The 144,179-nt window shown below is 39.0% G+C and overlaps 1 protein-coding gene across 2 annotated transcripts; it reads right to left on the bottom strand.

Moving 5' to 3' along the window:
• Positions 1–38,448: 38,448 nt before the first annotated feature.
• On the bottom strand, positions 38,449–138,929 carry RAB28 (RAB28, member RAS oncogene family; the record flags this gene model as incomplete). Of its 2 annotated transcripts, none has more annotated exons than XM_080697970.1 (7): positions 38,449–38,541; positions 47,817–47,894; positions 52,426–52,529; positions 109,565–109,694; positions 128,963–129,051; positions 134,459–134,555; positions 138,855–138,929. In XM_080697970.1, the coding sequence occupies 7 exons, from the start codon at positions 138,927–138,929 to the stop codon at positions 38,449–38,451; spliced, it is 666 nt and encodes a 221-aa protein (XP_080554096.1). The 2 variants fall into 2 exon arrangements, with proteins under 2 accessions (XP_080554096.1, XP_080554097.1); XM_080697971.1 differs by lacking the exon at positions 38,449–38,541 and adding an exon at positions 39,741–39,830.
• Positions 138,930–144,179: the final 5,250 nt, after the last annotated feature.

The following is a 144,179-nucleotide window of genomic DNA, read 5'->3' as shown; positions in this document are numbered from 1 at the left end:
TGATTTTTAATCATGTCTGAATTAGAGCCAAACAATGCCGCTTTTTCAAAGACCTCTAAGGAGAACCAAGCACAAAATTAGCATGCTGCCTTCCCCTAGTAGCAGTCGTACTTGGCGATGTCACACAGCACACCGGCAGCAACAGGAATGGCTCCTGTAGCTGGTGTGGCAGAAGCAGCTGCAGGAGGGTTATCGTTGGTGGCTTCCTGGGCCACCCCAGCCTGACAGCAAGGCAGAGCCAGCCATCACAGAGAGCGCACAGGATCCTCAGGCTCTGCGGGGCCTCTGCCTCCTAAATCCTCCCAGCCAGTAGGAAGGTCTCCACCAGGTGTCCCTGCAGGCCTGAGAACACACACACACACACACACACACACACACACACACACTGTTGTTTAGGAACATGTGCTCTGGCTGCAGGACAGAGCCGTCAAGGTGTCTTCTCCTGCTGCGGCTGCTCAGGTGACACCTTCTCCACTTCCTACTCCTGGTGCAGGATGCCCTGGCTCAGTCAAGCCCTGTGGACTCCTGCCAGCCTCCCGGGGAAGCCAGGTTGCTGCCTCCCGATGGAAAAAACATGTCTACACCTACATGGCTTTGCTTTGTTAAACAGCATCTTTCAGAAATGTCAGTGATCACAGCTGACTGTGTGTGTGTGTGTTGCTGGAGACTGAACCCAGGGGTGTTCTACCTCTGAGCTACACCCCCCAGCCCTATTTTATTTTTTGTTTTGAAACAAGGTCTCGCTAAGTTGCTGAGGTGGACCTTGAACCTGCCATGCTCCTGTTTCAGCCTTCCAAGTACTGGGATTACAGGTGTGTGCCACTGCATCTGAACAATTATTTATTTTATCGTTGCATATTTCTCTCCTCAGGTACCAGGATGAGAAGCAGGGCTAAGAGATAAAACAAATTCTAGATACCACAGTACATTCATCCTCTCGCCCATGCCCAAAGCACTTGAAAAGAAATGCACATCTTCAATTTTTTCTATAGAGATATACTCCTTTGCGTAAGTGAGCAAATACAGAAACTAAAATAACAAGAATAAAGGTCCCCTCTATATAGAACTAAATACATGTATATATGTATATATGTATATATACATACATATATACATATACACATACACATACACACACACACACACACACACACACACATATATATATATATATATACATATATATATATATATATATATGTACTGGGGATGGAACCCAGGGGCATTGTACCTCTGAGCTATAACTCCAGCCCTATTTTTCAGTCTTTTTGTTTTTGAAACAGGGTTTCACTGAGTTGCAGAGGACCTTACTAAGTAGCTAAGGCCACCCGCAAACCGCAAGCCTAGGGTCTCAACCTCCTGAATGCTGGGATTACAAGCATGCACCACCACGCCCAGCCTATGTTAAATATATTTAAAATTGACCCTTTATGGATTCCATATCCGTGGATTCGACCAAATGTGGATTGAAAGTATTCATAAACAATGTGTTATACTGAACATACATAGCTTTTTTTTTTTCTTGTCAGCATTCCCTTAACAATTCCATATGGCAGTTATTTATACAGCATTGACATTGTATTAGGTTGGTTAAGAAGGAAAGAAAACAATCTATTAACTGTGGTCGTGCCCACACAATGGGGTCCCGTCATTCAACAAGCATCTATCTGGTACCTTCCAGGTATTGGACACAGTTTGGTCACTGAGGATGTAGCAATGAACATAAGAGAGAAATGCTCGCCTTCATGGAGTTCAGTGGGAAAAGAGAAATAGTAAAAGCAAGCCTGTAAAGTACAAAGCGGATTGATTGTGCAGATGCCCAGGGAGGAGTAAAGCCAAGAGGAGACAGTCAGCTGTGGAGCAAAGAGGAGTGTCCTTGGAAACAGTGCTCAGGGAGGGCCCCACTCAAAGGCAACATTTGAACACGGTCCTGAAAGTGGTAAGGAAGGAAGGAACCCAAGCCCAATGGACACACTGAAAATCACTCCTTGGCGATCTCTCCTTCAAAACCTTAGGAACCACTTCTGCCTACTAAATATCAGCAACTAAGAATGTGTTGAGCATTACTTTAAGAAACTTACATTAAGAAAACAATTATCTTGTTTTGTTTTTTTCATCATTCCAGATATAAAATTATGTTAAGTATGGTCTTTCAAATCAAGCAGCTACTGCATAGGAATTCTGGTAGGCTCTCTGTCTCTACTAAATACTTGTCTTGGCAAAAGCAATACAGATGGCAGGTTCTGTTCTCTAAAAGCCCACTTTGAAACTTCTGTCTTTTTTAAAAGAATGAATTTTCACACTTACTCTCACTTATAAATGGGTTTACATTTGTGTACCTTGTTAGTAGTACTCAAATATCAAGCAGATATATGCATGCCAGGTATTGCAAACAAAGGGGGAGATTAAAAAAAAAGGTACTCAGAAAACTGTTGGAAGAGTAAGAGCTAGAGAGTAGGAAATGGTCCCTTAAGCTGTCAGATTCACTAGCTTTTAGAGGAGGGAGACACTCGGGGAGGCACAGGAGGAACTCTTCTGACAAGTGCCAGCAATGGCGAGTTATATCACCCACAGAGTACCTGCTGGCTGCAAAGCCTCACATGTGTGAAAACCCACACAGCTTCCCAGCATGGCCAGAGACACAAGAACTCGGACTCTGCCTTGGCTCACCTTCTGAATTGCACCTTAGTACCTGTCATTGATGAAATCTAATCTGGAAGCCTGCTGCAAGGAATTCTGGGAAATGTCCATCTCAGGGACTCAGGGAAGAGCCTTGGGTCTTCATCCCAGCTGGGTAGCAATGGTGCCAATGTTGGCAGTGAACATCCTGCACAGTCAACTCACCATGACTTTAATAAGTATCATTTATGTGAAGAGTGGAACCCCTTTCCACTTCCCCAGCTCAGGGCAGATCTGCCTAAATGCTCAGCTTAGTGTCCCAAATCAAGTACTATATTTTATCTCCTAAGTGTCTACAGATCCCCTCAATCTTACAGTTGAGCTGAGGGAAAGGTAGGATTCCACCAGTAGTAGAACTTATCTACCTGAGGTTATGGTCAGCTGGCGAGCTGAGACCTGGGCCTCACACATGTAAACACCCACATGGCTTCCCACCACAGCCAAAGGAACAAGGGTACTGACTCTGCCTTGTTCACCTGACATGTATATGTTTGCTTGATACTTGACCACTATGAACAAGGTACATGAATGCACACCTGTCTATAAGTGAGAATAAATGTGAAAAGTCATAGCTTGGAGATAGATGCTTCTGAGTATTTCCATCCCCAGTACCACAAAAAAAAAGAACATCACCCAGACCTCATGTCATAGTCAAGCAGCCATGTTTGGAGGACTTGGTTGCTAAGAAGGAACCTCTGAGGGTATGCATGACCTTAGGGACTGTATAAATGTTCCTTGTCCCCTTGCAGTCACTCTCTACTTCTGGACCCATGTGAGAGCAGATTCCTTCCTGGTGCTTTCTTTACTGCCCACATGACACCCTGAGCTCTGCAAACTTCACCTGGCCTAACATGGACGGAAACCTCTGAAACCCCCAGAACTATGAACAAATAAATCTTCTAAATCGTGATAATCAGGTCTTTTCGATTACAGCAGTGAGAATACTGACTGAAACAGTAACCCTACCCAGTCCACTTGGCTTTCCACACAAAATGCCTGAAGTTTTTAATATTTCTCTAAATAGATTTTTAGGTGCCATCAGAAAAAGCCTTAAGGGAGCATTCAAACAGATTATTAAGTTTGAAAGTGGTTCATTTAAGCTTCTCCCTAAAGACTTCATGTGCACAAAACATTCTCCAATTTCTGTTGGGAGATGTTTTCTATTAGTCTTGGGAAATATTATTCTTTCCTTTAAAATGGCCCCAAAATTTACTCCTTTTAACTCCAAATATGAAGACATAAATAAGTGTCTGGGTCATTCTTTTTTTAATTTTTTTATTGGAGCAATGTATTCATACATCATAATGGGGTAAAAATGTGTCATTCTATAAAAGGTTTTAGTGCACTGTGCATGGATTGCTATGGTGGGGTCCACAGGCACTGAGATTAAAGCCATGAATGATGGATGTTGTGGATTATAGATCTGAGATCTCCCTGCATTGGCACTCCCCCTGAGTTCTGGCTGATGAAAATGGCAGCAGTCACTCAGAAAGGCACAGCCACAGAAGTTCAGGCCACAGTACATCCTATTGTATGCAAAATATACTTTTCTGAGAACAGAATTAGTTTTATTTGTTCCAAGTGAATTTACAGTACCCCTATCCGTAGACTGTGCAAATGAGGCAAACCAAAGCCCCATGCGCCTCCTACTAAAACACTGGACTCACAGACACTTCTACAGTGCAGAGTGGGCTTTCAAAGCCCATTTGTGTAGATGAAGCAGATAACAGGTTCCTGCGTACAAAACAAGCACTCTACCTCCTTGAGTTGGGCCAGAATAGCATTTAATGTCATCTAGTAGGAGAACCACAGTGTGGCTCTTGTGGCCCAGAACAACCTTTCTTAACTTTCTGCTCACTGATCCTGTGAGAGCCGGGTAAATGGCTCCATGGTGGCCTCTTTACTCCAGCTTTGTTCTCCCATCTCCCTTCTCCTGGTGCCTCTAGGGACCTGCTTCCCCATTCCCTGTGCTTCTGTAATATTGTCCCTGGTAGTGTTTAGGAAAGGGGAGCAGAGGTGACCCAAGTCAGCAGAATAGTTACGGAATAGTTCTAGGCCCAGTCCCAGTACACATGGAGGCTATGTCCCACAGAGAAACAGATAATGGTTTTCTTGCCACTGACTGCTACTGAGCTATGTGTTGTGGGTGTAGGGTAGTTTTTAGTGGCCTCTTTATCCAAAAAGTAAAAAAATAAATAAATAAAAGTAAATGAGAATTCAAAGGTGAGTAGGGTTGAAAGGCAGAAAAAGAAATAGGCTAGCCAGATTCTGACAAAGTAGTCATTTTTAGAGGCCTGGGCATGAACTCCTATAAATAAACCAATCAATTGCCATAATTTCTATTTTAGTCAGTATTCTTACTGTCATGACTCAGGAAAACCAATTACAGCAACTTATAGCAAGGAGATTCATTTGCTCACAATTCTGGAAATTTCAAGGGTTCAGTCAATGTTAGGCTGGGTAACTTCTACAGAGCTCAGGTTATGGCATGGAGAGCAGAGAGAGAGCATGCAAGCGTTCTGCTCTCACATCATGGAGGCCAGAAGTAAGAGGGAGCTCACAAGGGGGATTCATGTACACATGCACAGTCCCTAAGGCCATACCTTGGGAGACCCCTCCTCAGCAACCAAGCCCCACCTTCAACATGGTAGCCTTGTCTCTGTGAGGGCTAGGGGTAAGTTCTAAATCCAAACCATAACAATTATCACAGTTTGTCTTATCCAACCAAGACAGTCCAGGATTAAACAGATCTTCTCCCTCAAGAAAAAGCACATACCTCTCCATGCATACAGTAATTCATATACCTGCAAGAGCTTGGTACATAAAATATCAAAGGCTAAAGCCCTTCTAAGTGAAGAGCTCCTGCCCAACAGATTTGTCAGGACAGAACTGATTTTACCATCAAAACCTTCCTCTGTTCAGATCTTTTTGCCAATTTATTGAAACTGTTGGTGGGAATGTAAATTAGTACAGCCACTGTGGAAATCAGTATGGGGGCTCCTTAAAACACTAAAAACAGAACTACTGCATGATCCAGCTATACCACTCCTGAGTATATGCCCAAAGGAAATGAAAAGTATAAAAAAGAGATACCTACATGCCTGGGTTTATTGTAGCACTATTCACAACAGTAAAGATATGGAATCAATTAAATGCTGCTCAGTACATGAATGGGTAAAAAAAACAGTATATATATATATATATATATATATATATATATATATATATATATATATGGTTGAATATTATTCTGCCATAAAGAAGAATGAAATCATGTCATTTGAAGAAAAAATAAAACTGGAGAACATTATGTTAGGTAAAATAAGAAAGGCACAGAAGGACAAGTATCACATGTTTTCTCTCATTTGCGGAAACTTAAAAACTAACAAACAAAGATGACCTCAAAGTAGAAGGAGGGCCTGTTAGGGAAGGGGAAGGAGAAGAAACAAGGGAAGGGGTAGAGGGAAGGGAAAGGAAGAGTAATAGGAAGGGTAGATATGATCAACGCATGATATGTCCATGTATGGAAACATCACAGTCAAACCCGTTCATTTATCCAATTAATATGCATTAATAATTATAACTTTCAAAACTTTCCTTTCATGTGTCAAGATTTCTCTTACATTTCAAAGTGTCATACCTTGGAATAGTAAATATTGTGAGCCATTACTAGTTGTTTATAAGCCATTAGCAACTATGACTAAGAGATGGTAACTATGAGAGTTACCTACATAGAGTCATTTGGCCACAAAATAATGATCAGGGCTCTCAGCTCTTGTGACTTGAACTACAGAAAGATAATCTCACCATCTGAGAGGTTCCCTAGTTATATAGTGAAAGGCTTGGACAGGTTTCTAAAGGCCCTTTCAATAATGGATCTGCTAAATTAACTGTAAGTACTTCTCCCATTTTTTTTTATCATGATACAATTTTAAGCCAAGTCAAAAGAGGAAATAGTTCCTCTATGAGCACAGAACTCTGCCCATCCCCCATTTGTGGGCCCCAAGGTCATAAAATAAAACTAGCTTTGGCTTCTTCTTTACCAGAGGAGTTTGTTAGAAAGAGTATGCAGAGGAGTTGTGCAGAATAATAAATGTATCACATTACCCTTTAGTGGCTGTTCCTCTAGTTATTCCAGGAAGACTCCAAACTCAATTAAGTTCTCTCAGTTCAGCAATATCCCTGGGAGGGTTGAGAAATGAATGTGCTAATATGTATATGTGAACCTATTAAAAAACAGAGTGAGACGCTCTCAGATAAAATGCCAAGATGCACAGACATATTCTCACTAGAGAAATAAAACTGAGATCTTACAATCTGAAACATGGAAAAGACCTATGCTAGACTCAGCTCAAGAAAAATCTGAGTGGATGTAACCAAAGCTGAAACACAGTGTTTTTGTCTTTGAAACGATGTTTCAGGATCCCAGCTGAGCCTTGTCTTGCCCCCGCTGAGATTTAGTCACAGCTGGCAATGATGGGAAATCAGAGAGGGCCCCAAAGGATATATCTACTATGAGAAAGAAATCAGATTATCCTGATAGAAAAAACTCATCCTAAGGAGAGCGTGCTGATTTTTACAAGTTTGGCCAGAAAATAATCTGTTGCCTTCAGCAGAGTGAGCCCAAGAAAGCTCATGTTTTCCATCACACATCTCCTCACTCCTACTCACAGGGCTCATGCCTGACCTGCAGTAAGGCTGCTGCAGTAAAACCTAACGTACACGTGGGAAGAATGAGATGAGTTAAGTGCTTGTTTTCCGCAACCTCGAAGCCAGGACCTGATAGCAGCTGGACGTGGTACGCTGCACCTCAGTAGCCGCCTGGAATCAGGCACCAATGGGCACTGGCCACTGTCACAAACACTGGGGCAGCTGCTGCACAGAGGACCTGTCGCTTCAGAAATTAAATGTCATAGAAAAACACAGATGAAGTCACACAACCCAAGAGGTCAAATCCCCTGAGCACAGGAGCAGTGCCTTATTCTTGGGATTCTCAGAACCATTTGCAAGACCTTGAGGGGTGTGGAGGAAGATTAGAGTTTCCCCTGGAACAGCGGAAATTCTTCCCTCCTCATATTCTATGGCTGTTTTCACAGACAGTACCTGGAGAGCAGAAGTACCATAAGGTGGGCCAAGTGGAGCATTGCCCAACAGTGGTGGGACAGGAATTGGAAAATGGAAATCGCCAGTTGGGTTCTAGCCTTTCATGCCCTCTGCACAAGTTGACTTTAGAATTGCGAACTGAGACTAGCTGCCAGCACCCTCTCTCATCTCCTCTCTCTCCTTTCTCCTCTCTGTATCTCTCCCCTATTTCTAAGCAGGTGCCTCACTGTCTACACAAATGCCTTTGGTCTGAAACACCCAGTGATTGACAAGGTGAAGGAATGGGATTTCAATATCCAGAAAAAAAACGTAAATACCTTGGGCCCGAAATGAGGGAAGGGCAGGAAAGCCTATTTGCTGGTGAAAGAATGCTCTAGAAGTCATTCTTATCACTGTTACCTGGCTTGTGATTCAGGAATCTGTACCTTATACAACTCAACAGCAAAAAGCAAACAACCTAGGCAAAGAATAAGCAAAAGGCACAAATAGAAATTTCTCCAAAGACATAAATAGCCAAAAAAATGTCCAAAACAAAAGATGTTTAATATCATCAACACTAGGAAAATACCACTCACAGCTCCAAGCTGATCCAGCAAGTCCACTTCTGGGTAGGTAGCCAAAGGAAATGAACTCAATACTTTGATTCCTGCACTCTCATATGTATTGCAGACCCATAACAATAGCCAAGATATGGGAGCGACCTACGTGTCCATTAACTGATGTGTGAATAAAGAAAATATGTATAAATAAAGAAAAAATGGTACATCATAACAGATTACTACTCGGCCACAAAAAAGAATGAAATCCTGTTATTTGCAATGACCTGAATGAACCTAGAGGACATCAGCCTAAGTGAGATAAACCAGACACAAAAGACAAATACTCTGTCACCTCACCTACACATAACACAAAAAAAGTTGATTTCATAGAAGTGGAGAATAGACGGGTGGTTACCAGAGCCTAGGGGTACTTAAGAAGAGGTAAGGAAGAGGAACTATTCATCAGAAAATACATCATCATTCCAGTTAAGTATGAGAAATAAGTCCAAGTGGTCTTTTGCACAGCATGATGTCTATGATTACTGACAATCTACCGTGTTTTTGAAAGGTATAAAGAGTGGGTGTTAAGTGTTCTCATCACAAAAAAATGATAGCTACGTGAGGTAAGGCATGCGTTAATGCACTGGATTTAACCATTCCACGACGCGTTTATGACTCAAAACATCATGTCGCACACGATGCTCCTGATATTATGCTAAGTGAGATTAGTCAGTCACAAAAAGTGAAACTCAGATGCTCCCCAACACGTGGGAGCTGGGGAGAAAAGGAGTCGTAGGAAGAACTCTAGATGAAGAAGAGAAACCATAGGTGAGCAGATAAGGCAACACAACTGTGTGAGATGGGAGGGGAGGAGGGGGGTTCCCTGATGTACACGATGCACTTTCACAAACATGCCAAAGTCAGTCCCTAAGCCAAACGTGGGAAGGAGGGAAGAGGGACTGAATGGGGAGGGAGATGAGGAAGGGCTAATTGAGTAATGTGTGCCGTGTGCCTCTACCATCTTGTACGCCATTAAGATGTATGACTACAGTACACCAATAAAAAGTTAAAATAAAAGCCGGGCATGGTGGTGCACGCTTATAATCCCAGTGCTTGGGAGGCTGAGACAAGAGGATCGCACAGGTTCAAGGTCAGCCTCAACTACTTAGAGGCTCTCAGCAACTTAGTGAGACCCTGTTTTCAAATAAAATATTAAGTAGGTCTGGGAGTATAGCCCGGAGGTAGAAAGCCCCTGGTTTCCACCCCCAGTACCACCAAAAAAAAAATTAAAATAAATAAATTTTCAAAAGGAAAAGAGGCAAAACATGAGATACCCCTTCGCAGCAGACAGCACATGGTGGGCACATACAATATAATATCACTTGCTCATAAAAAGTAGCAGAAACCTGGCAAGTGCCATAACACTGGTAAGCCCTGAAGACATTCTAAGTGAAATAAACACAAAGGATGAATAATGCATGGCTCCATTTACACGTGGTACCCAGAGAAGTCCAGTTCACAGACACAAGTCGAGCCATGGGGAATAGTGATTTCTAGGGTCCAGAAGGATTAAAAAGAAGAGCTATGTTTAATAGGTACAGTTTTTGTTGTTAAAAACATTACTGCAGCCAGGCGCTGTGGTGCACATTTGTAATCCCAGCATTTGGGAGGCTGAGACAGGATGATGGTGGTTCACAGCTACTTAGTGAGGCCCTTTGTAACTCAGTGAGAGCCTGCTGCAAAATAAAAGAATGAAAAAATAGGGCTGGGGGTGTATCTCGGAGGTAGAATGCCCCTGGCTTCCATCCCCAGTACCATAAAAAGAAAATCTCTGCAGATGGAAAATAGGGACAGTTGAACAACAATGTGAATGTATTCAATGCCCCTAAATTGCACACTTAAAAATGGTCAAATTGGTAGCTTTTATGTTATGCATATTTTACCATCCAAACCAACATCTATACACATGTCTTTGCACAGGGCCACGTATGTGGGTGGAGAGCCTCTGACATTTGCTGGCCCTGCGCCATTCATGAGGACAGATGCCCTCTCACTAAGCCGTAGTTGAAATCGCCCTGGTGACTGAGGTTTACACTGGGAAGGCGCTCTCTCGAAGTTCATCCTGAGTGGATTTGCATATAGTCCCGTGGAACCCAGGCTACCACCACGTGGCAGAGAGCAGGAAGGAACAAAAAGAAAAGCTGGGACATCAAAATCAAAGGTCACCCTGCTGTCTCCAGAAGTGAAGGAGCCACTGGCACTAACCCAAGGGTGGCAGGTGTCTCCACTCCGCTCGGCCTGCTCCACTCTATCCAAGATGCCAGCTACACGCCTGCAGGACATGCGGTTTAAAAAAAAAAAAAAAAACCACTCAATACGCTTATAAAACCCTTATTTAGAGAGGTTTACCAGGAAGTTCTTGGTCTATGATATCGTTCCTAAAATTCCTTCCAGGCTGCTTCCAACCCCAACGCTATGTAGAGATGTCAAATGTATACCCAAGTTGCCTCCTGTTTTCTGTGGCTCAGGATCTTTCTGGAGGTGGCCTCTCGGTGCCCTGACCAGTTCAGTGTCCTCCCTTTCCTAGCTCAGACTCACAGAGCTGATTTTTTTAGCTTCCCTCTGGTTTGCCCATTCTTTTTAGTCTTTGATATTTTTTTTTCGCTTTTGATGTTAGAAAATTTCACACATACAAAATTAGACCATACAACCTAATAAGCTAACCCTCAAGGAGCCAACTGATTTTATTTTTACCTCACCTATTTGCCCAAACCATTGGTGAAGTGCATTTGGACATGAAGTTTGGAAAACTAGGAATAAATAAGACTGGAAAAGAAAGGAAGGAAGAAAATATGTAAACGAGTTGGGCGTGGTAGTGTACCCTTGTAATCCCAGTACTTGGGATGTAAGACAGGAGGATCGCACAGGTTCGAAGCCGGCCTCAGCTACTTAGTGAGGCTCTCAGCAACTTAGTGAGACCTTGTTTCCAAATAAATATAAAATAGATGTGGGAATGTAGCCCAGAGGTAGAAAGCCCCTGGGGTCCATCCCCAATACCACACACACAAAAAAAGAAAATATGTAAATGGTCACAAAGTTAACATAAAGAAACTGCCAAATGTCGAAAAGAGAAAGGCATTAGTTGTTACACTGCGCTCGTGTCAAAAAGGAACCTGTGAGTTTCTGAGGACAGCGAGGCTCCTGTGGGTAGTGAATTCTGAGATTTCTTACTTTATAACAGGAAGACTGAGTATAGTGAATATTGTCAACAGCTTTATGGACTGGGAAACATTTTCACGTGGCTTTGTCTTGTTCCCTTTTCCACTGCCTGCCTGCTGGAGACTTACCAGCGCTGGTGCCCCTGGGTTCTCTTGGGTTCTGTTCTCCTTACACTGACCAAGCTGAGAATCAAAAAGGTTGTCCAATTAACAAACTTTTCTATGTCATGTTTCTTGTCATGTGGACATTTTGCATGCCAGGACAAGGCCAGTGGGGAGCTATTTTATCAGCTGCACCATGAAGCTTCCACTATAGGTAACTCTACTCAACGTGTCTGACCATCAGATGCTTATGAATATTAGTCAGCTTTTCATTGCTGTGATAAAATACCTGACATGAACAACGTAGAAGAGGGGAGGTTTATTTAGTTCACATTTCAAAGGTTCAGTCCATTGCCAAGTAAACATGCTTCTCCTTTCCCCTCTTCCCCCTTCTTGCTGCATGAGATTTGGACCCAAAGCCTGGAAAGATGGCAGCCACCTTGCCACCTTGAAGCCCTGGTGGTCAGGATGTCTGAGCAGAGTCAGTGTGGGTCTCTTGCAGCCTTATTGATCCACCAGCTTCAGGCTGCCTATCCCTGAGCTTCTCAACACATGAGACAATGAAAACGCACTATTTTTATATCCCTATTCTAGGACTTTGTTCAGTGGTGACAGGCCATCTTGTGAGAAGAAATTGTTCAATTTTTAGGAAACTGATGAGCTAATCATTAAAACACAGTATTAAAAACTAAGTTGTAGCCGGGCGTGGTGGAACATGCTTGTAATCCCCGCGCTTGAGAAGCAGAGGCAGGAGGATCACGCGCACGCTTGAAGCCAGCCGCACTGGCTTAAGGGACCCTGTTTCCAAATAAAATATTAAAAAAAATAGGTCTGGGAGTATAGCCCAGAGGTAGAAGGGTTTCCAGGAACCCCAGTACCACAAAAAAAACTAAGTTGTAGAACCCTGCAATTAAAGGTAATAAACACTCAGAACTCATCACTTCCTCAGTAATTGACATGATGTACTATTATCTGAGCTCTTGGGTTCGTATGTATTTATTGTGTTTGAGTGGTAGAGATACTGCCTTAACCAGCCCTGTTCCTATAAATGGCAGATGTCCTACGATGCATGCGGTGCTGTCCCTAATTCACACTCAGGGAAACCATATCAGTCACTTGGAATCTTCATGAATTTGCAGCATGGGTGTGAGGGAAAATTTACACCATGGAGATCAGCAAACTATGCCGATCAAGGCTTTATTTTTCCCCAAAGAATCTATTCTTTACTGGCCTGTACCATCTTTTGTGGTTTTGCAGCCAAATATATTTCTCTTAACACTTTTTTAAATTGACACATAAAACTATATACCTGTGTGGAGTTCCAGGAAACGTTTTGATACATGTAAATTTTATATATAATAATGTTAGGATCAGGGGAAACTTCTCTCTCCTCAAATAGTTATCATTTCTTTATGGTAGAGCATTAAAATTCTTTCTTCTAGATTTTTTGGTGGTACTGGGGTTCCTGGAAGCCCTTCTACCTCCGGGCTGCACTCCCAGACCTATTTTTTACTTTTTTTATATTTGGAATCAGGGTCTCTTAAGCCAGCACGGCTGGCTTCGAACCTGCGCGATCCTCCTGTCTCTGCCTCCCAAGCACGGGGATTACAGGCATGCGCCACCACACCCGGCTTTCTTGTAGATTTTTTGAAATGTGTAGTACATTACCGTATCTATAGTGACCCCACTACACAATAGCATGCCAGAACTTCATTCTCTTATCTGAAATTTAGTACCCATAGACCAACTTTTCCTCATCTCTCCCTGCTCCCAGTCCCACAGTTCCTGATAGCCACCTTTCTACTCTCAACTTGAATGTGATGGACTTTCTTATATTCTACATATGAGTGAGATCATGCAGTTCTTGTCTTTCTGTGCCTGGTTTATTTCACTTAACATAATGTCTTACAGTTCCATCTGTGTTATAGCAGTTGATAAGATTTCATCTTTTTATGACTAAATGGCATTTCATTGTGTATATGTCCCACATTCTCTGTATGCATTCATCTGTTCATAGACCCTTGGTTGTTTTCTATTTCTTGGCTGCGTAAACCATGCTAAACATTAGAGCAGAGATATCTCTTCAATAGAGTGATTTCATTTCCTTCAAACACATATCCAATAGTGGGGTTACTGTATCACATGGTAGATCTACTTTTTTGTGGTAATGGGGATTTAACCCAGGAGCATTCTACCCCTGAGATACACCCCCAGCCCTATGTTTTATTCTTTATCTTGAAACAGGATCTCACTAAGTTGCAGAGTGCCTCACTAAGTAGCTGAGGCTGGCTGTGAACCTATGATCCTCCTGTTTCAGCCTCCCCAGTACTGGGATTACAAGCATGCACCACCACACCCAGCATAGTTCTACTTTTGAACCTAATAAATTTCTAACTAATAAATTTCTAACATCCGTTTTTACTATTTGTTGTGAGGGTCGACTTATTGCCAACTCTAATTTGATTTAGACAGAACTAGAATCTCTCAGTTCTGTTTAAAATAGATATTTAGATACCAGGCACTGTGTAAGGCAGGCTCTTTTCTATTTTACCTCATATGATCCTTGCTACTTTTTTGAAGGGAAATGCCACAATCCCATTTCACAATGACCTGTGATCTGTCCTAATTAGTCCTAACCAAGATAATATTTGAACAAGTTTTTATCCAACTTGGAGATCTGTGTTCATTCTCCAGCAACACAACGTGTTTTGAACATGGTGGGCACTAAACAAAGATGTGTTGAGCCATTTAAAAGAAAGGCAAGCTGGGCGTGGTGGCGCACACTTGTAATCCCCACGCTTGGGAGGCGGAGACAGGAGGGTCGCACAGGTTGGAAGCCAGCCGCGCTGGCTTAAGAGACCCTGTTTCCAAATAAAAATATAAAAATAAATCCAGGCATATATCCCGGAAGTAGAAGGGCTTCTAGAAACCCCAGTACCACCAAAAAATAAATAAATAAAAATAAATAAATAAATAAAAGAAAGGCAAATCTTCCAGAGAGTCAGGAGCTCCAGAGTGTTCAGCTCCTGTTCGAGGCTACATCCTCTCCATGTGCTCAAGAGACCTTGGCACGAGCCTGCTTTCCCCAGACATCAAAGTGAGCCCTGAAACACTTATGGTTAAGATATTGAATTTCATAAAAGTATTAAATTTATGTTTTTTCCAACAGCATCACTGGGGGTGGCACCGTGGTTACAACTCTCTCATCTTGAAGTAGACAGAGAGCAATTTCCTCCTTTGCTGGTTGTCAGCCTGGCTCCCAATCATTCCCCCTAGAGCTGGCGGAATTTCAATGACTCTAAAATTAATCTGTGGGGCAGAAAGTCTGTCCAAGGCCTTGAAATTCTGGGAGCTTTGCTGTGGTCTCCAAGTCAGTGCCTGGGATGGGAGGTCAAAAAGTCAAAGGTGAAATCCCACTTCCTTCTCCAACTGGGGACTCATGGACAATGCTAAAGACACATTTCTCCCCCAGTTTTAGGATGGGGAACCCCACAGATTCTTCAAACCACAGTGCTCAGTAACTATCAGAGAATGACAGGCACATATATGGGAATTTAAAATTAATGTCTACAACAGTTCTTCTAATACCTAAGGAAAACAAACATATGAACAAATAAAGTGAAATGTATAGTGAAAAATATCATGCACGGGCTGCTGGGATCACACACAACCTGGGGTGACTTCACCCAGAGGGGAGTGGAGGAGAGGAAGAGATCAGACAAAGCTTTCTGCAGGAGGTGATGCCTGAGGCGCCAAGAAAACTGGAACTAAATGAATGAGAAAGTGAGTTGCTTTATTACAGACAAGGGAATTATGCACATACTAAGTAATAAGGTGGCTAGACTGCAAACATAAAGTATAAGACAGAGAATGGCAGAAAAATAGCTTGAAAGGTAAGCAAGGGCACCCCTAGGTAGCACACTAGGGTAGCACACTAGGGTATCTGGACTTTATTCCATATGTGGAGAAAGCCAACTGAAATTTTAATCATGGGATGACATAGACACATTTGTGTTTCAGAACCATCCTCAAGGCCTGGATACCTATTAGAAGTCTATAGCAAAAACACAGACTATAGACAGGAGGCCCCAGTGTAGAACAGATGTAGGATGGGAGGAAATCGAATAAAGACTTGAGGATAGAATCATAGGACATGGGAATGAGGTTAGAACTAGACTAGGATAATCCCTGAGTTTACAGATTGGGAAACTAGCTGCATAGTGGTTGGGCTACTTTAAGCACAGGTATGAGAGTAGGTCTAAGTGGAAGATAGATTATACAATGATTTTAGTACAAGGTGTGTGTGTGTGTGTGTGTGTGTGTGTGTGTGTCTATGTGTGTGTAACCAAAATGGAGGTATACACCAGCAAATGTTCAGGTAAGTTTTCCTGGAAGACCCTGCCTGATTTGTCTTTGAGTCCAATGAGGGAAAATCCTAGTATATCAAAAAGGCTATTAGCATGTATTTGTAGAACAGAAGTACAGAAGACTTAGTAAAGCTCAGGAGAAGGGCTAGAGCTCCAAATCTAGGTTTGGGGAGTTAGTGGTTTACTAAGTGAGATGGTTGATTGTATGTGTTGACTTCATAGGCTGAGGTCTGTTTTATCCAGAATACTGGTATGACATTATCTCTGGGTGTGTCTGAGAAAATGTCTCCAGAAAAGACTGTGATTTGAGTCAGTGTACTGAATAAGGATGATTCACCCTCACCAATGTAATAGATATTGACCAATTCATTAAGAGTCATATAGAATAAAATGGCAGTGGGAGGGAAATTTTTCTCCTCTTGAGCTAAGATATCCATTTTTTCCTCCCATTAGACATCAGAGACCTTCATGCCCTTGCATTCTAAGATATATACCAGTGGCCATTAGTTTCTTAGGCTTTCAGCCCTGGACCCAATATACCAACTTCCTTGATTCTTCAGCTTGAAGATAGCATGTCTTCAGACTTCTCAAACTCTATCACTACATGAGTTAATTATTATACTCTCCCTCTCTCTCTCTCTCTCTCTCTCTCTCTCTCTCTCTCTCTCTCTCCTTCTGTCTTTTTTTCTCTCTCTCCCTTTCTTTCTCCCTCTCTCTTTCTCCCTCTCTTTTTCCCACCCTATATATACAGATTCTCTAGAGTAATAGAACCAGAAGGGTATATTCTGGAGAACCCTAATACACTGAGAATGGTTAAAACTGAGTATAAATAAAACTCCCAGAAAAGAGAAAAGTTTCTAGAGAACAGGACCCTTGGGATAATCAACACATAAGAAATGAATAATACAGACAGATACAAGGAGACAGAGACTGGGGACATGTAGAGGTTGGAGGGGAACAAAGGCCAGAATGCAGGGACATCAAAAGGGCATGGAAATCCAAGTCCTAAGACATGCCCCGAGAAAGCTCTACAGGAGTGCTTTTGAGACTTGACAATTATGGGAGGAACAATTGTGGGAGGTGAGGAGGAGTGTCCTGGGGAGCATTATGGGCACTCGAGGTCAAAGGGGTGATGTACATGGCAGGAAAAACTCCCACATTGATGGAAATATTAATGAGTTGAAAATACAGGGGGATATGGGGTCATCTGCTCTATGAGATCCATAACAGGTGCACAGGAAGAAGACTGAAACACAGTAGAAAGATGGACCTGAGACAGGATGAGCAACACAGCTCCATCTGAGACTATGAGAAGACACTTGCTGACTTGATGAGCATGGAGATTCCTTTGTAAGTGCAGAGGATAGATACTGTGCCATGTACCACTTCTGACAGCTGGGGAAACCTCCTATGTCTCTAAATAGGAGAATAATAACATAACTACAGCATATCTAAGGGAATGCCTTATACTTGTGAAAAAATAACAAGCATGAAACTATATGATCATATGAAGAAAGGCATTATAAAGTAATACTAAATCAAAAAGTAGAGGAAGATAGATCCACGAGCTACAACTATCAGAAGAAACAATTTTTAGGAGAAACTTCAGAAAAAGTTCTAAAAAAAAAATATTAATCCCAACCATGATAGTGCAAGGGTGTTGAGATTTGTGGATGTTTATAGAATGTTGGTTTTTCATTTTCTACCATCTTATTGTATTAATTTAGAAATTTTTTAAATTAAAATATGATTTTATCAATAATAGTAGAGTTTTGCTATAGTCAATTCTTCTCCAATTTTAATTTAACCAAGAGCTGAATGCTCCAGCAACATTTTGCTCTGCTAGAAATATTTTCCCCCTCCATCCATTCACATATGATGAAACCATTCCTTCTGCCTCATGGCTGGCTTATTCTTTACTTTTTTTCTTTGCAGCCCTTCTAGCACATGGGAAACCGCCCCAAGTATAGACACACACTTTTAGAGATGTTCTTTTAGAGATGTTCCTTAGAGCTGAAGCCAACGCATAAGAAAGCTTCTGACTTCATCATAGGGCAGGTGGTGGAGGTAAGGGCTAATTGGGTTATGTGTGCATGTATACTTCTATCATCCTGTACTCCATTAAGATGTATGATTACAATGTACCAATAAAAAAATTTTTTAAATGCCCTCATGAAAAGTTTCAGAACATAGGCAAAATGCTGATAAATTCTCAACTAGATTGTTACACATGTAGACTCTACTCCATTTACCTATGGAGTCCTCTTTGCCTTCTGAAATCTCCTGAGCATAGGCTCTACCAGGTGCTTTACTAGCCACATTCTTGCCTTTTCAATTTTCTCTCACAAACCAGTTCCAAAGACTCACAATCCACATGGTCAGTCCTAGATATAGCCATGACCCCACTTCCCTGGTACTAATTTCTGTCTCAGACAACATTCTTACTGCTATAGTCCAAGGCAACTGATCATACAACTTAGAGAAAGGAAGATTTATTGCTCACAGTTTACTGGAGATTCCAGAGTTCAGCCTATGCCAAGCAGGGTCTGCAGAGTCCAAGGCATGGTGGGGGAAGAAGAGAGAGGTAGAGAGCAAAGATTCTGCTCTCACATCATGGAGGCAGAGAGAGAGAGAGAGAGAGAGATAGACAGACAGAGAGAGATAGAGAGACAGAGATATAGAGAGAGACAGAGAGAGAGGGAGAGAGAGAGAGGGAGAGAGAGGGAGAGAGAGAGAGAGAGAGAAAGGAGAGAAAGGAGAGAGAGAGAGAGAGAGAGAGAGAGAGAGAGAGAGAGAGAGAGAGAATTCAAAAATAAAAACACAGTGTCTAAGGCCACAGGCCAGGAACCCACTTTTTGCCTAAGTTACTACCCAGTAAAATTCAGTACAATACATTTAGCCAATAAAGGGATTAAACCCCTCATGGCAGCCGGGTATGGTGGCGCACGCTCATAATCCCCGTGCTTGGGAGGCTGAGACAGGAGGATCGCACAGGTTCAAAGCCAGCCTTAGTGAAGCTCTTCGCAACTTAGTGAAACCCTGTTTCCAAATAAAACATAAAATAGGTCTGGGAGTATAGTCCAGAGATAGAAAGCCTCTGGGTTCCACCCCCAGTACCACCAAAAAAAAAAAAAAAATTCATGGCTTAATTACATCAACTCTGAACATCAAGACATGAGCTCTTTGGGGGATATTTACATCTAACATCTAAGAATAACAAATAGTATCGGCAAACTATCCAGGGATCTAATAGAAGTATTGTTCCTGCTTACGTCATCCCCTAGCATGGTTCCCTGGCTCTCCCAAAGTCTCTAAAGGCAACCTGATTCATGCTTTGTCTGTCTAAATCACTCAGAGTAGATTCTGTTGTTTACAACAGATGTTGACAACTGCATTCAGTCGAGTATTTCCATCCTAGCATATGCCACATAGCATTTTGCTTTATTGTGAGATATTTTGAAATAGTAACTGGGTCTTTGCTCTGATACTCATGTTTGCCAATTTTTTTTTCCTTCCATTCCATTGAATGCAGTATCTGTCTTTGCCTATTGCTTTAAGAAAGTTTTGTGGAACAAAAAGAGTGTATCTTTTTAGGATTTCATTTTTAAAATCCTAGGTAACACAAAGTGTTGTGGCAAACACCTGCAATCACAGGAAGCCAGAGAAAATAGGATCACAGATTCAAAACAGACTCAGAAACTGAGAATCTCAGAAATCTAGCAAGACCCACTTCAAATTAAAAAAAAATTTTTAAAAGGTCTAGAGGTGGAACAAAATAAAGATGCCCAAGAGTGCCCCTGAGTTAAATTCCATGTAACACTCCCACATGCATGCACATCTATGGACACACACACACACACACACACACACACACACACACACATATATATATATATATATATATATATATATATATATATATATATATATATTCTAGGTTATGAGAGAAAATGGATAAAATTTAGAGCAAAGATAATTGATTAAAGAGAAAATAAAACAGGCAAAAAAAATTATACACCCTCCTGACAAAAATTCTCCAACTTAAAAAAATCATAGTGAGTCAGAAGGAAAGTGAGGTGTGAACAGATGTGGGGGTGTCTCATAAACAAGAGTTTGCTCTCTGGATGAATCCCAAGGAAACAACAAATCACAAGGCTGCCTTGTTGGATCTGAGAGAAGGTAGATCTATTCCTCTTTGCCTAAATTAGATGCAGTGTAACCATAAGGTCTCAGACAGGTATGGTTGTGGAGATGTCTCAAGAATCAGAGCTTAGACAACCCACTGATTTCCTCAGGCCTGCTCGGGTTGCTAGCTTCATAATGATGTCCAAGAGTGTCCCAGGAGAGAGGACAGAATTGCTGAGCCAAGGGGCTCTTACCTGTGGAAATGAACCTGTGGTTCCATGGCAACCTACTAAGTCTGAGGCCAGGATAGAGTAATGGAGGATGTCGTGGAATTTTGGTGAGGACAGATGCCAGTAAAGATTGAATGAACTAGCTTCTTTAAAGAGCCTCTAGAACATGTTCATGATCCTGGGGAGGGATGGGACAGACCACTCATGAATAAATGGAGCTTAAGGGGGAAATTATTAGTAAAAGCAAGGCTACTTCTTTCACTATTGAGTCTGTGCACTGAACATGACATGATAATTTGGGTAGGAAGATGGGAGTGAAGTTGGCCGGCTAAGTTGGAGGAGATGGCAAGATGAGACTTGCGTTCCACTCCTGATCTAACACCCTGACTTTACAAACCCATCAGTGGAGGCCAAGAGATGGGAAGTGAGTTGTTCCTAATCACCCAGCAAGTGAGAATTCAACACTTCTAACTTTCGGCCTGCACAGTCTCCCAAAAATTGTTTTTTGTCTTTTCTGAAAGTAGTGGGATGGACATGTTAAGCCCTAAGTGGTAATGAACCAAAGGACTGAAGTCAAATCAGTTCCTCAAAATGAAACTGTTGGCTGCACTTGTCTCAGTTTTGATAAAAAAAAAGTCTCCCAGGAAAGCTAAGTTCACAGTGCCCACATTTCATCCATCCAACCCCTTAGTTATGTCTGGGGTTATATAACCACGGCATCCTCAGTGGCTGGCTAAAGAGTTTGCATCTACAGAGCATACTGATATGGGCTTTGGTTCCTTCACAGACGGCCCAGGCTCTGCGGCCACCCCAATACCTTCAAACAGGTTTCATTCTTAGAGCAAGACTACCTGTGAGGATTTCTGTCCATGAGCCCAATGTGAACTCTTGATCTGAGTGACATGGGAATACTCTCATATCTAAAGGATTGCTCTGCTTAAGACTACTTTGGGTATACTAACTGAAACCCATCTTGGACCAGCTTAGGGAAACCCCTGGCTTCTTACAAAAGTGCCTGGTCTCATAGATAGAACTCAAGGACAGAAGTATAGCCAGGCATGGTCACATGCCTGTAATCCTAGTATTAAGAGACAAAAGGATCACAAGCTCAAGGCCTCAGCAACTTAGCAAGACCCTGTTTCAAAGTAAAAAATAATACTGGGGGTATAGCTCAGAGGTAGAATCCCTAGCACATAAAAAATATGAGGTGTGTTTAGACTCCAGGATATATTAGAATCAGATATTTAAATGCTATTAAAAACTGTCTAGTCAGATGTGGTGGCACACGCTTGGGATCCCCACACTTGGGAGGCTGAGACAGGAGGATCGCACAGGTTCAAAGTCAGCCTCAGCTACTTAGTGAGGCTCTCAGCAACTTAGTGAGATCCTTTTCCAAATAAAATATAAAATAGGTCTGGGAGTATAGCCTGGAGGTAGAAAGCCTCTGGATTCCACTCCCAGTACCACCAAAAAAAAAAACAAACAAACAAAACTATCATTTCTAAGCCACCAATTTATTCTTAAACTTAAAAATTCAGTAATCCTAGAAAAGAATTCACCCCTGAGGTGCCCAGTGTGGTGGAGAGGGTAAGTCCCAGTGAGATGTTCCTATCCCTGCTTTAAGGGTGGGGTGGAGGAAGCACGTACATAGATCCACCAGAAGTACTGAGCACTGATGGTAGTATTTATTAATACAGGGCTCAGTGCTAGGTTCTTGGAGAGAAGGGTAGAAAGGGAATTAAAGAATCAATTTTTCCCTCAAGGAGCCTCCCACTTTGGAAGGAAAAAAATGGCAAAATATGGTTTAAAAATGAGCCCAATGAGTCAGCTGCCCTCGCTCAGGGCTTCCATTAAGCACTTACACATGTGCTCTGTGGGCTCTGTACACCCTAGTACCAGCACCACGTTGGGCAGATACAATGGAATTCTGTCTTACATGGGACTTCGAGTCCGAAATTTGAAAGCAAGACCCAAAACGCCTATAGTAAATAAATCTGAACACTTGAATCTCACCCAAGAAAGCATGGCAGGACCACGTGACTCACGGGACCCGGGCTCCGGTTTCCATCTCTGACTAGGGTACCTGTCCACCTAGTAGACTGCCCAGGAAACCACCCACACTGTCTGCAACAGTTTCTTTGCTTCCTCCTCACTCTCTCTGTCTTCTACCAAGTGCTGTGTGGAGTTAAATCTATGGGATTGAATGCTTATGGGATGTGGCTCATTAACTAACAAATCGTGCAACCCTGAGCTGAAGAATCAGGACGTAAGCCTAGGGCTGTCGGAATGTTCAGTCCACAGTCACACCCCCCCTTATACTAGGCAGAATATGGAATCATTTCACCCCCAATTCCTAAGCCTTTGTGTGTATGGGGGGGGTAATTCAGGGGTATTTTATCTCAGAGCTATACCCCTAAGCCTATTTTATTTTTTTATTTTAATTTTTTTTGGTGGTACTGGGGGTGGAACCCAGAGACTTTCTACCTCCAAGCTATACTCCCAGCCCTATTTTTTATATTATATTTTATTTGGAAACAGGGGTCTCACTAAGTTGCGGAGAGCCTCACTAAGTAGCCTCACTAAGTAGCTGAGGCTGGCTTCGAACCTGTGTGATCCTCCTGTCTCAGCCTCCCAAGCGTGCGCCACCATGCCTGGCCTATTTTATTTTTTATTTGGAAATAGGGTCTTGCTAATTTGCTGACAGCCTTGCTAAGTTGCTGAGGCTGTCCTCAAATCTGTGATCCTCCTGTCTCAGCCTCTCAAGTACTGGAATTACAGGCATGCATCATTACTACACCTAGCTCCCCTAAGCTTTGTAAAGCAGGAAGTTCTCTGCTGCTCCTCCTTGGGATTCCCTGCCCCCACCCCAGAAGTCACACAGACTCATAGTTGGGTTGGGCTAGGCTGAACTGAGGGTCATTGGACAGGCAACAGGGGTGGCAGGCAGTGAGCCTAAGATAGCTGGGGGATGCTGTTCTTGGTCCTTGGTTGTATATGCTATACGAGCTTATCAAGGACTGTTTATAAATGGAGAGACCTTGCTGTTTTTAACAGATTAACATAATATATTGGCTTGGTGACCTGGTGGCCCATTTACATGAGCGATTAGTTTACACTTGACTTTTCTTCGTCAGTAGGCAGATAAAGAGGCCCCTGGGTTGAAGGGGAGTCAGCTGTCCTTGCTCGGTGCTTCCATTAAGCACTTACACATGTGCTCTGTGGGCTCTGTACACCTTAGAACCTAGCCCAGGCACACCCTCAGTCTCTCCTAAGGAGATAGGAAGCCTCTGGTCCAGCCTGCCTCTGCGTCCTCTTAGTGAACACCTCTCAGCACTGGCTCCTATCCCAACAACAGAGAGGACTTTTACTGTCAAGTAAAATTACCATTCGAATATTTAGGTCACAACCTCATTAGATAAGCCAAGGGAACCCCAGGGCAGGCCTGATTACATTTTCCTATTTGGTCTAGAAAAATCTTCCCCCAGGGAAATTAACACAATAGCCCTGATCTATGTCAACTACCCCCACTTTCTTGTTTGCATTTAACTTCAAAAGGAGTCTATGAGGTCTCTTCCTTGTGTGGGCGAGAAAAACAAGGCTCAGAGAGATGTGTCCAAATGGTGTGATTTCATGTGGTGGAACTGGAATTCAGACCCAGGTAATTCAGTGTCTGTGTCTGTTTCTGTCGCTAGAACAGAACACCAAGGGCAGGTGCTTTAGAAAGAACAGATGTTTATTTGCCAAGGGAAGTCCAAGAGCATGGTGCCAGTATCTCAACTTTGCCATCCGAATGCAGAAGGCAGAGGAGACAGAGAGGAATCATCCTCGCTATCAGAAAAACACCCTCAGCGGCTGTGATAATGACATGACAATCCATCCGCATGGGCGGAGACTTGGTGGCCTCATCATTGCTTTTATTTCTTGGTTCTTTGCTGGTAGTTTATAATTTTATTATTGTACATAGAATTGTAATTTATATAGTAATATAATTTTTATATTTTTTTGCTAAAATGGGGATGGAAACAGGGGCATTCTACCTCTGAGCTACACCCCCAGCCCTATTTTATTTTATATTTATTTTGAAACAGGGTCTCACTGAGTTGCAGAGGGCCTCACTATGTAGATGAGGCTGTCCGCAAACCATGATCCTGTCTCAGCCCCCCAAATGCTGAGATTACAAATGTGTGCCACCATGCCCAGCCTAATTTTTATACTTTTAAAATTTTATTTATTTATTTATTTATTTTTCAGTACTGGGGATGGAACCCAGTGGCATTGTACCTCTGAACTACACCCCTAGCCCTATTTTATTTTTGAAACAGGGTCTCATTGAGTTTCAAAAGGCCTCACTAAGTAGCTCAGGCTGTCCGTGAACCATGATCCTCCTGTCTCAGCCTCCCAAATGCTGGGATTACAAGCATGCACCACCACACCTGGCCTAAGTTTTATACTTTTATTGGTGCACTGCAATTATATATCATATTGAGGTCCAGTGTGGCCAAAGCACATATGCACACAGCACCCCCCGCCTTGTGCATTTCCCTCTGGTCCCATCCACTCCTCCCCTCCCCTGTTCATAATATTGAAGTTGGTATTGACAGCTTCATGAATGCACATAGGATTGCTTGAACTGTTTCCTTCATCAGGTCTCCCCTTTCTGCCCCTCACTTCCTTCCTCAGATTCTGGGTCCCGCCTCGTCATACCAGCACAATGACAATCTAGTTTCAACATACTTGGTGGAAAGCCAGTAAGAATTTAACCTGGGTTCAAACACCTGTGGCCAATCCCAGATCTACTAGCCTCTAGGAAAAAGAGGCACTTATTGCATTTAGCCCTTGCTAGAGGGGGCTGGCGGTGAAATTTTCAGCCATCAGTGAACATGAGAATCCATGGGTTGAAAGTGAAACCTCCCAGAGACCTAGACACCTGATCGGTACTTCTGCCCTGGAAGCTATGTTTTTCATAGTTCGCAGTACCAGTTTGGCTGTCGGTCATCCAGAGGTCTTTCTCAGTGGCAGGGGGTCTCCTCTCCCAGGAGCGAGGGTCTCCTCTCAGGTGAGAGAGGTCATCTGTCCAATTCCTTCTTCCCAGAGTCCTTGGCTCCCTGTAACTGCCTGTGTAGCAAATTCTTTCAGATGTCTACTCAATACTCACTCTCCCCTCTCTAGAACTTTGATGTGGTGCTGTGCCCAGGTACTTCACTGTATCAGGGTTCACTAGAGTAGCAGAACTCACAGGATGTATGGTAAAAGGGATATATGGTAAAAAGAGAACTTATTCAATCAGCTTACAGTCCAAAGCACTGCAGTCCCAACTGGCTGCTTGTATGTGGAGAGCCAGAAGAACCAATAGCTGGTGGAGGGGTCCAAGAGCTGGAGTCTCAGAATAGTAGTGCCTGAGAATGCAGTCCTGTTCCAAGATGGAGACCCAGGAAACTCTCAGGACAGCACTTCCCACATTCAGGGCAGGACTTCCCTTCAATCTGCCATTTAAGTAAACCAAGCATCTCGTCAACACACCCAAAGTCACACAATCTTCTGTCATGTATCTTCTGTGGGTTTCATAATCCAGTCAAATTGATGATCCAGATTACCCATCATATTCACAAAGGCTAAAATGCTACCCCTCCCAGGGGCCAAACTCTGACAGTCTAAACTAAATATCCTTAGCTCTAGCTGCTCCTGAGTTCCACGGAGTGCATGCATGAGTGCAAGAGGGCCCCAAGTGAAGCCGCATACATCCACCTGTAAGGATGAACTTACATGTCTGTGTAGACTTTGACAGGTCTCCACTTTGCTCTCAGCCAGGGTCAAGTCATTGGTCTAACCATTTCTCTCTCTGGCCTGTGATGCTTGCTGGATGAACATTTAACAAAATTCTGGTGAATGAAAAGGCTAAGAAATCTTCTGGGAGGTGGAGCTTTTAGGAATTATTTTCCTCTTTCTCTAAAAGAGATATTAGGATAAGATAAGGTCCCTTTTCCTTTTTCTGACCATTTGATTGTGTGATGTAAAGATGTGATACCTGGAGTTGTTGCAGCTATCTTGGGACCAAGAGGAAGGCAACTGAACAGCCACAAGCTGACAGTATCAGAGAAGAAAAAAATGAAAAGAATCCAGGAGCCAGGCGTGGTGGCACACGTTTGTAATCCCAGCATTTGAGAGGCTGAAATAGGAGGATCACAGTTCAAGGACAGCCTCAGCTACTTAGTGAGGCCCTCTGCAACTCAGTGAGACCCTGTTTCAAAATAAGGAATAAAAAATAGGGCTGGGGGTGTAGCTTGGAGATATAATGCCCTTGGGTTCCATCCCCAGTACCGCAAAAAAAAAAAAAAAAAAAAAAAACCTAGGGATTGAACCCGGGCCATTCTACCTCTGAGTGACACCCTGAACCTCTCCCTCATTTTTAATCTTTTTGTTTTGAAACAGGGTCTCACTAGATTGCTGAGAGGCTCCTTGTTAATTTGTTAAGGCTGGCTGCAAACCAGTGATCCTCATACCTCAACCTCCCATGTACTGGGATTACGGGCATGTGCCACCACACCTGGCAAAGAGTTGGCTTATTTAAATAACTCTGGAGTTACCTTGAGAATTCTGCTTGTGAGGAATTGTCCAGAGCAAAGTAATATAGTATGCCAACTCATTCCAGGCTTAAAATTACCTGGTGAGATAAGAAGGAAACTGAGACCCAGTGAAGCGAAGAAATGTGACCCACGTTGCATAGCTCACAAGTGGCAGGGCCAGAACACTAACCCCAATTGGTCACTCTCAAGATATTTCTTCTTTCTAAAGAACCATGTGGCTGCATTTCCCCGTGACTTGGGAAGCGCTATGTGTTCGTACATACACTGGAGCGCTTAACAATGCGAATTAAAGATATCCATCATTGTAATCCCTAACGGAGATAGCAGAAATATTAGCAAAGGCTGAAGTGAAAACAGTTCAAGTGAGGCCTAATTTTTTACAAGGCTAAGGAATGATTTACTTTATCACAGCAAAGAATTTTATTTGACAAATGCATACTTTATCATTTCTGGTCTGCTGAAAATGTAAGTTTACATTTTTCCCAGCCATAAAATTAAAATAATGTTGGCTCCAAAAACTTAAAAGAAATCCCTTTCTTGGTTCAAGTATTTTCCTGGAAATTTAAATGCTTATGATAGAGTCTGAAAAAGCACCAGGCCTTTCAGGCAGGACAGAGCCAGAGTCAGAGGGACAGGGTTCAAATCCAGGTCCTGCCTCTTGCTGACCCTGTGAGAATGAGAATTTCAGCTCACATTCGAGGTTGGCTGTGATTAAAAATGTGCACAGCCAGATGAGGTGCCTCACACTTGTAATCCCAGTTCTTGGGAGGTTGAGATAAGAGGATTGCACATTTGTGGACAGCCTTGGCAACTTAGCCCCTGTTTCAAAATATAAACAGAGCTTGGGGGGTGGCTCAGAGGGAGAATGGCCCTGGGTTCAATCCCCAGTAAAACACATACTCATACACACACACACACACACACACACACACACACACACGTACAATGTTCGTACTAACATGGAACCTGGCACTTAGGGAGCTGCTCAAAAAATCTTCTAGTTATCTGTCTTCTCTTATCTGTTTCCATCCTCAAATTTCAGGGGTGGGCCTTCACACCAAAGCAGGTCCCCTCCAGTTGGTTGTGGAAGTAGTACCTAGACAGCCTCCACATCTTGGTTTTCTCAGCCTTCTGGCAAGTTTTTACTGCATCATACCCACCCCTGACCCAAAACAAGGCAGCTGGCCAATCTGCTAGTGGGCCATCTGCCAACTTAGAAGACAAATTTGAGAAAGTCAGAGGGTTGGAAGAAGAACAAGGGGTGGAGCTAGAGAAGAAATGGTTAGTTTGGCTCAAGAGCCAGGGACTCTGGGAAGCTGGAAAGGTACAATCCTCCATGTTCAGTTAAGAAAGAGTGGATGCCAGGAGGATTTCCACAAATGATGGATTCCACAGATGGACAGCTAGTGGGAGAGGCACAAGACAGAGCCGCTGCTGGGATGGCCGAGCCATGAGCAGAGGGAGACCCATTGGCTCTCTAACAGGACAGTTACCCCAAACTGAACACAAATAACACCAAGGTGAGCAGACTAGAAAGGCCAAAACCCACATACTTGTTTGAAATTGTTATGCTTTGAGATAATCTCCCTCCATCCTATTGCACCTCATGAGGGCCCCAGGGCTATCACCATGGTTACTGTCTCCATCTTACAGATCTGCAAACTGAGGTGCAACACCTTCTCCATCAAAAAAATAGAAAAGGAGAGACACAGAGGGATGGATGTGGGTGGTGATTCCCAATCAGAATCCAGGGCCCTAAATCAGGGCTACAACCCCAGAATTGATTGGCTTTTTGAGCTTCTCAGGTGATTCAACCATCAAACAGGGCTGAGAACTACTGATATCACCCAACAAACTCACTGCAGGTAAAGAAATGGAGGTGGACATGGGTGCTTGGCCACTGAGCTGCTGTGTGATCTTGCCTAAGATCACACAAAGTTAGCTAGCCCCTCAGCCTCAGGCCTCCAGGAAAAAGTTCCTCCCAGCTCCACCCACCGGGGCCCTGAGTAGCCTGGGGTCAGCAGTACAGCACAGAGATGCTACAAGGGGAGGCTTGATGTATAAGCATGGAGGGCACAAGAGGGGTCAGAATTATAGTTAGATATAAAACATCCCCTAAAGAGAGCATTTATTAATGTTTGGAGCTGATGAAATTGAGTCACAGGGTTCTAATCCCAGCAGTGGATTAATCATGGATTTATCTGGATGTGGCTCAGGCTGGTAGGTGTAGCTGGAGGTAAGTCCCTGGGAGTGAAGCCTTGGAGATTACACATGGATCTTCCTCCCCCATCACTCTTTGGTTTCTGGCCTCCATGATGTGAGGAGCGCAGCCCACGTGCTCTCCCTCCTCCTGCTTCCTGCTGCCCCGAGATCTATGGTCCCCAGTCTCACGTGGACTGAACCTGAAACTATAAGAAAATAAATCTTCCCTCTAAGTTACATGATCAGGTCTTAATATTATAGCTGAAAGAATGCTAACTGGAACAGTCAGTGACTTCTTCCTGGGAGGATTTAGAAGGAGAGATAGATAAGGAAAACAAAGGCTCCTTACATGGGAGACGCTTATGTGCTGTGACTTTATACAATTTTAGTTAGAAGCAACTTTTTGGTGCATGGTACTGGGGGAGAGGGTTATACCTCTGAAATATGCCCTCAGCCCTGTATTATTTTTCATTTTAAAACAGGATCTCTAGGCCGGGTGTGGTGGCACACACTTGTAATCCCAGCATTTGGGAGGCTGAGACAAGAGGGTCACAGTTCCAAGACAGCCTCAGCTACTACTTAGTGATTGCAACTCAGTGAGACCTTATTTCAAAATAAAGAATAAAAAGTAGGACTGGGGTTGTAGCTTGAAGGTAGAATGTCCCTGGGTTCCATCACCAGTACTGAAAAAAAAAAAAAAATAGGGTCTTTGCTGCTGGGAGCCTTGCTAAGTTACTGAGGCTGGCCTCAAACCTGTGATCCTACTGTCTCTCAAATACTGGGATTACAGGCATGCACCATCACATCAACAAAAGCAATGAGTTTGAATAAAAGTTTTCTTAGGATATTTATTGTGCATAACACACACACACACACACACACACACACACACACACACACACAATTTGATGTCATTGAAATACATTAGGAAGGACACAGAAGCACAGAAAAGTTCCCCTTGGGTGAGAATCCTCACTACCATTCCAAGGCTACATCTACCTTTTTTTTTATTATGGATGGAGGTCAGTCCTTACTACTGCAGGGCAGGAGATGGACAGGTCAGTATATCTGCTGCATCTCCATGAGGTATTTACCATTTCTAGAATTGCTGTAGAAGCATTGAAATTTATTCTATTGTGAGCTACAAGATCACTGGATGTGGACGCTTCCATTTGCAATTACCAAAATAAATTAAGACAGTATATCTGATGGACAGTTTGGCAAAGCTTAAGAAAATAGTTAATGCATTCAAAATACTCTTTGATCGGAGCCTGCCGAGGGGTTAGACCAGGGCTGGGGCCAGGGAGGCCATCATCAGAGCCTTCGGTGCTGGGGCCTCCAAGGCCAGGATCTGAGCCTGCTGAGGAGTTAGGCTGGTGCCGGGGCCAGCAAGGCCAGGATCGGAGCTCACTGTGAGGCAAGGCCAGTGCTGGGGCCTCCAAGGCCGGGATCAGAGCCTGCTGAGGGATTAGGCCAATGCCGGGGCCAACAGCCGGCATCAGAGCCTGACAGGAGGCAAGGCCACTACTGGGGCCTCCGAGGCTGGGATTGGAGCCTGCCAAGGGGTTAGGCCAGTGCTGGGGCCGGCGAGGCAGGGATCAGAGCCTGCCGTGAGGCTAGGCTGGTGCTGGGGCCTCCGAGGCCGGGATCAGAGCCAGCCGAGGGGTTAGGCTGGTGCCGGGGCCAATGGCTGGCATCGGAGCCTGCCGTGAGGCAAGGCCGCTACTGGGGCCTCCGAGGCCGGGATCGGAGCCAGATGAGGGGTTAGGCTGGTGTCGGGACCAGCGAGACCAGAATCGGGGCCTCCCATGAGGCAAGGCCGCTGCTTGAGCTAGTGAGGTCTGGATCAGTCCACTGGGTAGCCAAGCCACTACTGGGGCCGTCAAGAGTGGGATCGGTACTTGCAACACGGCATGCACAGAGAAATATCACAGAAAATAAAAATCAGATGCTTCCCCTAATCAGCAATAACTAGGAGGAAAGGGCAAACAGGAAGAGGTCGAGCTATAGAAAGGGCCCTATAGTGAAGCAACTAAGGTGACCAATCAGAGGGTATGGAATAGAGGAGGATGGAGCCTCTTTAAAACGCAGGAGGTACATAAACAAATGTATCAAAGTAAATCACCAAACAAGAATGGGATGGAGGGAGGGGGAGGGAATGGGATGGGGGCTGGATGAGGGCTAATTGGATGATGTATGCTTGTATATCCTCTCAAGTCTTGTACTCCAATGTGATGTATGACTACAATGCACCAATTAAAAAAAAATACTCTTTGAACCAGTCATTCCACTTCCAAGAATATAGCCCAAGGGTAAATATATAAAGGTAAATATATATATAAAAATATACATAAGATGATCAACAAAGCATAATTTATAATGGTAGTAGAAATGTGGAAAAACTATTCATAGATAGAAGATGAAATAAATTATCATATAACTGTACTATTAAAATCATAAAGTCATTAACATTATAATATCATAATGAGAAAGGCAAATTTCAAATTGTTAGTTAAAGTAACACAACATATTTAAGTATAGCTCCTGGTTAATTTATTCCCACATACATGTCGAGAAGTTGGCTTTGCACCAAAATCTGAACAATAATGAGCAGAGGAGGGGATTATTTTAATTTCTTCCTTCTGTATTACCTTACAATGTTTGTATAATCAGAACAAATGATAGGATTACTTTCACCCAAAGATTAACATTTTTAAGAGAGTCTCAAGCAATAAGAAATTCAAATCTGATTTTATAGAAATTGCAAACATTCATTGTATTTGTGGGCTTCTTTGTAAATACATACTTATTATCTAACTTCTTTCTATATTCAGCCATGACAAGAATCTGTTCCTTCACTTAAAACTGTTACGTTTTGGATCTAGAATGTCCCCAGGAAAAGCTCGTGTATCAGCAATGCAAAAATGTTCAGAGGTGAAAGAATTGAAGGGATGCTCTCATCTCCTTTGTGGATAAACCCATTGGTGGATTAATAGCTTGAATAGACTTACTGGGTGATAGGCAGGTGGGTGGGGCATGGCTGGAGGAAGTGGGTCCCTGGGAATGTAGCCTCGGGGACTATGTCTGTCTCTCTTCCCTTCCCCTTGCTCTTTGCCACCCATTTGCCATGAGCTCAGCCTTCCACCACACCACACCACACCACACCACACCAAACCACGCCACGCCACGCCACGCCACGCCACACCACACCATACCACACTACACCACGCCACGCCACGCCACGCCACACCACACCATACCACACTACACCACACCACACCACACCACACCACACCACACCACGCCATCATGATGTTCTTGCCTTCGAGGCAGCTGCCCATGGACTGGACTTTTGAAACTGTGAGCCAAATAAACCTTTCCTCCTCTGAGTCTTTCTCATCAGATATTTTGATCATAGCAACTAAAAGTTAACTGTTGAAGGCACCTGTTATGAACTGGGCACAGAGACACTAAGGAGTGAGGTCAAGACGTCACTCTCCTGAGCCGAACAGGCTGGGTCTGCATCCCTGCCCATCACTCATCAGCTCCACACCTCAAATGCTCATCAAACCGTCCTGAGTCTCCGTCTCCTCATCTGTCAGAGATCATAGCAGCACCTACTGTATTACTTGACTATTGCTATGAAGCAAATTTACCCCAAAGCTTAGGAGCTTAAATTTATGATTTATTTTGTCCTCTATTTTTTGTGGGTCAGGAATTCAGGGGCAGCTCAGCTGAGTGCATCTTACTCAGGGCCTGATGGGAACTGGTGTGGTGGTTCCTAGCTGATTGTACACAAAACTGGAAGTTGGTGCTGACCGTTGATGGGTATCTTCTTCACATGTCCTATGGGTACTGGCATGTTCTCATCACACGGTGTCTAGCTTCTCCCACCAGGAGCAAGTTAAAGGATCACAGTGGAAATCACATCATTTCTGCAGTGTTCTATGAGCTACAGTTCTCATTTAATGAGGGCATAGCACGCAGGTGTAAAGAACCAGAGGTGAGGACCACTGGGGCCATCCAGAAGGCTGACTACCACATCCATCAACAGAGAAAGTGTTTACAAGGTGCTCAGGATATCTGCATTGCACCCATAGTGAGCTTGAGTAAGGATGATGCCCTCAACAAATGGGCCCTGAGCCCTGCTCTGGTCCAACCCTCTGGTTTTTCAATGACCAAACTGGGCTGGAGAAGTTAAATGATCTAATTATGCAAGCAGTCATTTTTCTGTTTTTTTGTTTGGTTGGTTTTGTACTGGGATTTGAACTCATAACCTCATGTATGCTAGGCAAATACTCTTACCATTGAGTTATAGCATCATACCTGGGACCTGACCTGAGCACCATGATTTTACTCTCTGAAAATTAAAAGGTTGCAAATTAAATGAGGAGAAAGACCAGTAGAAGAGTGGAAGGGGTTTGGGGGATGGAGGTGATGAGGGGGAGAAACGAGGTTTTAAAAAAGGAAAAAGTTCAAATAAGGTTATACCCATACATGAAGGTATCACTACCAATCCTACTAACATACATGAGGAGAAGGAGGTGGGGATGGGATGGAATATAGAGGGAAATACACCAAGTGATGTGGGCACATATGATTGTAACCCTTAGAATCTTACTATGATATATAATTATAATGCACCAATAAAATTATAAAAATTAGAAAAAAGGTTGACAAATATTTATCTCTCACCGGATCCATCAGCTTTACATCAGAGACTAAGGCACAGAATCACAGGCTGAGTCTAGCCCACCCATGGGGCCACCATTGCCATCACGGGTGTAGATTTATGTCCTGTCCTCCAGGGCAGTGAAATGCTGTTCTAAATAAACAGGAAGACAACGTTCTAAAAGAAGAAACAACTTGAGTAGCAAACATGTTTTCTAAGTGATGTGAAGGTCCTATGGACTATGAGTGCCCCTATCCACAGGTAGGCTATAGTTTGGCCAACAGAACTTTAAGAATTGGGCTAGATGGATGCCGGGCGTGGTGGCGCACACTTGTAATCTCAGCGTTAGGGAGGCAGAGATGGGAAGATCTCAGTTCTGGCAGACAGCCTCGGCTACTACTTAGTGAGACCCTTTGAAACTCAGACCCTGTTCCAAACATAAAAAGAACTAAAGAATAGGGCTGGGGGTGTAGCCCGGAGGTAGAATGCCCCTGGGTTCCATACTCAGTATTAGAAAAATAATAATTGGGCTAGATGGAGCACATGCCCCCCAACTTATTAACAGTTACCACCACTCCCTAGAGTCCTTCTCTCTTAACTGCTAGAAATTCATTTGTTTACCTGTGTAACCCCTGAAAGTATATGAGTTTATACTGCAACATGATACAGTGCCTAATAAAGTAATCTCTTTCACCTTTTGGAAGCAAAGGTTTGCAAGGTTCTATCTTAGGCTGGATTGAAATCTTCATAACTTCTTCCTACCCGTCCTATTTCTAAGGTACCATAGATTTATCATGCCCTATAGCACAGATATAACTCTCCTAAAGCACACTGTCTTACCTATTTGGACTGCACTTGGGAGTCTGGGACCATCTCTTTCCCGTATTAGTTAAGCATAATGTCTTCCTTCAAGTAAGCAAACAACCCAGTACATAATAGATGCTTGTGCAAGAAGTAAAGAAAATCAAATAAACATAAGCCCAAGTACTCAAAAGAATTTGACATATGTCAAGGCATGGCTTGATCCAGGACTCAGACACAGAGACAGGGACCCAGACCACCACATACCGTTGGTCCCTTGGCATCAGCCCTGGCCCTCATGGTCTCAAGGTGGCTGCCAGCATCGCTTATAGCTACATCCTTTCTCACCCTAGTCCAGTGAGTAGTCTTCTGGAAACTTCTGGGATGTGTTCTTTTTTCTTCTTTCAGAAACCTCAGCAAATATCCCCTCTAGTTTCATTATATCCGATACATTTATCAGCTCATTTCCAAGCCAACCACTGAATGTGGAGGATTTATACTTCAACGTGTTTAAATCAGGGAGGACTCACTTCTAGCGATCTCAACAGCTGAAAGTGGAGGAGGGATCCATTGGAAAATGAGGAAACTGGTGCTGGGAGAAGTGGTGACGCGGCTGCTGGGAGGTGACAGGCAGATGTCTACCCTAATGCCCAACAGGTCTGTGTTTCAGCTTCCTTTCAATCTGCAACCATTCAGGGCGCCCAGCATTACAGCGATCGCTAGCATGGGTTATGGCCTGAAGGTTTGTATTTTTAAACGGCACACACGTGATTATGCCCCATCACATTGTCCCAGTGACCAGCCTTCTCCTGGAATAATAAAGCAGTCACAGGAGTCCTTTGGGCCACTCCAAAAACCACTCCGGAGCGGTTTGCCGCACATAATAGAGGGTGCACTTGAAAGGCATTGTCCAATGACCAGTTCGGGTTGAAGACTTTTGTGTTTTTCAAAAGCTCAATAAGCAGCAGACGTGACCACAATGTGTATGAAACTTTATAGCATGCATCTTCAGGAGACGAAGTGCCTAAAACTAGATGGGGAGACTTGTAATTTTTTAAATTAAAAACTGTAGACAGGAGAGGTAACAGTCAAAGTAAAATAAGCATGAATCCTACGTTTTTGTTTCAAAAATAAAACCCGAGGTATGGAGAAAATTGTAATATGAAATTCGGAAGTCTGGTTTTGCCATATGCAGCCTGCATGTTCACTGAGTCTGCTTTTCTCAGTCCAAAGGCTCTCAGTGACTGGTCATGCTGAGCTGAGAGACACTTAAAACCGATGAGACCCAAGGCAGGGAGTGGGGAGCCCAGGGGTCACCACCAGCTCCTTTGCTGTGGGTCCAGGCAGGTGGTATAAGAGATGATGGCCCAGCACAGGCTCATCAACAATTCTCAGTGGAACCATAAACCCAGACCTGTCAACACCCAGGAAAGGTGTCAGAGGAATGTACAACTGGAAAGCAGCCCCAAAGTGGAACCAACTTACTCCATTCTATCTCAAAGTGTGTTTGATGTGGCTCTTGGCTCTACCCCTTCCTCAAGGAAGGACCTGGATATATACTTACTTCCTCTCAGTCAGTCCCTTCTCTGCAAGGGGCCAGATTCTTCTTTCATAGGTTGGTGTGAAAACAAAACTATACCCGTGACAAAGCCTAGAAATATTCAGAACAGAGCAAGCCTACAAAGGCCATTCTCTATCCAGCCTCCTGTGCAGTCCTTCATGGTGCTCTAACTTTATAAATACATAGCTGGAGAACGTCACTTTCACCACAGACCCACGCACTCAGCTGGTACAATCATGTGTATGTGTAAAGTCGTACTTTATAGTAACTACAGTCATTGTAATGGGTAGGGGTGGGGCTTTTGAAAGTCCTCACATAGATAAAAGCAACACAAGATGGTTAAAAGGAGCTTGGCCTTACGCCTTACTAAATGTAAAACTGTGGGCAAGTTTAGTTCAACAGTGGGCTTCAATCGACCACAGCATTTAAAATAGCAGCAGCAGCAACAACAAACATCTCTCTTCCAAGACTGTAAAGTCCTTGAGAGTTGAGATCTTGCTTATTCAACTTTATATTACCCTACAGGCCCCAGCCTGGGTGCACTGAGATGTTGAAAGGAAGAATAAACTGAACTAGTGTGAAGGGTTATCACCTTGAAAGGTTTAAAAGGGCAGATTAATATAAAAGATGCAGAAATAAAAATAAAGAAGTTGAACCCCTACCTAATGAGCACAGTCAAAATTTTTTAATCTATTTCAAATTTTTTAAAATAATTCAATTTCTTGGCCTAGAGAGAGACGATCTATATCAGGTCCATGGCCTCTGGCAGCTATTTTAATCTCCCCACCCTTCAGTTTCCCTAGGCACACAAGGATGTGAATAAGTTTTCTAAGAACCCTTTCAGCTCTAAAATTAGGTGTCTTCGACTTCTGCACACACCTGTGGCAAATTTCCCATGAGAAAAGCAGCCCGCAAGGCCTCCAAGGGTCAGAGGGGGGCCCCGAGCCGATCCTCAATGAGCTCCTGCCTCTTAAAGCAATAAAGGATGGGGACACAAGTAGCTGTGACTCAGGCAGGAAGGCGTGGCCCATTTGAGAGGCAGTGAGTGGGACACAGCGGCTTTATACAGGGGCAGCATTCATTCCTGTTTCAATGCCAGGCCCTGTGCCTTAGCACAGAAACACAACACTGCTATGACCAAGGCAGAGACCTCTGCCTTCACGGTGCTCAGCATCTGGTGGCAGGAGGAAGGACCCCAGGCAGAAGGAAACAAGTCCACAGCTCTATCCACACCAAAGTACGAACAGCGTGAGAACAAACAGAAAGGTAGCATACCGCTAATACAGAGTCCCTGAAACGCTGGGCCATGGGAGCGGGACTTGAACTGGTCCACCAACATGACTTGATGACTCTAAGTGATTGTATGGTACACTGCACAAGACTGTCAACTGTGTATTCAATTGCACATCTGTAATGAAAAGATGGCTAAAAAAATCCACTCAAAAGAGTAATTTAAATAAATTTATTTGTGAGAGAAAAACATCTGAACATCAGGTACAGTGTGATCCACAATGATCTAACAGGGTATCATAACTCATTCTGGGAGTATTTTATGTAGTTTGTAGGAAAAAAAATTCCACGCAGAGCATCAGCTGAATATTTATTAAAATTCATAAAGCCATCTAAGCTAAGTATAATACATAATGACCATGATACAGTAATAAAAATACAATATCAAATACTCACTACTTTGTGAGTTACAAACTACAATATAAACAATTTAGGCCTCTTTTTTAAAAATGAAAAAATATTTCTATTACAGCCTTATTTCAAGCATTTTCAGTTAGGTACAGCTTTGTATATTTTCACTTAAAACAGACAGCAAAAGAATGCCTTCTTAAATAACTGTAGGTAAAATATATAACTTGTTTCAATATTTGTACTCTGAAGTATACTCTGACATAAGTGAGATCAGATAAGAGAAAGAAACTGCTGTGGCAAAATCCTGGCTGATGATCAAGACTTGGAGTGTTTTCCTATTTGGTTAAAAAAATTTACATTGGGGAGAAAAGAAGTGAGGATGTAAAGAACTAACATCATTGTTTTCAATGAAGCAGTCTAATTCCACAGGACGGGCTTTCCATTTTGATCTCAAAGTGTGTGGTCCCGAAGCTGAATTCTTTCCAGTTGGAGGAGCTGCCTGCGGCCTGGGGCAGCTCTTAATGACCAAGTGAACGGAGGAAAGTGTGAACTGAACTAGAGATGGTCACTGATAAAGCAAGCTCCTAGCTGGCGTGGCCAGAACGATCAACAGAAGTACACCACTCACTGAACGATACACATCGAGCTCCTAGGCGGGTTAGCGGTTCTTGACATGGGCTCCTGGTTGTAGTTTACAATGTCTGCCTTCACCACCCTCTGCCATAAGAAAAGAGAGTTATTATCAGGACATCAGAAAGAATTCTTTACAGTGTATTTTCATTTTCTGAACTTTCATGAACCCCTAATGATAAACATCACAGAAGAAGCAGGAGCTGATATTAAAAGAATCAACCGAAACTAATGAGGAGTTTATATTATGAATTTTCTTGTTTGCCTTTTATTTTTTAAAAGAGCAATAGCTACTTCCATGGTTTATCATAAGTCTCACAAAAAATTGAAAATCAATGTGAAAAATTATATCCTGATTATAATTTAAAGCAAAATAGTTAAAATTAAATCTTGTACCGATACTTAATTCATAGGTAATACCTCATCAGTCTGAATTAAAGACTTTTACTAACTTATTGATACTCGCATAAGTGATAAAGTCATTTATCACTTCTTGGAATGTTTGTGAAAGCATGCAAGTTAGTGAGAGAAGGTGTGCTTGAGAACACTCACATACAAGGCAGAAATATTTTAAGCACACCAATTTTTAAAACTTTTCTAGTTTTTAAAACTTTCCTCCCAAATCCTTAGTTTACTTTCAAACCTTGTCATTGGGCTATGAGTAATGACTAACAAAACACAGTATATTGAGGAATTTAAAAAATTACCTCATGTTCGTGTTTCTAAAATAATTTAATCCAAAAGATACTTTTTAACTCGTCTCTTTCCCACTAACCCATAGTTAAAGGATTATCTGAAACAATTAATTTAGCAAAATTTCTTAATATTCATCTCCAATTAAGTTAAAACAAATATTTTACTGTTTTCAAGTCTTTTGCTAAGTCTGCATACTCAAGCACACAAAGAAGGGCAATTCAAGGCGATTTTAAAAAATATTCTCTCAATTACCAGGCTATTTCAGGAAAAATGGAAAGAAATGAATAATGAAATAACTGCCTCAGTTCTCCACCTCACTGCACATGTAATAAACATAACCATAAAGACAAATATGCCTGAAAGTAACTGAAACATTATTTTAATTTGCTCCCGATTCCTTGTTTAATTTCTAAGTCTCCTGGCAAATAACCAATTTTTCAAAGTTCTAAAACAGGAGTTATGTGATATTAATTATTTATAAAAACCTGCAATAACCATCTGAACTTCCCTCTTCTTAAGGAATAAAACAAGATAGCATTCAGCGGCCCTCCCCCTCCCCAACTGCAATCATGTATCCATGAATACCTGCACTACTGCACTGAACAGATTCTACTCTGAGAAGAGCTGGAAGGCTGATTCTCTTCTTCCGGGTACTTCACTATCTCTGCCCTGACAATATGCTGTCAATTCCGCACAACACAAACAAGATGAAGGAGAAAGAAAAAAAAAAAAAAAAGGAGAGACAAAATGGAAAGTATGTTCAATGACGAAAGTAGAACACTAAAGTAGAAAAAGAAAATTAACATATAAGTTTAAACATGTCACGAGAGAAACAGCAGAATGCATGCACACAAAAGAGAAAAAACAGTAACCGAGACCCAGTAAACATTATTCTTTACAATTAAGCAAATATGTCTATTGAACTTCACAGCCATGTTAAAAATTCTGTTGCCTACATCACATTTACACATAACATATATAATGCCCACTATTTCAGCTGACTGAAACAATTGCAGGCTAAAGTGCAGTAAAAGTATTAATTCCATTTCCTTTGACAAACATTACTACGGATCTGCTACGTGCCAAGCTCTCTTTACTGGGAATGTGTGGTAAGTACACAGCTCTATTCAGAAGCTGCTGTGGACCTAGTGGGAAAATAGAAACATGCACACAACTAACTATCACACTCTTGAATGCTTTACAAGTGCGCTTACGCTGCAAGAACACAAGGAGTAATTAGTTATCTTTGAAGGTAGGGAAAGGAATGAAGAAATCAAAAGCAATTTTTATATTTAACAATACTTGTTACTGGTCCAAGATTTCCTTTCAATGTTACTCCTCTATTCTTCTCAATCTCAAATTTCAAATTTCCATAAATAAATAAAGTTCAAACTGTAGTTGTGGGTTATCCAAAAAATTGTGAAATGTAGTATTTAATTACAATGACTTTTGCTTTTAAATATCTAAGCGTTTTGATAATTAAAAAAACTACATTTTAATGTTTTTAACTGCTACATACCTTAAGATGAAAAGACGACATAGAACAAGAATGAATGACAGAGATATAACACACTCCCCAATTATTTTAGGTATGAAACCACTCTCTTTCCATATGATTGCAAATATCTCATTTCAGAAAAGCCATCCTTCAAAATTGCAACTGTTTGTTCATTAACACAACAGAGAAGCACCCTAATATGAGCTTCTACTTGTGAAGACATTTGTAAATAAAGATTTAATAAGCACAGGAGAGTAAAGAAATAGGACGCTAAGGTGCATGGATGTGCTAGCTCAGGTGGGATCTGTTTAAGTTCTCTAGGAGCAGTGCTAACTTGTGGACAAGACTCATGAATCACCAGGCACTCAGCCTGATGTTATCAACAGCAGCATCGCTGACCATCAGATGAGGATCAGAGGGCATATCAGTGAATGTTGAACACCATTACCTGGTCCCCTAAACCTAATTACTTCATGCCAAACTATGGGTCACAAAGAAGAAAGGATTCTCATAATCAATGTGCAAGCCCTTAATCCACAAAAAGGTTGGTTTAAACCCTCTCCTTTAAACACAACCAAGTTACCAAAAATGTCTTATGCTCAAGACATTTTGGCCAAAGCAGTGACTAACATAAATTACTTGGGTTTTTATCATTTATTTTATCAAATTATTGAAGAACCTCTTTCTTGGAGGTCTTTATTGTCTGGGAGGGGGGAGATTTATATATTTCCAAACTGGAAGCCATAATGAAGGCTCTACAGATTCAAAACTTTGCTTTTCATAAGTAGAAAAATATAATTTCCATGCCATAAACTTCATGGTAGGTGGTTTCACAGTACCTGGTTTGTTTACAAGCCATTTATTGATTTTTTTTCAGAGAAAATATGACCTACAAAATATCAACCTTTATTTTTGGAGCCAGAAAGCACATTTTAATTATTCTCAGCTACCAACCAATGGAGTGAAAATAATTAAGTGGCACTGAAAGAAAAGGTCCCCTGTGAGTGAGTGCCAGCTTAACTCTGATCTTGTCAAAGAGCATTTGCAAGGGGATACAGAAAACAGAAGTGGAAGAGATCAAGAGCATATGCAAGAAAGCAACCTAGGTGTGGAGATTAAACCTAGGAAGACAGTAAAGTAAATTCAGTCAAAGGTGCAATTGTGTTTTAATCTATTTTAGATCAGCATTTGCCTTTGCCAAACTCACAGTTTCTCTTGCCCAGGATATGGAGTAAACACACCATGAAGAATAAAACACTTGTTACTATCATACCCACATTTAGGTAAATAATGTGTGATCTCTTTTTTTTAGATGTGTAAAAGTCTAGCATAGAAAACAGATATATAAACTATTAAAGAATATTTTTGATTGAAATACATTGGAAGTATAACAAGATGATTATAGATTTCCCCATATGAAGCAGGGATACAACATGTTAAAAGAGCATAGTACTTTGTACATAGTACGAGCTAAAACAAAAAGCTCTTTTCCTTCCATACAATTGGTCATTATATGCTGCCAGTAATACTCATCACTTGGAGTAAGTTATTTCACTTCTTCATTTTACAAACTCTTAATCTACACAATACAGCGTTTAGCTACGTGGTGTCCAAGGTCCCAACTGGACTTGAAATTGTATAAAAAATAAATTTAAAAAATAAACAGAAAAAAGCAAAAAGCAAAAACCAGACATGAGCTGAAAATCTATTAAGCAATGTACAGTGCCTGAGGGTCAAAGAAGTATGCATGAAATTAATAAATATGTACTTTAAGAAAGGTGACACAGAGAGAGAAAAAGGAATTCCATCACCACCTTCAAAAACACATGGGAGAAAATGATAAAAGATTAACATATGAAAAAGGAGACCTAAGTTCCTGAAGTGCTCCCTTATGGTGGTCAATATTCGAATAAAGCCCTGAAGCAGGGAGAGGCCTTCGCGTGTTGTAGCTACTCTGAGAGTCCACTACAACGCGAAGTGCACTCACTGCACTCCAGGCCCTGCCAGGCACTCTCACGAACACGAGGAGAGTAATTTGAGGAAACAACAAAGAATATCTATTTTAAAAAGTTTGGTGAATATCTTAGATAAAACAGAAAGTTTTGTTTCTAAGAAACTAGTGCATACCAAATTCAAACCAATCATAAAATCATAATTTATTAAGTGATAAGTAAATGTCAGGGGTGAAAAATGGATCCAGAACTCTTAACACAAATACATGTGGTGGAACCGCCTTGAAATTCAAACTGGAAGAAACAAGATGGAGGCCTACGAACTTTCTTCACAGCTTATCAAATGCATTTTTTTTTTTGTACTGAAGGTTTAACCCAGCAGCATTCTACCTCCAAGCGACACCCCCAGCCTCATTTTATCCTTTATTTTCAAATAGGATTTCAATAAGTTGCTGAGGACTTTGCTAAATTGCTGAAGCTGGCCTTGAACATGAATTTCCCCTGTCTCAGCCTCCCAAGTACCAGGATTATAGTACCATGCTTGGCGTATTAAATGTTTATAAAAGTGCTAAATGCTGAACCTCCTAAGGAACAGCTGTACGTTTATTTATTTTTATTTTTTGGTGGTACTAGGGTTCCTGGAAGCTCTTCTACCTCCGGCTACACTCCCCACGGGCTACACTTCCAGACCTACTTTTCTACTTTTTTATGTGAAAACAGAGTTCTCTTAAGCCAGCACATGCGGCTGGCTTCGAACCTGCACGATACTCCTGTTTCTGCCTTCCAAGCGCGGGGATTACAAGCATGCACCACCACCCCCAGCCTGCTGTAAGTTTATTTTTTCCCATGAGGTTAACTGTTTTACAAACAAGTTTCTGAACAATCTGGGAAAACAGAACACTTGTTAACAACAGTCCCAGCCTCTACACTATCTTAGAAATACTGGGGGAAGAGGGTGTAGAGGAAGAGTAGAAAAGTGATGCAAATGAAACTATAACTAAGTTAGTAACTGTGAGAAGCCTATCTGTAATACACCTCGTTGTTTAAATATTTACCTGCCCCGTTTCACCCGAAGCTCCTTGAGGACAGGCACTTTACCTTTCCCCTCTGTCTTAACTGATTCTAGTATGGTTGGTGGCTTTAAGTAGACCCTCAAAACATCTTTATTACGTTAGTAAACTACATTTACTTTCTTTCTCTCCCTTTTTCCTTTGTTTTTGTTGCAAAGCTTACAAAATGTTCTGATAACTCGGTTTTATACAATTCCCAAACAAAAGCAATCTATGTTAGAACTAAAATAGCAGAATTTCTTAAGGAATCAGTAAATGGAACTAAAACTGAAACCTCATAAATCTTTTTTTTTTTTTTTTTTTTGGTGGTACTGGGGTTCCTGGAAGCCCTTCTACCTCCGGGCTACACTCCCAGACCTATTTTTTAAATTTTCATTTTTTGGAAACAGGGTCTCCTAAACCAGCGCGCGCGGCTGGCTTCGAACCTGCGCGATCCTCCTGTCTCTGCCTCCCAAGCGCGGGGATTACAAGCGTGCGCCACCACGCCCGGCTCTCATAAATCTTGATGTCACAAATTAACTTACTCCAGCATCAACTCCCATGTGATTGGTGATCCTACCATTCAACTGTCTCTAAAAATTAGTACAAAATACTTTCAAATACCTTGGAAATCTTTTAACTGCAATAAAAAAACACAGAAAACCTGCAAAGCGAGTGTACACACACACACACACACACACACACACACACACACACACACACTGCACACAGAACCTCTGCCCTCTTTCTAACTCTCATTTTTCTTCTTTTTTAAAGATGGGGTTTCACTATGTTGCCCAGGCTGGTCTCAAACTTGTGGGTCATGTGACCTTCTGGTCTCAGCTCCTGAATGCTAGAACTAAGGCACACACTACCACACCCAGCTAGGACTTTTTGTTCTCTTAAGTGAACTTTAAAAAATGTTTCCAATAGAAAATATCAATTATGAAATTAATAATTTAACTGGCACAGGTACCAAGTTACCATGATAATGAGGCTTCCCACATCACACAAACAATTCTAGTAATTAGAGGAATTCTACTGTTAGAGGGGGCTCTAGTAGCTTAAATTCACCTTAAAGAAATGGAATAAAAGTCTGCACACACGAGTTTTTTTATCCCAATATGATGTATGAATATAATGCACCAATAAAAATTTTTTTAAAAAGTAAAATCCAAAAAAAAAGTAAGCTTACTTTTATTACTTGGTATACTTGGTACTTACTTTACTTACCACCACCAAACTAAGGACAGAGTTAAATCTCAAGGAACAATAAGGTGTGGTGTGCAGGGATGGTAAAGGACTGTTAACACACGTAACATTTCTTTAGTGTAAATATGCCTGAGTGTTATGCCCACATCTAAAAACAAAAGAGTAACTTGCTGTTCTTTTGAAAAGAAAGCCAAAAATAGTATTTAAAAAAAAAAAAACCTAAAACTTTACCTTTCAAAAGTATACCAGCTCCTCCATCCCTCCATCTCTTCGGAGTTCTCCCTGCACCTGAGCACCACACACCACAACAGCTGAGTCGACGCCGGGTTCCTCCTCGGTGCGGCCTGCCCCTCAGAATTCCCTCAACGGATGACCCACTGCTTGCTGGGGCTCCCTGCCTCCACTCCTCCAGGCAAGAAATCTCAGGGTTATCTTAGACTTTTCTCTCTTATCCAACTATTCCACAAACCTAGAGGTCCTTCTTTGAAATGTCTCTGAAGTCCAATCCATCTTTTCCCTTCTGCTTTGACCCTGGTCTTCATCACAGGATAGCTGAAAACCAGTTTTCTTACCTGCTTCCCATCTAACCATGCACAAAAATACCCCAGTAGATTAATTTGCCCTCAAAACTGCTTTCATTTATTTCCCTATTTAAAAATTATTTTCCACTCACTGTAAAGATAAAATTCATCATCTTAGCACCCATAAATCCCTATAATGAGTCCTCAAACTATCTTTATACTCCAATACAAATGGTATTTATTTAATCAAACTGCTTTTATGTTTCCAAAATACAATGTAAGCTTTTCTACCAGGTACACTGTTTCTACCAGCTCACACTTTAGCTGTTTTCCCCTGTGCACTCTAAAGTACCCAGTAGACCTTCTTCCAATACAACTAAGTAAGTAGAAACAGGAGACATGGTGTCAGACAGAGCTAGGTTCAAATCCTCCCTCCACCAACTACCTGACCACAGCTAGTGATCAAGATACTCAGCTTCTCCAAACACTCAGTGCCTCGACTGTAATATAACAGGATACTTCCTGTGCCAGAGACTTGACGTGGGGATTAAATGCACTAACACAATGCCTGACACATACTATATTAATTTTATTCAGTAGAGACAGGGATTACATTTTTTTTTTTTTTTTTTTTTGCAGGTCTGGGGATGGAACCCAGGGGCATTCAAACTCCAAGCTACACCCCCTTCCCTATTTTTTATTCTTTATTTTGAAAGAGGGTCTCACTGAGTTGCAGAGGGCCTCACTAAGTAGTAGCTGAGGCTGTTCATGAACCGCGATCCTCTGGTCTCAGCCTCCCGAATGCTGGGATTACAAGCATGCCACACCACGCCCAGCTAGAGATTACATTTTAAACTCCTTGAAGTCTTGTTTAGGTCCACCACCATACTGTACATATAACATATGACCCAATAATTGCTTACAATTGGTTGGTAATCCTTCATAGACTCTTCAATTAACCAGCAACAAATATCACGAAAAAAAAAAAAGAAGCTAAAAAGCAGAGACATCACTTGACTTCTGAGGTTTGCAGGGATTTGTGTGACCAAGCAAATCATGGGGACGTTTCTTTCTTATATTCTTCTATATCCTTTATTATAGTCTTCTTTCTTATATAACCAAAAAACTATTTTTTATGTGTCTGGGACCTTGTTACACAGCACAAAATATCTTACCAATGTGTCTGGCCATAGCAAACACCAAAATAAATGTCTTAGAATAATGAAATTAAAATATCCAAATTTCTAGAGTTCCAAATATTTTAATCAAGTCCTAGAAAGCACCACAGCAGTATAACAATTTTTAATTGATATTTGTTCTAATTACCTTAAACACACACACACACACACACACACACACACACACACACACACAGAATGTGATATAAATTCTAAAAAATTAAAGAAAATTTTAAGGATTAGGGAAAGATAATTATACCTTTCTAGCTGCATGGAATGGGAGAAGATGGGAGGAAACTGAGGAAAAATGTTGTTAGTTTGTTGCTTCTAATCAAACATTTCTGAAGCTTAACTTTAAACGATATAGCCCATAGGTTCCTTTCTGTTTATTTACTTAAAGTAGATTTCCAGGGGGTTGATGAGTAATACTTTTTTTTTTACTTTTTTTTTTTTTCCTGAAAAAGGGCAGTAGCCAAATTTAGGAAACTCTGCATTGGTACTTACTTATTTATTCATTCTATCAAACATGCAAATTAAAGTGCAATTGTAATGGCATTTAAAGTTTTCACTGATATTCATGCTTTTTGTGTTTGGTTTTTTTTTTTCTTAGTATAAGAAAACTATCAAGGAATAGTGAAAGAACATCAAAGTTCTCAACAATCAATAATACTATTAAATTAAAATAACATAAACAACTAGCTGGGCATGGTGGCTCACACTTGTAATCCCAGCATTCGGGAGGCTGAGACAGGAGGATCCGGGTTCACGGACAGCCTCAGCTACTTAGAGAGGCCCTTTGCAACTCAATGAGACCCTGTTTCAAAATCAAGAATAAAAAACAGGGCTGGAGGTATCACTTGGGAGTAGAATACCCCTGGGTTCCATCCCCAGTCCTGCAAAAATAAATAAATAAAATAACACAAAGAACTAAGACTATAGTAGTATTTTAAAGATCTACAAGTAGCCCTGAAAAAACTTTAATACAAAACAATATATTCAAAACCTTAACTGCTGACAACTTTTCTATAACTATTTCTTTACAACGAAAAGAACAAACTAAAGTTTCAAAGATACCATAATTTTTCAAAACATTAACATTCTCCATTTTATTCAATAAACACTAACTTACACACACTACCTTTTCCAAAGCTTTCAGGATATATACATAGAAAGCAAAAATGGGAAAGGACTGGGTAAAAAGTAGTATCCTATAAGAAATTCATTAATTTCTTAAACCTAAAGTTCAAGATAGTTACCTGGGATTGTTCTATTTCTGCTTTGTTTAATTGAATTCCAAGGATTTCAGCAGCAACTTTCTGAAAACACAGGAAGACCTATATAACAAAAATAGATTTAAATGATTTAAAACAGGTGTGCTTAACTTATCTTCAAATAAATTGAATTTTCTAAAAACTGCTAAACAGCAAGCATTACAAAAATATGATATTGCAGACCAGTCTAAAACTGGCCTTATCTGTCAAATAGAGCAACATATTAAGTAATTTTTTAAAAATTCAACCAGTTTAAAAATCCATGCAATTCAGTGAACTTGTCTAAACTTAATTTTAACCCTGAAAACATACATTTGTAAAGATATAATGCAGCAACACAGGTACCACCTTACACACCACCACCATACCTACTGGCATAACAAATTCCCACAATTCATAAAGAAAATGAAAATAATTATACTTTATTGCCAATTCTATGCTGGTCTTTTGAGCTACCTTTGGTCTGTCTTAAAAGGTTTTACTTTCCAGTCTGTTAATTATCTTTGTGGCTTTCTTATCAATTTCAACAAACTCTCCATGGCTTTTGAGTAAAACAATGTGGTCCTCTTTACTCTGTTTTATCAGTTCAGAGTAAAGGAACAACATAGTCCCGTTATCGTTAAGGAGAATTCTACGAACGCTCCTCTATAAAGAGCCATCCACAGTCAGCTCACGCCGGGCCCACTGTGGTTCCCAGCACTTCGGTCCTGGCTCTGGCTGCAGCATGACTGGTGACTGGCCTTTCCTCATTGATGCCCCACCATACTCCAAGCTCTACTCATCTCATGACTGCATACTGAATATTTGTCATGACTTTACTAACTCAATTTTGATTTCTAATAAAAAAGATACATATTCCTGGAAGGCTTAGGTGATTTTTACACCAAAAAGCATGTATCTCAATTCACTGAGGTCAATGTTGAAGGAACAACAGGAAAGCTAGTGTGGTGAACACAGAGAGAAAGAGAGGAACAAAGAGATGAAGAGGTACAAATCATGTAAAAGGGTGAAAGTAACTAGAAAAACTCTGGCATTTGTACTTGGAGGAAAACAAGCCTTCAGAGGGTGGCCTGCTGGGAATTATTTTAATAGGACCAATAATTGATCCTATATTATATAATGGTGAGAGGTACTAGCAAGGAGACAAACATAGGACATTATAAAGGCTAAGTTCAACTAGATGGTGCAGATGGTGAGAGCCAGTCACCAGAGTCTGGATGTATTTTGAAAGTAGAGTTGGAGATAGACAGGAATGGGTTGTGAGAGGAAGAAGAGTCAAGGATGACTCCAAGGCTTGGTAGAGAGAGATGTCATTTGCTGAAGTGGGGAGGATGCGAGAGATCAGAGGGGGAACACCAAGATTCAGCATGGACACATCAAATGGCCAGCGACTGCAGCAGCCGCATGCGCGGGCAGCTGGACAGACGAGTCTGGAGTTCAGGAAAGAAGTCTGGGCAAACCATGAGATTAAATCAGGTGCTCACGGAATAAGTTCAGAAAAAGGAAGACCTAAGAAATTAGCCCCCAGACACTCCAATAGTTAGTGACTGGAGAGACAAGAAGGAATTAGCAAAGAAGAAAAAAAAAGGACTCTGCGTACTTAGGTTGAAAGGAAACGAGGAAGCACAGTATCCTGGAAGCTAAGTGAAGAAAATATTGCAAAGAAGAGAAAGTGACAAACTATATACTGCTACCAAATTAAATGAGGACAAAGACACGACCTCTGGATCAGGCAATAAAGAGGTCACTAGTGATCTTATATTATCAGTTTGGGTGAAATATTGGGGCAAAAGTCTGCCAAAAGTGTTCAAAAGAAGCTGAGAGCCAAGTGTGGTGGCATGTGCTTGTAATCCCAGCATTCAGGAAGCTGAGACAGGAAGAACACGGTTCACAGACAGCCTCAGCTACTTAGTGAGGCCCTTTGCAACTCAGTGAGACCCTGTTTCAAAATAAAGAAAAAAAAAAAATAGGAGCCAGGCAACTTAGTGAGTCCCTGTTCAAAATAAAGAATAAGTCAGGTATACTGGCACACACTTATAATCCCAGGGCTTGGTAGGCCGAGACAGGAAAATCCCACAGGTTCAAAGCCAGCCTCAGCTACTTAGTGAGACTCTGTTTCCAAATAAAGTATAAAATAGGTCTGGGAGTATAGCCTGGAGGTAGAAAAGCCCCTGGGTTCCACCCCCAATACCACAAAAAAATAAAATTAAAATAAAGGATAAAAAAATGCGGCAGGGGGTGTAGCTTGGAAGTCAAAAAGCCCCTGGATTTCATCCCCAGACCCGCAAAAAATAAATAAATAAATAAAATAGGGCTAGGGGTGTGGCTTGGAGGTAAAATGCCCCTAGGTTCTATCCTCAGTACCACAAAAAAAAAAAAAAAAGAAGAAGAAAAGAAACTGAGAGAACTAGAACCAGCTCTTTCAAAACATTCTTCTGTCATGTGAGGAAATAAGGTAGTAGCTAGAGAAAAATGAGAAATCAAGAGTTTTCTTATTTTTAAAATGACTCATAGTATTTTATATGCTGATAAAAAAAATCCAGTAGATAGAAAAAAACTGGTACAGGGAAAATAAAAAAAGAGAATTGCTAAAGTAATATCCTTAGGCAAAGAGAAATGGGACTGCTGCACAACAGTGGCGTTTGCCTCACCTAGAACGTGTATCCCAGCTAACCTCAGGGAGGACAGGAGACACGAACAGACGTAGAGGGGAAGGAGAGCAATGCTAGGGCCGACATGGTGACAGGAACGACGGAAGTTGTCTTCTGTTTTTCAAATTTCTTATAAAATAGGAAACAAGTTCTTTAGCTGAGAGAATGGAGGATAATGTGTTGAGAGTGTGACAAGAGTAGAGAAGCTATCAAACAGTCATCTCGATGACGACCAGTTAGGGATGCAGGGTGGGACTCCTGTGCAGCACTAAGGGCCCACTGGAGGCTGGTGACTGTAAACTGCAAGTGGAACCTCCGGCCTGCCTCTGTGTTTTACATGCACGTGTGTGGATGCAGCCATGGAAAAGTGGAGGCTTTGTGTTAAAGTAGAATTAAGATTTGGCCAAGTGAGTTTGGCAAAGTAGAGAAGGAAAAAGGGAACTTCAGGTCTGGGCACAGTGACCATTTTTGACCATACGGGAGATTTAAGTTAGGAAGAGGCAAAAAATGAGGACATGGACAGAGGTTAGGGATTTCAAACGTGTACTAGGATCAATGGGTGTGGGTCCTGCTAGGCTGAAGCATGACAGGGTTAGGACACTCAGGGTGTGAGCTGGAAGGGCAGGGTGGCTGAGTCAATACAAGGGCTGCAGTGGTTTGTAGTGACACTCCCGGGAAAGGCCCAGGTGGGGTGCAGGACAAACGATAACAACCAAATCACTTACAGCTATGCAGACGTAGTATCAGAAAGTAGAGCAAGCCTGGAGCTCAACTCATCAAGCAAAGAGGGGAAGCAACCCAGAAACAGAGATAACCACAAGTCTTTAAACTGGTTCCACAAAAACAAACCATTTCAAAGTAGCATTTATAAAGAAAACAATGAGCCCTTTTATTGATGGCTGAATATAAGTACACAAAAATACTAAGCTAAACATAGGCTAAAATACCAGAAGTTAAAATAATTCTAAAATGACAAAGGGCCCCTAAAAAGCCAAAGTAATTCATGTATGACTTTAGCAGGAAGTACTGAAATTGTATATTTTTAAATGGCATATGTGTATGTGCCTATGTTTATATTATTCTGGGTGAAAGAGTTCCAAGGGGCCCAAAATTATTTTCATTTTTATTTAATTTATTATTTACTAATTTTATTTAATATTTACTCATATCATAAAATCTATAAAGAATGTCTATACCATAATATTGATTTCTTGACATGTATATATTAGATGAGTGTAGTGGTGCACGCCTGTACTGCCAGTACTTGGGAAGCTTAAATGGGAAGGCCATAGGTTCAAGGTCAGCCTCAATAATTTAGTGAGACCCTCAAAAACTTACTGAGATTCTGTTTCAAAATAAAAAAATTAAAGTAAGACTGGGGCGTAGCTTGGTGGTAGAATACCCCGGGTTCCATCTCCAGTCACACACACACACACACACACACACACGCGCGCGCGCGCGCACAAGTGTTTACTCAGGTTAAGACAGGGACCCTAGAATGTCACTACTTGGTTTCACAAATCCTATCTTACTGCTTATTAGCTGTGTAACCAGGGCCCTGCTCTATGGCTAAGACTTATCTACGAAACAGAGATAAGCATAGTAGAGTAGTACAGTGCCTGTCACAAAATAATTACTCAATAAATGCAGTCTGCTAGCAGCAGCAGAACTAGTTTTTGTGAATAACAGAAAAAGAAGACTAAAAGGAATCACATGAGATTATGAATGGCTATTTCTGAATATGGGTGATTTATATTATTTTTAATTCTTTGCATTTTTAATACAATTAGGTTAAAATAATGTTACATCTAATCTATTATATGTCTTTACTAGGAATTAATGTACTCTAAAAGTTAAGTAATAAAAGTATATTTTTCCTAGGAATTTCATTAAATAAAAGTAACAAATCACTTATGATAGGCAGTACTCATTATTTTACTTACTGAATCTCCTGTCTTGGCTGAGACATAGTGGCTGCTAAAACCATGCTTGTGGCAATATAGCAAGTGTTTCTCGCGTTTTACTGTTCGCATATGCTCCAAGTCAACTAGAAAAAGTGTTAAACAGAGAGTGAAATTTACTATTAGAGTCAGCCAAAACATTTGTAAAATGTTTAAATTTGACTTACTTTCCATATTACACCACAACTTGAGCACTAGCTGTGTAACCCTGGACAACTTATTTAACCTCTTTATGCCTTAGTTTCCACATTCTTAAACTGAGAATAAGAACCATACTTATTAAATAGTTTTCTAAGAACTAGTTCATGTGCAATGCAAATGTACAATGGCTGTGCTTGAAGTATACGATCTATCATTATTTATAAATTCAGACATCCTGATGATGCTTAAAAAGATCATCATAATACAATGCGAGGTATACTTACCAAATACATTTGATTTGACACAGTTTAATGACTTTAATAACTTAAATAGATACGTAATGTTTATAAACTTTAATATTTAAACAGAAATATTCTGAGAGATCAATATCACATTGCATATTTACATTAACTTATTTACAATCACGGTTCAATTTCACAAAGATAATTTCACTGCTTTCTAAACTGAAAGTATCCATTTTGAGGGTAGTAGGCAAGGATATCTTTGCTTGAGTAGGTACTTAAAAGTACAGTACAAAATCCATAGAAAACTATTTGTTTTCCTTTATTGAACAGTTTCTCTTTTTATAATGTTCCAGACCCTATAAGAGTGCTGATTCAATGCCATCAAATTATAAGGCAAATATAGTCACAGGACTTAAGGACAACTAGGTTCTTTGAGTCAACAGAGGAAAAATAACTTAAACTGATTTCCTGAGGAAGGGACCCAACTGAGTTGTACAAACTTGTAAACTTGCAAACCTAGTAGGCCTATATAATACTGGCAATTGATAATCAACTAAAAAAATTCTCTCATACTTCATAAAAAGCTTTACTTAAATTATATTGAGGGTTTTTTGTTTATAGGCTTAAGATATCTTTCTCTAGGTAAGTTTAAATGTAGTGGGAGCTTTCAGAGCCCCATTTATATTGCTTACCTTAGAAAACAGGGAGTTTGTTCTTTTCTGGCCACAGTTGCTATTCCTTACACATCACTGAGGCCTTAATCTATAAAAAACAGGTCAAAACATCCAGATTCCACAAGCATCAATTTGTGGAAGACTAAGATACTAAGCTATTAGCACTGACATTTATATATCTAGTTCATAATATTGAAAGTAAAATATTATCCTAGTAAGAACAAATCATGATGGTAGAAAAAATTCCAAAGAAATTTCTATCCAATTAAAAAATATGAAGATGTATGATGTAAAGTTTGAATTTGTCTTTTCTAATGGAATAGCCTGCTATTGTTTTTCTTTCTCTTTTTGTCCTTTCTTCCATTCTCCAACTAGCACCTAAGTTTATCTATCCAAATAAAAATATTTATATATAAAAACTTTACCATTATAATCATGTAATTTCCTTGTGATATAATTCCTCATGATATAATTTCTTTAGATAATCATATCATTCTTTTCCTTTTTATATGTATTTTTATTGGTGCATTATAGTCATACATCACAATGGAATACAAGATTTGTGAAGATATCCAAGCACACATCATCCAATTAGCCTTTATCCAATCCCCATCCCATTCCCTCCCCTTCCCTCAATCCCATGCTTGATTTGTTGATTAACTTTGATATATTTGTTTATGTATCATGAGTTTTAAAGAGATTCCATCCTCCCCTGTCCCACCCACTCTGACTGGTCACCTTAATTGCTCCTCTATAGGGCCCCTTCTTCAACTAGATCTCCTCCTATTACCTATTTCTTCCTAGTTTTTGCATACTAGGAAAAGCATCTTGTTTTTTATTTTCTGTGATATTTCTCTGTGTATGCTGCATTGCAAGTTCCGATCCCACTCCACTGGCCTGGCCACCCGACAGACTCTGATCCCGGCCTCCCAGGCCTCAGCATCAGCCTTGCCTCATGGCAGGCTTCGATCCCAGCCTCACTGGCCCTGGCACCGGCCTCACCCCTTGGCAGGCTCCAATCCCGGCCTCGGAGGCCCCAGCACTGGCCTTGCCTCATGGCAGTCTCCAATCCCAGCCTAATCCCGGCCTCGGTGGCCCTGGCACTGGCCTAACCCTTCGGCAGACTCTGATCCTGGCCTTGGAGGCCCAAGTACCAGCCTTGCCTCACAGTAGGCTCCGATCCCGTTCTCACTGGCCCTGGCATCGGCCTCACCCCTCGGTGGGTTCCAATCATGGCCTCAGACGGAGGCCCCAGCACCGGCCTTGCCTCATGGAAGGCTCCAATCCTGGCCTCCTTGACCCCGGCACCAGCCTAGCCGCCCGTCAGGCTCCTGTCCTGGCCTCAGAGTCCCTGGCACTGGCCTTGCTGTGCATCGGGCTCTGGTCTCTGTCACTATGAGCATGTCATCTAAAGATGTTCCCTTTTTTTCTTTTCTTTCTTTCTTTCTCTTTCTTTCTTTCTTTCTTTCTTTCTTTCTTTCTTTCTTTCTCTCCTTTGGTGGTATTGGGGTTCCTGGAACCCCCTCTGCCTCCGGGCTACACTCCTAGAGACCTGACTCTTTATTTTTATATCTATTTTTATTTGTAAACAGGGTCTCTTAAGCCAGCGAGTCTGGCTTCAAACCAGCACAATCCTCTTATCTCCGCCTCCCAAGCACTGGGATTACAAGCGTGTACCACCATACCCAGCGTTCTCCTGGTTTTTTTTTTTTTTTTTGGTTTTTTTTTGTTTTTTTTTTTTTTTTGCTATGTCCTCAACCAAGAGGACATAGCAAGCCTAAACCAACCAATAACAAAAAAAGAAATAGAAATGGCAATAAAAATTCTTCCACCAAAGAAAACCCCAGGCCCAGATGGGTTCCCAGCTGAATTCTACAAAACCTTCAGTGAACAACTAATACCAATACTTCATAACATGTTCCGGGAAATTGAAAGAGATGGAACTCTTCCAAACTCCTATGAGGCCAGTATCACATTAATCCCCAAACCAAATAAAGATACCTCAAGAAAGGAAAACTACAGACCAATATCCTTAATGAACACTGATGCAAAAATTCTAAACAAAATACTAGCTATACGCATTCAAAACTATATCAAGAGAATAATACACCATGACCAAGTCGGTTTCATCCCAGAAAAACAAGGCTGGTTCAACATACGCAAATCAATACATGTTATTCACCACATAAATAGAACCAAGAACAAAAACCACATCATCATAGCAATAGATGCTGAAAAAGCATTCGACAAAATCCAACACCCATTTATGTTAAAAACACTGAAAAAAACTGGGATAGAAGGAAAGTACTTCAACATCATCAAGACAATATACTCCAAACCCAAAGCCAATATTATAATAAATGGGGAAAAACTGCAAGAATTTCCGCTACAGTCAGGAACAAGACAAGGATGCCCACTATCACCACTCCTTTTCAATATAGTCCTTGAGACTCTTGCTGCAGCAATCAGACAAGAGAAGGAAATCAAAGGAATCCACATAGGAAGAGAGGAAGTAAAATTATCCTTATTCGCAGATGAAATGATCCTTTATCTGGAAGACCCAAAGAACTCAACCAAAAGACTTCTGGAGCTGATTGACAAATTCAGCAAAGTCGCAGGTTACAAAATCAACCTAAAGAAATCAGTGGCCTTTCTTTATGCCAACAACGAATCCACAAGGAAAGAAACAAGAACAACAATTCCATTCACTATAACCTCAAAACCAATAAAATACCTAGGAATAAACCTAACCCAAGATGTAAAAGACCTCTACAACAAAAACTATAAAACAGTAAAGAAAGAAATAGAAGAAGACCTTGGAAGATGGAAAGATCTCCCGTGCTCATGGATAGGCAGAATAAATATCATCAAAATGGCCATTCTGCCAAAACTGATCTATAGGTTCAATGCAATTCCCATTAAAATACCAGTGACACTCTTCAGAAACCTAGAAAAATCAATCATGAACTTCATATGGAGAAAGAAAAGACCTAGAATAGCCAAAGCAATTCTCAATAACAATAAACACGCAGGAGGCATTACAATCCCAGACTTCAAACTATACTATAGAGCAATAGTAGTAAAAACAGCATGGTACTGGCACAAAAACAGATATACTGACCAGTGGATTAGAATAGAAGATACAGAAATAAACCCACACATCTTTAGTCAATTAATCTTTGACAAAGGGGCCAAACACATATGCTGGAGAAAAGACAGCCTTTTCAACAAGTGGTGCTGGGAGAACTGGCTAACCATTTGTAAAAAGATGAATCTAAACCCCTATATCTCACCTAACACAGGAATCAACTCAAGATGGATCAAAGACTTAGAAATTAGACCTGAGACTGTGAAGTTAGTAGAGGAGAACATAGGTTCAACACTACAACATATTGGCACAGGCAGTAACTTTCTCAACAAAACCTCCAAAGCTCAGGAAATTAAAGCAAGAATAAACAAGTGGGATAATATCAAACTAAAAAGTTTCTTCTCATCGAAGGAAACTACCAATAACCTAAAGAGGAAGCCTACAGAATGGGAAAGGATCTTTACCAGCCACCATTCTGATAGGGGGCTAATATCCAGAGTATACAAAGAGCTCAAAAGGCTCTACACTAGCAAAACAAACAACCCAATCAAGAAATGGGCAAATGAACTAAATAGACATTTCACAAAAGAAGAGATACAAAGGGCCAATAGATACATGAAAAGATGTTCTTCATCACTGGCCATCAGGGAGATGCAAATCAAAACTACACTGAGATTCCATCTAACCCCAGTCAGAGTAGCAAGAATAAAGAAATCAAACAACAACAAATGCTGGCGAGGAGTGGGGAAAGAGGAACTCTTTTACACTGTTGGTGGGAGTGCAAACTAGTTCAGCCACTATGGAGATCTGTGTGGAGATTCCTAAGAAAGGTGGGAATAGATCCACCATATGATCCAGCTCTACCACTCCTGGGTATCTTTCCAAAGGGGTTGAATTCAGAGAAATACAGCAACATATAATAGCCAAAATATGGAACCAACCCAGATCATCATCAACAGATGAATGGATAGCAAAACTGTGGGAAATACACACAATGGAATTCTATTCAGCCATAAAGAAGAACAAAATTATATCATTTGCAAGAAGATGGAAAGCCCTGGAGAGCATCATGTTAAGTGAGATCAGCCAAGCACAGAAGGAGAAGATACACATGTTTCCTCTAATATGCCCAAACTAGAAAACACAAAGGATACCAGTGGGACTCCAGATATTAGAAGGGAAATACTAGCTAAGTTTTAATGGAAAGATAAGTGAGGAGAAAGGCCGATCTTGATTAATGAGGGTCTATACCTGAACATGTGTAAAATTATGAATAAGACATGGTTAACCTGGACAACCATTGGTGGGAGGGGGGAAGAGAAAACGGGGGCGGGGGGGGCACCAAATATAGTGTAAATGTATACTATCTATGTTCAATAAAAAAATTGTTAAAAAAAATAAATATGAGAAAGCAGAACATGTCTTTTGCAAAAGCTAGGACCCCAAATACCTAGTGGCAATAAATCTTGTCTTCCCTCCAAAGGCAGAGGTCCACAGCTTCACTTCAGGAAGCAGGCTCGGCTGTTCCACGTGCACCTTGGCCTCTCACTCTGCGCCAAGGAGAGCAGTGGTCATGAGAGCTGATGACTCCCAGAGCACGCAGCATGTAGGCCCATCCCGGCTATGCGGGGATTCCTCTGCTACCCCCCCCAAACCCTTTTGCCACTTAGCATGTTGTCCAGTCTTCTCAAGCATGTATGACAGAAGGAGCCAGTCTACTTTGGGGGAGATTTCCTCAAAAGCTCAAGGTGGACTGGGCTGGATCTGTCTGCCCCTCCAAATTCTACCTTTGGGGCAATTTCTTTAGGAGATCAAGTTGGGTTGAATCAGATGTCTGCCTCTCCAAAATAATAGCCTCCACCTCTGCCGCTGGCACCAGTGCCAGGGCCGCCGTGCTGCCGTATTCCTCCTGGTTCTCTGCTGAGCTCCTTCCTTACATGATATGATGTCCCGAATTCTTATGCCTGTGAGGAGGGCCAGTCCTCCTTCGCGGAGATTTTTTTTTTTCCCAAAAGTTCCAGATGAACTGGATAGAGTTTGTCTGCATCTCCTGAGTCCTGGCAGCCACCACCGCCATCTTGACCAATCTCCAATTTTTTTTTTTTTTGAAGAAGTTGTGAGATTGAACACTCAGCAGCAATGAATTTTATCTCCCTTCCAAGAGCAGAGGCCCACAGCTTTACCTCGTAGAGCAGGATCTGCTGTTCTGGGCGCACCGCAGCCCCTGACGCAGCATAGTGGGGCACAGGAGGCCGGGTGCGCTGAGTCCCCGGGGACACACGCGGCTCAGCTTCCCGCCCGGCACTGCTCAGCTCTACCACGCCCGGGTCATTTTTCTTACAAGGTATGATGTTATGAGTCCCCAACATGCGCAGCTAGTTGAAGTGGTCTTTTCTCTAGTCCCTTTTGGGGAGATCTTGCAAAAATCGCTTTTCTTGCGTGGCTGGCGCCTCCTTGTCATCTTGCTTCTAGTTCCGCCATTATCCACTCTCTCTCCTGTATTCTAGATAGGAAGTCACGGCTGGAAGTGTCTCTTTAAGTTGTCCCGATCCGATATTAAGCCAAACTCTGGTGTCCTGGGCTTCCCCGATGAATGCTTGTCCTTTTCAGCGGCCGTGATCGTCAGTGCAACCACGGCCGCCGCCATCTTTCCCGCCTTCATAATCATATCATTTTCAAGGTCTTACATTTTATTTTCAAAATAGAATTAAAATTTCTGGATATGTGAAAAAAGCAAAAAAGTTGTAAATGCCAGAGTTAACACTATGTGATATAATCTTTACAATATTTAAACAACAAAAAGAGAAGGGCATTAATACAATTTCTTTTACTTCAATAATACTATATTATGCTTAAACATGTGCATAACTCTCTATTTTATACTTTTTTATTTTGGAGACAGGGTCTCTTAATTAAGCCAGCGCGGCTGGCTTCGAACCTGCACAATCCTCCTGTCTCCGCCTCCCAAACACGGGGATTACAAGCCTGTGCCACCATGCCCGGCTCGAAATCAACAAATTCTTATACACACATTTAACCTACCTAAATAGAAAATAAAATAAAAAAAACAGTAACAAGAGACGGACTGAAACAATAGTAAAGATCCTTCCAACACAGAAAAGTTCAGGGCCAGAAAGATTCCCAGGTGAATTCTGCAAGAACTTTAAAGAAGAGCTAAGCCCAATGTTCTTGGGATTGCTTCATGAAATAGAAAGAGATGGAATACTTCCAAAGTCATTCTATGAAGCTAGTACAGCTATTATATCAAAACCAAATAAATATGCCTCAAGAAAATAAAAATACCTTTGCTGAACACATTTGCAAAATTCTTTAAAAAAAAATACTAGGGATGCAGTCAAAACCACAGTGATAAAGGGACACACGGCTATTTCAACATAAGCAGGCCAATAAACATAATTCACCACAAAAGTAGAACTAATGATGATGTGATCATCTCAATGAAAGCAGAAAAGGTATTTGACAAAAACCCAATAGCAATTCATGTTAAAACCTGCAAAAATTAGGGATAGAAGGAATTTACTTCAACATCATGAAGGCCATATATAACAAACCCAAAGCCAACATCATACTAAATGGAGAAAAACTTAAAAAATTACCTTTAAAATCAGAAATAAAACAAGGATGCCCACTATAGCCACTCCTTTCCAATACATTATTTTAAATTCTAGCCAGAGCCCTAAGGCAGAAGAAAGAAATTAAAGGAAAACAAATAAGGAAAGAAGAACTAAAGTCATCTCTGTTTGCAGATGATATGATTCTTTCCATATTTGAAAAATTTAACCAGTGATAAAAAAAAAATTGTAAAGTAGCCAGGTGTGGTGGCACATGCTTGTAATCCCTGTACTTGGGAGGCTGAGACAGGAGGATCGCACAGGTTCGAAGCCAGCCTCAGCTACTTAGTGAGGCTCTCAACAACTTAGTGAGACCCTGTTTCCAAATAAAGTATAAAATAAGTCTGGGAGTATAGCCCAGAAGTAGAAAGCCCCTGGGTTCCACCCTCAGGACCACACACACACACAAAAAATGTAAAGTAGCTAGATACAAAATCTACTTGCAAAAATTGTTAGCTTCTATATATACTAATCACAAATCCACTGAAAAAGAAATCTGGAAAATAATTCCATTCACAGTAGACTGAAAGAGAAGGGAAGAAGGGGAAAGCAACTTATCTAAATCTAACCAAGGATGTTTTAGGACCTCTACAATGAAAATTATAGAACACTAAAGAAAGAAAAATTGAAGAAAACCTTAGAAGGTTAAAAGACTCTCCCATTTTCTTGGATAGGCAGATTGTCAAAATGCCCATACTACCAAAAGCAATCTAAAGAGTCAATGCAATCCTACCCAGATACCAATGTCATTATTCAGAGATCTAGGGGGAAAAAAGGTCTTAAAATTCATATAGAAAAACAGTTGACCCAGAATAGTCAAAGTAATTCTGGGCAACAAGCGCCATACTGGAGGCATCACTATATTTGAATGCAAATTTATATTACAGAGCTATACTAACAAAAACAGCATGGTTTTGGCATAAAAACAGACACAAAGACTAATAGAGTAGCATAGAACCTCACACAGGCACTTGATTTTTTTTTTATTTATTTTTTTTTTTTGGTGGTACTGGGGTTCCTGGAAGCCCTTCTACCTCCGGGCTACACTCCCAGACCTATTTTTACATTTTTATTTGGAAACAGGGTCTCCTAAGCCAGCACGCGGGGCTGGCTTCGAACCTGCGCGATCCTCCTGTTTCTGCCTCCCAAGCGCGGGGATTACAAGCGTGCGCCACCACGCCCAGCTAGGCACTTGATTTTTGACAAATGAGCCAAAAACATACATTGGAGCAAAGTCAGACTTTTCAATCAGTGATGCTGAGAAAACTGGATAGGCATATGTAGAAATATGAAATTAGGGTTAGGGCTAGCTTGAGTACTTGACAGGGAGATGAACCACCACAGATCAGTATTAGCTGGTTTTGGTGTTTATATTAACAAGAAATGAGTTTTAACTGTATTTTACTGAAAAATTTGCAGATTGGTTATCTAGTATCTAGTATTACTAACAGAAAAAAGCTTTTAAATATAAATTTATATCCATTCTTAATAACAATGAAATTCTTCCTAAGTATATACTGGGTCTTGAGCTTGAGTTACTAACTAATGATAATATGAAGCTATCATGATTAGCAAAACAAGAAAAATATATGCATTGTAACTGCATCTGTGATTAATATCAAGTTATACACAGTCATAAAACTAAGCTTAATTATAAATTGAGCAGCCTGTTTGTATACTTACAAAATTTGTTAAAAAAGAAAAAACTTGTACCACTGAATAAATGCTCTTCCTTCTGTCAATAAATGGCTCAAGTAATATGCAAAAATTAATATGAAAACAATAATGCATCTCTATTGTCGATATGTTTTGTTATAAGATACAAGGAAAACAATTTTACAGTAAGGTGTAAGAAACAGGTGAAAGTAGAAATGGTCTGAACATGTTCTCTTCCAGTATTTGTTAGATTTTCCTTCAATAACAAAATCTATGAAAAAATGACTTTCCATAAAAGAACTAAAAGGAAAAGGCAGCATATTTTCAACATGATTCACTCCTCAATTAAAATCATTGTTTATTTGGATGAGTAGCTATTTGGACAGGAAAGAAAATACAATTCTGAAAAGACAGTACCACCACTTTATAAATGTTAAAAATGTACAAGCATGCTTCTAAAGACAGTTTCCTCAATGTAAAATGTTTAAGCTCATTATTCCTCCCTGCCTTTTCCCAAGTCAAATTATGAACCTTATATCCCAAGAACTCCCACTGTCAATTTTTACCCAACACTATTATTGAAAAATCTATTAACAAATATATCTCTGCTTTAGAATTGCAAGAATTGAAGAGTTAAAGTCATAAAAAATGCTGAGAACACCACTTTATTTGCTTAAACATGTAGCCTTCCAAATTCAGTAGAAAATCCAGAAATGAATTTCACATAAATGGCCAAGTCTCTTATCTTTCAAGAGAGTCAAGACTATTCACTGGGAAAAGAGTAAGCTCTTTGATCAACAGTAATGGTAAAACTAGGTAGCCACATACAAAAGGGTTACAGTTGGATCTGTATTTTACATCATCTACAAAAATCAAGTCAGAATAGAATAAAGACCTAAACATAAGACTCAAAAACATAAAATTCTGAATAAAACACAAAGGAAAAGTCATTCTATATAGTAATGATTTCTCATATATGACATTAGAAAGAAAGGAAGAAGGAAGGAAGGGAGGAAGGAAGGAAGGGGAAAGGGAAAGGGAAGGAAAGGAAAGAAAAGGAAAGGAAAGGAAAGGAAAGGAAAGGAAAGGAAAGGAAAGGAAAGGAAAGGAAAGGAAAGGAGGAAGAACAAACAACGAACAAATGAAACTGTATCAGACTTAAAAACTTTTGCTGGGCCTGATGCACATGCCTGTAATCCTAGTACTTAGGAGGTTGAGACAGGAGGATTGTAGCCTCAGCAAGTAGTGAGACTCTCATCAACCTATAGAGACCATGTTTCCAAATAAAGAATAAAAAATAAAGCTGGGGATGTAGCTTAAAAGTAAAAGTGTCCCTGGGTTCAACACTCAGACACACACACACACACACACACACACACCCCAAAAATCAAAAACAAAAAAACCCACCAACTTAAAAACTTTTCTACACCAAAGCACACAATTAACAGAGTGAAGATAAAACCCATAAAATGGGAAAGATATTTGCAATCATGTCTTTGACAAGGGATTAATATCTAGAATATATTTCTAAAAGCCTATAACTCAACAACAAAAACCTAAGTAATCCAATTTAAATGTACACAAAGAACTTTTACAGATAGTTCTAACATGATATATCAGCAGAAAATACAAATGGAAGTCACAAAGAGATATCACCTCACACAAAGTAAAATGGCTACCATGAGGAAAGGAAGACCGTAAAACAGTGTTGATGAGGATGTGGGGGTGTAAAGCAGCATAAGTGCTATAGAAAACAGAATGGAGGTACCTCAGAAAATTCAACACAGAGCTGCAATATGACTTCACTCCCCTCCTGCCTCCCCTGACCCACCTTGTTCAGTTCCCTGGAGTCTTTGTTCATCTATTTGGTGCTGCCCTTATTTCTGAATAGCTGTCTAGCTCCCACATGTAATATAAAACGTACATCTACTCATTTTCTGAGACTGGCTATACTTGCTTAGTATAATATTGTCGAGTTCCATCCATTTTCCATAAATGGCATGATTTTATTCTTTTTTATGTTTAAGTAAAATTCCATTGTGTATACATATCAAAGTTTAGTGACCCACTCATCTGTTGACGGACACCTAGGCCGGTTCAATAATTTAGCTATTATAAACTGCGCTGCCATGAACTGATATGCAAATATCATTAAAATACTCTGATTTCATTTCCTTTGGGAAGATGTCCAGGAGCATTGTTGCTGGGTCATATGTTAGTTCCATTCCCCATCTTCTGAGAAACCTCTACCCTGATCTCCATAGTGGCTGTGCTAGTTTTCAATCCCACCTATTCCCCTACAGCCTCATTAACATTTATTACTGTGTTCTTGATGTTTGCCATTCTAACTGGAATTAGATGAAATATCTCAAATTCCCCTGATTGCTAAAGATAATGAATATATTTTCATATATTTGTTGCCCATTTATATTTCTTCTCTTAAGTCTACTGCATTCAGTTGCCCATGTTTTGATTAGGATTTTTTAAGTGTTAAGCTTCTTAAGCTCTTTGTATATTCTAGATATTAGTTCTTTGTCTGAACAGTACGTGATGAAGACCTCCCATTCTATAGATCTCTGTACCTTTTTGGTGGTTTTCTTTGCTGCACAGAAGCTATTTATGATGTGTGTGTGTGTGTGTGTGTGTGTGTGTGTGTGTGTGTGTGTGTGGTTATGGGATTCCTGGAAGCTCTTCTACCTCCGGGCTATACTCCCAGACCTATTTTATATTTTTTTAAATTTGGAAACAGGGTCTTTTAAGCCAGTGCGGCTGGCTTCGAACCTGCACAATCCTCCTGATTCTGCCTCCCAAGCACGAGGATTAAAAGCGTGTGCCACCACGCCTGGCATTGCACAGAAGCTATTTAATTCTATCTCAGTCATTAATTCTTATTTTAATTTCTTGAGCTTTCAGAGTTTTATTGAGGAAGTTTCTACCTATACCTATATGTTGGACTGTTGGTCCTTTGCCCTTTTTCTAGCAGTTTCAAAGTTTCTGGTCTAATTTCTAGGTCTTTGAACCATCTTGAGTTGACTTCTATACAAGGTGAAAGGTTAGGATTTAGATTCATTTTTCTACATATGGATAGCCAGGTTTCAGGAGAAACTCAGCAGGTAGTAAAACTCTCATCAACCTAGTAACACTACTTCCAAATTAAAATAATAATAATAAGGTTAAGGTAGAATGATAGAAAAGTTCTGGGTTCAATCCCTAGCACCACACACACACACACACACACACACACACACACACACAAAAAAAAAAAAAAAACCATCTTTTTCAACATGGTATACGAACGTATGCTATGCCAGGCGTGGTTGCACACGCTTGTAATCCTAGTGCTTAGGAGGCTGAAACAGAAGGATCATGCAGGTTCGAAGCCACCCTCAGCTACTTAGTGAGGCTCTCAACAACTCAGTGAGACCCTGCTTCCAAATAAAATATAAAATATGTCTGGGGGTGTAGCCTGGGGGCAGAAAGCCCCTGGGTTCCCTCCCAGTACCACAAAAAAAAGAGAACATATGCTATAATGATTAAGACTTTTTCATCCAAACCATAATGATGCTTCATCTTTTGAAAAAGGGAAAGTACTATGTGATGCTAATTACTTATATAATTAATGTCTACTCCCTGTCAGTGGAAACATTGTAAGTATAAACTATTTTTGCTCCTCATTTTGCACAAAACAGGAACAGAATATTCTCAGTGAAATGACTGTAAAAAAATGTCACTGTCTAGCTTAAAAGAAGTAAAAGCAAAATATAAATATAGCACTTGTACAGATTTTCACAGTAATTTTTAGGTTATCAAGGAAACATCTAGAGTGTTGATCTGGTTATACTCAATTCAAACAAACTACTTGTCACATTAACTACCTCCAGGAAGTTACTCCAAACACAAAATAAACTGTTTATGCCCCTACTCAGATAGATAACATGACAGATTGTTATTAGTTGAAGACAGATGAAATACATTAATTTGATTGTGAGTGTGTGTTTAATTTTCCCCTGCCATGTACACTCTCTAATGCTGTCTTTCCATGATGATACAGTAAATCATGCCATATTAGAAGAATTGCTAATGCAAGAAAATAAAAAATTACCAAAACTTAGCTTTGACTTTCAATATTCTTAACCCAACCTTTTTATGAAAATAACTGCCTGAAAATCACTGGGTTCCAGGAACACATAAAGAAAAAACTAAAAACATAAAGAAAGGACTTTAATTTCTAATATATATTTAACATTTCTTCTATATACTAGTATTTATATTTCTTTATGAAATGTCCCTTCTTCTTCCCATGTTCTACTGGGTTTTAAGTATTTATCTTATCAGTTGTGTAAGGGTATTTTATAATACTACACTTGCCATATTTGTTTCAAACATTGCTCTTAGGATAGAATTTTCTTTTTAAATGTTGCATGATCTTTGAAAAAACAGAAATTCAGATTTATGGAATCAGATACTCTGAAATAATAAGCTTGGTATTGTTTCAGCTACGCATATTTGGTTATTTTGACTCATGCATCTAAAAACAAAAACAAATGAACAAAAAAGCACATAAGACAATAGCCACTCACAAAGTATTTGCTGAGTGAAGAAAAATAAATAAAAAATGTCAGCCAGGTGTGGTGGTGCACATTTGTAATCCCAGCATTCGGGAGGTTGAGACTGGAGGATCATGGCTCGCAGATAGCCTCAGCTACTTAGCAAGGTTCTTTACAACTCAGTGAGACCCTGTTTCAAAAATAAAAAAGACTAGGCTGGGAGTGGTGGCGCATGCTTGTAATCCCCGCGCTTGGGAGGCAGAGACAGGAGGATCGCGCAGGTTCAAAGCCAGCCACGCGCACTGGTTTAGGAGACCCTGTTTCCAAATAAAAATGTAAAAATAGGTCTGGGAGTGTAGCCCGGAGGTAGAAGGGCTTCCAGGAACCCCAGTACCACCAAAAATAAATAAATAAATAAAAATAAAAATAAAATAATAATAATAATAATAGACTAAAAAATAGGGCTGGGGAGTATCTCAGAGGTACAATGCCCCTGGGTTCCATCCCCAGGACCACCAATAAATAAATGAATAAATACAAAATATCAACTATGCCGAAAATAATATTTAACCTTTTGTTTTATAGGAATATTACACAGGATTTGAAATTAATGAAGTAGAGTTTCATGCCACAAAAAGACTAAATCTCATAAAACTGGTGAGACTTGTGAGAAACAACACACACAAGTTATTTCATTTATATGAAATTCTAAAATGGTAAGGCTAAAATTTGGTAAAGCATGCACTGATAGTGAAACCAAAAGAAAAATAAAGATCAGGACAAAGGATACAGCTACCTGAGGACAGAAGGGGGATAAACAAAGAAAGGCACCTGGTAGGCCATGAGGAGTTGGCAATGCTCTACTTCCTGACCTGGGAATAGTTCTTTAAAGTACATACACTGCACATTTCCTTCTGCATGTCTACCTCATTATATTAAACATTCTATTAAAATAATTATTCTATATGACAGTCTTCCCTTAAAAATCTAACTTTTTATTTGATCACTGTTGCAAAAAGCAACAACAACAACAAAAGTTTCGCTCTTCCCAAAGATCTCTAGTATTTCTTTAAGCATCAAATCATACTCTTTTGACCCACCTATATATCTCATGAGCCTAGTGGATTTTTCTCATTTATTTGCCACCTGACTCTACTAGATCTCTACCTGCTAATTTCTTTGCTTCTAGAAACTACTCAAGGTTTACATTATATAGATTCTGAATACTGTTGCAAGATTTGCCTAAACTATATGCATTGTGTTTATTTTGTGCAATCACATACATATCCAAAATCAATGTAGAAGGATTCTGAGATAATAATGAATACTCTTAACATTGCAGAGTCATCAAAAGAACTCCAATAGCAACCAGTATCAGGAAAATGGAGTATGTAAGAATCCATATTATATCCTTAGCTCATCTAGTGCAACTAATTAGATTAACTGCTTTCCTTCTGGTGATGAATCACACACAACTACTTCCTCTACAATCTCTGATTAAGTAGATCTCAGTGAGGGCATAGCACTATCTAATAGGTGAACTTTTTCCACATTTGTGACTGACTACAACTTTTCTTGCTTTCTGTAATATTGTGTACAAACTAATCACAAAGATTAGCATTTGCCTACATACTACACGTCTAAAGGAACTAGAATATTAATGACCTTTCCTTAGTTGAATTCATGTCTTGGGCTTTTTCTATAAAAATTCTTATTAGATAATTTCATGCTGATAAGGTACTATATGGGTTTAATAGGAAAGGTCTGTGTAATAGGTAGATATAATAAGGTCAAGGTTCACTTACAACATTCATACATAAATTTGAATTTACAAGAAAAAAAAAAGGATGTACCCTACCTAGACATTAGCATACCCTGGCATCTCCCAAAGAACAGAAAAACTGCTTTGCTTAGGCAATTGTATCATGGTTTTTAAATCTTTCTTTATATTTTCTATTTTCCAATATATATTTATATTTTCTCCTATTTCCAGTCACTATGCATTAGTAATAACAGGAAAGGGGAAGTAATACAACATGATTTAAAATAACAAGCTGGGCGTGGTGGTGTACACTTGTAATCCCAGCATTTGGGAGCCTGAGACAGGAGGATCACGGTTGGTAGCCAGCCTCAGCTACTTAGTGAGGGCTTCTGCAACTCAGTGAGACCCTGTTTCAAAATAAAGAATAAAAACAGGGCTGAGGGTGTCGCTCGGAGGTGGAATGCTCCCAGGTTCCTTACCCAGTACCACAAAAAACAAACAAACAAACAACAACAACAAAAAAAAACAATAAGCCAGGCGTGGTGGTGCACTCTTCTAATCCCAGTACTTGGGAGGCTGAGTCAGCAGAATCACAGATTAGAGGACTGACTCTTAAAGTAGTGAGACTCATCAACCTACGGAGATCCTGTTTCAAAACAAAAATAAAATAGGGTTAGGAGTATAGCTTGAAGGTAGAATGTCCCAGGGTTCAATCCTCAGTGCCACACACAATAAATACATAAATACATTAATTAATTAACAACAAAACCTAAGGAATAAACAGAAAGTTGTGCCAAAAGCAATAGAAGAGTCCAGGAATAACAAGCACTTGTAGAGCACTACACTTACTTTACTTTACTTTGCACAGTGATCATCATTTTAGAGATGAGAACACCAAAGTGTAGAGAAAGCAAAACGACTCGTGTGAGACCACAGATCTAGGAAGTGGCGGGTGCACATCTCAATGCCCAGGCGTCTTAACTACCACACTACCTTCTCTTCACACATGCAGTCCTCTAGGAACAGCATTCATCACATATTGTTTCGTCCCTATCTTCACAATGAAATATAGTTCATGCTTTCATTGCTACACAGTACTTTTGTGTGAACATTATCACAATCTATACATCTTTTCTCCCACTCAAGCTGTCTCCAACGGTTAGTTACTACCAACAGTGAAGCTGAGAATAGAACATATGAATGGAACACGAGGTCTAAGATACACAGCTGAGTAGAACTTCCAAGTATCCACCACGAATGGTCAACTTTACAAAACAACAGTATATTGTTTTCAAAGAGTGTTTTCAAAGTATGTACCAATTTATAATCCATCTAGTAGTGAATATGAGTTCCTACAGATTCACACTTGACTTTTGCCAATGTAGCATAAGTATCTCATTGTAGTCTTATTTTGCACATCCTTAATTAGTGTATTTTTTCATATGTTCTTAAGCCATTAGTCTCTTTCCATAAAATTCCTATTTATATCTATCTATTTTTATAATTTTCCTTTTTCTTGTAAAGCTACAAAAAACTTTTGTCAATCATCTGCGTTACACATATCATTTTCTTTGTTTTTGAATTGTTTACTGTATCATTTCATAGAAATAGGTGTATTTATCATATGTGGTTAGTAAATTCAACATTAAATTTTTAAAGATTTTTTTTTTTTTTTGGTGGTACTGGGAGTTGAATACAGAGGCAGTCTACCTTCAAACTACACCCCAGCTTGATTTCCTTTTTTTCTTTTTTTTTTTTCTTTTTTTTGATGGACTGGGGTTCCTGGAAGCCCTTCTACCTTAGGGCTACACTCCCAGACCTATTTTATATTTTTTTAATTTGGAATCAGGGTCTCTTAAGCAAGCGCGGCTGGCTTCGAACCTGTGCAATCCTACTGTCTCCGCCTCCCAAGTGCAGGGATTACAAGCGTGTGCCACCACGCCCGGCTGATTTTCTTATTTGTAAACAGGCTCTTGCTAGGTTGGTGAGAGTCTCACTATGTTGCAGAGGCTGGCTACAAACCTGTGATCTTCCTGTCTCAGCCTCACAAGTACTGAGATTATAGACATGTACCACCACACCCGGCTAACTTTAAAATTTAGTAATTACTTCTTGTTTAAGAAATCTTTCTATATCCCAAGAGAGGAAAGACATTTCCTCCGCCCCTCTGTCTTCCTCCTCCTTTGTTAACAATGTGGCATTTAATCCATTTATCTGATTTTTATGCATGGTATAATATAGGAACCATTAGCTTTTAGTCTCTAAAAAACAATAACTCTTTCAGAATTATTAGACATCTCTTTTATTTCCTGAAGATCTTCAACATCATATCCATTATAATAATGTTCTTCCACTTATGTGAGACTTGGTTTCCAGTGTCTAAATTCTGTTTCCCTGGGTCAATTCTATATATCTTTATAAAAAGCTATTTTAATAAGTCTTGATAACCCACATGGCAAATGATTCTCACTTTGTATCTCAATAACATATTATCTATTCATGTTTTTTACTGATCCATGCATATTTGAGATTTAATTTGTTTACACAAAGACCATTTGACTAAAATAAAATTGAATCAATATATCAATTTGAAGAGAACTGTTATCTTTATACTGTCCAGTGTTTGTATCCTTGAATCTGGTATTTCCTTTAGGTCTTGTGTGGGGAGCCATTAAGGATTTCGCCTAAATTAATAATTCTGACTCAGCTGACTGTCCTTCACCCAGAGTCAACAAGGTGTGGAGTCATGGAAAGTTCAAAATAAAAGGTCTGGGAGAAGATCAGATGGTGATGGCACGAGGGTACTGATGAACCTATCTGTAATATATGTGCTTTGGATTGGTCTTTATTGTATTCTGGTGGTGGTAGCACGAGGATATTGATTGACCTGTGAACTGTATAAACACCTCTGGGAAAACAAACCCAGCATCAGCACAAGAGAGAATCCTGACCCAGGAGCAGTTGTTGACCAGTAGGAAATATTGACCCAGGAGCAGGGGTTGGCCAGTAGAGATAGTAGACTGGCGGGCCCCCCATGTTAGAATAAATTAAATATTCTGAGAATCAAATTCTTAAAGTTAAATTCTTCATCCTCACACCTCTCTTCAGAACCTGTACTTTTGCCGGCTGGCTCTAGCAGTCTTGTCCTTATGTTTTGGGGGTTATTTATTCCTCAAGGCAGGATTTCTGTGTAGCAAATCATATTACCTGAGAACCCATTAGCTTAGTTCTTCCTTTCCAGTTTGTAAAGTCTTACATACCTTTTTCCTTGCTGTTTCATAATAGTTAGGACCTTAAGAAAAATGTTGATTTGGAATCGTAAATCAATTTCTTGACTTGTACCTGATCTAAGGTGGAAAACATTCATTCCTTTACCATGAAGTATCACATTAGTTGTGCAATTTTTCATAATGCTATTTATCAAGCTGAAGTTTTTTCTCATTCCTGGTTTGCTGAGAGCTCCTTTTAAAGTCACAAATAGATGTTAAATTTTACTAAATGTTTCCACTCATGTATTGAGATTATACTATGGTTTTTCTTCTTCAGCCTATGCATTCAGTAAATTACTCTAATTGATTCAAATAGGAAACTGGCCTTGCATTTCCAGGATAAACTCCAACTGGTCATGATGTAAAATCCTTTTCAAATATTGCCAAATTCATGCCCTCTCAGTTACTGAGAGGAGTGCTAAAATCTCAGTCACAAAGGTAGATCTGTCTATTTCTACTTTCGATTTGATTAGTCTTTTCTTGGGTTTTGGAATTCCATTGGTGGGTTATATACATTTATAATTGTTAAGCCTTTTTTATAAATTGATCCTTTGATCAATATGCAATGTCCTACTTACCTCCACTAAATTCCTTGTTTCTGGTATGAATATAGTTATCCCAACTTTCTTCCAATTAGTGGTTGTGGAATATATAATTTTCTATCCTTTTAAACTCTCTATAACTGCATATCTAAAGTAAGTTCCTGAACCAGGAATGATGGCACAGGCTTTTAATCCCAATACTTGGGAAGCTGAGATAGGAGGATCACAGGTTTCCAACCAGCCCCAGCTACTTAGTGAGGCCCTCTGCAACTTAGTGAGACCCTGTTTCAAAATAAAGAATAAAAAGTAGGGCTGGGGTGTCGCTCCAAGGTAGAACGCCCCTGAGTTCCATCCCCAGTACTGCAAAAAACAAACAAACAAACAATGAATTCCGTATAAACAACATATAGTTCAGATTGCTTTTTTATTTTTTATTTTTGGTGGTACTGGGGTTCCTGGAAACACTTCTACCTCTGGGCTACACTCCCAGACTTATATTTTTTTTATTTGGAAACAGGATCTCTTAAGCCAGCGAGGCTGGCTTCGAACCTGCGCAATCCTCCTGTCTCCACCTCCCAAGCATGGGGATTACAAGTGTGCCACCACTCCCGGCCAGATTGCTTTTTTAAACAATATGACTATCTCTAGGTTTTAACTGGTATATGTGGATCAGGTATGTGCAAATTTTATCTGTAAAGTGCAAGCAAGTAACTATTTATGGACACTAAAATTTGATCTCCAAATAATTTTAAAGTGATGTGAATTATTATACTTCTTTTGATTTTTTTCAAAAGATTTTGAAAAGTAAAAACCATTCTTAGTGGATCATACAAAAAGAGCTCATGGACCATAGTTTGCTGACCTTTGTTCTATTCTACTACTAAAATCATTCCTGCTGAAAAACTGTCTTTCTGTGGCTCTTATGGTAAATTCTCAAGCTCTTTAAACCATTTTAACTGTTTCCAGTTCTTCCTGCCTTGTACCCTATACTCCAGCTAACAAAATGTTGCGAATTCCCCATATATTCTGGACCACTTACTTCTGCAGCTTTATTCATTCTCTTCCTTCTTCCTAGAATCCTTTCTGACACTCTTTATGGCACACTCTTGTGTGTTCCTTAAGTTTCTGTGTAGTACCTCTGCTATAAAATCTTCCCTGACCATATGTCCCTATAAAGTCTCCTGTGTCCAAATACCACACTCTAGGACAACATCCTGTTGTCTTCTACCATTGTACTTGGCACATAAAAGACACTCATAAATGAATAAGTTAGTGAATGAGCACTTTAAACAGGAAACACTGTGCAAATGTTTAAATACATAAGAGTTAAATTCTAACATGTACTTATGTATTTATAATCAAAATGTATTTTATTTTTTTAAATTTTATTATTTATTTATTTATTATTTATTTATTTATTATTTATTTTTTGATGGTACTGGGGTTCCTAGAAGCCCTTCTACCTCTGGGCTACACTCCCAGACCTATTTTATACTTTTTATTTGGAAACAGGGTCTCTTAAGCCAGCAAGGCTGGCTCTGAACCAGTGCATTCCTCCTGTCTCCACCTCCCAAGCAGAGGGGGGGGGATTACAAGCGTGCGCCACCACGCCCAGCAAAATGTATTTTAATAAGACTAATTTTAGAAACATTTTTAAATTCCAATGAAACTGAAATCCATGTTGTCAATTATAAAAGGTCCCTACACCAGGCATGGTGGTGCATTCTTCTAACCTCAGTACTTTGGAGCTTAGACAGGAGGACTGCAGATTCAGTCAGCCTCAGCTACTTAGTGGGGCCCTCTGCAACTCAGTCAGACCCTGTTTCAAAATAAAGAATAAAAATCAGGGCTGGGGGTATAGCTTGGAGATTAAATGCCCCCGGGTTCAATCCCCAGTATCACAAAAATAAGTAAATAAATAGTCACCTAGATTTTAATATTGAACTTTGCAAATTCTCAGAAGATGGTGTTAGACCAATGTTAATAAGCCAAGAAACATATAATTAGGCTATTATACAAATAAAAAATGCTTCCTCTAAAAAAAATTGATCTACTTAAAGAAAAGGCACAAGCAAAAATAATTCCTAACAGAAATTCTCTTTTGAAAACAAAAATCCATTCCTGAACATACCTTAGATTAAAAACAATTTTATCAATTCAAAAATATAGAATAGTAGCCAGGCGAGGTGGTGCACGCTTGTAATCCTAGCATTCAGGAGGCTAAAACCTGAGGATCGTGGTTCACGGATAGCCTCAGCTACTTAGTGAGGCCCTCTGCAACTCAGTGAGACCCGGTTTCAAAACAAAGAATAAAAAATAGGGCCCAGGGTTGAATGCCCCTGGGTTCCATCCCCATACCCGCAAAAAAAAAAAAAATAAATAATATATATATATATATATATATATATATATATAATAGTAATTAAAATATATATAATAGTAATTATTAAACCTTAATGTTTATTAAAATGATTCTGAAAAAAGAGAAATTTAATTTTAAACATGTTCTCTACTGCAAAGAATTCAGGCCGTGGTCCCAATGTATTAGCGTATCAAGTTAACACCCTACTGGTATAAATGGCAGTAGTAGAGAAAAAGTTGGAATAAGGAAAGGAACAAAATCATACCAGCCACCTTGGTGCTCAATATCAAAATTAAACAGTATTTTCTTCAGAAATTAAAGGGAACAAGTTCAGTTAATAAATTTTAACAATATGCACCTAGTTTTTGTTTTAGTTTTTTTGTTTGGTTAATACTATTACTATTATTATTATTGTTGTTGTTGTTGTTTCCAGACACCTGCCATTCTGTTGCTTTTTTTGTTTGTTTGCTTGCTTTGTTTTGTTTGTAAACTGGCCACTCCACAATTTTTGGTTAAGCCTAAATTATAAAAAACTCTAAAAGAGGATTTCGGAATCACTACTGAGAATTTTTAAAATTCTACATCCAGGCATTCATTTTCAAAAGATAAAACATTTTGTGTAGAATATCTGTCTCCTTATGACAAATTAAATCCACACTTGGAAAGTAAACGGCTTATACTGAAAGCCTGAAAATGTTTCTGACTTGAAAGGAGATAAATATACACAGCCAAAATCTCAGTCCAAGAATATCTGATTTAAAACCAGCAGTCTTTCGTCTACTGGGGTGTGTTACTAAATGATACACTCTATATTTGATATGGTCAAATATAGCTCATGGTGCTTATTTAAAATAAAACTCCCAAAGTGTATCTCATGGATGCAAAATGGTATATGAAGTAGAAACAATAAACATAAGAGTTTATACCTAAAAGCAGCAAAAGATAGTGGTCACGCTAAAAAAGGATGTGGTTACTCTACATGGACTACACAGCAACTTAAAGGTATTGCTATGAACTACAGTTCTTTGGGTAGGTAAATGAATCATTTGATTCTAACCAAAACTGTCATATATTTCTTTTATGGAACTACAACAAAATCTTTTAATAAGAAAATCTGACAAGTTTCCATTACAAGTCAAATAAAATTCTTAATTTTCATGATGAATTCGTGGGAAAGCAATAAAAGGAAAACTACTGAACTCCAATTTCGATTTTTTCATGGTATTTGAAGACCTGGCACTGTGGCACACACCTGTAATTCCACTAGTTGGGAGGCTGAGACAGGAGGATCACAGTTCGAGATCAGCCTTAGTAACATAGTGAGACCTCATTTAAAAATGAAAATAAAAAGGGCTGAGTGCACTTCCCAGTACCAAATTAATAATAATAATATTAATAATAATAATAATATTTCTCTCTTCCCCCCTCCAAACCCTGTTAGATCACCTTATTTATCGAGAGTTCCTCCTATGACTCATTTTCTCCCTAGCTTCCACATATAAGGGAGAGCAGATTTCTTTTTTGTGACTGACTAATCTCATTTAGCATAATGTTCTCCAGTTCCATCTATTTCCCTGTAAATGACATAATTGTGTTTCTCTTTATAGTTGAGCAAAATTCCATTGTGTACATATCCCATTGCTTTGTAATCCATTCATCAATTGATGGACATCTTGGCTTGTTCCAAAGTTTGGCAATGGTGAATCGTGCAGCTACGAACATAGGCATGCATTCGTTTGGTAATTTGGTTTCCATTCTTTTGGGTAAATACCCAGAATATTGCTGGATCCTTATGGTAAGTTTGTTTCCATTCTTCTGAGGATCCTCCATACCATTTTCCAAAGTGGTTGCACTAATTTGTAATCCCACCAACAATATATTATAGATTTCACACTTCTCCAATTCCTTGCTGATATTTGACATTGTTTATGCTTTGAATTATTGCCATTCTAGTTGGAGTTAGGTGAAATCTCAGGGTGGATTTGATCTGCATCTCTCTGATTGCCAATGATGCTGAGCATTTCATGTATTTATTGGCCATGTAAATTTCTTCTTTCATGAAGTATCTATTTAGTTCACTTGCACATTTTTTAATTGGGTGATTTGTTGCTGAGTTTCTTGAGTTTCTTGAGTTCTCTGTATATTCTAGATATTAGTTCTCTATCAGAGCAGTGGTGGCAAAAATCTTTTCCCATTCGGTTAGCTCTCCCTTGAGGTTTTAGATAGTCTCTTTTGTTGTACAAAAGCTTTTCAGGTTAATGCAGTCCCACATAGTGATCTCCCACCCTCGCCCCACCGCTTCCTCTTCCCTCCCCTCCCAACAATGAATATCCAGGTTGACCATGCTACATTCATACTTTTACACATATTTGAATATAGCTCCTCTATTAACCTCAGCCTTCTTCCTCTCCTACCCTTCCATTCTAGATTTGCTGAGGTTTGCCCTCCATTATCTGGAGTCTCTCTGGTATCCCCAGTACTCCCAAGTTTGAGAAAACATATGTCCCTTCTCTTTCTGTGTTTGGCTGATCTTGACAAAATGTTACCCAGGCATTTCCATCTTCTTGTGAATGACATAATTTTGTTCTTCTTTATTGTTGAGTAGAATTCCATTGTATTTCCCATAATTTTACAATCCATTCATCTGCTGATGGAGACCTAGGTTGATTCCATATTTTGGCTATTATGAATTTTGCTGCTATGAACATGAGTAGGCATATGTTACTGTAGTTCTCTATTTCAACCTCTTTGGAAAGATACTCAGGATTGGTAGAGCTGGATCATATGGTGGATCCATTCCCAGCTTTCTAAGGAATCTCCACACTGATCTCTGTAGTAGTTGAACTAGTTTTCACTCCCACCAATAGTGGGAAAGAGTTCCTCTTTCCCCACATCCTTGCCAGCATTTGTTCTTATTTGATTTCTTTATGCTTGTCACTTTGGTGGGGCTAGATGGAATCTCAGCATTGATTCTTTGAACTGCTTTTTTGTTCTCTACTTCAATTATTTCTGCTCTGATTTTAATAACTTCCTGCCTTCTGCTAGCTTTGGGATTAGACTGTTGCAGTTTTGCTAGGTCCTTGAGATGTGTCATTATGTTGTTTACTTGGCGACTCTCTGTTCTTATATGGGTACTCAATGCTATAAACTTTCCATTTAACATCACCTTCAAAGTGTCCCATAGATTTTGGTAAGTTGGTTGTGTCTCTATTTTCATTTAATTCCAGAAATTTCTTTATTTCTCCTCTTATTTCTGATCTCACCCACTCATCATTCATTAGTGCATCATTCAGTCTCCATGTATTTAAATAGTTTCTTTTTGTCTTCCTGGTATTGATTTCTACTTTTATTCCATTGTAATCTGAAAAGATGCAGGGAATTATATTACATCTTTTGAATTTGCTGCTGCCTGCTTTGTGGCCCAGGATGTGATCTACTTTTGAGAAGGTTCCATGGGCTGCTGAGAAGAGTGTGTATTCTGCTGTTCCTGGTTGAAATATTCTTTATGCCCATTAGGTCTATTTGGTTTATTGTTTTCTTTAGTTCTGAAGAGTCTTTACTCATCTTTTGCCTTGAAGATCAATCCAGTGGCATAACAGGTGTGTTGAAGTCTCCCAATGTTATTGTACTTGGGTCTATTTGAAATCTGATGTCCTGAAGGGTTTGTTTTACAAATGTGGGGCATAAACATTTATTATCATTATCTCTTCTTGGTGAATTGTTCCTTTTAATAAAAGAAAGTATCCTGAATTTTCTCTTTTGATGTATTTTAGCTTAAAGTCTGTTTTGTTGGATATCAGCGTTGATACTCCTGCTTGTTTTTGGTCTCCATTAGCATGATATATCTTTTTCCATCTTTTTACTTTCAGTCTATGAATGTCTTTGGCTATCAGATGAGTTTCTTGCAATCAGCATATATTTGGATTATGTTTTTTAATCCACATTGCCAATCTTTGTCTTTTAATTGGTAAATTAAGTCCTTTGACATTCAGGGTTATTACTGAAATATGATTTTCGTTTTCTGTCATTTTGTGTTCTATCTTCTGTTTGGTGTAATGTTATTTCTTCTTTACTTAGGTGCACCGGGTCAGTCGCACACCCATGCTTTTTTCAGTTAATCTCACAGTGCAGAGTACTGGATTCCTTCTGCCATGGTTCCTTTTTCTGTTTTGGTTCGTGAACTTTGTTTATTTTGTTTGTCAAGATGCTGCCTTCCCGGTAGCTGAACTTTATTTGTTCCAGCTACCGAGATGTGCTGCATCCCGCAGTCACCATTTTGAATCCTATCCTTGAGAAAGTTTATACCTATGCCTATGTGTTGCAGTGTTGGACCTATGCCCTCTTCAAGAAGTCTCAAGGCCTCTGGTCTAATTTCCAAGTCTTTGATCCATCTTGAATTGACTCTTGTACAAAGTGAGAAAGTGAGGTTTACTTCCATTTTTCTACATATGGTTAACCAGTTCTGCCAATACAATTTGTTGAACAGATTATATTTTTTCAAGTGTCTGATTTTGGCCCTTTTGTCAAAAATCAATTGGCTGTAAGTGTGTAGATTATTTCTGAGACTACTATTCTGTTCCATTGGTCTTATATCTGTTTTGGTGCCAGGAACATGATGTTTTTATTATTATGGCTTTGTAGTATAGTTTAAAGTCAGGTATTGTGATTCCTCCTACATGGTTTTGGTTGCTAAGAACTACTTTGGCTATTCTGTTTTTGTTGTTGTTGTTCCAAATGAATTTAAGGAATAATTTTTCTATCTCTGTAAGCAACAACCTTGGTAATTTCATGGGTATTGCACTGAATCTGTAGATCACTTTTGGAAGTATGGCTGGCTATTTTGATGATATTTATTACGCCTATCCATGAACATGGAAGATCTTTTCATCTTCCAAGGTCTTCTTCAATATCTTTTTTCAATGTTTTATAATTTTCTTTGTAGAGGTCTTTTACTTCCTTGGTTAAGTTTATTCCTAAGTACTTTATTTTTTTGTAGGATATCCTGAGTAGAAGTGTTTTCTGGATTTCTTTTTCAGTGGATTTATGGTTGGTATACAGAATACCTTCTGATTTTTTGAGACTGATTTTGTATCCAGACACTTTGCTCTAATTGTTATCAGTTGTATAAGCCTTTTGACTTAAAGCTGCTACAGTGCCTACTACTGAGGACCAGCCTGCAGTCAGAGAGCATATCAACACGTAGCTTGATCCTTTTTTTTTTTTTTTTTTTTTTTTTTTTTTTTTTTTTTTTTTTTGGTGGTACTGGGGTTCCTGGAAGCCCTTCTACCTCCGGGCTACACTCCCAGACCTATTTTATATTTTTGAAACAGAATCTTTTACGCCAGCACGGCTGGCTTTGAACCTACGCAATCCTCCTGTCTCCGCCTCCCAAGTGCAGGGATTACAAGCGTGCGCCACCATGCCCGGCTGCTTGATCCTTTTAACTCTTGGGCAAACCATCTCTTGTGGCCAACCAAGACTAACCAGAACAAAACAGAGGACATTTGGAGAAATAGATTTCATTTTGGCCCAGTTAACCTGGTACAGCATCACCACAGAAAGAATCATATCAGTGCCTCCACAGACTCTTGAGCTATTAACTATTAAGAAGGCAAAAAGAGAGAAAGACAGTAGATACAGCAATAAAATCCCTAACTCAACCCAAGGTAATGTCCTCACTGCTACAAAGGACAGCCAAAGCTCGGCATGGTGGCACACACATGTAATTACAGTACTTGGGAGGCTGAGCTAAGAGGATCGCAGGTTCACGGCCAGCCTCAGCTACTTAGTGAGGCCCTCAGAAACCTAGTGAGACCTTGTTTCAAAATAAAGAATACAAAAGGGGTGCTGGGGGTATAACTTGGAGGTAGAATTCCCCTGGATCCAATCCCAAGTACAAAAAAAAAAAAACAATCAACCTATTGCCTGCCTGTCTATACACCAAATCAGAAGCCTGACTGCTAATGTGCCACTGACAGGTTATACTTACGGCAACTTTGCATGCAGGTAAGAACTTAATTCATGTCAAAGGTAAGAACTACCTGCTAAGAAAATTAAACAGTGACCTCATAATAAATTTTAAAAGTCAAATCAGCTACCAATAGTATTAAATTCTATTTTCATTTTTAAATAAGAACAAGTTAAAAATAAAAATATGAATGTAAAGCCACAGGGCTGGTGATTTTAGAAAAATAGTCAATAAAAAGAGTGTATGACAATGCTAAAAAATGCAAGCATATGTGTATGGTAGCCTTAAGATCAATATTATAAACATAAAGCAAGAATAAGTGAAGTTAAAGAAAGAACAAGAAGAAAATAAGACAGAGTTCTTAAAACTTTAAAATACAGTTTTCAAAATCAAATTGAAATAGGCTAAATAGTAAAATGTATTTGGTAGAAAGTGTATTGATCCAGAAAAAAAAACTGAAACATTTTCTCAGACGTAATAAAATAAAATCCAAAGAGGTAGAAGTCATAAAAGACAACTTAAAACTCAGATGTGACTATATAATGTAGCTCAAATATCTACCTAAAACAGGGCCTGGGAAGATAGAAAGGAAGAGAATAATAAACACAATTAAATTTTCCTAGGGTGATAATATAGATTTAAAACTGAAAGAGCCATAAAAGAAATACAAAATATTATTTTTTAATCTAAACAATAAATACTCTAAAGTAAATAAAATCTATATAGAGAAAAATATAGTTGAAATGGTAATCAAAACTAACATCAAAATTTTCATTTTCAACATGAAATATAAACACAACAGAACAATGACTACAAATTTATGGGAAAAGAATTTTGTATTAAAAAGCCCAAATTAGCCGGGCGTGGTGGCGCACGCTTGTAATCCCAGCGCTTGGGCAGAGACAAGAGGATCACGCAGGTTCGAAGGCAGCCTCGCTGGCTTAAGAGACCCTGTTTCCAAATAAAATATAAAAAATAGGTCTGGGAGTGTAGCCCGGAGGTAGAAGGGTTCCATCCCCAGTACCAACAAAAAGAAAAAGAAAAAGCCAAAATTATTGTTAAAATATTAACAAAATTGCATACAACAAAGATGCAAGGTATACCACACAATACAAGCTTAGTGAAATATGATTAACTGATGTAATAAGACAAAAAATGTTGGTCCATTAATTCAATGAGTATAAATAAAAAATGAAGCTGGGAAAATCCAATCATAACATGAGTGTGAAATAAAGCATACTGTGAAGCCAATGTATACTTAATAATAACCTGACACAAAAATTTAGGATTAAAAGAAAATTACACAAAAAAAGGAAAAAGGAAAAAGCAAAAGTTCAAAATTATGCTGTATATATTCATTGATCATACTGTTAGAGAAATTCTGGACCAAATGTTAAACTTAATAATTTAATCCTAATAGTAAATATTTAATTATAAAGGTAGCCACAGTTAAAATATATTTTATTTTATTTATTTTTTATTTATTTATTTTATTTTTTTGTGTGGTACTGGGGCTCCTGGAAGCCCTTCTACCTCCAGGCTACACTCCCAGACCTATTTTTACATTTTTATTTGGAAACAGGGTCTCCTAAGCCAGCGCACGCGGCTGGCTTCGAACCTGCGCGATCCTCCTGTCTCTGCCTCCCAAGCGCGGGGATTACAAGCGTGCGCCACCATGCCCGGCCTAAAATATATTTTAAATATAAAATCAGATGAATTGTACCTAGAAAATAATGAATACAAGTAAAAAGTATAAATGTTCAAATCTCTGGAGGAAAAGTAGTTTTTAAAATATAAACTGAATCTACGTGAGAAAGATCCTTGGAAAAATTCTCTTCCACCTGGCTTCCTTAAAGTTATCATACTCTAAGTATCAAAATCAAACCATAAACGCTCTTTGATATGTTCTAGAAGTACACTGAGATATAATATATAGATATATAGTAATCTTTGATGGTATATTACTTTTATCACGATCAGCAAGATAATGGATTCTGAAAATATAAGCCCCATTAGATGACAGTAAAATTAACAAATGAATGGCATATAAAACTAAAGTAACTAATACTGTTTTCCTGAAATCCTTCACAGTAATATGGACCTTTATGTTTCAACAACTCCAAGATTAGCAAATTCAATCGCTAACATCATGAAAAAGACTCACGATCCTGCCTTAAAGTTGTGGGTATCTGTGTGTATATGCAATTGAGGAGGGATTCTTACAGAAGGCCAAATCTGGTACAAATGCATTTTTCTCAAGACCTTGATGGTGTTACCATTATAGAAAGATTAACAAAAGCTTTTAACCTCTGTCAAAGTTCTTTTATAGGTTCTGGCAGGTTTTTTTTATTCAACTCATGAATACATAGTTCTGAGGCAACAAAAGTCTGACGATACAGCCATCTCACTTTGGAGTTGCATCAATTCTAAATAATACACAGATGATTATTCTCATGTTGGCGAATAAGGTTAATCTAAACATTTGGTTGAGCTTTATTAATTTTGGTCTTGGTAATCTTTACTCACAAAATTGTGACTAATAAAAATATTTTCATCTAAGGCCAGTTTACCATAATCCAAGGCTGCAGTGTATACTTTAGAAATTCCAAGGCCAGTCCTTAAAAGAAACATACTGGTATCTGTAGATTTTTAATCATTAACATTCTATTTTCCTCCTAATTTTTCATGAAATCAGAAAGTGCTTCAGCCACATGATCCAAGTGTTTAGAATTCCCTATTCACCTGATATTTTAAAATGAACTGATAAAGATTTCTCTAATTGTTTCTAAGTTTGGAGATTCTCTTCATGAAAAGAGCTACACATTAAATATAATATTTTTTTCTTCTTTTTTCACTCTTTGGTGCTGAGGATTAAACCCAGAGCCTCAAATATGCTAAAAATGCTCTCCATCACTAAAGTACAGCTGCAGTCAATATTTTATTTCATACATAAGTATAAAGGTATAAAAGAGTTGAAGATGCTGGGTGTGGTGGTACACACTTGTAATCCCAGCATTTGGGAGGCTGAGAGAGGAGGATGGCAGTTCGAGAATAGCCTCAGCTACATAGTGAGGCCCTTTGAAACTCGGTGAGAACTTCTTTCAAAATAAAGAAAAAAAGTTGGGCTTGGTGGCACATGCTTGTAATCCCAGCGCTTGGGAGGCAGAGACAGGAGGATCGTAACAGTTCAAAGCCAGCCTCAGTTACTTAGTGAGGCTCTCAGCAACTTAGTGAGACCCTGTTTCCAAATAAAGTATAAAATAGGTCTGGGGGTATAGCCCAGAGGTAGAAAAGCCCCTGGGTTCTACCCCCAGTACCACAAAAATAAATAAATAAATAAAATTTGATTTAAAAAAAGGAATAAAAAATAGGGTTGGGGGTGTAGCTTGGAGGTTGAATGCCCCTGGGTTGATTCCGAGTTTAAAAAAAAAAAGTTGAAGATATAAAATATTTGAAGACTAAAAATTCTTTATTTTATTTATTTATTTATTTATTTATTTATTTATTTATTTATATACTGGGGATTAAACCCAGGGGCATTCTACCACCCCTTCGTACTTTTATTTTGAAACAGTGTCTCACTAAGTCACTAGGGGTCTCGGTAAATTGCTGAGGCTGGTCTCCAAACTGCGATCCTCTTGTCTCAGTCTCCCAAGTTCTGGGATTATAGCCACTACCAGCTTAAAAACCTTTTCTAAATACTACCACTTTCAGTTATGACAGAATAATGAGGATAAGGTTTTCCTCCTACTGTAAACAACTAGAAAATTAAACAAATTATATAAATCAAAGGAAAATATGTAGAAGGAAACAGAGCAAATAACTATATGTGCATATATGAATGTGTCACTGTGAATCCCACTGTGTCAACTACCATGCATCAGTGATAAGTATATATATATATAGTATATATATACTTATATATACATATATACACACAAATTACAAGGCACCAATAATAACTACACACACACACACACACACACACACACACACACACACACACAGAGCAACTATTTTCAGACACTGGACATCAGGCAGAATAAGCACATGACCCTTGACATGAAAGCACAAACACGGCAAGCTTTATAATCACTCTATGTTTCTACCCAGAGGTACTTTCAAGACTATAATAAAGAGGAGTGCAGTTCAACCAGTAGAAGCATATAGAATTACATGGAGAACATGTCAGAGAAGGAGACCTACAAAGAGGAAAAAAAGTCCTGGCATCTCGCTAGAGCTCCCTGTAGTCTGTTTTTGACTAGTAAACTGCATGTGTTTATGGCAAAACGCTTAAGAGGTTGGGCAAAGAAAAAGCAGGAAGCTATAACTTGAAAAATTCCCAGAATGGAAAAAGACGTGGGAGATATTCAACTGGGAGGGAAGAAGGAAGCCAATGAATATTCAGGGTATTTGGTGAAGAAGAGACAAAAGCAGTCCCTTTGGCATGGTATTAAACTAGCCCTTTGTTTTTATGCCCTCACCCAGCATAAAAACAGGCCTTGAAAGATCAAACCAGAAATAATTTAAATGCGTCTTAAAGTACAAAAGAAGATAACAAAATCCAACATCTAAGAATATAAAATGTCCAAGACATAATAAAAGAGCATTATACATGTGTAGACATAAAATATAAATGATAATCAGGATGAAAATCAGTGCGAGAAACAGATCTACAGAAGTGGCAAAAATCATGAAATTAAGCATCACGTACTATTTAAATGAAAAACACCAGAGGGCTCGAGAGCAGAAGAAATGGCCAGAGTCTGAAGATAGGTCAACTGGTACAACCCAGCCTGAGAGGCACGCAGAAACAGGAACAAGATAGCAGAGAACCGTGGGACACGATCATATATTCCTCTTCAGGAGAAAGAGAGAAAAAGAGAGAAAGAGAGAGAAGGAAGGAAGGAAAAAGGAAGGAAGGAAGGAAGGAAGGAAGGAAGGAAGGAAGGAAGGAAGGAGAGAAAAGAGATAGGAAGAAAGGGAAGGATGAAGAGAGGGAGGTAAACTATTTGAAGAAATAAAAACCAAAAACTTCCCAAATTTTATGAAAAACATTAAACTACAAACCCAAGAAACTCAGCAAATTCCACATAGGATAAACTCAGAGATAATAAATACCTACACACATTATAATCGAACTGAAATAAAAAAGGGAAAAAACTCATTCATCTGAATTATGCAAAAACAAAATCATTTGAAAGTCTAACACCCTTTCATTTCACTCTGTATTTGGTGAATATTTAATGGGTATTTTTCAAATATCCAGTTTTAAATGCCACACTCCCTGTAATCCTTAGGTGCCTTAGCTGACAACTTTTCCCTTGTTGTGATAAGAGTAAATCAAATGTTGTCTTCTTTGAGAAATGTGATAGTAAGATGGGTATAATGGGTGTGGCCGTGTGTGTGTGTGTGTGTGTGTGTGTGTGTGTGTGTGTGTGTGTGTATTTGGGAATGGTACTAGGGATTGAACCCACGGGCTCTCTACTACTGAAATATATCCCAGTTCCTCTGCTCTTTTTTGAAATAGGGTCTAAGTTACCTCACAGGGCCCTCAAATCTCATCTTCCATTCTCAGCTTCCCAGGTACCGGAATCACATGTATGCATCATTGCACACAGATCATTATGCTTGTCTTACTTCTTTTAAGTAAGGAAGGACTTTAAGTTGCCTGAAGACAGGATTCAGATATATTTACCTAAAAAGCAGCTACGTACTCACAGACAGAACACAGTTCTCTGAGCACTGACTGTGTGACTAACATAAATCTTGTCATTCCTTTCTACAATGCTCAGATTAAAGGTATTATGGAGAAATAGAACATACTTTTAGTTTAATATATATATAGGATCACACATAGAGTTGAAAACACTCTTAAAAATCACTGCATTTAGCCTAATTAATCACCTAAGAGTTCCTTAAGAGTAATTATTAGATAAAATACAGACCACAATAATATTTATTATTTTCCCACTGTTAGCAATATATCTCTTTTATAGTCTACAACAGTTAATTTCTACCAGTCCCTGAATGATAAGGAGAACATATTTTCACAGTGGCAATGTGTGACATTTCTATAAATCAATGTGCTACAGTGATACCTAAATAAAAGCTTATTTCACTATAATGATGCTTCCAGGCTTCCCTCAAGTCAGGTGGTTACTTGCAGTTAATGATCTGTGACATACCACACAAGTAGCCCTAAAAAGACTTATTATCCATTGCATGTGCAACAATATTTGCTTTATGGATGGCTAAATGAATGAAGACATTCAATGTAACTGTAAAAGTAAAATCAAAAGAAAACTTACAAGTAACATGTTTTCTTTAAGTAAAAGGGCTGTGACCATTTTCCATTAATACTTAACCTTTTGCTGCAGCAGTGCGACCACATATAAGGCTCAATCCATAAAGCCCAAGAGCTGTTCTGGGTTAATGCTAATTAACTGCCTCCAATCAAAAGAGCAGGCACTTTCCAAAAAACGTGGGATCATCAGCCTCCATTGTTGGTATCAAAGTCACATCTCAAAGCTTAATGAATAGTAAAAAGGATACATAAGCTTTACACTTAACAGAAAGTGTGTCTTTTAATCAGTTCTATTTATGCATGTATAATGCAAACTTGTCAAAAATATAATTATGTTGCACACAAAATTTGCTAATCTCAAATCTGTCGTCTTTCCTATCTGCCAAACTTTGTAGGCATTCACATTTACCAGTAATAATTTTATTTCATTTGCCAGATCCAGCTTTTGTCCACCATATGTCCACTGTGGATTAACAATTCCCTTAGGTACAATTAAGGACTTTCCATTTGTTGTAAGAAGAGCTAAGTGTGAAGGACACAGCCAGAAATAACATTTATGCCTCCACCAAAAACAGAAGCACATTCAAACTTAAATGATGGTTTATGTAGCATCTATTTTTTATTAGACACATGTCTATATAGCAAAATAAACTTGAGATAAAAATTCATGGCAACAGTACAACAGCTTTCAGCATTCAGATTGGATATCAAAATTATATAACCTCCGTCAACTGAATTTAAATAATTCTCAAAAACTATACCTTTAAACTATAAGCTAAAAGGCTTGATTTCCAAATATTGCTTACAGTCAACATTTTTATTATTACATATTTCAAAGCTACTTCAAAAAATTTTCAGTTTTTAATTTCTAATTTCTTATACCAGAAAAGCATAAACATTTAGTGGGATTACCTATTACCCATAAGTTGAAAACAAGACTTGAAGAATAGGAAGGACAATTATAGCTAACACATGTAGCAGTGTTATATAACAAGCTAGGCATAATTCTAGGAGTTTTACATATATTTAATCATTATTCCAATTCTATATTTAATTCTACCTCCTAATGAAGTAGTGTTTGTTATCAGTCCCAGTATACAGATGAGAAAACTAAGGTGCAAAGAGGATATATACTGTTAAGGACTGGATTTGGAATGTCCCCCAGACCTTAGGCTGCAGACAAGGCAGCCATGTTGGAGCAGGACTTGGTGGCCGGGGAAGTGTTTCTGGGGTGTGGCTTAGGCAGTGGCTTCAGCTTCCTCCTCTTCTCTCTTTCCTGATGACAAGCCCTCTTCTTCACCTCTCTGTTCCCCCCACTCCTCCTTATGCCTTGAGGAGTTACAGCCTTGGCTCCTGCTTGTAAGCCAGAATCAGGAGCAAATAAACCTTCCTTCCTCTGAGTTGTGGTCATCAAGTACTTTAGGTCACAGCAATGAGAGTGCTGACTGAAACAGGCACCTTACAACAGCCACACAGTTAAGAAGTAAGCCTCTACCTGAGCTAAGTGGTTTTAACTAGGAGGCTATGCCCCTACATAATAAATGTCCTAAGGGAAATTATAACTTCTTGTGATTTTAAGTTTAAAATTTTGAACAAAACTAATAAATTAATTACGGTTAAGAGTTATCAAAAACTACATGCACAGTGGAAATGCTTTGGAAATGCATGATTACTAACTACAGTTAACATGATGTACAACAGACTCCAGACTGGATTCGTCCTAACTCCAAGTACGTAGCCTTTGACCTCTACTGCCTCATTCAAAGATCTTTCTGTGCCTGTTTTGTTTCATGTAGCATAATGTCCTCCAAGTTCATGCATGCTGTTGAAAATTATAGGATTTCTTCTATAAAGATCAATAGTATTCCATTGTTTGTGAGTGTGTGTGTGTGTGTGTGTGTGTGTGTGTGTGTGTGTGTGACATGCATAATGTTTTTTCTTTTAAAATTTTATTTATTTGGAGTTAGGTGAAATCTCAGTGTAGTTTTGATTTGCATCTCTCTGATTGCCAATGATGTTGAGCATTTTTTCATGCATTTATTGGCCATTTGAATTTCTTCTTTCATGAAGTGTCTATTTAGTTCACTTGCCCATTTTTTTTTGATTGGATGATTTTTTTTTTAGTGTTAAAGTTTCTTGAGTTCCCTATATATTATAGATATTAGTCCTCTATCGGAGGGGTAGGTGGCAAAAATCTTCTCCCATTCTGTTGGCTCTCGTTTGAGGTTCTTGACAGTTTCCTTTGCTGAACAGAAGCTATTCAATTTCATGCAATCCCATGCATTGATTCACCTTTTGGTTTGTTTTGCCTTTGGGGTCTTGTTGAGAAACTTTTTATCTGTGCCTATGTGTTGCAGTGCTGGACCTATGCCCTCTTCGAGGAGCCTTAAGTTCTCTGGTCTAATTTCCAAGTCTTTGATTCATCTTGAATTGACTCTTGTGCAGGGTGAGAAAGTGGGATTAATTTCCAATTTTCTGCATATGGTTAACGAGTTTTGCCAACACCATTTGTTGAAAGAGGCTATGTTTTTTTTCCCAGTGTATGTTTTTGGCACCTAACTCCAACTAGAATGGCAATCATTCAAAACACGAACAATAACAGATGCTGGTGAGGATGTGGAGAAGAGGGAACTCTAAAACATTATTGGTGGAATTGCAGATTGGTACAACCACTTTGGAAAACAGTATGGACAATACTCAGAAGAATGGGAACAAATGTACCATTCGATCCAGCAATACCACTTCTGGGTATCTACCCAAAAGAAAGGAAACCAAACTACCAAACTAATGCATGTTTATCTATGTTCATAGCTGCACAATTCACCATAGCCAAACTGTGGAACCAGCCAAGATGTCCATCAACACATGAATGGATTACAAAACTGTGGGATATGTACACAATGGAATTTTACTCAGCCATAAAAAAAAATACAATTGCAGTATTTTCAGGGAAATATATGGATCTTGAGGACATTATGCTAAGTGAGATTAATCAGTCACAAAAAGTAAGGAATTGGATGCTTTCCCTAATATGTGAAAGCTAGGGTGAATGGGGTCATAGGAGGAACTCCAGATCGAAAAAGAGATCCTATAGAAGAGCAAATAAGACAACCTAACTGTGGGGATTGGAGGTTGGGAGAGGGAAAAACTTTAAAGCGCATAATGTACTTATTCATATCGAAGTCAACCCATCGAAGCATGGGAGGAAGGGATGAGAAGGGAGTGAGGTGAGGACTGGCTGGGGGCTGGCTGGGTGATGTGTGCATTTATGCCTACACAAGTTTTTACCCCATTATGATGTATAAATACAATGCACCAATAAAAAATTAAATTATATAATAATAAATTAACAAAGAAAGAAAATTTTATTTATTTATATGTGAAACATATTGAAAATGCCAAAAGGAGAGATAAAAATGGCCAACAGATACATGAAAAGATGTTCCACATCATTAGCCATTAGGGAGATGCAAATCAAAACTACACTAAGATTCCATCTAACCCCAATCAGAGTGGCAAGCATAAAGAAATCAAATTACAACAAATGCTGGCAAGAATATAGGGAAAGAGGAACTCTTTTACACTGTAGGTGGGAGTGCAAACTAGTTCAGCCACTAAGGAGATCAGTGTGGAGATTCCTTAGAAAACTGGGAATAGATCCACCACATGATCCAGCTCTACCACTCCTGGGTATTTTTCCAAAGGGGTTGAAATCAGAGAACTACAGTAACATATGCATACCCATGTTCATAGCAGCACAATTAATAAAAGCCAAGTACATAAAATTTTATTTTCTTTATACATTCATGCATTGATGGATACGTAGGCTGATTTTAATTCTTCGCTGTTGTGAATAATGCTGAAATAAACATGAAAGTAAATATACCTCTTCAATATATTGACTTCATTTCCTCTGGATACATACATAAAGGGGGACTGCTGGGTCATATTTTTTTTTTGAGGAACCTTCATATTGTTTTCATTTTGGCTTTACTAATTTATAGCCAAAATAATTACACAATGGTTTCTTTTCTCTACATCCTTCCCAAATTATTCTTTTTCTTTTTGATAACAGCCATCTAAAAGTATACAGTGATCTCTTGTGATTTTAATGTATATTACTCTGATGAGTGATGGTAAGCATTTTTTCATATATATGTTGACCATATCCACGTCTTCTTTTAAAAAATCTTTTTTTAAAAATTTTTTATTGGTGCACTGTATTCATACATCATAGTGGGATACAAACTTTTGTAGACATACATGCACACATCGCCCAGTCAGCCCCCACCTGATCCCCACCCCATTTTCTCTCCATCCCTCCCTCCCATGCTTGGCTTAGTGGTTGACATCTAGTATTATAGTAATTTATCCAAAATTAAAAATGATAATCTCACATAACAGTTTCATTTGTCTGATACCAAGCTTTTGATGACTTAAAGATAACATTTCAATATTTCTTTTTACTTTCTTTCTTACCAGAGCATATTTTTTTCTATTTTTTTTTTTTTTGGTGAAACTATCATATATTTATATATTTATTTTTCAGAAAAAAAAATCTATCCTAATATGGAATATGGACTCTAGATACCCAAAACGATCTTGAAAAAGAACAAAGCTAGAAGATATATATTTTCTGATTTCAAACCATATAAAGCTACAATAATTGAAACAGTGTAGTACTGTTCTAAAGGCAGATATATAAACCATTGGAGTTAAATACAAGCCTAGAGCTAAACTCTTCCCTATATTGTCAAGTTATTTTTGACAAGGTTTCCACGAACATTTGGTGGTGGAAAAAATAATCTTTTAACTAAATATTGTTGAAAAATAATAATTACATGGAAAAGAATAAAATTGGACCCTTACCTAATCCCATATACAAATATTAACTCAAAATAGATAAAAGACCTAAATATAAATCTTAAGACTATAAACTTTTAGGAGAAAATCTAGGTCATAAAACCTCACAGCATTGAAATTGGCAGTGATTTCTTGGATATGATTTCAATGGCACAGGCAACAGAAGAGTATACAAACTCCCTAAAAATAAAAAAATTATTGTATATCCAAAGACAATGTAAACAGAGTTAACAGTTACTAATAGAATGGGATAAAATATTTCCAAATGCTATATCTGAAGGTATATTAATATTCCAACTAGAAATCCTAGAAATTAACAACAATAAAAGCAAACAATACCCTTTAGAGATAGGTCAAAGACTAACATAAATAATGAATCTCCATAGATAACCAATCTTAGTTGTCTGTTGGATGGAAAATCTTGTTTCTCTAGTTCTGGAGTGTGTTACCTATTTCTTCTTTGTAGTTAATCTCTTTGAGTATTTTCTCTAGTGCTGGTTTTGAAGACATAAATTCCTTCAGTTTCTGTTTGTCATGGAAGCTTCTTATTTCTCCATCTAATTTGATAGAAAGTTTTGCTGGGTAGAAAATTTTTGGTTGGAAGTTGTTTTCTTTCAGAGTTTGGAATATGTTACTCCAAGCCCTTCTGGCTCTCATGACTTGGTTTGGGAAGTCTGGAGTGATTCTAATTGGTTTGTCTCTGAATGTCACTTGGCCCTTTGTTTTTGTTGCCTTTAAGATTCTCTGCTTGGCTTCCACATTGGTCATTTTGACAATTATGTGGCTTGGGGATCCTCTTCTCCGATCCTGTCTAAAGGGAGTTCTATAAGTTTCCTGGACCTGTGTATCGACCTCTTGCTCTATGTCTTGAAAATTTTCTGCTATTACTTCCTTGAAGAGATTGTTGATCCCTTTGGTTTCACTTTCTTTTCCCTCCTCTATTCCAATTATTCTTAGGTTAGCTCTCTTAAAATGGGCCCATATTTCTTCAATGTCAGATTCCTACTGTTGGATATTTTTTTCTAGATTAGAAACTATGCGTTCATTTTTGGAATGATCATCTTCTAAGAGCGAGATTCTGTTTTCCATGTGGTCTAATCGGTTGTCTGTGCTTTGAATTGAGGCCTTTACTTCATTAATTGCATCCTTTATCTCTTTTTGGCTCTCTCTGAGTTCTTTTCGAAGCACCTCTATTATTTCTACAGTTATTTTCCTGATTTGATCTTCTAGAAATCTCTGATTTTCTGTTTTATCAGGTTCTGATGTTGTGGGGTTGTGGGCATTCATTGCTCCAGTGTTATTCCTCTTTCCCATGATTTCAGAAGTTTGTGCCTTCTCTGGGTTCTTCCCTTGGGTCACTATGACTTCACTTAAGGTGCTCTGGATCTCGAGTCTGTAGTATCTCAGACCCCACTACTCCTTTACTGGGTTGTATCACAGAGTCTCCGACCCAGAGAGTCGATAGAGGCTGCTTTAGACTGTGGGGGGTGCCAGGTTGCACGTTCTCCTATGGTGTGATATCTCTGCCACCGCCACTCCCCCACTGGATCAAGTCCCAGGGAGTACAGTACTGGGATTTCTCCTCTGTGGCCCACAATTTGACTCACTGTTCTTGAGTACGCAGATGTAGCTGTACTGGACTCGGTGAATTCGCTGCTGCTGCCGCCGGTGGCAATATGGCGCCGCTACCACACCCTCGGCCGTGAGGCTGGCATATTTCTTCTTGGTTTTGATTTCCACTCTGAATCCCTGCAGCGTGTGCTGAGCTCAGCCACTGGGAGTTTTAGATGTTCCTTCGCCGAGAAATCCCGCCTGGCTGTTCCGCAGCAGCTCACCTCGGCTTGCTGTAGCCGTCCGGTGAAATCGCCGCTGCCGCCGGCAGTATGGTGCTGCTGCCGCGTCTTCAGGCGTGAGGCCGGTGTATCTCCTCTTTGGCTCTGAGCTCTGTTCTCAGTCCGCTTTCTCTCTGGAGCCTGGTGATTGTTTTGTTTCTCTGGTGATGGTGTTTTCTGGCTATGAATGGTGCTAATTTTGTGGTAATGGAGATTGGTTGTTAGCGGGGTTCTTAAGCCCCGTTTTCTCGGTCGCCATCTTCACGGAAGTCTTCTTTTAAAAAATCTTCACTCAGCTCCTTTAATCAAAGTATTTGTCCTCTTGCTATTGAGTTCTTTGAATCTCTTACATATTACCAAATGTAAAGTGTGCAAATATTTCTTGCCAACTCATAGGTTGCCTCTTCACTGTTGACGGTTCCCTTTGCTTTGCAGAAGATTTTTAGTTTGATGCAATCTCATTTCTCTATTTTTGCTATCACTGCTTGTGCTTTTGGAATTATATCCAAAAAACCAATGCCAAGATAAATTCAAGAAACTTCTTCCCCTGTTTCCTTCTAGTAATTTTACAGTTTCTATATTTATATTTGTCTCCACTCCATTTTGAGTTGATTTTTAATATGGCATAAGATAAGGGTCTGATATGTGAATATCTAGTTTTCCCAAGATCATTTTTAAAGAAATGGTCCTTTATTATATGTCAAAGAAATAAAATTATAAGTAAAAAAGGAGACATTACATTGGGCATGGTGGTGCATGCTTGTAATCCCTGCACTTGGGAGGCTGAGACAGGAGGATCACACAGGTTCAAAGCCAGCCTCAGCTGGCTTAAGAGACCCTGTTTCCAAATAAAATATAAAATAGGTCTGGGAGTGTAGCCCGGAGGTAGAAGGTCCCTGGGTTCCATCCCCAGTACCACCAAAAAAGAGAGAGAGAGAGAGAGAGAGAGAGAGAGAGAGAGAGAGAGAGACATTACAACTATACAACAGAAATACAAAGAATCATTAGGAATCGTTATTAACAAGTACATGCCAAGAAATTGGATAGCCTAGAAGAAATGGACAAATTTCTAAAAATATACAATGTGTCTGGAATGAATTATGAAGAAAAAATCTAAACATAACAGTAAGTAAGAAGACTGAATCAATAATAAAAACATTTCAACAAGAAATACCCAGGGCCTGTTGGCTTCTCTGGTGAATACCAACAGCCACTTAAGAAATAGTTTCAATCATTCTCAAGTTCTTCCAAAACATGAGACAGAATACTTTAAAATTTATTTTATAAGGCCAGCCAGCATTACCCAAATACCAAAGCCAGACAAAGACACCATAAGAAAAAATAACTACAAGCCAAAATTACTGATGACATGGATTAAAAAAACCCAAAACAAAATACTAGTAAAACTAAATGCTATAGTACATTAAGAGGTTCATACATCTTGATGAAGTAAAATTACTTTCTGAGATAGCTTAACATATACAAATCAACATAATAAAGTATAGAAAATAATGAGTATCTTACTAGATGTAGAAAAAGTAAGTTACACATTTTTTCATGATAAAAAAAATAACTCCCAGCCGGGCGTGGTGGCACACACTTGTAATCACCATGCGTGGGAGGTGGAAACAGGAGGACTGCACAGGTTCGAAGCCAGACGCACTGGCTTAAGAGACCCTGTGTACAAATTTAATAAAATATAAAATAGGTCTGGGAGTAGTCCAGAGGTAGAAGGGCTTCCAGGAACCCCAGTACTACCAAAAAACCTCCCAACTCTCAACTGGGTATAAAATAAACGTATCGCAACATAATGAAGTCCATATAAGAAAAGGCCATAGCTAACAGCATACTCAATACTGACAAACTGTAAGTTTTTTCTAAGATCAGAAACAAGACAAGGATGCCAATCTCATCATTCATATTCAATATAAGAGAGCACATAAATTATGTGCTTATGGTCAATTAATCTACAGCACAGTGTTACTATTAAACCCATTTATGGGCTGAGCTGAGAGTTATGCAAAAGCTAGAAAAAGTATTATTTTCACTTTATCATCTCAAAAGGCACATATTTCCAACTCTTACTGTGACAGAAAACTAATTTTCTAATTATTCATATGACAATTATTTACTGAGCACTTCATACGTGCCAGGGACCAGAGCAGCAGCCATAAATGGCAGACAGCTCCCACCTGTAGGAAGCCTAAGTCACACATTCCTGCTTTATTTATCTTCATGGTACTTATTATCAATGAATATATATTTTACTTCTTTGGGTTTTTTTTTATATGTGTGTAGTGCTATACCCCCAGTCCTTTTTATTTTTATTTTGAAACAGGGTCTCACTAAGTTGCATAGGCTGGCCTCAAACGTATGATCCTCCTGTCTCAGCCTCCCCAGCACTAGGATTACAGGAGTGCACCACCACACCCGGCTTACTTTATCTTATTTATTTATTTTTACTTCTTTTATACTGGAGGTTGAACTCAGAGGCATTCTACCACTTAGCTACATCCAGCCTTATTTATTTATTTATTTATTTATTTATTTATTTATTTATTTATGGTACTGGCAGGTGGAACCCAGGGGCTTTCTACCTCCGTGCTATACCCCCAGCCCTATTTTATAATTTATTTGGAAACATGGTCTCACTAAGTTGCTGAGAGCCTCACTAAGTAGCTGAGGCTGGCTTCGAACCTGTGTGATCCTCCTGTCTCAGCCTCCCAAGTGCTGGGATTACAAGCATGCACCACCATGACAAACTTATTTTTTAATTTTGAAAAAGGGTCTCCCTCAGTTGTTGAGACTGGCCTCGAACCTGTGGTCTTCCTTATCTCAGCCTCCCAAGTACTATGATTCTGAAACTGTATCATCATGCCTGCCTTACTTTTCTTTAGTGCCTGTCTTCCCCGGTGGAACATAGCTAGAAGAGGATAGTAATTTTTGTTTGCTCACTTCTACATCTCTAACACTTTGACTGGTACACCTAGACTGGTACTGGAATATGTGTTAAAAGAATGACTAGAGAGAAGATAATAAAGTTTAGAAACAAAATATCTGTTTAAGTGTTTTATTTACACTATAAAACTACACATTCAGGCTGAGGAGGTCACTTAGTAAGTATATGCTATGTGAAGCCCTGGGTTCAACCCCTAGCACTGCAAAAAAAAAAAAAAAAAATGCTCATTTGAATTTTTAGAAATAATGTGGTATATAATATACATTACATTACCTAAATTCTTTTTTTTTTTTTTTTTTTTTTTTTTTGGTGGTACTGGGGTTCCTGGAAGCCCTTCTACATCCAGGCTACACTCCCAGACCTATTTTATACTTTTTTTTATTTTTGGAAACAGTCTCTTAAGCCAGCATGGCTGGCTTTGAACCTGCATGATACTCCTGTCTCTGCCTCCCAAGCGCAGGGATTACAAGCGTGCACCAAAATTCTAAGTTCAGAAACAATTTTAAATTTAAAAAAGGCTATTTTACAGCCCCCAAAACATCCAACAGTTGGCCATATTCAGAGTAATCCTGGAAGATAGTAAACATTCAATAAACCTTAGCTAGATTTTGTAGTATAATTATTATTATCAATATTATTATATACATGCACTTTTCAATATGCAGGAGAAACTTAAGACTTTTAATAATTAACAACTGAAAAATAAAATGAATCAAAGAAATAATCACTGCAAAGCAAACAAGGCTTAACTTTCACATGAAATTAACATAAATCCCTCTTAAAATAAAACTACAAGATAATAAATATTTTCAACTATGTAATCTCACACTAAACACAGTTTTGGTCTTCGACCTTTAGGAGTGAAAGGTGCTTAGGTGCTAACCAGTACAATTTACTCATTTTATACACAAAGATGACCCTAAGTGGTTAAACAAATTGTCCTAGGTCATGCAGCAAGATAAAATGACAGTACCAAGGAAAAAAGCTGAATTTTCTGATCCTTAGTCTAGAGTTCTTTTATATGATATCTGCTTCACAATCAATGAAAATATAAAATAAATAAACTACTAAAATTAATGCAAACTTCAAACCTCCTCTTCACAAGGAAATCTGTTTTTATACCTCATATTCTTTTATTCCATATGAAGAATTCCTTCTAAAATTTAAAATCAGAGGTTTATCATAAAAGAAAAAATAAAGTGAATTATGTTTTCTTTAGTATTTAATAAATCTTTATTGTGACAAAAAGAAAATGGACAGACGTCACATAAACATATTACTATGGCTACAATACTTATACAACTCCCTCAAAAGCAAAAAAAAAAAATAAAATGAAAACTGTAATATTCTTTAGGCAAAGTAAATTACCCTACTGTCAAAATAGTTTGAGGTAAGCCAGGCATGGTGGCACATCCTTGTAATCTCAACATCTGGGAGGCTGAGACAGGAGGATCGCAGATCACAGACAGCCTCAGCTACTACTTAGTGAAGCCCTTTGCAATCCAGTGAGACCTGTTTCAAAATAGAGAATAAAAAATAGGGCTGTGGGTGTCACTCGAAGGTAGAAAGCCCCTGGGTTCCATCCCCAGTACTGAAAAAACAAATAGTTTTAGGTAAGTTATCCAAAAATTAACTAGAGAGTGGGGCGTGGTGGTGCATGCTTGTAATCCCAGCATTCCAGAGGCTGAAACAGGAGGATTGCAGTTTGCATAAAGTCTCAACTACTTAGTGAGGTCCTTTGCAACTCAGTGAGACCCTGTTTCAAAAATAAAGAATAAAAAAAATAGAGCTGGTGGTGTAGCTCAAAAGTAGAATATCCCTGGGTTCCATTCCCAGTATCGCCAAAAAATAAATAAATAACTATAAAATTATATCACTGTAACAACCATTTGGTGAATAACTTTTTGATTAATGTTCTAAAACAGCACTCACTGGACATGTTCTTCCTAAACAGTTGTCAAATGCAACACAGGTCTGAAGGCAAGTTTATGCATTTGATTTGGAGATAATGTTCAACCAATTAACTTGAAATGTTATCAACTTGTTCTGAAAGTACAGTATAAGTGTGAAGAATCATGTAAGAGATCAAGTTTGTGCATATATTAAACTCCTTTCTCCTCAGTATATAGAAATGCTTTCAGTATTTTCCAGTAAGTAAATAACCTTAGCACTGTTTGAAAAATGTACAGGTCAAGAGAAGAAAATAAAGCAGCAGCAATAGAAAGAGAAACATTATTTCCATTTAAAAAAGACACTTGGGCCTGATACTTTGAGATTACTGTTACCTGAAACAAAAAAGAAGCAAAGTATTCAACGAAATGAGGTTCTGAAGAATGGGCTGAACATGTTAATTTAGAATGTGTAAACAGAATGGACATTTCAAATCCTCAAGAGTTGCTTATGCTTTATAAATAATAGCTTTCTTGGTGACAATGACTCTTTTACTTTGGTATAATGTTTAGGTGATCATTTTATAGAAGCTGATACAAATACTTCAAGATAAGAATTAAATTAAATATTGCCTGTTTGGTGATTTCACATTTCTACTCTCTAGATGATAAAAAAATGTTTGAAAACTCAAGAATCATAGTATAGGCAAGTACTTTTATTTAAACTCCAGTGAAGTGCTCAAATTTGACAAGACCATTTCTTATAATTCCTGTTATTGAGGGGAGGAAACATTCTTTTAAAAGCCTGCGATAATCTTATTGAGAACATCATTAAATTTTTCAACTTAAAGTTTACCTGTTTTACTAGTATATTTCCACTGAGTTCAGGGAACACAACTTACGGGTACATTAAAATGTAACCTTTAAACCCCCCAATGTAAAACATCACTTCCTGGGCAGAGATAGTACTCCAAGAGTAATCAATCACTGTTGGGAAGAGTATACACTCAGCATGGTTAATTAGTGTTGATGCACTCTTCTCTATGCCCTCATCTGTCATGAAGATTGTTTAAAAATCTGAGTTATTAGTCTTTATTTGGGAAAGGATCTGGTTAATATCTTTAAGAGTAGAAATCATTCATCCATCCACTCTATACTGGAGCATGATAATTCCTACCCCCAATACAAGTTACTGATAACCACCACCCCTCCACCGACTAAGCAGCTATAAATCAGGGAGAGGGCAGCTCCTATGCAACCCCTGTTAATTCTGTTTACAATCTATCCAACTGAGAATGTTAGCTAGTCAGGGAAGAAACTGGCTGATGGATCAGATAGTACAAAAGCATAACACATTAAAAATAGAAAATAACAAAATGACAAATCAAAATGCCATGATGTTATAAAACTTGGGCAGAATTTTAAAAATTAACATTCCTAAATTTTTATTTCATTTATACTCTTATCTGAAACGCTGAAGAAAATTTAAAACTGTACTTGAATGCACAGCATAAATTTTAAATTAAATATAAAAATTAAAACCTCATACATTTTTAAAATATAGGATTTTAATGATATAAAAATCACAAGTTAGAAAAAAGCAAATTTCCTAAATCCTTTACATTTATTTAATCTAAAATCATGCCATAAACCTATGATATTTTGTTTCAAACATAATCCAGCAAAATACAGCTATGATGTATTTCTTAGAAAACCCCACTGACATTATTTATCAAGGTGGCATTCAACACACCAGTTAGGCCTGAAGACCACCTAATGGAATTCCTCTTTGTTTTCCCCATTAACAAAAACATCTGCCTTGAATAATATAACCTGGGACATAAAAAGTTGTTTTATTTATTATTTATTATTTGTTTTTGTTTATTCATTCATTCATTTATCACAGTACTGGGGCATCCATCCTATCACTAAGCTACACCCCCCAGCCTTATTTTTATTCTTTATTTTGAAATAGGGCCTCTCTAAGTAGCTGAGGCTGGCTGCAAACCTGCAATCTTCCTGTCTCAACCCCACAAGTACTGAGATTACAAGCATCTGCCACCACACCCCACCAACACTTCTAATTTCAACAGCATTCATTTATTCAGGCACTGTTCTAAGTAATGAAGTACTTAGCTTTCATAAAGCTTAATTTTTTAGTGAAGACAAACAGTATCAGATAGTAATGAGATTATACAGATAACTAAAACATAATGGTCTGACATAAAAGGATGGGTGGATATTTTAGACTGAATGGTCAATGAAGGCAACGTTAAAGAGATTACATTTAGCACACTTGTAATCCCAGCATTTGGGAGGCTGAGACAGAAGGACTGTGCTTTGAAGACGGCCTCAACTACTACTTAGTGAGGCCCTTTGCAACTCAGTGTGACCCTGTTTCAAAATGAAGAATAAAAAGTAGGGCTGGGGTGTACTTGGAAATAGAATTCCACTGGGTTCCATCCCCAGTACCGCCAAAAAAAAAAAAAAAAAAAAGACATTTAAGATGAGATGAAAATGACAAAATGCAGCTACTCAAAAGCAACAATCAAGGGGAAAGTATTCCAAGCAGAGGAAGTTCCAAGGTACAAATGACCTTGGAATGCTTTAGGCATAGGGAGAAGAAAAGACCAAGAAGCCCTGAGCATAGAGTGTGCACAAAATCACGTGGAAGAGGCTGTCTAGGTGGTAGGTAAGAGCCAGCTGGGAACTGGATCAGAAGACACCAGAGCTCGAGCAGGAAGACCAGGTAAGGAATGCGTAGTAGTTTACACCAGAGGTGAGGGTGGCGTGCTGGGCCGTGGCAAGGTCCACCCATAAAATGCCCTTAAGTGGACATAAGTTGCATACCCCTAGACTCTGCTGTTGAGGCTCTGATCAAGTGAGAGTGCCCCAACACTGGAAAAGCAAGATTTAAGCTCCCTATCTTGCACCTGCTGCCTTATATGACCAAAGGGTTGTTTCCAGGGGCTTATGTTGCTGAAGGTGTGCCCTTCAGACACCTCACTCCATATGGGACTGCAAGGTCACTAAATTTCCACTGAACTTCTGTGATGTGCACAGAATAAAGTAGACAACTAACCTGTTTCCTATTCCTACCAGGAATTGCTTTTTTACCTCACTGTAAGTAAAAATACAATCCGCTGAGAAGATTTGGACATAACTATACTTATTAATTCAACAACCAGAAAGAGCAGAAGAAAGGGAATCAAATTTTTAGAAAATGTAAAGATAGAAGATATAAAATTAAAACCCAGGTTAGAAGATCCTAATCATTCCTTAAGAACTACTGATCATTCTCTCTCTTTCACCTCCTCCCTCCTGCCCTCCCTCCCCCTTCCCTCTCTCTGGTTCAATCTTTGAGCAAATTGATTTGTAAATATTTTAAATATTTATTAAGGCATGTAATAAACTATCCTTTTAAACCTGTTAGGTAAAATGAAATTTAAAGCCATAATGTAAAAGATGGCATACTGGTTATAAACAGAAATAATATTTTTTATTTTATGGCATAAATTTCCAATAATGCAATAGAACCACTAAACTTATATATCCATGTTCCATTAAAATCATGTTTCATTAAAATTATACTTTCATAGTATTTTTTTTTTTTTTTTTGGTGGTACTGGGGTTCCTGGAAGCCCTTCTACCTCCGGGCTACACTCCCAGACCTATTTTATATTTTTGAAACAGGGTCTCTTAGGCCAGCGCCAGCGCGGCTGGCTTCGAACTTGCGCGATCCTCCTGTCTCCGCCTCCCAAGCGCGGGGATTACAAGCGTGCGCCACCACGCCCGGCCTTTCATAGTATTTGATTTATAATTTTTCCCAATGTGCTTTCCTAAATGTAATAAAACAATAAGTATTAGATATTAATGATAATTGACAAATAAAATTCTCTCAAATTGTTTCTAAAAAAATGGTTAGCATAATAAAAAATCCCACAAAGAATAAGACATGACATGGAAATTCTGTAAGAACCATTCCCTCCCACTCAGTTTCATAAAATACCTATTTTAGCTCTACAAATTTATCATTTGTGATCATTCAAACTGAAGTATACACAGTACTTGTTAAAGGCTATTATGATCTAATAATAATAGCTCAGAGTTATTAAGCATTTGCTATGCATAAAATCATGTGATTAGTGGTTCTCCTAAAAATTACTCATTTCATCTGTAAAACAACTTTAACAAACAGAAACCATTGTTCTCATTTCTAGATTAAGAAAATTAAAATAAAAAATGTAATTTCTTTAATGTTCTATTTCTATTAGGTGAAGAAACTGGATTAGTAAATATAGTCTACCTAAATCCAAAATTCTGTGATTTTAACTACTACTCAGTATTCTCAATATTTCATTTTTTTTGCGATACCCCCAGCCCTATTTTTTAAATTCTTTTTTATTTTTGGAACAAGGTCTCACTGAGTTGCTAAGGTACTCCCTAAGTAGCTGAGGCTGTCCGTGAACCACAATACTCTGGTCTTGGCCTCCCAAATGCTGGGATGACAAGCATGTGCCACCATGCCCAGCATTTCAATACTTTATTTAATATCTTAAGCCATATCAAGAAACACCATTAACCAATGTTTGATAGACTTTCAGAATAAATTAATTTTAATTATATATTTTAGGAAATATATAGAAATAATTTTTTTTAATTTTTCCATTTTATTTTATTTTCTTAATTGGTGCATTGTAGTCATATATCGATCACACTGGAGTACAAGACTTGAGAGGATATACAAGCACACATCATCCAATTAGCCCTCATCCAGCCCCCATCCCATTCCCTCCCCCTCCCTCAATCCCATGCTTGTTTGGTGATTAACTTTAATACATTTGTTTATGTACCTCCTGAGTTTTAAAGAGGCTTCATCCTCCCCTATTCCATACCCTCTGATTGGTCACCTTAGTTGCTTCAATATAGGGCCCTTTCTATAGCTCAACCTCTTCCTGTTGCCCCTTACCTCCTAGTTTTTGCTGATTAGGGAAGCATCTGATTTTTATTTTCTGCAATATTTCTCTGTGCATGCTGCGTTGCAAGTACCGATCCCACTATTGACAGCCCCAGTAGTGGCCTGGCTACCCGGTGGACTGATCCAGACCTCGCTGGCTCAAGCAGCGGCCTTGCCTCATGGGAGGCTCCGATTCTGGTCTCGCTGGCCACGACACCAGCCTAACCCCTCAGCAGACTCCGATACCAGCCTCGGAGACCCCAGTAGTGGCCTTGCCTCACAGCAGGCTCCGATGCCGGCCATTGGCCCCGGCACCAGCCTAACCCCTCGGCAGGCTCTGATCCTGGCCTCAGAGGCCCCAGAGCCGGCCTTGCCTCACAGCAGGCTCCGATGACGGCCTCGCTGGCCCCAGCCCCGGTCTAACCCCTTGGCAGGCTCCGATCCCAGCCTCGGAGGCCTCAGCACCAGCCTTGCCTCACAGCAGGCTCCAATGCCAGTCATTGGCCCCGGCACCAGCCTAACCCCTTGGCAGGCTCTTATCCCAGCCTTGGAGGCCCCAGCACCGGCCTTGCCTCACAGCAGGCTCCGATGCCGGCCTCGCTAGCCCCAGCACAGGTCTAACCCCTCGGCAGGCTCCGATCCCGGCTTCGGAGCCTCAGTAGCGGCCTTGCCTCACGGAAGGCTCCAATGCCGGCCATTGGCCCCGGCACCGGCCTAACCCCTCAGCAGGCTCTTATCCCAGCCTCAGAGACCCTAGCACCGGCCTTGCCTCACGGTGAGCTCCGCTGCTGGCCGCTGGACCTGGCATTGGCCTAACCCTTTGGCAGGCTCCAATCCCAGCCTCGGAGGCCCCAGTAGCAGCCTTGCCTCACGGCAGGCTCCGATGCCGGGCATTGGCCCCGGCACTGGCCTAACCCCTCGGCAGGCTCTTATCCTGGACTCGGAGACCCTGGCACCGGCCTTGCCTCATGGTGAGCTCCGATCCCGGCCTTGCTGGCCCTGGCACCAGCCTAAACCCTCGGCAGGCTCCGACCCCGGCCTTGAAGGCCCCAGCACCGGCCTTGCCTCACGGCAGGCTCCGATCCCAGCCTCACTGGCCCCGGCATCGGACTAACCCCTCGGCAGGCTCTGATCTCGGCCTCGAAGGCCCCAGTAGTGGCCTTGCCTCACGGCAGGCTCCGATGTCAGCCATTGGCCCCGGCACCGGCCTAACCCCTCAGCAGGCTCCGATCACTGTCTCGAAGCTCTAGCACCGGCCTTGCCTCACGGCAGGCTCTGATCCTGGCCTCACTGGCACCAGCACCAGCCTAACCCCTCGCCAGGCTCCGATCTCAGCCTCGGAGGCTCCAGCACCGGCCTTGCCTCATGGCAGGCTCCAATCCCAGCTTTGCTGTGTCCGTCACCAGCCTCACCCCTCGGCAGGCTCCAATCCAAGCACCCTCTTGGCCCAACCAATTGTCCCACATTCTGGAGGGTGCGTGGTAGTAACATTCTGCCTCTGGGGTTATTATTTCAAAGGTTCCAGGTGTAATGCATCAGATCTCTACCTCCCCTGAGTACTGGCCACTGCCACTGCCACTGCCTCCACCATTTCAAATCCTTCCCAGGCTCTTTTTCCACTCTGAATGTTGTCCAGTGTTCCTAAGCATGCGTGACGGTAGCATTCGACATTTGGTGTAATTTCTCCAAAAAAATAAAGTTGGTAGGATCCGATTTCTGCTTCTCCCGAATACAAGTCTCCACCGCCATCGCGGAGACCGCTTTCAACACCACCTTTCTCCTTGGTCTCCGCTAAACTCTCTCCTTACAGGTGATGTCCAAGATTCTTAAGAATATAGAGAAACAGCAGTCCTCCTTCATGCCTTCACGAGGAATTTTTCCATAAGTTCCAGTGCATTTGGATAAGTTTTGTCTGCATCTCCAATGTCCTGGCATCCGCCACGGCTTTCTTAACTCCTCTCCAATATTTTTCCTTTTCCTTTTTTCTTTTCCTTTTTTTTTCTTTTTAATAAGAGAAGACAGTATATGTGGTTTGAGGAGGTAGTGGGATCAGGCACTCAGTAGCAATATGACCCAGTCGGTTTCCCCATGGGTCCAACGTGTTCCGCAATACTCCGCCTGGGGCCCAGAGTCCCGCGACCCAGGCTCCGGCTGGCGCACGACCCACCCGGGACCCAGGGTACTGGGCCCTGTCTCTCCAGTCCGGCCCAGGGCCCACAGTCCTGAGACCCGGGCCCCAGCTGGCGTGCCCCGCACGACCCCTGCCCGGGACTCAGCGTCTTAATGTGCCCGGCTTCTTCAGGGGTATCAAAATAATTTAATTAATGTACTAATTACCAATCATTCTGTCCTTTTATGTGTGGGGGTGTGGTTCTAGAGATTGAAGCCAGAAGCATTCTACCTCTAAGCTACTCTCTAGCCCTATTTTTAACATTTTATTTTGAAACTGGGTCCCACTAAGTTGCTATGAACCTGCAATCCTTCTGTCTCAGCCTCTGAAGTACAGGGATTACAAGTGTGAGCCACCATGCTCAGCTTCTGTTCATTTCTTTAAAGCAAATCTTCTCCTCTACTGGCTCCTTCATTAGCTTCATACAGCTACTCCATATTTAAAAATAATAAACTTAATTTTCCATAAAAATAAACCCATAATTCATGTTTGTATCAGGCAATCCTCTATCCTCAGCCCAAATTTCTAGGTTGCTTTATAAAGCAAATAATTTTTACTAATTATAAGCTCATAGTATGGCATAAATTCACACACACACACACACACACTCCTAACTTTGGCTAAAAGTTGACAACTGCTTTTAATATTAGACGACACATTTCTTTTCAAAGTGATTTCTATTTAAATTGCAAAGAAGCCGGGCATGGTGGCGCACGCTTGTAATACCAGCATTTGGGACGCAGATACAGAAGGATCACAGTTCACAGACAGCCTCAACTACTACTTAAAAAGGCCCTTTGCAACTCACTGAGACCCTGTTTCAAAATAAAGAGTAAAAATAGAGGCTAAGGGTATAGCTCGGAGGTAGAATGCCTCTGGGTTCCATCCCCAGTACTGCAATAAATAAATAAACAAACAAACAAACAAACTGCAAAGAATACGGTACAATAATAAACTAAAAATCATTGAGCTAGGCATGGCAGAGCATGCCTGTAATCCCTAAACTTGGGAGGCTGAGACAGAAGGATCACAAGTTTGGGACCAGCCTCAGCAATTTTAGCAAGACTCTCTGCAAAATAGCAAGACCCTATTTTAAAACAACAACAACAAAACAAAATGAAAATAAAAAAAAGGGCAAGCCCAGAGGTAGAATGGCCTCTGGGTTCAATCCCCAGTTCCCCCCTCAACAGACACACACACAATATTAAGCAGAAGATGACTGTTGTTATGGTTTAAATACAGAATGTATCTTGGAAAAGCTCAGGTATGGAAATTCAAAAATATTCAAGTTGAAATAATTGAATCTTGAAGGTTCTTATCTCATCAGTGAATGAATCTACTGATGGATTAATGGATTTACTGGGGGTAAAACAGGCAGGTGGGTGTACCTAGGGATGGCAGGTCCCTGGGGTGTGCTCTTGGAGGGTGTATATATACTTGTCCTTCATTCCCTCCAGGTCCCTGCTTCTCCACCACACTCCCTGAGGTCCACAGAGGGGACCCAACCTAACATGGACTAAAATTTGAAAGCCCAGAACTGTGAGCAAATAAATCTTTTCCTCTGAGAACTGATCATTAGGTATTTTAGGGCTTTGCAGTGAGAATGCTGACTGAAACAACTGTTTAGATAATGAGCTCAATAATCTAGTTTCAGATGTCTTTACATCCTTTTCTCTTACTTTTTCTTTAAACAATATGTGAATTTTACTGCTTTTTAATAAAATGATATCCCCTAAAAGAAATTGAATATATACTACTACTGCTGCTCTATACTAATGTAACATCAATTTGAAAACAGAAATCAAAAATATTAGGGAGATTCAGAGGTAAGGCCCCAAAAGGCTTAACTGCAGAAGGATCATTCATTACATGATCACAAAAAATTAGCTAGTGACAGACTGTGTCATAAATAATGTCCAGGGATATGCTCATATCTTCATTTTACATGTGCAACATTCTGTGTGACTGGGTATTCTAGGATCTCATTCTGAAAAAGGACATTACAAATACATGTAAGAAAGGGGGTATAGCTAAGCCAAAAGTGAAAACAACTTGACTTTTATGCTATTAAATCTCAAACCCAATACCATGTAAATTTTCTGCAAAAATTCAAAAAACTTATATAAATATTTAATGTTTTAACCTGGGCATGGCACCACCCACCCAGTCCAAAGATCATCTAGTCTGATATCCTGTCTTTAACAATGATCAATGGGGAATGCCTCACAGGACAGCATAAACGCATAGCATACTATATATAATTATGTGCCACTGTATCACTGTGTCACCTGGTGATTATATTATATCCTGCAAAAATTAAAACAAATTCCAATTCCCCTCCCTCCTCTACAATTTTTCATAAGGTGATGGGAAACCTCCGGCAGAGCATAGATTTAGCCAGAGCATAACCCCATGCTTTGGTAATACGACAAATGACAAAGTGATCTCACAGAATGAAAAGCTACACCGAAAACAGAACTTAAGCTCACTGAAACATGACCTGTAAAGGAAAAGTCCAATGAACTGGAAGCATCTGATTCACTGGAAATGTTACTTATAAACAGAGGAACAAAATTTAGCTAAATATTTTTTAAAAAATACAATACCCGAGCCGTGCTATTGTGTGACAAGTAATTCTGTTCTCTGAAAAAAGCATAATGATATTTTTAACTCTTCAGAGAAATGACATTCACACCTGTTCTGTAATGGTTTTAAACTAAGGCTTAAGTTTAGCAAATGCTCATTTCAGTGTGCAAGCCACGTAAGGCATAAATCTTAGTTGAGTTATTAAGGAAACATTATTTCCTAAACAATTACAGAGAGGAAAAAATGTACTATAGTTTTAAAGACCTCTGGAGAAGATAATCCTCTTGGTAGTATATGTGGGTATTGACTTAATAACACATGTAGTTAGGAAACAATCTGACCTAAATCCTCTATGGTATAATTTAAATTCATTTTCTCTTTTTCTGACCTTATGTAAGTTAGAGAGTATCAGATATTATGATAATATTTCATATATTTAAAAATATCTGTTTCCTTTTACAAGTTACTGCAGTTCAGGACTATGAATGAAATGGCAGTCTTGTACTGAATTCAGTTTTATGATGTTTTATGTCATATATATCATAGCCCAAGAAATAGATATCAAAAATTACTTATCCATAATTTCTACCAAGAAATTATGGATAAGTAATTTTCTTCTTCTTAATATAATGTTCCTCTTCCTAATATAATGCACTTTTTCAAAAAAAATCTGTATTTCACAATAAACCCCCCAAATTTAGAAAAGAAAGTTTTTAAGAAATAGAAGCAAGAAACAATACATATGAAATTCCACACAGACACTGCTTTCTTCTCTAGAAGATTACTTAATAAATGTATCTCAGACCCTCTGAGATGGAACTGAAGCTGCCATGCGGTATCATGAAATCCACAGCTGTGCTTCTATGCACAATAGCTCATTCTGCTTCCTTAGACCAGAGAAAGTCAAACACACACCACGTGATCTGCACATACCTTGACAGGGATGGCCAAAAGTGGCAGAGCATTTATAACAGAGCAGGCATCAGAACAGACATTGAACGGTATATATCCAGTGAAAGTAGAGCGTTACCATGCTATACTGCCTAAAATGGGGGTTTAATATACATGTTGAAAAGAGGTTTCTTAGAATGTGATGTATACTATATGGTGTTTTGTGAATTTCAAAGAATAGATACTACTTATGAAAAAAAGTTACTGAAATGATTATATACACCCTTAAAAACTTTCTACATGATTTCCTTTCTCTAATTTGAAAATAGCTCTTTAAAAAAAAGGTATTTCCAAATGCCAAGTCTTTTTCTCAAGAAAAAATACTATACGTCAGGCAAATTTCTTTTGGGTTCTCAGCTCAAGCCATGATAGAATAACACCATAAACTGAAGGCCTAAACAACAAGTTTTATTTCTCAAAGTCTGCAGTAGATTCAGTGTCTAGTAAGGGCTCTCCTCCTGGTTTGCAGATGGCCACCTTCTTGCTGTATCCTCACATGCTAGACAAGGTGATCCCCTCTCTAACACCTTGTCTTACAAGGCAGTAATCCCATTCAAGAGATCTCCACTCTTGTGACCTAATTACCTCCCCGCAGCCCCACCTCCCGTTTCCATAGCATGAAGATGTAAGCCTGAACAGATGAACTAGTGAGGGGACACAAACATGAAGCCCGGAGCAGCAGATGAACTTGACTATCTATAAATAAATAGTAACAACTTACTTTTGTTGCCCACCAGAGCAATCAGGGGCTGAGTTTCTGACTCTTCACTCACTTTCTTCACCACAGTATACCAATCTTCTAAATTTTCAAAGCTTTGATAATTTGTAATATCATATACCAAGAGGATTCCCTGTCACAAAAAAGTTACAGAATATTTGTAATGTACTACTTGGAAAAATATTAATATTAGTAACAAATACTCTTCAGCAATGCTTCAGATACGGCAAGTAGGTTGTAAAAATACAAATGTGGGGTTTTTATATACAAACTGACTTCACTTTACATCAGTTCCTAGCAGACAAAGAATACTGAATATTTTATTCAAGATAAATCCAGAAATGAAGGTGCAATGGAAGGTTAAGGTATAATTTTATCAAAGTGGTAAGTGGTTTTACAATAATATATAAGATATGCCTAGAAAATTACAGTAAATGTAAAAAAAAATCCTATCTCAGAAGTGGAAAAGCCTGCAAGGTCTACAATTTTGCCTCTTACTTTCGTGAGGTCAAAGATTTAAACTTTTCAATAAATAACCATCTGCTGCTATTCTTTTTAAATATTTTCAAGAATGGAGATTCCATGGCATCCCTTGATAGTCAATTTCAGTGTTGCACACAATTTTCTTTAAATGAAATGTCTATTTCCTCTTTTGGTCCTCTGTGTATTTGGAGAACAACTTGAGAGTATCCTCCTTATACTAACCCTTCATATACTTGAAGATAGCTAACTCCTTTACCGTGTGCCTTCCAGAATAAATAAACTCGGTTGCTTAAACTTGCCTCAAAGGGCCTATTTTTTTGTCTCTTTAATCACAGTTGTTGATTCTTTCCAGGACATACTACATATAGTTTTTTTGACATCCTCTTTAAAATGAGCAATGTAAAATTAGACATGATACTGTAATAAGAGTCTGGGTAAAGCCAAATATAACAAAGAGATTGCTTCCTCCCTCTTACATATCACATTCCCTTTCATTTATCCCATTATTTTGTGGGGGAAGAATGAGAAGTATATACATACACAAAAATAACAGTACCACATTCTTGATTCTCATCCAGTTTGTGGTCAAACACTTAATACAAAAGCTCTACACACAATATACGTCTGCATGTGGCATTTATGTCTCTTTTTAGGTTATAATAATAAAAGTACTTTTGTGCACCTACTATGTGTCAGAGGTATCTTGGTCATTTCAATAAACCTCACCACAATCATGAGAGGTGGCACATTATTTCCTTTTCAGTGATAGAGATTAACACTAGCCAAGGTCACATAGATAGACACATGATACAGCTAGGATTTAAGTCAGGATTAAATTATTAAAAGCATTTATCTGCTAACTATACACCATTCATTGTGCTGGGTACTGGAGATATCAGTTCCAAACTTCAAGAAATTTATGGTCTTGCAATAAAACCAGACACATAAACAGATAAAAATACAAAACTGAGCCATAGCGGGAAACATGCTGGTATATATTAAATCGCTTGAGGCTAGGATGGTTATTGTCTGTATCATTTACCAACGTTCGTGGTTTGAATACTCCCCTATAGCCATTTTTAAGCATTTGTGTGACACACTGAGCATGAACTGCGTAGGACATCTTTATATAGCATTTCTACTATTCAATACGCTATGTATAAATAACCCCAAGAGCACAGATAGCAGAAATAGGTAATAAAATAATTATAAAGTAATATATCCTAAGCATATCTTTGTTTTAACATTATTTGTGAGTATACATAAAATTTTTAATCATGGGTATATTCAACAACTGGCTCACAAAAATTCTGAAAGTGTAATATTTCACTTTCTGAAGCAAGAACAAGTTGGTCCTAGCATACTTCTACTATGATCCTCTTATACTGTAACCTTATTAAACCCTCAAATCACCTAGATTCTCTGCATCTCAGGTATACAGTTGCACAATAAAAGAAGGCTTTTGAATTAGATAAGAGTCTCTAACATCCCTGTCAATGTAAATACTTGATAATCTTCATACAAAACCCACTTCCCTGATTTATTTAGGTCTATCCTCCATGCCCAATATAGAATTATCTGATATGAGAAACATAGTCTTACTTTCCCTTAGAATAAAGACCCAAAGGTGACTTCCAACAGTGGCCAATCCTCAGTCCACTGACTCTAGCTCTAAATGCTATGAGTGATGCTATATACTATTCATTGAAAAGGGCTCTACCCTTGGACTTCAGTCCTCAGAGCATCATCTATTGACATTGGGAAACACTTCTGTTATCTCACTTTTATTTTTTTTATTTTTATTTTTTATAAGTGGAACATATGAAGAGTGGTGTACATTTACATTGTGCTTCATACGCTTACCCGTCCATTTCCCTTCCCCCCCAATAAAAAGTGTCCAGGTTAATCATGTTGTATTTATGCTATTACACATATTCGTATGTAGCTCCTCCATTGAACAACCTCAGCTTTCTTCCTCTTCTATCCTTCTGTTCAAGCTTTGCTGAGATTTCCCTCCATCATCTCGAGTCCCTCTGGTATTACCACTACTCCCTGGCTTGGACATATTAGAGAAAACATATGTCCCTTCTCTTTCTGTGCTTGACTAATCTCATTTAACATAATGTTCTCTAGTTCCTTCCATCTTCTTGCAAATGCTATTATTTTATTTTTCTTTACAGCTGAATTGTTATCTCACTTTTAAAATAACTAATATGCCTGCATAATTAAGAGAAATAAAGAAAATACATAGTAAATAAAACGTTAAGCCAGGCATAGTGGCACATGCCTGTAATCCCAGCACACTGGAGGCTGAGACAAGAGGATAGCAGTTTCAAGACCAGATTTAGCAACTTAGTGAGAAAACCAGCAATTCAGTATGACTCTCTTTCAAAATAAAAAATAAAAAGGACCAAAAGTTTAGGTTGGAGCTAAGATGCCCTGGGTTCATCTCCAGTATCACACACACACAAAAAAAAAAAATTCAAATTTACATCTTATACAGTTGCACAATATTTTTGTTATTATTCCGAATGCACATGAATCATATACTCAATCACAAAAAATTAGAAATCGAATGCTGTCCCTAATAGGCAAAGCTAGGGAGAAAATAGGTCACAGGAACTCTAGACAAAGAAGGAGATCCTATAGATAAGCAAGTAAAGCAACCTAACTGAAGGGGATAGAAGGGGTAAAGAAAGAAATTCCTTAATGTACATGATGTACATCAACAAACATATCAAAGTCAATCATTAAGCCAAACATGAGAAGAAGGGGAGAAGAAAATGGGGTGGAAATTGGGTATGGGTTAATTGGGTGATATGTGGATATATGCCTCCACCATCTTGTACTCCATTATGTATGACTACCATGCAACAATAAAAAATAAAAAATGTCAACTTGTACCTAATGCTTCCAAACAATAAAATAAAATAATTTCAAATAAATTTCTTTTTTAAAAATTATTATTATTAATTTTTTTGATGGTACTGGGGTTCCTGGAAGCCCTTCTACCTCTGGGCTACACTCCCAGACCTATTTTTTATATTTTTATTTGGAAACAGGGTCTCTTAAGCCAGAGCGGCTGGCTTCGAACCTGCGCGATCCTCCGGTCTCCGCCTCCCAAGTGCGGGGATTACAAGCGTGTGCCACCACACCCGGTGCTCAAATAAATAAATTTCATTAAAGCAAGCCTAACTACATTGCCTAAATCTTAAGATTTCTGGGCCCCTTCTGATTACTAATTGAAAATCTTTATCCCAACATGGGATGAAATACACAAAAATAAAACATGGTCACCATTTACTGATGGCTAATAAAACAGAATCACAACATAGAATAAAAAATTTAAAATCATTTATCTAGACCAGAGGTTGGTAAACTGTGGCCCATGAGTAGAAGCCTGTATTTATACATTAAGGGAGGTAGGTGCTGGGGCTTGAACCCAAGTGTATTCTACCCCTGAGCTATACTGCCCAGACAGATTTTATTTTTAAAGAGAGTCTCACTAAATTGCTGAGGCTGGCCTTGAATCTGTGATCCTCCTGTCTCCACCTCCCAAGTGCTGGGATTACAGGTATGGGCCACCACTCTCAGCTTCCACTACCCATTTTTATAGATAACCATTCATTAACACATAGTCATACTTATTTGTTTAAGCATCATCAATGACTGCTTTTGTATTATAAATGCAGAGTTGATTAGTGGCAACATAGAAAGTATGACCTAGAAGGCCTAATGTATTTACTATCTAGATCTTTATAGGAAAAGTCTCCAATCCCTTATCTATTTTCCAGTCACTGACTCTTATAAATCTTTTAGAATTCATAAAAAGATATTATAATAAACTAATCTTATTCTCTAATCTAGCTATCCAATAATGTAAATGCCTTCCTATCCATATTCCCCAAACAATTTAATATAAAAATATTATTTTGTCTTTGACCTTACCATCATACTTACTACCAGTTTTGACTTTCATCACTGTGATCAAAATCTGAGAAAGATGAGAAAACCCAAAATATTAAAATACAAAAGGAATTGTAGGACTTTCAGTTTGGGTCCAACATGTAAAGAACTCAGAAATCATCACACCTGTCCTATAAATAGGAAAAAGCCTGAGAAGTGAAAATCAGTGACTTTTCTTAGACTCATCAGAGAACTAAGACTGCCAAACAAATCACCATCCTAAAATATACAAAGAGCAACCCAGAGAGTTACAGTCCAGATCTGCTTAGCTGGAGCAGAAACTACTACCAATTTTGAAAAATTGCCAGAAGCTGTGATCTAGCTTGAAAGTGACAAACTCTTAAAGGCCACAGTTTCAGGGTCAACCACTTTCCTAGGTTTTACCTCCAGGAACTTGATGAGGAGCCACGGAAGATTTCCTCATGTCTCTACAAAAAAAAAAAAAAAAAAAAAAGAAAGAAAGAAGGAAAGTTCCCAACTCCAGGTCCTGGAACAGTTCTGTTTCATTAAATTGGAAGAGTTAAAAGATACTTGTGAAGGTCATAGCCTGGACAAAGGCCTAGTTAAAGCCTGAGAAAATAGACTTCTTCCCTTCTCCCATTTTTGCCACTATAGTCACAAAGCAACAGTTGATAGCAATCACTGACAGCTCAAAGATCTGAAAGACAGCCAGGCCAGGTGTGGTGGCACACGCTTCCAACATTTGGAAGGCTGAGATAGGAGGATGGCAGATAACAGACAGCCTCAGCTACTTAGTGAGGCTCTTTGCAAATCAGTGAGACCATGTTTCAAAATAAAGAATAAGAAAAATAGGGCTAGGCATGTAGCTTGAAGGTAGAATGCCCCTGAATTCCATCCCCAGTACTGAGAAGAAAAGGGGGGGGGGGGGAGCGTGTGTGCGAGCTGAAAGACACAGACTTCAAGGAAGAAGTTGTTCATTGGCATATCCAAAGAATATGGGCAGGGGAAGAAAAAGAAAGAAAGGATTCTGATGGCTCTGGTACCTATAGCTATAGCGCACATTAAATGAAGCATAACCCTGGACAAAGTAACATAAAAACCTCACATTAAAGGGCTAAATTTTTAGTATTCAATACATTCTGTCAGTTTTCAATAGAAACTTACAAGGCATTGTAAAAGGCAGTTAAAGAGAAAAAGCAAGCATCAGAACTAAACACAGATATGACACCAATTTCGCAAATATTACACAGGGAATTTATGTATTTACTTACTTATTTAGTGGTACAAGGGCTTGAACCCAGAGGCATCCCACCTCTGAGCTATACCCTGGGCCCTTTTTATTTTTTGTTGAAACAGGATCTCCCTAAGTTGCTGAGAGTCTCACTATATTGCTGAGGCTTGCCTCAAACCTGTAGTTCTCCTGTCTCAGCCCCTTAAATTCTGGGATTACAAACTTGTGTCACCATGTCCAGCTATAAAGGAAATTTAAAATAACTAGAATTAATATAATACATTATGAATAAAAACAAAAAAATAAAGTATGGGTTCCAATGGAAAAAGTACACAACATGCAAGAACAAGTGGGCAATATATACAAAAAATGGAAACTCTAAAAAATGATGAGAAAATGCTAGATTAAAAAAAAGGCTGTAAAAGAAATGAAGAATGCCCTAATTAGACTGGACACATCCTAGGTAACAACCAGTAAACTTAAAAATGGACCAATATTTTCCAAATATAATATCCAAAAGGAGAAGAGAATGAATAAAACAGAAGAAAATATGAAATAGCAGTGAAACACTTCCAAGTAATATGTCATATGCAATAAATGGTGTAGGAGAAAAGACACTTGAGCTTACGGAATGTTCAGAGAATAGACAAAGAAACTGCTGGAATTCCACATATCAAAAAATCTCACAGAATACCAAGTAGGATAAATATCAAAAACTCTAAAAATATAGTCATACCATATATTTAAACTACACAAAAGACAAATAAAAAATCTCAAATGAAAACAGGGATAAAAAAAACTTATCAATAAAGGATCAGGATAAGAATTAAAGAATATCCCACTACTAAAAATGTTTTCTAGTAAGATGAGAATGAAGTGAAATATGTAAAGTATTGACAAAGAAAATCAATCTAGAATTTCATATATAGCATATTATTCTTCAGTAGTTAAGAAGAAACAAAACTTTTCAGAAAAAGAGAATCTGAGGGAATTAATTTCCAGAAGACCTATTCTGGAAGAAATACTTTTAAAAACTCTTCAGGGAAAAAGGAAATACTTTGAATCAGAAACTAAGTTCTAAATGAGAAAGAATGAAAAGAGTTTTAAATGGTAACTGCGGGAGGCAGCACATCTCAGTAGCTGGGACAAATAAAGTTCAACTACCTAGAAAGCAGAGTCTTGACAAACAAAATAAAGTTCACAAACGAAAACAGAAACAGGAACCATGGTGGAAGGAATCCAGTACTCTGAACTGCAAAACACCTGAGCGCCTGACTAATCTGCTGTGGCCTGGCCCAGCCCAGCCTTCCCCAGCCACTGAAGCCATTTCAGGCTGCTGACCCGAACCGTGAGCACCAGCTCTGGCGCCAATGACTTCCACACTGCAACCCCAAGAAAATCCCCAAAAAGAATCCAAGAACTTTAAGTGCAGAAAGCAGTAGCAGAACTCCAACATCTTAAGCGACCAGAACCACACTTCAGGGACACAGAAAAACATCCAAAAGCCCAAATGCTTGCCAGAGGCAGCACCTGTAGCAGCACAGCATGCCCTCCAGAGAAATGGCAACAGGACAGCCAGGTGACCGCTTGTGTTACTTGATAATCGGAGGAGATGGAAGACTGCCAGAGCAGCCATGAGACCCCAACGAGCTAAGACTAGGCAGCTCACCCTGGCTGGTAGTAGTCCATTTAGAACCTCCAGAGACACAGGAAAGGTGCTCAAGGCACAGTACATGCACAGGGTCAAAAGGGGTGGCTCCAAGACTACACTAGATGCCCTCTGCTGGTACGACGCCCTGACACCTAAGCACAAAGCTGTCGTAGGCAACAGAGGGGCACAAATACTCATAGAGTGGGTTTAAAAGCTGACAATAGGTTAGGGAACAAATGAGAGACACTGGAATATACTCCAGAACCTACCACAGTGAACAAACATAGAAATAGTATATGGGCCCATGCCCTATATATGTAAATTAGCAGGACTGTTTTTTATTTTTTGGTTTTTTACTGTTTGTTGGTTTGGTTTGGTTTGTCTCTCACTTTGTTGCCAGATTTTTTTATTTTTGTCCTTTCTTTTTTTTCTCTTTCTTATTCCATTTTTTCTTTTGCTTTTTTTGTCTTTAATTTATAATTGTTAGGTTTTGTAACTTGTTTTGCTACAAATAAAAGAATGAATGACATATAAGGACAAAAGAATAAAAATTACCCCATACTTTACAACCCAAGCCATGAATGCCAGGAAGAGACTGGTGTGATGTAATCCAGAAAAAAATAACTTCCAACCAAAACTGCTATATCCAGCAAGGTTATTATTCAAAATTGGTGGAGAAACAAAAGTGATTCAAGATAAGCAGAATCTCAAAAACTTCATGAACACAAAGCCAACACTAGAGAAAATACTTAAAGAAATAAAACATACAGAAGAAAAAAAAAAGTAAATTTCAGAACCAGAGAAGAGATGAAGTTGAACAGGGGGCAACTAAGTAAAGACGAAATAACATTATACCAAACAGAAGATAGAACACAAAATGACAGAAAACAAAAATCATATTTCAATAATAACCCTGGATGTCAAAGGACTTAACTCACCAATTAAAAGACATAGATTGGCAATGTGGATTAAAAAACATAATTCAAATATATGCTGTTTGTAAGAAACCTACTTTATAGTCAAAGACATTCATAGACTAAAAGTTAAAGGATAGAAAAGGATATATCATGATAATGGATACCAAAAACAGGCAGGGGTAGCAACACTGATATCCAACAAAACAGACTTTAAGCTAAAACATATCAGAAGAGGCAATTCAGGGTACTTCCTTTTATTAAAAAGAACAATTCACCAAAAATATATAATGATAGTAAATGTTTATGCCCCACATTTGTAAAAAAAAAAAAAAAAAAAAAAACATTTAGGACATCAGATCTCAAACGGACCCAAATACAATAATACTAGGAGACTTCAACACACCTCTTCCACCACTGGATCGATCTTCAAGGCAAAAGATGAGTGAAGACTATTCAGAACTAAAGAATACAATAAGCAAAATGGACCTAATAGACATATACAGAATATTTCAACAAGGAACAACAGAATACACATTCTTCTCAGCAGCCCATGAAACATTCTCCAAAGTAGATCACATCCTGGGCCACAAAGCAAGCACCAGCAAATTCAAAAGATATAATTCCCTGTATCTTTTCAGACCAAAATGGAATGAAAGTAGAAATCAATGCCAGAAAGAAAAAAGAAACTATTTAAATACATGGAGATTTAATGATATACTCTTAAATGATGAGTGGGTAAATGAGAAATAAGGGAAGAAATCAATAAATTTCTGGAATTAAATGAAAATAGAGACACAACTTACCAAAATCTATGGGACACTTTGGAGGTGGTGTTAAATGGAAAGTTTATAGCATTGAGTGCCCACATAATAACAGAGAGTCGCCAAGTAAACAACGTAATGACACATTCAAGACCTAGCAAAACTGCAACAGTCTAATCCCAATGTCAGCAGAAGGGAGGAAATTATTAAAATCAGAGCAGAAATAAATGAAATAGAGAATAAAAAAATTCAAAGAATTAACAAAACAAAAAGTGGGTTCTTTGAAAAGATTAATAAGATTGACAAACCCTAGCCAACCTAACCAAAAGAGAGAATCAACTCATATCATTAAAATCAGAAATGAAAAGGAGACATCACCACTGACAGTGGGGAAATTCAAAGATTTATCAGAAACTATTTTGAAAACTTATACTTCAATAGACTGGAAAACATGGAAGAAATCGATACATTTCTAAGCACATATAACCTACCTACATTGAACCAAAAGGACATAGCAAGTCTAAACCAACCAGTAGCAAGCAAAGAAACAAAAACAACAATAAAAATTCTGCCATCAAAGAAAAGCCTGGGTCCTGACGGGTTTCCAGCTGAATTCACAAAACCTTCAGTGAAGAACTAAAACCAATACTTCACAATTTGTTCTGGGAAATTGAAAGAGATGGAATTCTCCCAAATTCTTTCTACGAGGCCAGTATCACATTAATTCCAAAGCCAAGTAAAGATAGCTCAAGAAAATTACAGACCAATCTCCTTAATGAACATAGATGCAAAAATTCTAAACAAAATGCTAGCTATACACATTCAAAACCATATCAAGAGCAAGTTGGTTTCATCCCAGAAAAGCAAGGCTGGTTTAAGATATGCAAATCAATATAAATTATTCACCACATAAATACAACTGAGAACAAAAACCACATGATCATATCAAAAGATGCTGAAAAAGCATTTGACAAAAATCCAACACCCATCCATATTAAAAACACTGCCGAAAATTGGCATAGAAGGAACATATTTCAACATCATTAAGGCAATATACAATAAACCCAAAGCCAACATCATACTGAATGGGGGAAAACTGCAAGAATTCCCTTTAAAATCAGAAACAAGACAAGGATGACCATTATCACCACTCCTTTTCAATATGGTCCTTGAGACTCTTGCCACAGCAATAAGACAAGAGAAGGATATCAAAGAAATTCAAATAGGAAGAGAAGAATTAAAACTATCCTTGTATGATGACATGATACACACATGCACATACACGTACATACATATACACACAGTGGAATATTACTCAGCCTTTAAAAAAAATTCTGTCATTTGTAACAACATGAATGGTACTAGAGAACATAATGCTAAATAAATAAGCCAGATGAAAAAAGACTAATATCACATATTCTTATTTATATATGGAAACTAAAACAAACTCACAGAAACAGAGAATAGAATTACAGAGGTTTGGGATTATGGGGTAAATGGGGAGATAATGACCAAAGGGTACAAAATCATGAAGAATACATTTTCTGAGAGCAATTACACAAATGGCAAATATAGTTAATAATAATTTATTATATATTCCAAATAGCTGAAACAGTACATTTCAAATATTCTCACCACAAAAAGCATATTTTATATGATAAATATTACATTGAATTATTCCCTGTATACTCATAATCCATAAAATCATTTTATATACCATAAATGTATAACTGTAAGTTGTCAATTTATAATAAAATATTTTTTGTGGTAGTGGGGATGGATCTAAGGACATTCTAATTCCAGGCGACACCCCCAGCTCTATTTCTTATTCTTTATTTTGAAACAGGTCTCACTGAGTTTCCAAAGGGCCTCACTAAGTAGCTGAGACTGGCTTCAAACCTACACAATCCTGTCTCAGCCTCCCAAATGCTGGGATTACAAGCGTGCACCACCATACCTGGCTATAAAATTTTTTAAATAGATTCATACACAATAAGAAAGGAAGGAAGGAAGGGAAGGAGGAACAAAAGACAACAAAATAAAATCACCTATTCTTTTTATTGCTAAATGATCTAAGATATAACTGTCTACAGTAATAACAGTAACCATGTATTTAATTATTATACCATATGAATGATAAAAGTGCCAGAAGATACAAAAAAAATGAATTGAGAATAATGTTTTATGAAGCATCTGTACAACATGTGAAGCAATATAATCTTTGCTGGAGTGGGCAGGGTATTGGGGAATGAATGCAGGGGAGTTCTACCATGAATCTACACCTCTAGTTCTTTTATTATTTTTAAAACAGAGTCTCACTAAATTACTAAGGCTGGCCTTGAACCTGAAATCTTCCTGTCTCAGCCTTTCAAATACTAGGATTATAGACATGTACCACAATACCTGGATAAATCAATATAGTCTTACTAGAAGGTGGTCTTATATTAGTTTAAAATTGTATATTTGAATAACCAAAAAAATAATTCATACGCTAAAAGAGAAGATTAAAAATTGCAAATAAAGTCAGAAAAGGCAAAAAAGAGAGTTGCAAAGAAAGAAAAGAAAACAAACATGATCGATTAGAGCCTGAGTCTGTCTGAGCACCAGGCACAGTCTGAATGTATGCCATTATCAATATGATCCACATAAAAATAAAAGAAAAAAAGGAAAAAGATGGTAAGTGTTAATCCAAATATATCAATAATCACTTTAAATGTGAATGGCCTAAATATATCAATTAAAAGACAGAGATTATCAGAGTATATAAAAAAACTAGACTCAACTATATGCAGCCTATGGGAATTCATTTTAACTTTAAAAAACACAGGTTAAACATAAAGTGATAGAAAAACATTAGTGAAAAATAAGCTAGAATAGCTATACTAAATTCAGAAAAAGCAGACTTTAGAATAAGGAAAATTACCAAGCATAATGACTGGCCTACTGATAAAAAGGTCAGTTTTCCAAGAATGTACAAGTTTTCAATATATATACATCCAACAACAGAGCATCAAAATACATGAGGCTAAAACTAAGTGAACTGCAAAAAATTCCATTTGTACTCGCTATTATACTTGAGGACTTCTATACCCTTCTCTCATTAATCAACACATCAAGCAAAAAGAAAAACAGTTAAGAATATAGTTGATTTGATTTTATTAGCACTAACAATCAACTTTATCTAATTGACATTTATAGAGTACTCCATCCAACATCAGAATACACTTTCTTCTCCAGCACTCATGGAATATTCACAAAGACAGATTATATTCTGGACCTTAATATATACCCAATAAACTTATATGGATAAAAATCATACAAAGAGCTGGGAGTGGTGGCACATGCTTATAATCTCTACATTCAGGAGGCAGAGACTGGAGGATTGCAGTTCATGGACAGCCTCAGCTACTTAGGCCCTTCGCAACTCAATGAGACCCTGTTTCAAAAAATAAAAAGACAAAAATAGGGCTGGGGGTGTAGCTTGGAGATACAATGCCCCTGGGTTCCATTCCCATTACTGCAAAAAAAAAAAAAATCATACAAAAAATGTTCTCAAACTACAATGAAATTAAATCAGAAATGTATAACACGAAGATAGCTTGGAAAGCTCAAAATCTTTGAAGATTAAACAATGGGTTTCTGGGTAATACATGCATCAGCGAAGTCTTAAGAGAAATCTAAAAGTATTCTGAATAAATATACAACTTAAAAAAACTTAGTAGATGCAGCAAAAGCACTGATAGAGGAAAATGTTTAGCACTGAAGGTATATTGTTTAGTTTGGATTTAAAATGCCTCCCAAAAGCTCATATGTTGAAAACATGTTCCCTCTGCAGCAACATTAACAGATGGGAAGAGATGGAGGTCACTGAGGGTGTGGCCCGGGGACTGTATATGTCCACAGCCCTCCTCCCCTATCTCAGGCCTCCATGAGGTGAGAGTGTCTTCCTTCCACCCCGTCCCCTGACAATGCCACCACCCACTGCTACACAATTTAAGCTGGGAGCGGCCCTAGGACTGAAACTGTGAGCTTCAATAAACCTTTTCTCCTCTAAACTGTTCTTATGGAGTGTTTTGGTCACAACAGAAAGAAAGCTGACTGAAACACATATGTTAGAAAGAAAGAAAGATCAATAATTAAACTTTCAGTACAGGAAATCAGAAGAGCAGTTTTAGTTTAAAGCAAGTAGAAGAAACTGAAAATACAAATTAGAGCAGATAGCCATGAAAAAAGAAAAACAACAAAACCACAAAGTTTCTTCAAAAAGATCTATTTGAAGGAAAAGGTAAAAACACACAAATTTCCAATTACAAAAATGAATGAAAGGTCATCACTACTAAATTATCACAGTAATGATACTATGAACAACTTTATGGCCACAAATTTCAAAATATTAATAAAACAGATCGTTTGAAAGATACTAATTTCCAAAATTGTTGACTCCCAGGACCTCTCCTGTACAAAAATATCCATATCTCTAAGTACTCACCTTTTCAGGAGCCTATAAAATAAGCACCTTCACATCTGAGTCTCTCACGTTAATCAATCCAAAACTCTTGTGAGTCCTGGCAGAAAACCACCAAAATCTATCCAGCCACAAAAAAGTACAACTCTCTAATACACAACACATTTTAACATCAACTCAAGTCTGAGAACAAAATACTTAGGCACTGCAGGATCTAATCTTCTTGGCTAACCTCTCACCAGGTCTTATGTCCCAGATACCCTTGTTACCTCCCACCTAGGTGCCATTGATCTCTCTCCTGTACCCCATCCCTTAACATCTTTCCTGCGCGCTTCCCAGTTTGGCTCCAAATGCTCCTCTTCTTCCCAAAGCTTTTCATGTTACCTTTGGAAATCAGTTTAATAAATAATTTTATGTCTTCATATTCTTCAACAAAAATTCCTCTATTTTTATGCCTTAACTGCACTGAACCCCATCCCAATTCCAAGAAGATACTACTACTCTTCTTCTCTGTAAACTTCAAGACTTATATAAGGTTACTTTATATAGCTCTCTATCATCTACTTCATTTATCATATCTAATGAGCATGATGAGTCAGTAAATCAAATGGATATCATTTTCAAAGAAATAATGGTAATTTTGAAGCAACAAGCACTTTTGGCAACACTTAACAGTCTTAGAGGAAATTATTACATAAATTTAGTTTCACAATTTAATAAGTACTAAACACAGAACACATGCTATTCTCAAAACAGAAAGATTCCCTCATGCTCAACATGCAGATTATTTTTTCTGCCTGACCTTCAAGAGAAATAATCTACTCTAGTTTTTAGTTATATAGAGAAATTAATTAAATCACACCGATTACACAATAGCCATAAGAACATAATACCTTGTTGTAGAAGTATAACCTGTAAGAAACTCTAATGCAAGGGAAGTCTATAAATAGAATCTGCTATATATTGACAAATAACCAAATAAAAAACTCATAGTAAAAAAACGGCAGACAGTGGCAGGGAGTCCAGTTTTGACTTCCCAGCTGTCATAGGCACCAAGCCCTTTTGTTCGTTAACAGGTAGGCTTGCCTGTGTGGGCCACTGGACACAGTAGTAGTTGTGTTCTTACTCGCAAATGTCTATACTTCACTGAGTTTGAAATCTCTGGTGTAGAAAAATGATATTACCATTAATTTGACAGTTAATCTTATCATTTCAGAATTTTAAAATACCTAAGATAATTTAATAAAAAGGGTCATGAATTGCTCAGAAACACTGTATTATATTATTGTTTAATTAAATAGTATGTATTTATAATAATCACAAAAATTGTAAAGTATAAACAACATGAGGCTTCAGCAATAGTTTAGAGAAACATCAACAAGTACCTTCAAGACGGAAGCCCAATATGACAATTTCTAAGAAGAAATATAACATTACTGGCTCCCAGGAAATGAAACACATTAAAAGAGAACAGAGACATGTTCCTAATCCCAAGTACTCCCAACAAAGATGAAAATTCTTGAAATTTCTACAAATTTCCATATTAAAGCTTGTTGAGCATAAACAGTTATGAAATAACAAAATATACACTGATTTATGGGGCCAAATACATAATATTCTGGCTGTATTAAATGCTTGATTGTACTACACTTTAAAATGCTTTATATTGCCGGGCGTGGTGGCGCACACTTGTAATCCCCGCGCTTGGGAGGCTGAGACAGGAGGATCGCGCAGGTTCAAAGCCAGCCTCAGCTGGTTTAAGAGACCCTGTTTCCAAATAAAATATAAAATAGGTCTGGGAGTGTAGCCCGGAGGTAGAAGGCCCCTGGGGTTCCATCCCCAGTACTACCAAAAGAAAAAAAAAATGCTTAATATTCTGGTAAGAGATTTTTACATCAAAGCTAATTTTTATATAATAATAATAATACAGTCTAAATAAGTTAAATAATAAATTTCAAGTGATTTTAATAAAACAGAATAGAATCCAATTTATGAGCATTATATGCTCCTAATACTTTTGCCAGAAATACTTTTATTTGAAAATTACTTAGGGCTGTATATTCCCCTAATTTTTAAGTGATGAGAAAAAAATTACTTGAATTTTATATTATTTACACTGAGATACACATAAGTACTTCTGCTTTTCACTAACTCTAGCTATACTATAAAAAGCTATTCTGTTTGATGGCTAGAGTCAAATATCATTATGTTAGATCCGTCTTAACTTTTCTTTTTTTAAAAAAAAAAAATCTTCTATGTGTCCCTGAAAACTAGATTTTATGAAGCAAAGAAGAAAAATAAATGTTATTTCCAAATCCATCTTACCAACCATATAAGTAAAACAAGGATGATGGTTCCCTGCTAGTCTTTGTCCAGCCAGTTTTCTTTAGCTTAATATCTACTTTAACCCTAGTCAGCTTAAAATAGGAAAAAAAAAAATCAGACACAAAAATCTGAGATATACTTTATAAAAATAAATTATGTAAATATCAGATTATATAATCACAAAGGTAAATGTTAACCATGAGCAAAAAGATTTTACAGAAGATTAAAAAATGTAGAAGAAAAGACAAAAATGCTTTAAGAGTCAAAGCTACACAAGAGTAATCTTTAAAAAAAAAAAAAAAAAAAAAAACTAGGGCCGTTATACATGATTCAGAACCATGCCTCATTTATCCTTCTCCGAATATTTTAAAAAGTAAATTAAAATCCACCTCTATCCAAAATTAAGATAATGAGCCGGGCATGGTGGCGCACGCTTGTAATCCCCGCGCTTAGGAGGCTGAGACAGGAGGATCACACGGGTTCGAAGCCAGCCTCAGCTACTTAGTGAGGCTCTCAGCAACTTAGTGAGACCCTGTTTCCAAATAAAATATAAAATGGGTCTGGGAGTGTAGCCGGAGGTAGAAAACCCCTGGGTTCCATCCCCAGTACCACAAAAAAAAAAAAAATTAAGATAATGGTATTTGAAAAGAACCAAATTGTATACAGTAGCATGTTAATATTCTCTCTGTCCTATAAATTTATTGTTTATAAAAAACAATTATCCTACTTAAATACCAAATTCCAATAAAGAAGCAAATGAAGGGTTGAGTATTATTTTCATAATGTTTCATGATGACATGGAAGATACACACTAATTAAAGCGGAAGAAAGCCGGGCGTGGTGGCGCACGCTTGTAATCCCTGTGCTGGGGACAGGAGGATCATGCAGGTTCGAAGCCAGCCACGCTGGCTTAAGAGACCCTGTTTCTAAATAAAAATATAAAACAGGTCTGGGAGTGTAGCTCAGAGAAGGGTTTCCAGGAACCCCAGTACCACCAAAAAAATAAAAAATAAATAAAGTGGAAGAAAAAGCAACGATAAAGAGCACATTAATAAGTATTACACATAGCTCAGTGATCCTAATGTACTTCATTTTCAATTATGTACTATACTACTTCATCAGAAGTTTACGTTCAATGGCATTATTGCATCCCCAAAGTCTCTGTCAGTAAGACAATAGCACTCTGCCAAAGCATTAAAAGGCAATTATTCGGATCGGAGCCTGCAGTGAGGCAAGGCTGGTGCTGGGGCCTCCGAGGCCGAGACTGGAGCCTGCCGAGGGTTTAGGCTGGTGCCAGGGCCAACAAGGCCGGGATCAGAGCCTGCCGTGAGACAAGGCCGGTGCTGGGGCCTTCGAGGCCGGGATTGGAGCCTACCATGATGCAAGGCTGGTGATGGGGCATCTGAGGTCGGGATCGGAGCCAGCTGATTCGTTAGGCCAGTGCTGGAGCCAGCGAGGCCGGGATCAATGCCTGCTGCGAGGCAAGGCCGGTGCTGAGGCCTCTGAGGCCAGAATTGGAGACTGCCAAGGTCTTAGGCCAATGCCGGGGCCATCAAGGCCAGGATCAAAGCCTGCTGTGAGGCAAGGCCAGTGCTGGGGCCTCTGAGGCCTCGATAGGAGCTTGCTGAGGGGTTGGGCTGGTGCTGAGGCCAGCAAGGCCGGGACCAGAGCCTGCCTTGAGGTATGGCCAGTGCTGGGGCCTCCAAGGCCGGAATCATAGCCTGCTGAGGGGTGAGGTCAGTGCCGGGGCCAACAAGGCCGGGACCGGAGCCTGCCGTGAGGCAAGGCCACTACTGAGGCCTCCAAGGCAGGGATCAGTGCAAGCTGAGGGGTTAGGCCGGTACTGGGGCCAGCAAAGTCGGGATCGGAGCCTGCCGTGAGGCAAGACCGGTGCTGGGGCCTACAAGGCAGGGATCGGACTCTGTCGAAGGGTAAGGCCGGTGCCAGGGCCAGCAAGGCGGGATGGGAAATGGCTGTGAGGCAAGATTGGAGCTGGGACTTACAAGACCAGGATAGGAGCCTGCCGAAGGGTTAGGCCAGTGCCAGGGTCAGCGAGGCTGGGATCAGAGCCTGTCGTGAGGCTAGGCCGGTACTGGGGCCTCTGAGGCTGGGAGAGGAGCCAACCAACGGGTTAGTTCGGAGCGGGGGCCAGCAAGGCCAGGATCAGGGCCTCCCATGAGGCAAGGCCGGTGCTGGAACCAGCGAAGTTGGGATCAGAGCCCTCTGGGTGGCCAGGCCACTACTGGGGCCGTCAAGAGTGGGATCAGAAATTGCAATGCAGCATGCACAGAGAGATAGCACAGAAAATAAAATCCAGATGCTTCCCCTAATTAGCAAGAACTAGGAGGAAAAGGTAACAGGAGTAGGGCCCTATTGAAAAGCAATTAAGGTGACCAATCAGAGGGGAGGGGATGGGGAAGGATGGAATCTCTTTAAAACTCATGAGGTAAGTAAACAATTATATTAAAGATAATCACCAATTAAGCATGGGATCGAGGGAGGGGGAGGGAATGGGATGGGGACTGGATGAGGGCTTATTGGATGATATGTGCTTGTATATCCTCTCAAGTCTTGTATTCCAAAGTGATGTACGATTACAAAAAAAATAATTTTTAAAAAAAGGCAATTATTCTTCACTGAATGTGTTCAGAGTAAAATCAACTTTTTTAAGTATATTACTATGGTGTATATTTTCTACTTGTATACTTTTATTTAAAAACAAATAAATGATGTCTATTACAAACTTATATTGCCAAAGGATGTTTATATAATTATTTCAGGTAACTTTTCTTGTTCTACATAAGTTTTCTGCTAAAACTACATCATTATCATATTAAATTATTGTATGAGCATCACCATATATCATAATTACCTGATATAAGATATCAATATGTCTACCAAATCCTAAGAACTATCATTACTTAGTAGACCAATTCATGGACCAAATATAAGACATACAGATAGGTTCCTGCCCTTGAAACTTTATTTTTTATTTATTTTGTGTGTGTGTGTGTGTGTGTGTGTGTGTGTGTGTGTGGTACTGGGGGTGGAACCCAGAGGCTTTCTACCTCTTGGCTATACTCCCAGACCTTTTTAACTTACTTTATTTGGAAACAGGATCTCACTAAGTTGCTGAAAGCCTCACTAAGTAGCTGAGGCTGGCTTCGAACCTGTGTGATCCTCCTGTCTCAGCCTCCCAAGTGCGGGGATTACAAGTGTGTGCCACCATGCCCGGCGAAACTTTAAATTTAATTTTGTTTCTTTATATGTTTCATTCAGTTTATATGGCAAGTTGCTGCAATCAAATCATCTAATAATACAAATACAGCATTTATCACTGTTTTTATTCAACTGAATAGTATCTAGCAATATAAAAGATGTTCAAAGTTTTGTAATTCCCACCAGTAAGTCACCAGTTCCCTTTAGCCAAATCATTCCAAACATAATTTGAGGAAAATGTAACCAAAGGACAAGCACAAATGTAAAATTTGTCTCTCTACACATAAAAATCAAATTAGAGAGAGAGTGAGAAAGTGAGAGAGACAGAAAGTACGTGCGTGTGTGTGTGTGTGTGTGTCTGCATTCATCTTTGTAAAAGAAGTACTGTTAATATTAGGATAACCACAGAATCCATGCCGTACCTGTGCTCCATAGATATATTTATCCAACATCTTGCCTCCTATTGTCTGCCCTCCTATATCCCAAACTTGAAGAGTAACATTCAAATTTCCTAGAATATAAACATGAATACAAAAAAGTTAAGTACTAATGTAATAGCAAAACATAATTTCACACAACAGTAAGTCTCAATGATGAACTTTGAGCCCAATGTGCCTTTTATTCTGAAAATTCTAAGGGTCAGATATTTGGAACTGTAAAATAACATTGACGAAGAAATCATAGCGGAGATTCTAGGTTTATCCCCTTATCTCCATTTCCACCATTACAGTCTCTTTCAAGATAAAAGAAAATAAGCCAGGCGTGGTGGCACACACTTGTAATCCCAGCATTTGGGAGGCTGAGACAGGAGGATCTTGGTTAGTGGACGGCCTCAGCTACTTATGGAGGCCCTTTGCAACTTAGTTAGACCCTGTTTCAAAATAAAGAATAAAAATTAGGGCTTCAGGTGTCACTCCAAAGTAGAATGCCCCTAGGTTCCATCCCTACTATTGCAAAAAAAAAGGATAAAAAAATAAATTTTATTATAAACTTAAGCCTTAAAAATGTCTCAGAAAATAGAATAAAGCACATGTGCACAAATTAAGAAATGTACTTTAAAAATAAAAACTGAAGCTTGATATACTAACCTGCCCAATCACACACACACAAATTTTGCTGTCAGTTCAAAACTCTACGGGTTCTAAAACTCACAGAATAGCTGGGCGTGGTGGCGCACACTTGTAATCCCAGCATTTGGGAGGCTGAGACAGGAGGATCACTGCGGACAGCCTCAGCTACTACTTAGTGAGGCCCTGTGCAGCTCAGTGAGACCCTGTTTCAAAACAAAGAATAAAAATTAGGGCCCGGGGTGTAGCTCGGAGGTAGAATGCCCCTGGGTTCCATTCCTGGTACCTCAAAAATAAATAAATAAATACATAAATCTCGCAGAATAACAGACTATAAAAATGTACCACTCAAATGTATCTTTTTTCATTTGAGCATCAGCTATGATACATAATGGCAAACACAATAAGAAATTATGTTTTCAAATTTAACCTGTGAAATAGATACACATTTGACAGCCCTGTTCAGAATTGATATGGGACACACTGATGCAGTCTCTTTCTAAATACTATGACTGCCTCCATACTGGGTCAAAGCATATCCATGGAAACAAATTATATGTGCTTCAAAACTTTCATAATGTAGTGCGATTGATCTTTTTTCCCCATCAAGCATTAGAGAAGCATCATAAAACACTAAAAGGTAATCTTTAAAATTCATTTGAGCATTTTTCGAAATATTTGTTTGAAACAAAAATGTAATAAATAAGCTATCCCTCTTATAAATACAATGACTGAACTACAAGACCATGTCCAATATGCATTAAGTTTAACATTTCAAACTATTTCTCCTCATAAAATTATGCAATTTCTTCAAAGTCTCAATTGGCACTTTCTGAATGGATTTGCAATTCAAATAAAAACTTAAAAACTGAGATAATTACTTCACTTTAAAAACAAAAAGGATTATAAAGATATGAGTTTTATGCCAATGTAAAACTCTAAAATAAGAAAATGTTAATCACATCATTTAACTATGAAACTAAAAAGAAGGGCACTGGATTAGTGGGTTTGTATTACAATCTTTTTATTATTTGGATGTATGGCTATTTCATCTGTCACCAAACAGAGGATTTACAGGAAGAATTTCTATTAGCATTAATAAGAGCTATTGAAGTAATATCACCCATCATCATTCCCATAGAACACTTTCAAAGCTTACAAAGTAATAACCAAATGATTTTAAAGCTCTAAATACGAAAACAAACATGCCACAGACTAAGATTTGTTCAACAACTTGTATAGACCTAATTTCTTATAAATCTAAATTGTATGAAATTTACATTTGAAATCATTCTCCCATAAGAAATTTAAAAAGTTAGAAAAAGCTAGCTGTCACTAGAAGTATCTGAGTTTCAGAAGCCCCTAAACGAGCAGTTATATATTCATTTTACTTGCAAAACTTTTATAGTCATTTTTCACATAAAAGACAGTGTTTAAAAATAGTAACTCTTATAGGTAAGATTTTAAGCAATGCTTAAAATTATTATTAAAAGGTACTGAGTATCATTTCCTCAAGGCTAATAATCCCTTAACCTCTCATCAAGATAATTAGGAGGGTTTTTTCTCCCCTCTTCTATTTTAACATTCTGATATTCAGATCCCATCTGAATTAGGTGTTATAAATACTGCAACTGTAACTCTAAAAACTTGCTCTTCATTACATGTTTCCAAATTCTGACTAATCACTTAAGATCCTCAACTATCTATTCTATTACCTCACATTTAATTCATATATTGAGAATCCTTTATAAAACCTACAGTTTATTCTTAGGGTTTTTCTTTTTTCAAAATATAGGTTCTATGACTCAGAAGTAAAAGTAGTTATGTATTACTGATAATCCACAGGAATTATCAGTAATGCATATTTTGCTAGATTAGAAAAAAATACTATCATATCATTGACAATGATACTACATAGTTATTTCATATACCTAGAAATATATTTTTAGCTTCTACATTTGAATTTTGGCATATAAGTACCTAAAACTAAAAATACAATGGGGATTCCTTATTTGTAGGGAAAAAAATCACATAAAGATGTGACCCAAATCAAATTTTCTTTAGTTTTTGCAAGCATATGCATATGAAGTCTCCTATTGTATTTTAAGATGACTTACCTTTAAAGTTATGAGTATTCAAATAATCAATTTTATAATTTTCCTTAAAAAAAATCAAGACTCCATCTAACACCAACTTCTAACAAATAATCTCATATGTAAAATGCTACACAATCCTAGCTCTTTTGTGAGAAATGACATGTAAGTAGGAAAAAATAAAACGAATGAGGTGACAAAATACAGGTAAGTTGCTCTGGGTATTAATCAAAACCAACCAGAGGATTCACAGTGACCTTGTAAGAGCACACTCGGTGCCTTGGTTAACCTTACTTAAAGTGCTGCATAGTCAGGATGGAACTAAAAACACAAGACTGCCCACTTCTTGTACTAAAGACTTAGAAATCCTTTTCACAGTAGAACGCTGTTTACTGGACTGTACCCACAAGCTTCCTGAAAGTATTTTGACTAAGGCTCTTAAGAAGCTCTATCAGCAGAATCTCTGACTAACAGATACACTATTTTAAGCAGCAAAATCTTCACAGTGGTTGCATCCAGACTATACAGCATACCGGATCATGAAATATACTAAAATGGATGAGTATGTGCAAAGTAATGACCTTGAAATCTTGCATGAAGAGAATGTGAATCGATGAACGGGAGGTTTACGTCCCTAACAATCTGACTGGTCAGAAGACTTACTAAACTTGTAACAACTATTAGATTCACTGTAAACTCAAATATGCTGCCTGTGTTTTATTTAGCAAATATATATTAATCATTCTACATTTGACACCTATAATGAATTAAAATTAGGGTTAGAGCTATAAAGGATGTACTATACACCTTGTGATTCACTCACCTCATTTCTTCTTATACGTATTAATCATAAAAAACCAAGATATATAAACAATTTTTGCATACTGAAATTTCTACAAGTCTGAATCCATTAAGTAGAATAAAACCAACTATCTTTTTAAAATATAGAAGTTTCTTTCTGGAACTCTGCTCATAAAAATAAAAGTTTGATTAAAAAATTTTAATTAAAATATATACTCATTAAGAATATGTTTCTGGGCCAGGAATGTAGGTAGGCCCTGCATTCAATCCCTATAACTATAAAAAATAAATAAAGAGGAAGAAAGAAAAAAAAAGTATGTTTCCCAATGCTATTTTTAACTAAATGCTTTCTAAATCTAAAAAAGTATACCATAAATTTGTATTTCAAGAATACCCAAAATTTTTTACAAAGCAATCAAAAATTTTAAATTGGTAGTACTGTGCAGCCAGTCAGTAATTATTAGAAATATCACCAGTCTTTGTAATATTTGACTTAATATCACTCTTTTATTTAAACCTTTCAACTAAAAAATGAGAAAAATTCAACAAAATTAATGAGGCAAAACATTTGTGCTTCCACTAATAACCATCAAAACAAAATAACTAAAAACAAATTATTATACTCAAGTTCTCTTTGTACAACTACCTGAAAAAAGAACTTGCAAAAGTCAGTTTTCGGCATGTATATTATAGAACTTGTACATGTTGCCTGTTGGCGACTGCTCTAAGTATATCCTGAAAGTAACTTTAATCTATCCATAAGAGTAAGAATAACACATATGAAATATTTTCAGTTTTGAATATATTAAAAGCAAATACAGATTAAAATGCATGTTTCTCATTATTAGACAATTGCTTAGTAAGGAAAAAATTATATTTTTCCACATTCTACCACCCAATCTATTTTTCACTGAGAGAAGAATAAAAACCATAACAAAATATAGCAGAATATTTGTAATGAGATATGAAGAAGACCTACATGTACCAAGAGTTTTTCTTAGTCACTCTATAACTTTGGGGAGCTGCTGTCTGATAGGTGGGTGTTTGAATGGTGAACATATTTCAATAATACTGGAATTTACAAAACTCATTCCCACTGCATCACTCACAGCCCAGTACAGGAATCAGTACACCATTTTATTCAAATGTATTTCCTCACAGTGAAGAGGGTGGACAGCTTCTAAAGTCAATCAAGATAAACTGCTTTTAATAAAACAGTTTAAACATATAATTTAACCATTGAAATTGAATGGACAGAGCATTTTAAAGCCCCAATTGTTCAGAAACTAACTTAAAACATAAACCACTCTTTTTGTGTTATTATTTCGCTGTATTTCCCACAAAATGTGCTGCAACTGGCATCTAAATAGTTTCTTTGCATGGTGAGATGAAACATCTTGAATGCTCAAACTGTGTTTTTATGAGTGCCTCGGGACCCTAAATTTTAGTGGTCTATTAAATGCCAGCAATTTCATGCTGCCTTGCATAAAACAGCATTCACATATTGGAGCACAGAAGTCCACAGCTACATTATACGCCTGCTCCAACTCTCAAACAAAAAACTGAAGCAGAAGCTAATCAAAATAGTATTTTAGAAAATAATCCTTTCCAATCTTTTCACATTTAGTTAATACACTATCTACCTGTTAACAAATGTACAGCCTTTAAATTTTTAAAGCCTTTTAGAATTTTGTAAGCAACTATGATTTATCCTCAAAAAATGTATAGCAACCCCAAACAGTAAGGAGGTAGCTAAGTATATAAACTTTTTCTCACACCCACGGACAATATACCTTCCTGGTAGATGCTGGTGAAGGTTAAACTCCCTAAGACAGATTTACTGCTTATGTATATTTTCACGCAGAAGCAGCTCTCAAAGTCATCCTGCACATTTCTGCCTCACACTTCTTACTATCTGATGTATACAACTTCTATGTTAAGGCTCCGAGTCTCTTACCTGGCAGTGTTATCCTTCTCAAAAAGAAATCCAGTCCTATGGTTTGCTTGTACTGTTTCCCAAAAGTTTCTTGCGCAAAACACGTAGCTAAGGAAGTCTAAAACAATTGATGCACAGAATATCAAAATTAATTTTTTTCAGGAATATAAACATAAGACCACTACTAAATCTTACTAAGTAATCTTAACATTTATAGTCCAATTAATCCAACAGGCAATTTTAAGAAGCTCTAATCAGTTACAAAGGGAAGGGGAACTAATACCACCAGGTAAGCTCCACTGGCTAGCAGCCTACAGTGGCGAGGACACAACAATCAGTTAGAGCTATTCAAATCCTGTCCAGCTCCTTCTCCTCGATGGAAATTACAATGTAAGAATTATTAACAGAAAAGATTAAGCAGCATGATTAAATATGTGAATTTTAGCCTTCAGTTCACAAGAGATGCATACTAATTAGGAGAAAACTGCTTATAGAATTTACTTCCCACCCCAAAAAGGACCATAATTGTTTAATTTTTCTTCATATCAAAATATTAAATAAAAGATTATGTAGAATTACCCTGAAAATGTGCATCTTTCAAATAAAGTATAAGATTAATATAAAGCAGGCAAAATAAATATTCCCACCCAAGAAGCATAATGCTAAAATAAAATCACAAAGCTATTACAACCAGAACAGATAGTCATCTCCTTTTTCTAAATAAAAACTTAGTTTCAATCAAAAAGTCTGCCGTTTTTAAAGCACCATTTATTATCAAAGCAAAAGAATAACAATTTTGTTAATAATGAAATAACTCAACTGAGATATCTTAAACATTTTAATGCACTATTCTTATTTGAGAGACTCCTCAAAACGCCAGAAAGACAGCTTAATAAGATTTTATCATTTCTATATAAAGTCCGGGGGAAATAATACCCCCTTTTCTTTCTTAAAAGTTAAAATTAGATATCAACTCTTGAAATAACGAAAAATGAGATAAAATTTCCAAGACAGCTTATTATAGTTAATTATTATGTAAGTGAAGCAGTGCAAAAGAAAACTTGGCCAAATTTCAACATCTTTAGCAAGATGACCTAAAATTCCATTTACATAAGAACCATATTTTTTCACACAAATAGCAATTTGCACACACTAACTCCAGTTTTTCAAATATTTATTCAAAATTTGTAATACATTTCTAAGATATTTGATCACATATTTATTGAGTACTACCATATGAAAGATGTCTACAGACAGAAATAAACTCAGCACATTTGGTATATCCTTGAAGCACATAACAATATCTAAACTGAAAGACCAGAATAAAGGATAAGTATTCCTTTTTAAACTGTTTTGATTTTTATTTAGCTTTAATTATGCCACTGACTTTGCTAAGGGAGCTCAAAATCATCTGAGAAGCCTAAAACTTCTGGAGAAATATAATTGGCACCACGTGTACTATTCCAAGTATTTCAAATGTTTAATATGTGGATGGCTGAAATATTTAAAAATCAAAGAGAAATCCAAGGCACATGTAAGAGCAGCAATAATGCCATTTGAGGAAATTTTCATTCTCATTTAAGATTCTCAACATTTAATATTTTTATATTCACGGATATTCGGAAAAGTTCTCTGTAAGGATCTTTTCTTGGAAACAGGACTTCTAGATTTTTAAGGTCCTGCCCGCAAACATTTGAGGCAAACATTAAGTGTCAAAATCATAGAATTTTCAATTGAAAGAATATAAACTCTCAGAAGTATAGATCATAGTGAACACTGTGCATTAAAATAGGCTCTTTTCATATCATCTCCGGATATCTTGCTATGCTATAAAAATTATGTAGAGCATAATATGAATCAATGGGGAAGGCACTTTCTTTTCAATTATTTAGACATTGTGCCATCTTTCACATTCAATAATTCCTTACAAGTTATTATATAGGTACCTTTCTCTGATAATTACAAACAACCAGCTACTGTATGTGAAACATCTTTATCTGATTCCTTATTTTTTTGGTTTGAAAAACTTATAATAACATTTTAAATGAATATTTAATAAAACTGATAAAAAAACCAAAGAGAAATATTTTACCTCAAGAAATGTGTAATAAAATCAGAAAATATGAATCATAACAGGAAAGAAATAGAAACGTGTTACTGGAGGAAGGAACTAAATTGCTCTTGAAGAAATTGTTAGCTATCATCTCTATGGCTTCTATCACTGTATGAAAATGTAAAAAACACCAGAAAAATGGAGAAGCGTTAAATCAAAATACAAACAAGGAGGAAATAGAAACTGAGATCATAAAAGAAAAGGGGAGTAAAAAAGGAGAGAGAGAATGTTAGTAGCTGCCAATAATTTGAAGCTGAATATGGAAAGAATGTTTGATATAATAATGAAAGAACATTAGGTTTCAGATGCCCACTTTAGAAAATGTCTGGCAGGAAAAATAAAAGGCTGTTACAGTTTAAAAATATATTACTTAGTCAAGAAGATGACGACTATATAAAAGCCACACAAAAGAAGGCTACAAAAGCGCCATTAGACTATCACAAAAATATCGCTGTTATTCTTTGAGGCAGAATGATAGTCCAAATTTGGCAATATCTAAGTAAAAAAATTATGTTTTGTTCTCCACTAGCCAGAACTTTAAGTGGAGACAGAAAAACCATAATTATTCATAATAAATTAGGAACAAAGAGAAAATATGTAGTCTACATTTTTAAAGCTAGATATAAAATTATAAATAAATTTTAGCTGAGTAATAGATGTACAGCAGAAAAATACTGCAAGAAAACAGAGAAGTTTAAAGAATCAAAACATGTAGGATATTAAGTAATGTGGGGGTCTTTTCACAGCTGCATTAGTATTAGAGATTGTATAATTTTAAATTGAAAATAAACTCAGGTTACTAACTGAATGCAATAAAACTCAGAAAACAAAAAATTAAATGGCTTTCAGAAGAAAATCTAAATGATGAAAAAACTATATAAAAACCTAACTTAAAATTTTTATTGAATAAAGGTGTCACTTGTTCAAGAAACTCTTTAAGTGTCCAAAAACTCATATAAAGAAAAAAGACTCCAAATTCTTTTCTTCCCCAAGATATTTAAAGGTAATAGCAGAGTATTAAATTGTTTTCCTCAGAAAATTGAATAACAAAGACAGGGGTGACAAAACGGAAATTATCAAAATACTCCACATTTTAATGCATACATATGGACATCTTTCCTAGGAGCCCTAGAAACTTGAATTGCTGACCAAAAGTTGGAATAGCTGTGCAGTGCCAACTGCCAGGGAGGATGCAAAGCAAAGCGTCACCGAAGAAACGGTCCCGACTACACTCACAGCCTGGAAATAGGATGCCACAACCTAGAAAATGACAGCGATAAGAACCAGCATTTCTGAAGACTGACTGGGGGAAGAAAAAGATACAGGCAGAAGGAAGACCAACTTTAACGATACTCCCAACAGAGTGTTGGCACCCTTGAGACATGTGAAGGTACCTGGGCACAGGCTCTCTGCCTTTAGTGGGAGAGTGGAACACAAACCCTCCAAGGTCCTATGGACCCTCTGGCCAGAACAAGTACCAGGCAATGTTTATGGTGTTGCAGGAGGCCCCACAAGCTTGGGTCGAGGAAAGGGGGACCGGCTGGCTTGGGATATTCTCACGCACGCACACTCATTCATTCAACCAACAGTCACGGGGAGCTAGATCTGGAGGCAGGGATCTGTCCCGCTGGCAGTTCTATCCTCAGCATCCTGGCCACAACAGGTGCTCGAGAAACACTGATGGGATGAATGCTTGTACTGGCAGGTGCCGTGCTGGAAACACAGATCTTCAGGTATGGTACCTAAAACAGCGACTCGGTTTATTTAAGTGCACACCGTATTCTGAAAGGTTTAGATGGATTGTTAGCATTTCATGTGTACGTGTTCACAGGCCTCCTTGTGCGGTGACCCCTACCGATACCCACGCTATCGATGACGCACAAATAGGATGGCTAGGTGCCCTGCACGTCCTAAGTGAGAGAGCCCTGCATCTGACTTCTGATTTCGGGAAAAGGGGGAAGATCGGGCAAGGGGCGGGGGCACAGGTGACCGGGCTGCCCGCGCAAGATGGGTGGTCAGACGCCTCCGAGACCCTCGCCGGTCCTCAGAGGCGACAAGCCGGAAAGCTTCCCAGCGAGGCGAACTGGCCCGAGTCTTGCAGGAGTTGGCGATGCAGGCAGGGAGTTGGGAACTGACTTTTATTATTTTTAAGGGGGCGCTGGACAGCTCTCGTCCACCTTCCGGCCGGGGCCTACGGGCGCCGGGCTCCGGGCGACCAGGCGACGCTGCGCGGGGAGGAGTGGGCGCCGGGGCCGCGCCGGGGTGCCTGCAGGCCGGGGACGGCGGGCCCGCTCGAGGACTGACCTTCCCGGAGGTGCCGTCCCCCAGCACGACGATTTTCAGTTGCCGGTCCTGGCTCTCCTCCTCCGAGTCCGACATGCTGTCCAGGGAACCTGGCCCGCCCCGCGTGATGGAGGGAGGAAGGGAAGGAGGAGGCCTCCGGGGGGCGGGGGAGAGGAGAAAGAGACGCAGTGGGGGCCGGACCCCCCGCCCCGGCGTCTCCGCAGCGGATGGAGGAATCCAGAGAATCACTCCCCAGGCGCCATCTTGCCCGCCTCCCCGCCCCCTCGCCAGCCCCGCCCCGAGCGTTACGTCAGCGCGCGGCCGGCCCCGAGCGTTACGTCAGCGCGCGGCCCGCCTCCGCGCCCCTCTGCGCCTGCGCCAGGCTCCCTGCTGGGTCAGACCACTAGGCCGCCGGGGGACGCTCAGGGGATGTTGGAGAGACGCCGCGTTGCATTGCAAAGGCAGTTGGCTGGGAAAAAAAATTAAAGGTTATATTTCGATTTAGATAGAGAAAATTAGAAGCAGAGTAGCTCTCGGAGATTTGTTCAGAATCTTTTTTCTGCCTCCCTATTGAGACGGTACCTGAAGCAAATGGTTTAGTCCGAGCCGAGCGCGGGGGGGGGGGGGGGATGAGGGAGGGCCGGGATGCTGGTTGCCAAGGACCCAGGAGCGGCGGGGGCGGGGCCTGTCTCTGAGCACCAGGTACGCGGCGTAGGGGAGCAGAGGCTGGGCAGGGGTCGGAGAAGCGGGCAGGAGCTGCAGGAGTGGCCGTCAAGGTTGATGGAGCTTCCGTGCTGCTGCTTGTTTGGGCCTTTAAAACCCTCTGTTTTCTCTAAATAACCTGAATCCAATGATTCTACTGGGCGCCAGTCTCCTTGCACAGATTCTTCGCCTTCGGGCAGCAGTTCTCAAAGTGTGGTCCGCGGACCCTCGGCGGTTCCGATGAAGTAAGAACGGTTTGCTATAGTAGCATGCACACCTGGTTTACCTTTTTCACCTTCACCCTCTCACAAGTATGCAGTTTTCCCGAGAGGAACTTGTGTATGTTGTCATCACTCTGGCAGCTAAGGTAGCTCCAGCTTACTACGGCTTTTAAACACTTCTCAATTTTAATTTGAATACATTAATGTTATGTATATCTCACATAAACAGTAATTCTTAAAAATATAGAAGGACCCTGTCAAAAAACAAAGAACCTGAGAACTGCTCTAGGTTATCCCAGTACAGGAGCATAGGTAAATGACATAATTAAAAATTATAATACAGTGAGATAAATTCTACAATAATAATGCCAATGTGCGCCTACTATGTGTGTCACCTTGTTAAATATTTTACATGTACTCTTTACTCCTCATAAGAATGCTATAAATCCTCATTTTACGAATGAAAAAAAGTTTAAGTTACAAAAAACAGCTCAGCGGCCCTAGTCCTAAAAAGAAGGTGGAAATTAAAGTGGGAAATCAGTACAGCATATAGAATTACCTGACTCTGGAGACAGAACTGGAGTTGTTTATTTTTCCCCTACTAGGAATGGAACACAGGGGCATTCTACCTCTGAGCTACACCCCCAGCCCTATTTTTTTATTATTATTTATTTCAAAACAGAGTATCACTAAGTTGCAAAGGGCCTCACTAAGAATTAGCTGAGGCTGGCCACGAACCGCGATCCTCCTGTCTCAGCCTCCCAAATGCTGGGACTATAAGCGTGTGCCACCATGCCCAGCTCAGAACTGGAGTTCTAATCACAGGCCTGCTACATGAATAAAATAGATTACTTCCTTCCTAGGGCTGTGAAGCCATAAAATAATGGGTGTTAAAATAGTATAAACATCTCAGGGCCTGCCAAGTAACAAGCTCTCAACATTAGCCTGTGTAATGATGGCCCCTGTGTAACTATTTTTGATGAAGGTGCATGTTGGAAGGGTCACTGTTACCTTGGTCAAGTGTCTTGTGTGGTCTCGGTCTCACCTGTAGGTAAGAGTGGGCCTCCATAATAGGTACCAGGTTAGTATTAGTTCTTGGTTCTCTCCCCACTCCTGCCAGCACCACCACCAAACCACTGGATTTGTTAATATGAGGCAGAAGAAGAAATGTGTGAAAGGGTTTTGCAAAGTCCTTTGAAAATGTTACTTTTCATAACCTGCTGCTAGTGAAAACAGATTTGGCCCCTTCTTACCCCTAAAATTTAAATTTCTGTTAAGCTAACAGAAATTTGCTTTTCTACCTTTCCTTGAGGGAAACAGCTGTATGAGCCTCTGACCAACAAAAAGATGACAATGTGCGTGAGAGACATTAGATGAGACGTTCTTGCCCAACTTCACAAAAGGAAAGGAAGAAAGGGGGATGCAGAGGTGGGCCATCCCTCTCTCCCTTTGATGCCATTATTGGGCAAGAGCATGATGCTGGGAACTCCTACAGCCTTTTTCAGCCCATCTTTTAGCACCTTATTTTGAGGAACAATAGTATTAAGTCACGTAAGAAATATATTTCACCCAGGACTTGGGAGGCTGAGACAGGAGGATTGCAGGTTCATGGACAGCCTCCGTACTTAATGAGTCCCTCCACAACTTAGTGAGACCCTGTTTCAAAATAAAAAAAAAATAAAAATAGGGCTGGGATGCTGGGCAAGGTGGCACACGCTTGTAATCCCAACATTTGGGAGGCTGAGACCAGAGGATCACGGTTTGCAGACAGCCTCAACTACTTCCGAGGCCCTCTGCAACTTAGTGAGACCCTGTTTCAAAATAAAGAATAAAAAATAGAACAGGGGTTGTAGCTCGGAGGTCGAATGCCCCTGGGTTCCATCCCCATACTCACAAAAAAAAAAAAAGTAGGGCTGGGGGGGTGTAGTTCTGAGGTAGAATGCCCCTGGGTTCAATCTCTAGTACTACTGGGGGGGGGGGGAATATATTCGTTATTTGCAAATTAAAACATCCTACTTGGCACAACTACTTTGACTTACCTAAAGTAATAGAGTTGATATTCATGTGTGCTTTCATATGAAGAAAAATCTAGAAGAAAACTTGCCATTTTCCAGTCACCAATATCTGAGATGACTGCTTTGACAGAGGCACTCACATAGATATGGGTGCATCTCTAGGATGGTGTCGCTCTAGAAAATGAAATCTCAGTTTCATTATTTTAATAACCATATTTTACATATCTGTGGCAAGTCTGAGAGGTTTAAAATGAGAATTCAAAAACCAGGCTGTTTTGTTAATAGAAAAGTCTTTCCATTGTGGGGAAGATGACATTAGCCTTGAGAATTTCCAGTATGGTGCTCTGACACTCTAAAAAGAAATAGAGCTCACCAGGCATGGTGGCGGATTCTTGTCATCCCAGCATTCAAGCGGCTGACACCGGAGGCTCACCATTCACGGCCAACCTCAGCTACTTAGGCCCTTTGCAACTCAGTGAGACCCTGTTTCAAAATAAAGAATGAAAAAGAGGACTGGATGTATAGCTCGGAGGTAGAATGCCCCTGGGTTCCATCCCCAGTACCGCAAGTAAATAAATAAATAAATAAATAAATAATGCTAATTCACAAAAATAAAAAATATTTCTATGGATTCTCAGGTTCAATGCCTCTAACAAGGTCACAAACTAGGAAATGTTTCCCAATAGTCTTAAAATTAATAAACAAAAGATTTAGAGCAGAATTTAGGCCTTTCAAGAAACTGGATTGGATTTTTGTTGTTGTATTGTGTGGGGTTTGGGGGAGTTGGGTTTTTGGTTGGTTGGTTGGTTGGTTGGTTGGTGGGGTGTGTTTGTGAGTATTTTTGGTGGTGGTTATTTTACAGTATTGGGAATTGATCCCAGGAGAATTCTACCTTCAAGCTATACCTCTCACCCCTATTTACTCTTTTCTATGTTTCATTTTGAAATAGGGTCTCATTAAGTTGCTGAGGCTGATCTCAAACCAGTTATCCTTCTGTCTCAGCCTCTCAAGTACTAGTATTACAGGAGTGCACAACTGCACTCGGAAAAATTGGGTTCTTTAGAACTAGAACCTCAATTTTAAAATATCATTTCTAGCATCCTTAACAGGTGATCATTTAACTGTGAGTGCATCCACATTCAAGTAGTTTATTTCTTTGTAAAGCAACCTGGACTATGGATAAATAAGGAGTGGTTATTAGAATACTCAAAAGAAGTTTCAGTGGGAGAAGAGAAAGGTAGGGTAATAGGGCGATCAGAGGCCATCAAAATATGTCATATGCAAAAATGTCACAAAAAACCCATTATTTTGTATAATTAATATGCACTAATAAAGCCGGGCGTGGTGGCACACACTTGTAATCCCAGTATTTGGGAGAGTGAGAAAGGAGGATCGCAGGTTCATGGCCAGCCTCAGCTACTTAGTGAGGCCCTCTGCAACTTAGAATAAAAAATAGGGCTGGGGTAGCCAGGTGTGGTGGCATATGCTTGTAATCCCAGTGCTTGGGAAGCTAAAAAAGGAGGATCGCACAGTTTCAAAGTCAGCCTCAGCTACTTTGTGAGGCTCTCAACAACTTAGTGAGACCTTGTTTCCAAATAAAGTCCAAAATAGGTCTGGAAGTATAGCCTGGAGGTAGAAAAGCCACTGGGTTCCATCCCCAATACCACCAAAAATAAATAAATAAATAAATAGGGCTAGAGGTATAGCTCAGAGATAGAATGCCCATGGGTTCAATCCCTAGTACCACACACACACACACACACACACACACACACACACACACACACAAACCTGCCCTAATAAAAATATTTTAAAACTGACCATAAATTGCAGCTGTTGGTATTAGGATTGTCTTATCAAGTAAACACTAGCTTACCATTTGTGAGCTAGGGATATAGCCAAGGTAGAGGATATTTGCCTCTCAGGCATAATGCCTGGGTTCAATCCACAGCACCACACACAAAAACCTCATTCTATGAAAGATATTTAACACGAGTGGTTTTTTTTTTTTTAGTACTTAATGTACAGTTAAGTACTAACTAAACATTAGTTTAGTACTTAATGTTTTACTTAATGTCTATTCATTAAACAAATATTTAATGAATGCCTACTATGTACCAGGCATTCTGTTTGGCACCTTCTCCAAACATTGAGGCCACGGAAGAAAATAAAACCTACGAAGGCTGTGTTCCATGGAATTTACAAAGTGGTGGAGGAGAATAGCTGACTGACTAATGACCACACAAAGATGTTAGCTCCTAATCCTTGGAAAAGGTAAATGTTAGTGTACTTAGAGAAAGCATCTTTCAGATGTGATTAAATAAAAGATCTTGAAATGGAGATATCACCCTGGAGCATCTCAGTGGACCCTCAGTGTAGTCGCAGGTGCTATGGTTGGGTCTAGAATG

Source organism: Muscardinus avellanarius (assembly GCF_963383645.1).
Source record: "Muscardinus avellanarius genome assembly, chromosome: 6".
In the NCBI taxonomy this organism is placed as follows: domain Eukaryota; kingdom Metazoa; phylum Chordata; class Mammalia; order Rodentia; family Gliridae; genus Muscardinus; species Muscardinus avellanarius.
This window is presented reverse-complemented; position numbering and strand designations above follow the sequence as displayed.